The sequence below is a fragment of the Chiloscyllium punctatum genome, chromosome 9 (assembly GCF_047496795.1).
Source record: "Chiloscyllium punctatum isolate Juve2018m chromosome 9, sChiPun1.3, whole genome shotgun sequence".
Lineage (NCBI taxonomy): Eukaryota > Metazoa > Chordata > Chondrichthyes > Orectolobiformes > Hemiscylliidae > Chiloscyllium > Chiloscyllium punctatum.
In genome coordinates, this window is record NC_092747.1 from 67,863,170 (window position 1) to 68,007,348 (window position 144,179).

Below are 144,179 nucleotides of genomic sequence, written 5' to 3' on the forward strand. Positions count from 1 at the left end.
TTATTGCAAACACCTCTTTAATGATCACTAATGTCCTTAGGGAAAGAAATCTGCACTGGCCAAGATGTGACTCCAGCTCCACAGTAATATGGTTGACTCTGAAGTGACCTGGCAAGTCATTTCGTTAAAGAGGAATTAGGTTTGGACAACACCCTGCTGGTGATGCCCATATTCCATGAAAGAATAAAGATGTTTCAAAAATATAGATGTTTATTCAATGCATTCCTTCATTAATTTTCACAATCCAAGGTATGTGGTGTCATAACATAAGAAATTAGAGCTGGAATAGGTATTTCTGCCTATCGAGTCTACATTGCTAATCAATTAGATCACTTTTCTTTTAACCACAGCTCAATTTTCCTGCACTATCCCCATATCCTTTTATGTTTTTAAGAGTTCCTGAGCTATAAGATTTATAAATTTACAGAAAAATAAAAGTAGGGTAATATCAAATAAGTAGTTAATGTCAAAAAGAAAATTTCCTAAAAAACAAATAATTTCTTGTGGAATTACACATGAGATACAGGACTAAGAGTAATTTATAGAGGGATTAGGAGCCAGGAAACAAATGAACCAGGGCACGCAGATGTAAGGCAGACCTTGTTTTAAAATCATATGTTCCATTTTTGCATTCATGTATCTTCTGTTATAAATTCCAATGTTCATATTTATAATGGAAAGATCAGTTAAATGATTTCATGGTGTCTGTCTCAACTGAGCCGATAATTCAATACATTCATTATTCTTGATAGAAAAATGACAATACTGTGGTTTGAAGAGGTGCATTTTATCCTGGTTTGTTTTCGTGAGGAGAGGTGGAGACAAGATCCAAGCGGTCTACTCAAAGCCAATAAAATAAACAGTTTGTAAGGCCTTGAATTTTTTTTTAAAGTTGGAACAATAGAAACAACCCAGATGGGTGGGGTCAAGCTGTTACAGAACCAATATGTTTTAGTTCAGCTCTCAATAGCAGTTGCTAGGGTCTTGAAATTGGATGTGAAATCTCTTTTTTCTCTCTTTGTTACAGCTAAAAGTTGGGGTTCTCTTCCTGCTGCTAGAATTGCATGTGAGACAATCTATTTTACTGAACTTGCCTTTGCCTAGGACATGCTTATGGAACATTAGTGCATTGGAACAGTTAATGAGTAGTTTGTAATTTTGTTAAGTATTTCGATAGAGTTACAGTTCAGCCAATTTGGTTGGTTTAAATAAGATGTGCCCTCTGTAATAATGGCTCTTTCAGTTACTAAGAGTTTCCTGGGGGTGAAAGAAGTCACTTCAGCAGTTTTACAGAAAGTGAGCAAGGCAAAGCTTTCATTAATAGCAAACAAGTTGAAGTTTGAGTTGCATGTGTCTGTGAGGAAAGGGAAAATAATTGCAGCAATACCTCTAAATTTACAATTGTCAGGAATGCAATCAGAATCATTGGAAATTGCTAAACTTCAATTGCACAAGAAGGAGCTTGAATTCGAAGCAATGGCAAGGGAAAAAGAAAAAGAAAGAATAGACTTGATAGAATAAAAAGAAAGAGAAAATACACTGTAATTGAAACAGTTTGAATTACGATTAAAAGCAAAGGAAATGATGGCCTTAAGCAGAAGAAAGGGTGAAAAAGAGAGTTTTTGAACGTTCGAGGTTGGAACTGAAAACTCAAAGTCGACTTAAAATGACAGCGGGTAGACATGAAAGATGGGAGTAGTGATGAGGACAGCAATGGAGAGCAATCCCCTCAAATCTAAATGCATGGTAGGCATCTGTTTAAATACTGTCCAAGCATTGCTTATGTTTGACAAGAAGGATATAGAAGTCTTTTTCATATAATTTGAGAAAATGGCTAAATAAATGAAATGGCTGGTAACCATGTAGGTATTGTTTATCCAAACAAAGTTGGTAGGTAGAGCTAGTAAAGTGTTTGTATCACTATCAGAGGAGGTATCTAGTGAATACAATGAGGTGAAAAGTGCCATCATGAATGTTTGTGAGCTAGCACCGGAAGCCGACAGACAATGCTTTAGGAATCTAAAGAGGGAACCTGTCAAATGTATATAGAGTTTGAAAGGATCAATCAAAATGACTTTGATAGGTGGTGTTATAAAGAGGAGGTTGTCCTCCCTCTGAGCACTAAAACCGAAACACCCATAGAGAAGCACTTCTCCCAATAATCTGTAAAATGAATGTGAAAAGTGGTGTAACCTGCTTTTCAACAACTTCTAGTAGTTAACTAAAATAAACCCCTGACACTCACTTTAAAATCAACTAGTAATTTATTTATCCAACTCTAATAGTGAACAAACTAAGTAAGTTATTAACAAACTGAATAAATCCCTTCTAAATTCTGACAATTCCCAAATAAGGACAGATTCCAATGGTATGCTGTTCCAATAAATAAAAGTCTCACTCATATAAAAAACATAGAATTTAATTTCTTGAAATTACAGCCAGGTTACATGTCTTCCAGAGCATTCTCTGTCTTCTCTGTCGATTCTTCTGTCAGGAATATTAACTCGTTGTGCCATTGGTACCATTGTTACTTAGACGGTGCTTTCTCTAAGACATAGAGGAGACTGTGAAAGCCAATGATTCTCTTTTGAGAGGTGAGTGCTGTTAGCTCTGGCACATGGCTGCTGGCTCTGAAGTCTTTGTCCAACAGCTCCCTTCTTTTATACCCTTGATGACATAACTATATTTCTTATGTTAAGATTGGCCCTATGTTGTCAAAAGCATCAGTTTTAAATTTAATAGGTTTTTGGTATAAAAGTGCCTGGTTCAAATTGATTGGCTATATTCAAAAGCCTGTTGTCTTGGTAAAAATTGCTGCTTGGCCTGCTAACTGTACAGCCTTTTGATACAAATGTTTCAGTTTGGTCTCCCTGTGTACCTGCAAACTTTCAAGCTGCTGTGCACAGACATCCATTTTAGATTGGATTTAGATTTTAGATTAGATTCCCTAAAGTATGGGAACAGGCCCTTCAGCCCAACAAGTCCACACCAAGCCTCCGAAGTGTAAATCTCTAAGCACCAAAAAAGTACCATCTTTTAATGGAACTATGAAATGCTCTCACCCCTAGCAATTTACAATTTTACAAATACCAAATTCGAACTTGCGGCCTCCCAATCTACAATTATTCTACCCGACTTTGCAACAGTGGATAAGAGCATTGAAAATAAATCAGACAAATGACATTTTCAGAGAGACAATTATTTTGGAGGATTTCAAAAAGGCATCATGAGGAAATCATGAGGAAGAGCAGAAGACTTAAAACTGCAAGATTAGCAGCTGAAGTGGCCGATGATTATGAGTTGGTTCATAAATCAAAGTTTGACTTCCGACATCAATTTTAATCAGTGTTCGGTAGAAATTGGGGAAAAGTGAAGTCATCAGCTGGTAAGGGAAAAGGAGATTTCATTGACGATAGTACAGATAGTATACCACAGCGTGAAAAGGAAACCCATGAGGGGGAAAAGAGAAGTCATAAAGCATGGTGTTTTCACTGTAATAAAGTAGGCCACGTGAAATTGCAGTATTGATCTTTTAGAAAAAGCACTGGGGAGACAGATGTGGGAAAACAAGATAAGCTAGTAAGTTTTGTAGAAGTAGTAAAGTAAAGAACAATGGAAGCTATAAAGCTGCAAAAGAACATACAAACTGATCAGAGGTTGGTTGAGAAGTAAGTGTCAGATTTCTTTAAAAATTTAGATTTAGATTCAGATTTATATTTAGACTTTATTGTATGTGTACTCAAGTATAACCAAACAGGAGTAAAGCGAAATGTTTTCAGTGTTGTTGCACACAGGACCATTGTTTGTACCTCAGTATAAACAATTAAGAGCAAGGTAGTAAGAAAGAAACTAAGAAACAAGTTAAACATTACGGTCACTCTTTGTATAGCGCAAAAAAAAGTTAAAAGTTATACATTATAGTCTTTCTTCATTGCATATCCATGCTGGGACCATACTTCCTACAAGGGCTCAATCTCCTACATTTTGATATGCTTTCCCTGTGCTGGCTCCCTGTTCTTGTTGCCACCGCAGATGTCAGGGAAACATCGATTGCTGTTTTGGGCAAATTCCTGGGATCTCGAACAGCCAAAGTCCCAACATAGGCCTTCAGCTGTGTCACACACCAGACCACCAAAGCCAACGTCCAGGCGCTGTCCGTTCAGGGCCTCAGTCTCACGTTCAGTCTGCGGGCTGGGACTTGGTCTCACCTTTGGTCCACTCACCAATCCTTCATCTTGTCTTTGGTCTGCACGCCAGGCATTGGGAATTCACTAAGAGTCCCAGGTCAGGCCCTCAGCCACTGCCTTGCACTGGACATCTAGCCAACCACCAAATTCAATGAGCCTGATATAACCACACTGCTAGGAGAACGTGAGGACTGCAGATGCTGGAGGTCACAGCTGAAAAATGTGTTGCTGGAAAAGCGCAGCAGGTCAGGTAGCATCCAAGAAGCAGGAGAATCTGCTGATGTCAGATTCCTGAAGAAGGGCTTATGCCTGAAACGTCGACTCTTCTGCTCCTTGGATAACCACCCTGCTGTCATTCTCCAGAAGGGAAGCTGGTAGAAGGGAAACTAAAAAAATGAAAAATATGAAAAAGAGAAAATAAGAGAAAAGAAATGGAAGAAGAAGAACAGATGGAATAGATGAGCCTACTCCACTGCCATCTTGCAGAGGTGTCAAACAACTTGAGTCGTGCTGGGCCTGCTCGCTGATCGACATGAGTATGCACTGGTCCACTCACTGCTGCAGATGTCATCACTACAATTGAGCTCTTCAACAAAAGGTAGATAAAATAAGATAAATAAGAAAATAAATTACAAAAAAAAGGAACGAAAGGAAAATGAAGAGAGCAGACGAGCCCCAGGCTCAGAAGCCCTGCTCCACTACTATCTTATTGGAAGTGGGTACGCTTTACTCATGTATGCCAGGAAGATTAGATAAAGAAGTCGAGATTTTAAGAGATATAGGAGCAAGTCGATCTTTGATGGTGAGAAATGAGGAGATATGTCACTTAGAAGGAGTATTGCCAGAAAAGAGTATCATGCTGGCTCTGTGGTAAACCCTGCTGCCTCACAGCACCAGGGACCTGGGTTCGATTCCAGCCTTGGGCTGGAATTTGCACATTCTCCCTGTGTAATTAGATTAGATTAGATTAATTACAGTGTAGAAACAGGCCCTTTGGCCCAACCAGTCCACACCGACCTGCCGAAGCACAACCCACCCAGACCCATTCCCCCACATTTACCCCTTCACCTAACATTACAGGCAATTTACCATGGCCAATTCACCTAACCTGCACATTTTTGGATTGTGGGAGGAAACCGGAGGTTTCCTCTGAGTGCTCCGATTTCTTCCCCCAGTCCAAAGATGTACAGGTGAGGTGAATTGGCCAAGCTAAATTGCCCATTGTGTTTGGGGATGTATAGGTTAGGTACAGTAGTCCTACAGTAATCAGGGAAATGTTAGAGTAATTGGTTAGGAGAATGGGTCTGGGTGGGATACTTTTCGGTGGGACAGTGTGGACTTGTCAGGCGAAATAGGCTGTTTCCATACTGTAGGAATTCTATGAAAAAAAGGAGGATTACATGATGGCCACCAAGGAATTTCTAAAATGAAAATGCTCACAATGACTCATGTTTGGTGGCTTAACATAGACACCATATGCCAGGATATTGAAAGCTTGGTCAAGTGGGTGTAAAATTGGGCGATATGTTCTTAATCCTTATGAACACCCATTCAAAATGACATGTATTGAATGGTTGCAACTACTTCTTACAACACCATAGAAAAATTCCACCAATCTTTTAATATACATCGCATATCTGAGATCTTTGTCACAGAAACAGTATTTCATTTAACAGCTGGCAGTTTCAGATATTTATGATGACAAGTAAGATAAGCCACATCCCCATGGCATCCTACCACCTGTCCTCAAACTGTCTTGCTAAGTGGGCAGTGCAGTTTTTCAAAAATAACATGAGAAAGTAATCTACAGGGTCTTTGGAAATGGAGCTTGCATATTTCCTCTTCAACTGATGGACAACACTGCATATGATGATGGGAGTAGCTGCAGCAGCAGTATTAATGGGTTGATGTCTATGGACCAGACTTAGTCTGACTTTCTCAAACTTGAGCAGCAAGGTTGAATTAAAACAAGATTCGCAGAAATGGGGCCACGATGGGCACAGCCCAGGTAGAGATTAGGAGTATACAGTCCATGTAATGAACTTCAGTCATGGCCCTTTACACTTAGTATGAAGACAGAACTGCACAAGGACAATATGATAGTCACTTCCATTTATGCTATTATGAATGATATATTTGTGACAAGTAGACTGGTCAAGATAATGACTGCTTATTTTCTCTCGTTTGGTCCCTCGCTGCTTGCTGCAGACTCAGTCTATAAGAAATGACCTTCAGAACTCAGTCACTTGTCAGTAGTTGTACTACCAAGTCACTCTTGGTAATGGACACCTTTGAATGGATGTATTAGCAAAGATACATTCCATTGGGAAACAAATGTATGCATCAATTGTGGCAAACTAAGGAAGGTAAGGATGGTACCAAGTTGAAAGGAAAACCATACAATATTGAAAAGGTGAGTAGTCAGCAAGAAATGGAACAGATTTTATATATCTGCAAAGAATGATTATAAGAAAAATGAGGTAGAGTAAAGATAACGTTAGCTAGAAAAGTAAAACAGATAGTAAGAATTTATCTCTCTCTTTAGGTACATTGCCGTAAGAGGGTATTTTCAATCATGGATTATTATTTGATTGATCCATGATTATGCTTAACAAACTGAGAGCAGTAGGAGTTTGTTGTTGCTTTTTGCAGTATGGCTGACTGAAATATTGTCCCAGCCTTACCACCTACCATCAGGTGTATTGGAAGGATTTATAGGCTGACAATTAACCTGACTCGCCATTTTATGAATGCACCTTTGTGGCTGAAGTGAGACTTGAACACAGAGCTTCTGACTCAGAAGGAGAGGTCATCATGGTGCCACAAAATCTCCAGTAAGAGTTTCCACAACCATTTATAAGTGAAAATTGTAACTGAAGTGACTCAGTTCTTCAGAGTATGTGATTGAGGAGTTGATAATGGGAAACAAGGACAGGTTGAAATATTAAACAGGTTTTTTTAATCTACATTTAATGCAGAAGACACAAAAATCATCCCAAAAATGCTTGGAAATCAAGAGGTTAAACAGAGGGAAGACCTTAAAAGAATCACTGGGAAAAGGGTATTGGGAAAATTATTAGAACTGATAAATGTCTTAGATCTGATGGTCAGTGTTGGTCCATTCAGAAAAAGGAATCAAGAATAAAGCTATAAGTGGAAGTAGGCATTAAGTAATTACAGAAGTGACATAACATAATGAGAAAAGATCTAACCGGAAAGCTAAAACTTTGCAGTGACGTAATGCATTGAGCGCAGGTACACAAGAATTCATAATGGGAATAAGTTAACACAAAAAGTGTGATAAAAGCATGGTAATAGGAATCAAATGGTACTGATAATGAATGTTTGCAGATGCATGATTTTAAATAGGTTAGCAGTTGGTCTTCCATGGCATTGTAGTATAGAATCACGAACAAATGTAGAACTCAGGTCAAGCAGGGTAAGGGTACAGTGGGATAAATGACTAAAAATGGTGGTGTGAGGATACAAACGAAGCACAGAAATATGGAGAGAAGTAAGGGAAAATAAGAGGGAAGTGGAGTGTAGGAGGGAAAGAAGAAGAGATGTGTTGGATGAGAGGGAGAAGGAGGGGGTGGTAGGCAGGGAAAGGAAAAAAAGGTGGGGGGAATTTGTAATTGAGACAGAAAGGAATGGGCGGATGAAATGGAAAAGAAAAAGGGAAAGCAGTGAAATAAAAAGAAAGAGGATGCAGAATGGCTACAAATGGTTAAAGAATAGGAACAAGATGAGGAAAGAAACAATGGCAAGCAAAGTGTAGGATGGAAATGGGAGATTTGGTTGAGCAAACAGTCTCAATGAGGTGGAAAGGGCTAAGCCAGAAACTAATTACATTTAGGGATCAAGTTAACAAGCAAATGCATTAGAATGAAGCCAGCTGTGTCTGGAAATAGTGACAGGGTCATTGCTATTTTGTCACCTACTGGTTCAAATGCACAGCTGAGACAAAGAATGGTCAGGGCCAGCCCAGGGCTTTTTGAGAGGCACTTAAGAGAAATTAAGTTGGAGAGAGGCAAATTTTCTGTTTCCTGACTGTGGGTTAAACTTTTGACATTGAATTCACAAACCTACGTAAGTGATACAATGTAATATAGTTCTGTTTGACCCTTAAAGAAGCCCGTAGTTCTAACACTGACACCTTTCATCAAAAAGACGTGGCTCTAGTTGGCAGAAGAGTTAAGTGGTAGGAATATGACCCAGAGATTATAGATCTAATTTTAAAATGTAAGTTTATGACAATATTCACCCAGTTCCTGTTCAATTTTCTCTTGTCAGTCTTACCCTAATCATTCTGCTTCTTACCGCAACAGCATATTCATCACGATCAATCGGACTGAGGCAATGTATCTTGCTTCATCCTTACTATCTTAGCATGTTCACGTTCCAATTTCCACCCACTATTAGTGAATACCAGAATTCTCAATATATTTTCTGTAACTTAACTCACCAACAATCGTTTTCACAACATAACCTAAAATAGCATTAGCAAAGGCATGCTGCTCATGCCTTTCAGGCATACTAAAAAAATTAATAAAAAGAGCTAAAGTAAATTATGAAAGAAAACTAGTACAAAATATCAAAAATAATAGCAAAAGCTTCTATAGGTTTATAAAAGGTAAGAGAGTTGCTGATATGAATGTCAGGCCCTTGGAAGATGAAACTGGAGAGTTAGTAGTGGGGAACGCTAAGATGACATAAATGCTGAATCAATACTTTGCCTCAGTTTTCACATTGGAGGACAATAGTACCACTCCTATTGAAAAGTCAGAGGAAATAGATAAAGTGGAACTTAGAGCAATCAACATTAATAGGGAAAGGGTACTAACTAAAATACTAGGATTGAGGACAGACAAGTCTCCTGGGCCTGATGGCCTATATTCTAGGGTATTAAAGGATGTGGCAGTGAAGATCATACAATAGAGATGGCGACAATATTCCAAAATACCCTGGATCTGGAAAGATTCCAGTGGATTGTAAAATAGCTAATATAACACATTTATTCAAAAAGGGAGGCAAAATGTGGGAAATTACAGATCAGTTAGTTTAATGCCTGTTGTTGGGAAAGTATTAGAATCACTTATCAAAGAGGCAAGATTAAGACATTTGGAAAGTTAAAATGCTATCCATCAGAGTTTTACGAAGGGTAAATCACATTTGACTAATTTTTTTAGAATTCTTCGAAGATGTAACAAGCAAAGTGGATAATGGGAATTCTGTAGATGTATTATATCTGGACAACCAGAAGGTGTTTGATAAGGTGCCACACAAGATGTTAATTTACAAGGTTGGACCATATGGGATTAGCCTGGATAGATAATTGGCTGATGGACAGAAGACAGAGTCGGGATAATTTTTTTTCTCTGCATGGCAAGATGTAACTAGTGGGGTGCCACAGGATTTGGTCCTTAGACCTCAGTTACTTACAATCTACATTAATGATTTGGATACAGGGATAGAAAGCTGTTTAGCCAAATTTGCGAGCGACACAAAAATAGGTGGGATGGTGAATTACAATGAGGAAAAAAGAACCTTACAATGGATATAGGTAGGTTTGGAGAGTAGGCCAAAATATGTTAGATGGGGCTTAATGTGGATAAATGTGGCGTCATGCATTTGGGTCTAAAAAGGCAATTTATTTTCTTAATGAGGAGAGCCTCCAGGGTGCTCTGGTACAGAGAGACCGAGGTGTACCCGTTCATGAGTCACAGAAATCTAGCATGCAGGTACAGCAGACAATAAAGGAAGCAAATGGAATGTTGGCTTTCATAGCAAAAGTAAGGAAGTATTGTTGCAACTATGGAAGACTGCACCTGGAGTATTCTGCACAGTTTTGGTCCCCTTATTTGAGGAAAGATGTGGTGGCATTGGAGGCAGTTCAGTGGAGGTACATTAGATTGATTTCAGAGAATGAGGGATTTGTCATATGAAGAGAGATTGAACAGTTTAGGTCTCTACAGTCTGGAATTTAGAAGAATGAAGGGAGATCAAATTGAGGTATTCAAGATAATAAAAGGCGTGGATAAAATAGATGTAGAGCAGATCCTTCCTCTGGTGGGGCATTCTAGGATGAGAGGTCATAGTCTGAGGGTAAGGAGTAGCAAATTAAAACAGAGTTGAGGAGAAACTACTTCTCCCAAAAGGTTGTGAATCAGTGGAATTCACTATCCTAAAGTGACGTGGATGCTGGGACAGTGAGTGAATTTAAGGAGGAGTTAAACAGATTTTTAATTGGTAATGTGTTAAAGGGAAATGGAAAGAAGGCAGGAAAATAGATGTGAGGAGCATATCAGGCATGATTGAATGGCGGAATAGGATCAATGGGCTGAATGGCCTAATTCTGCTCCTATATCTTATGAACTATTCTCCTTTTGCATGTGAGTGATTGTCAACTTCGTCATTTGCAGTGCATCCAGCAGATGTACACATTTCTCACAACAATCATAGATTTATTTCACCACCCTTGGAGGAGAAAAGACTGGAGTAGATTGGAATACTGGAGAAATTTGGTCAATAGAGGAAGATGTACTGGAAATCATTGGGGTATCAAATTGCAAAATTCCTCAGTGGTGAAGCTGGCAGTTGAGCAGAAAAGAGTGGTAATATTCACATTCCATATATACATTTCACATAAAGCATGATTGCTTGTGTGAGTGGGGAAATGGTTCAGTGGAAAACGTCATAAGGTTGACATTGATCAAAGCACTATTAAAGCTTCCTGTGGATCATGGATAGAAATATATTTCAATGACTTTATTTCTTAGTCCTCACCCTCTCAAAAAACATCATTCTCCTCAACTAACAGGTAGTCATGAGTGCCCCTTTTATACATCAATTCCACGTTTTTGCTGTGATATGTTGAGAAATACTCAGGATGATGTGTAGCCTGTTGAGCAGAATCAATTTCCACAATGTCAGCTGTTTGTATCTGGATGTCAAAACTATGAGGTTGGATGGTAGATGTCATTTTGGACACCTCCCTCCCTTGCCTGGACCTCTCCATCTCCAGCAACCGACTCAACACAGACATCTACTTCAAACCCACTGACTCCCACAACTACCTGGATTGCACCTCCTCCCATCTCCCCCCTCCTGTAAAAATACAATCCTTTACTCCCAATTCCTCCATCTTCACTGTATCTGTTCCCAGGAGGAGCAATTCCACTCCAGAACATCCCAGTTGGCCTGCTATTTGAAGGACCACAATTTTCCCACCCACGTGATCAGCAATGCCCTCCAGTGCATCTCCTCCACTTCCCACACTTCCTCCCTTGAACCCCACCTCTCCAACCGCAACAAGGATAGACACCCCACCTTGGTCCACACCTTAGACTCCACTAATCTTCAAATAAAGTGCATTATCCTCCACCATTTCCACAATCTATAATCAGACCCCACCACCAGAGATATATTTCCCTCCCCATCCTTATCTGCATTCTGCAGAGACCATTCCCTCCACAACCCCCTTGTTAGGTCCACATCCCACCAACCCACCCTCCACTCGCATCATCTTCCCTTGCCACCGCAAGAGGTGTAAAACCTGTACCACACCTCCCCCCTCATCTCCATCCAAGGCCCCAAAGGATTCTTCCACATTCGACAGAGCTTTTCCTGCACATCCAAACACCTCATCTATTGTGTCCGTTGTTCTCAATGAAGTCTCCTCTACATTGGGGAGACAAGATACTCACAGAATGTTTCAGGGAACATCTCTGGGACCCATGTACCAAACAACCCCACTATCCTGTGACCAATCACTTCAATTCCCCCTTCCATTCTGCCAAAGACATGGAAGTCCTTGCCTCCTCCACCACCAAATCCAAGCCACCTGACGCTAGAGGAAGAACACCTCATCTTCCGCCTTGGGACCCTCCAACCACACAGCATCAATGTCGACTTTAATAGTTTTCACATCTCGCCTCATCCCACCTCATCCCATATCCAACCTTCCAACTCGGCATTGCCCTCTTGAACTGTCCTACCTGTCCACCTTCGTTCCCACCTATCTGCTCCACCCCTCTCCAACTCATCACCATCACCCCCCACCTGCATCCATCTATCGCCTTCCCAGTTATCTTCCCCACAGCCCCCCAACACCACCCTCCTATTTATCTCTCAGCCCGCTAACCCCCACATTTCTGATGAAGGGCTTAAGCCCAAAAAGTCAATTCTCCTGTTCCTCGGATGCTGCCTGACCTGCTGTGCTTTTCCAGCACCACACTTTTCGACTCTGATCTCCAGCATCTGCAGTCCTCACTTTCTCTCAAAATGTCCATATCTGCATGCTAAAAGTCAGGAATCTCATGACCATTGTTTGAGCTTTCATTCTAGCACCAATACATTGTGAGGATTCCACCTACCTGTACTAGAAGCTGAGGCTGCAGCCAGCTGATACACTATCATAGCTCAATTAGACATTGGTGGTCAGGCAGGGGCCAGCACTTCCAAAGGAAAAGCTGGATGATAAGCCATGCATTGTGCCCTTGGCCACAATGGAACTGGATTCCTCTACACTACCAGTCACTGAAGCTGCAGGAGGCAGACTGGCCAATTCAGCACTTTTCCCATCATCATTAGTATTTTCTTGTAGTATACTCCAATGATATATTCAAAGTATTGCTTAAAAAACAATCTCACAGTTCTTCAAAAACAAGTCCACAAAAATTATTAAATATGAAGCCTACATAATAATAGAACCTCAGATCAGGAGCTGGATGACATCATGTAGTAACACAAATCCTGTAAAGATTTGAAGGTGATATGGAAGGAGGGGAGCCACAATGACAGAAATGGAAGTAGCAGAGAGAGGAGGATCCAGAGAGTTTTGGGGTTGCAGGAGACAAGCCTCCTTTTTCCAGAGCTCTCAGAAGAGTATTGCTTCCAGAGGCTGAGATTCTCATTTCTGGTAATCCAGACATCTGCAGACCCCTAAAAGGGGCCTTGGAGGAGGGGAGGTGTGGTACAGGTTTTACACCTCTTGCAATGGGAAGGGAAGATGCTGGGAAATGGGCCTGGATTTAGTTTTAATTGTGGTGGATGCTCATTGCTGCTTCAATGGATGAGGTTTGTGTTATTTAACTACTTTCAGGCACTTACTTGGCCCACGCAAGTCCCCTATGCAATCAAGCCCCCAGTTGGGCATAAATTCCACATTTCTATAGGTCACCAGAGAGAGGACAAGAGTAATCTGAGGAAAATCAAAAGGATGGCTTTCAATGGACTGCTCCTTTCTAATAATGAGTCCCTCAATTGCGCACTGAATACTTGACAATCCATCATCCCTATTGTGATGATGCTCCTTTAAAGGTTTTGTTGCCTTTGTTTTTTTTCCAGAGAGGTCATAATAGCAGTGATTCCGAACAGTCTGGCTTGGTTGGGTTTTAGGGTCAATTTGATTATAGCTAACAGATACTGCCTCAGGCAAAAAGCTTTCAAGTTTAGAAAAAACTTGTACAATGAAAGAGCTTTGGCCAGTTCTCTCAGCTCATTTTTCTTTAGTTTGATTTGGTTTGTTTGATAGTCCAGCTATTCACTGAAAATAATCAGGCAGTTTTGAGGCTGCTGATCCAAGAAACAGCTACATGGAAGAGGGTGTTCAATGCTGCCATCTCTCTCTGTCCTGTAACAGCCTGTGTTTGATTTTGCCTTTTGTACCAAAAGGTGTATATGGGAAGTGTTGCAAGTAATGGGAACAACATCATTAAATTGGTACAATCTGTTGGGTTTCTGCATAGGTTAAGTCATTCTGTATTCTGTTCTCTTTTATTTATGTTTCTTTCCGGAATCTTGTATATAGATTCTGTTTTTTTAAAAACTAAGTAGTTTGACCAGCCATTTCCCTCCTGGAATATCCACATTACACCCACTTAAAACAAGTAGCAAAGTTAGAATCTGGGCTACTTTCTTGAAATATTTTGAGGGGGTCTGGCCTGGTCGATAACATTACCTTGAGAAACTGTAATTCCAATGGGCTTCTGCTGGTTGGCTTTCAGAAGGCACTGGAGAGCTGTACAAGTTCCATTAAATTTCTGAATCACCACCAATAATCTTTACTCCAGGTGAGCAGAATTTCCACCTCTGACCCTTGTCAACCACAACTTAATTGGAAGTATTTTTCCAAATGCTCTCACCTGATTGTGTTGTCCACAACCCCTTTCCTCTTGCCAGACCAGTGGCAACACGTTAACAGTGGCTGTGAAACTAACCAGAGCCTTCAACTATTTTGTCTCCATATCCTTCCAGGGCACTGCCAGAGATATAGCTGAGTATCACAGTCAACAAGACTCAAAATCACAAGATTTCTGTTGACTGTTCATTTGTCAATTTCCCCATTGATTACCCCTCAGACTGTACAGGCACAGTCTCTGGCTGCCTACTCACAGGTACAGGTTATCTTCAACTACACATGTGGCAGTCTTTCTACCATTATTTTAAATTTATTTCCCTCATTGACCTTTCTGCCAAGGTAAGTAAGTTCTTCCCATCTAGTCCATCCAGAAACAAAACAATCTTATACATCTCAATCAAAACTCTCCTCTACATTTTTTATTCCAAGGAGAACAACTCAGCCTATTAAATCTTTCCGAAAGCTGCGTTATTCCAATATTTTGATAAATCTCCTCTGTATATGCCTTAGTGAAATAGCATTTTTTCTGTAATTAAGTGACTAGAATTATACAAAGTATTCAACTTGTGATCTTATTATTTATACAGTTCCAGCATAACCTCCCTGGTCTTATATTTTATCCCTTGGCTAATAAAGGAGAAGATTGCATATGGCTGCTTAATTACCTTATCACTGATCTGTAGACAATTATTATTATATCTCACAGTATTCTCCAATAAATGATGTATTCCTTTGCTTTGTTTGATCTCCCAAATGAATAAACTCACACCTGATGTGCATTCCATTTGCCAATTTTCTGTTCTCTAGACCAGTCCATTGATATCGAATCCTCATTGATATCTTCATACAGTCTACAGCGATGTTGCTCTCTATCAAACACGTTTGTGCTTTCTGCAAACATATTCATCATGCCTTTTACATTTACATCTAGATCATTACTATAAACCACAAAAACAGGGGACTCGTACTGAACTGTTCAGAACAGTTGCTCAAACACCTGTTAACAATTACCCTTTGTTTCCTACCACTGAGTGAATTTTGTAACTCGTCTGCTATATTTTGCTAGATCCCATGGGCTTTTTTTTTCACTATTCTGCCATGTGGGACCTTATTAAAACCCTTACTAATAATCTAATTGTCATTTGGAAGAATATGGTGAATAAATAACAACAAGGTGGACATTCTTAGTAAATTTAGTCTGATACGCTTATTTGTATTGTTCGAAGATTCAACAAATGAGGACAGTGCAATTGATGTTCTGTAATATTCATTCAGAATGTTCTTAATAAAACATTATAAAATTCTCAAAATTAAAACCCACAGGTTAAAGGGACAGTGGTTGCTTGAATTAAAAAGTAGGCTCCAACAAAGTGGTTAACATTATTTATCACTTTGGAAGGAGGTGTACAGTAGTGTCACTTGACAGCTGGAATAAAGGTCAACTCTTACTGATATTTATCAATAACCCAGTCCTGGGTGTAGAGCCTTAATTTCAAAGTTTACAGTTAATCCAGAGAATTGGGAATGTAGTAAGCTGTTAGGAAGATAATAACAGGTTTCAGGAAGACAAAGACAGGTTAGTGAAACAGCCAAATGAATGGGAAGTCTGAGGTAATACATAAGAGAGGAAATGAGATAAGGCAGCATAAATTAATTGGTGCCATTATAATTGGATGAAGAGACCTGAAGAATCACAAAAAGAAAAAAATCAAAAGTGGCAGGACAATTGTTAAGATTATTAAAGCATAAATGATGTTTGTTTCATTAGTAGAGGCACAGAATTCAAAAACACAGAATCTTTGTAAATTACCAAGCTGCAGTAGTATCCAATTCTAGGCTCCATACTTTGGGAAGGATGTAAAAGTTTTAGACAAGGTGCCTAAGAGATTCATCAGAATCTTACCAAGGATGAGAGCCTTCAGTTATGTGCAGATGAAGTAATTCCACAGAGCTGGTATCCCGTCTCCAAGTCAACATTTCTTTTACGAGTGAACAGTCCTTGACTTTTGTATTGCATCATTCAGAGTCAGGTACTAGGATGTCAGTATCTCTGACACTCACTCTTTTTAATGTCAGTCAGGGCTCCCTGATTGGACCAGATTAACAGCACCAATCAAGGAACTCATATTCTATGAGGTCCAGCTTGCTCACCTCATTACAATCACTATGCAGAGATTAGAGATGCTAAGTTTGTTATCTGTTGACCCAAGGAGGTTAAGGACAGATTTAATGGCGATGTTTAAAATTGTGAACATTGTAAGATATGGGTAAACTATATTCACTGGCAGGGGGTTAGTAACCAGAGATCATATATAAGGCAAAATATTTGGGGGAAAAGAGATAACACAGGATGCAGGGGAATAGGACTAATTTGACAGCCTATTAAACAGTATTTTCTCATATCTATGTCTGAAATAACTCCAGAGGCAGGTATCCCATCACTAAGTCACCCTTTATTTACACGTGGAGGTCCTTGACACTGATCTAGCTTTCTCAGAGTCAGCTCTCAAAGTGAATAGAATCTCTGATACTTCTGTTTGGTGGTGTGATGAAATCACAAGTGAGGAGCGGGATTAGATAATTTGCTTCTCTAGTCTGTTTGGACACTTATTTGCTCATGGTTGATTTATATATGAACTTAATTTACTCAGCTCTTGATTACATCATCCAATAAAAATCTTCCAAGAAAATTTCAATCCATTTTTTGGGGGGAAGAGTGTTTCAGATTCCCATTACATTTTGTGCTTCTTGATATTTTGAAGTCTATTATTTATGGACTAGGCCAGACCACTCAAAACATTCTTAAGCAGGCAGCCCAGACCGTAACTTTGCTACTTGTTTCGGTAAGTGTACAGTGAAAATTACCCGGAGTAAGATAGCTGGGGTGACTGCCAAGTTTTAAAACAAACAAAAATTTATTCACGAAATTGCAGAATGAAACACAAATAACAAAATATAATATACACACAGAATTCAGTCTATCCAAACTATACTTAATTATGCTGTTCTTAAAAATACGTGCAACAGTCCCAAAAAACAAACTCCTTAAACATAGAGCAAAAATGAAACAAAGGCTTGCAGGTCAAAGTTAGAAGGGCAGAAAGAGAGAGAGTTGAGCAACCTGTTTCCACATAGCCCACTGCTGAACTGAACTAAAACAAGACTTCAGCTTTTAGGACTGACCACTCCCCTTTCCTTATACAGGTCACTTCTAAAATATAAAATCTTTGGCCTGAAGTCTCATCTGTTTACGTGTAAACAAAAGGCCTCTCAATAAACCCTTTCATCTCTGTACCAAACCAATTGTTTTGGAGCCCTGTTTTACGACCCCTCTCAAAAAAACCAAGGACACAGTATCCTTGAGAAAAAAAACAGCTTTTAGATAAAAGGACCAGTTTTGTGACAATTATAAATACTTAATGTCAAACATATGTTGACAAACTCCTGGAAAGTTAATGATTTTTATTTCCATTTACAAAATGTGCAAAATTGATCATTTTATTTGGTTCAATGGCCATTGCATGATTTTACTTTATGAATTAGGCCATCAACTTAATGCAATACAATAGTCTTGCGTTGTCAGATTTTTTTCAAGCAAAACATAAAAACAAGTGCCTATCTCCCAGTACAGGTTCACGTAAACAAAATTAATACCACCATTTGCAGAAGAAGATGGAGTTCTTCAGTGTCCCAGCCAACATTTCCTTCTAATCATGAACACCAAAACTGTTCATTATTTGTGATATCTGACAGTGCATTTGCTTGCTTGTCATGTTTGCCTAAACATAAATGATAAAAATAATAAACGTTGTCCATGAAATGCTCTAAGGTGCCCTAAGGACTGCCTAAGGAATGTCAAATCTTTATTTTGCTATTTTCTCTTTGCTTTGGATGAAATAAAGGTTATTGGATGTCCTTCATTGTATGAATACCAATCACAATACTCGATAGGCCACAAAAGACTTTATTAACTCCTGAGGTTATAAAAGGCTCTATAATCATGCAAATTCTTACTTTAATAATGTCAAATTTTGCATTTATTATGTCACAACCATGGCCATGCCATGTAATAGCTTCCTTATATTTTAGCCCAAGTTAATTTTCAGTGGCTGAACTCAACTGAAATAGAATTAGATTACAAGAGTTAGGTATTATTGTCAAGTGTACTCAAGTACAGGGATGCAAGAGTACTGTGAAAAGTCTACAATGCCACCATTCATGTCTCCACCTTAGGTACAAGGTACCTCAGTACAAAACCTTCGGTAAAATGTAGAAAAATAAAGAAGTTAAAAGTTCAACATTACAGTTCTAATCAGTACAAAGTAGTAGATAAGAAATAAAGTTTAAGTTCCAAATTACAGTCCTTCTTTTGCCATGGCCCTGCAGTCATTCCATGCTGGGCTTTCCCCATGAGGGCTCGACCTCTCCCCCGTACCGGGGTCTATCTCTCCATCCTCACGCCTCTGCACTACTGTCTTGCCGCTAATCATCATCCACTCTCTCCCATGCTAGGCTCGATCTCTCGAAGGGCCTAATGTTATTCAGAACTTTATTGCCCATTATTAAACTGCTGATCTGTTTTACAGTGTTGGTACAAATGCAACATGTTGGGAATGCTGGAAATCTGAAATAAAAGCAGAAAATGTTGAATTCAGCATCCATAGTGAGAGAATGTGGGGAATATGAATGCCCAGAGCAAGTGGATAAGGAGTGAAAGCAGGGCGAAAACTTGCAATTTTTAGGGGGGAACACAACCCAGCTTCAACATGTCCATTTTCTGTTTTAATAGTGGTGTACTTAAATGTTGGAGAGAAATCTACACACTGAAGTTGAAGATTTAACAACAGAATGTGGGCATGCGGACACATACTGGTGAAACAAATATATTTAAGTAGCATTAATGAGTTTTAAAAGAATTCTTTTAAAGTTGGCTGCAAATTTAACTTGAGAAGTATGGGTTTCCTGGGGCTTTGGAAAGATTTGAGCTTGAGTTGGTGTGACAGTTCAGGTGTGTATTTAAATTTGTTGTTGTCCTTTCTGTATTGCAGCTGGTGTCTTAGTTCCCTCTGGCAGCTGTTTGGCTGTGGGTGTTTGCTTGAAAACAACCTTCTGTCGATGTGTGAAAATTTTGAATTGACAAGATCAGGACGGGAAGTACTTTGGATGTATTTGACAGTATATCAAAAAAAGGAAGACCATGGTTATGGTTATGAGAACATTAAAATCCTGCTACAACTTTACTGGGCACTGCTGATATTGCAGCTGGAGCACTGCATCCAGTTTCCATACCAATTTTTAAAGCAACACCATGAACGTGCAGTTATAATACTATATATTTTATGAAGAAAGGTAATCTGTCCTTAAAATTGTCACAAAGAGCCTTGCAAAAATGGCTCTCAGTATCCACATGACTTCTCTTCTGAATTCACCTGCAGCCAAAAGCAGACAATCAGACTGTGTTATCCTAAGAGTTAATCACAAAAGGTTATTAAATAATTCAAGAATTCCAGGATGGCCCACTGAACTGATGAAAGATGTGAAGAATCAAATGCTTCTGTTGTGTTAAACAGGAGATGGGAAGAAATTCTAGCCTAATTGACTAGCTTTATCGAACAATGATTCAGCAAAATTAATATTTGTAGTCATTTTGTTTTATTGTGCTTAATAGAATGGAAACAGCATTTTTGAGGAAAATCATGTGAACCCCATGAAAGGGACTTTCTGAACCAGCCACAGTTTCTCAACAGGGAGACAGAGGGAGGTAAACAGAATTGCTGTACAGAACTGGGGTCACCAGCAGTTAGAGTGTGCAATGCCAGGAAAGCAAAACAAAAGAGCTTTCAAGCTCTTTCTGGAACTATTCTGCTCATCCTTCTGTGAAGCAATCTCTGACTATTCAACTACAGAAGCCATCACATGAATACAACTTCATGTTTCAACCACTCCACAATGGAAGGAATATTTTTGCCAGGCAGGCCTGCAAAAATAATAAGACTGATGTTATTTTCAACTTCAGTGAGAACTTTTATCCTTTTTTACTTTAAATTCTAATGACTGTATTCTAACTTATCACTTTTTTTACATAAATAACTCTCAGTAACAATTGCATAACAAACTCATCTGGTTTGAAGCATAAAGCTTTGCTGCTTTTTTTAAAATTTGAAACACTGGTAAACAAGAAAGGTGTACATACAAACTTATGCAGTGGTAGCAAGGTGGCAGCAGTATCACAATGCAGCATGCAGGATTCTCAACCAGGAGCTTGGAGCTTGTCTATTACATCCGCTTTCCTTTTTTTAACATTTCCATTTATTATGAAACCTTACCTTCTTTTAGTGATTTCAGCGGAAGGTATTTTCTCCCAGCCCAGGCCCAGTGACACGATGGCTTCCAATGGCCTGGAATGGTGGTATAGGCCTGGCTCTGGCGGGGGACGGTCTCCAAGAGTGACGGTCTCCTGGCATGGCAGTCTTGACCAGGAATGGCATTCTTGTCCCGGCGTGCATTCCACATCCTGTTACGGAGGTCTTCTTTGATGGTTTCTGGACATTCCAGCAGCCAGATGTGAAGGTCCAGTCCCACATGGAGGTCTCATCCTCGCTTCAGAAACAGGGTCTGGGTATTTCAATGGCCCATTGTGGAAGTCTAGTCCTCGAACGGAGGTCTCGTCTCAGCTTGGTGGGGCAGTCTTGGCCTGGTGTGGTGGTCTCAGCCTTGTTTTCCAGCCACCCCAAACCCAAAGTCAATAAATGAACCATGATGAACTTTTACTTTTCTTCTTCTTATTTATGACTTTGGGCATTAATTTAGGCACTGATATGGCGATTTATAAAACTTCTGACTTTTTTTTGTAAAAATACACGTGACAATAAATTACTATGTCAATCTATTCTGTAAAATTTCTTAGTTTATGGACTACTCAGAGGGAATGCCTGGTACGTGTTGTGACAAGTGACTTATCTGCACTGCAAACATTTAGAAGAAGTTTGATTCCTGATGAGGAACTTGCTTATGAGGAAAGGCTTGTTTGCCTTCATTAAGGGTCAGTGGAGGTTCTATTGAAATACAAGATCCTAAGATGTTTACAAGGTAGGTGATGAAATGATGATGAATTTCACCCTTCGTGGTGAAATCTAGACACTATTTCAAAATAAGTTGTATTCCATTTAAGATGAAGATGAAGATGATTTTCTTGTCTGGAATTCTCTATCTTCAATTAGATTTCAGATTTGCAGTCCTATTAGATGCTATTATGTATGTTGTGGAAATTTGAACAACTAACCAGGGAAGTAGACTCTACAAATATCCCCATCATTAATGATGGAGCAACCCAATATATCATCGCAAATAAGACTAAAGAACTGCAACTATCTTCAGCCGGAAGTGCTAAGTGGATGATTTAATTTATGCTTCTCTTATGTCCCCAGCATCATAGATGTTTGCTCTCATCCAAATTTTTTTTTGTTTCTTATTCACTCCTGGGATATGGATATCACTGGCAGGGCCACCATTTATTTCCCAACCCTAATTGTTCTTACAAAGCTGATGATAAACTGTTTTCTTAACCACTGCACTTCATTTATTATAGGTACAATGCTGCTAGGGAGGGAGTTCCAGGATTTTGTTTCAATGACAGTTAAGGAATAGTGATATATTTCCATGTCAGGATGGTAAGTGACTTGGCAAACAACTTGTGAGTGTTCCCATCTATCTATTGCTCTTTTCCTTTGAGATGGTAGTGGTCATGGGTTTGGAAGATGCTGATGGTTTTACTGTATTTTTGCAGTGCATCTTTTAATTGATATACAGTGCACACTGTTGCTACTGTGAAGGCAGGTGGTGAAGTTTGTAAATGTTTGTTGTGGATGCAGTATCATTTAAATTGACTATTTTGTCCTGGATGGTGCAAAGCTTCTTGAGTGTTGTTGGAACTACACTCATCCAGGAAAGTGAACAGCATTCCTTTGCATTCGTAACTCATCCCTTGTAGCAAGATGGACAGTCTTTGAGAATTCAGGAGTTGAGTTAATTGCTAAAGGATTCCTAGCCTCCAACATGCTCTTGTAACCAGAGTATTTATATGGCTAGTCCAGTTCAGGATCTGGTCAATAGTAACTCCCAAGATGCTAATAGTGGGGGATTCAGTGATAGTAATGCCATTAAAAGTCAAAGCATGATGGTTAACTTCTCTCTTGTTGGAGATGATCATTGCCAAAGATCTGCATGGCGTCGATGTTACTTGGCATTTGTCAGCCCAAACACAGCAAACATAATGTGAAAAACAATTTTTTCATTCACGTAATTCAAGTCTGGAATCCATCGACTGGAAATGTAGTGGAGGCAGACACGCTTGGGCATTCAAGAGGGCATTGGGTGGCTACCTTAACAGAAAAAATGCAAAATGTTATGGAAAAATTACAGGGGAATGTACGAAGTCATAATGCTCTTTGAAGGTTGATGCAAATATGACAGATCAAATACCCTCCTTCTGCACTGTAACAATTCTGACTCTGTGATTTCTTCAAATCCCTCTCTGTAATATCAAGAATGGTGATACAATCATAAATATGTTGTCGGCAGTGCTATCATGCAGCATTGGCTAAGCAAAAACTTGCTCAATGATGCACATTTTAGATTCCACCAGGACCTTGAAGGATAGTCCTGACTGATGATTGACCAGACCCCTGACCGAACTCTGTGCAGTTCTCCAACTGACTTAGCTCTATTCCCCAAATTGGTTGCCCTAGCACTGCAGGTCTGACCATGGTCCAATCTCTGTGCTGGACTGGAACTCCTGACCCAGACTATTTCAAACTGTCGATTGATCATGTCCAAACCCTGGGTCGGAGAAAAGACAATGCCCTTGACCAGCTGTGGTTGCACTCTTGACTACCAGCAGTTCCTCTTGAATTTGACTGAAGACTGATCCATTTTGAGATATGATTATGAGGTAGAAGACATTCAGTATCTTAGCCACACAGGCTGCTAGCAAATGCTGTAGGTGTGCCATTTACATGGTACAGTGCTGAACAGCAACACCTTTGATTGATCACTGCCGGCAACCACGACAAGCTTGTTATCTTTTTATTACCATCACTGGCTCTACTATTATCAACATCCTGGGGGTTACTATCGACCAGAAACTGAACTGAAATATCTACAGTAGCTGCAGGAGCAGCTCAGAGGCTGGAATACTGCAGTGAATACTTCCCTCCTTACTCCCTAAGCTTGCATCCTATCTACAAGGCACAAGTCAGGAGTGTGATGAATTATTCTTCACTTGCCCAAATGAGTGCAGCTCCAACAACACTCAAAATGTTTTGACACCATATCGGACAAAGCATCCCACTTGAATAACACTACATTCAATCACTCCTGAATACGAGCTAATGCCAACCTCCATGCACGAAGGTGGTCACTGTTCATAGAACGTGCCCTGAAGTGTTAGGAAAGTTAACCAAGATGAAGGTCTGGAGGGCCAAAAAAATTGTCACTGTATAATTTCTCTCTACTGCCTGTTAAAATTGCAACCCACATAGACATGAGGTGAGGATTATTTAATAATGAGATGTTAATGCAATATACCTCTCAACACTCCTAGCAACATTATTGTCTTGCAGTTAAAACCTTGTGTGGAAAAACAGACTTTTTTTCCAAATGTGAGCATCTCATTTTTTGAATATCATCATATTTCACCAACTGATCCAACATTGTCCAGGAGATAGGAAGAATCCTTCTTTTGTAACTGTCTTTTCCGTTTCGATAAAAGGATAGCAAGCCAAACCAAATCAGCCTCACTATACTGGACTCGCAACATGGTGAAATTAAAACATTCAATGACCCTCCAAACTTCCCAATTATTATGAACCAGAGTTTATGAAAAACAGATCTTAGACACAAAGTTTATAACTTAAACAAAATTAAGAATTTATCGTTTATAATGGAGCTTTAGTAGAACACAGATAAATAACAAGGTAATAAAAGTAACATCTACAATCTAAAGCCCAATCTTCTTTGCTCATAACCCCTGTTCGCGTACAGTTTGACAGAAGCAGGTAAAGGATAAATTAAAACAGAAAATAAAAGATTTGTAATTTTCCAGTTTACTAAACAGTTTCCAATGATACAAGGCTTTCAGGAAATTTTTGTGCAATGTTATTCAGCCAAGTAGAAATGTAGAGTTTGCTTAAATTTCAAAGTCACCGGTTAATGCAGTTTCAGCAACTTCTAGAAATATTTACTTATTTTTTATGGACTGGAATTATTTTCTCAGAACCTTCAACAATTAGATAACTCGACAGAGACGAGAGAGGAACCAGGGACAGAGAAAAACCAAGCAGCTTCATTTCCAAAGTTCCAAAAATCATATATTGTCTCCTGCCAAAACCCAGTCAGAACAGGCTCTCTCTTGATTGGCCAATTCACCATCCAGCCAGCTGCCCTCTTTGAACATAGTAACAGCTCTGCGTTGATTAGTCTGCAGTGACTTTAGATAGTAGTTAAGTTGCATTGTCTTGCTGGGACAGTTCCCAGCAGAAAACATTTGTCTTTATTCTCTTCTCTTTTAAAACAAGCTGTTGTTCAAGTTGAATTTTTAACTTCATGTAATAGTTCCAAACTAAAAGATGAGAAAAATAAAAGAAAAATGTGATGGTCTAAAGTGATCAAAGTGTTGTAAAAACTGCCAGTTCTGCCTTTCATTTTGACTAGCATTGGGAGAGAAGAATTTGCAGCCATTATATTTTGGAGCTGTGACTGTTGTTTCTTGGTCACTCTTATGACGAAGCTGCTCCTTCAACAAGGTATTATTGTCCATGGCTTTTTTAAAAGAGAGGTTATAAAAGACAGACTCCAGAAAGTCTATGTTGAAGGGTTTTAGGGCCATTTTCATTAAAGCTAACATATACTGCCTCAGGAAACAGGCTTTCAGATTTTTGGAAAAAAACACTTGTACAATGAAAGGGGAGTGGCCAGTCCACTCAGCTCAGCTTTTCTCTAGTTTGGTTTGGTTTTTAGCAGTAGTATTTGGAAACTGCCAGACCCAAAGAGGCAAGTCCAGGCTGGTACTCTCTCTCTGACCTCTCTCCTGTAAGACCCCCTGTTTGATTTTCACTTTTGTGCCAAGGAGTGTTTGTGGGGATTGTTGCAAATATTGGGAACAGCATTATTAAGTTAGGATAATCTTTTGGGTTTGCAGATAGGTGAAGTTATTCTGTTGTGTTTCATTTCGTAATCTTGTAAATAAATTCTGTTTTTTAAAAAACTAAGTGGTTTGACTAGCGACATCTCTCCTGGAATGTCTGCTATACACCTACTTAAAACAACTAGCAAAATTAGGGTCTGGGCTACCTTCTTGAAATGTTTTGAGGGGTCTGGCCTGGTCCATACCAGACTGGGGGCTCTTTGCAGGCTTTGTTCTATCGTTCCAATCTGGGATTAGGGTTGGTGGACTCAAAGGTAGCAAGTGGTAGGTCTTTTGTTAGCGTCTTTTGTTCTGGGTGTTGAGTTCAGTTGATTTAAACAATGCTTGGGATAACAGTGGCTCTTTCAATCACTACGAGTTTTCTGGGGATGGATGAAGTGACCTTGGGAGTTTTGCAAAAGGTGATTAAGGCCAAGCTGCTGGAATTAGGAGACAAGCTGGAGATGGAGCTGCCTCCTTCCAGGAGGAAAGGAGTGATAATTACAGCAATAGCTCAGCATTTAAGCTTTCTGGAAAAGCCATCGGAACCTTTATAGATAGCTAAAATGCAATTGAAAATTAAACAGTTGTTTGAGTTATAGGCAAAAGACAAGGAATTACGCTTAAAAGCAGAGGAAAGAGAAGAAGAAACAGAGAGAGAAAGAGAGAGAGAAGAGAGAGAAAAGAAGAGAGAGGAAAGGAAGAAAGAGAGGGAGTTTGAACTTTAGAAATTGGCACTTAGACAGGAACGTCAGCTTAAAAGATGGAGATGAAGGCTGAAGGTAAGCTTAGTGAAGAAAAGAGTGAGGATGAGCAAACCCATGGTAGCCTTAGGACTGGTGAGAAACTGTTTAGTATATTCAAGCATTGCCTAAATTTGATTAGAAGGATGTGGAAGCATTTTTCATCTCATTTCAAAAGATGACCAAAAATATGAAGTGGCCATGTGGATTTTGTTGAACCAAACAAAACTTGTAGGTCGATCTTGTGAGGCATTTGCATCACTACCAAAGGAGGAATCTGAGGCATATGAGGAGGTGAAGAAAGCTATCTTAAGTGCTTGTGAGCTTTTGCCAGAAGCCGAGAATCTAAGAAGGGACCCTGGTCAAACCTACATTGAGATTGAAAGGATCAAACAAAGTAATTTTGATACGTGGATAAGGGCATTAAAAATAGATCAAACCTATGACGCTCTGAGAGAGATAACTGTTTTGGAGGAGTTCAAAAAATCACTTCCTGAGGAGTGAGAACTCATGTGTAAGAGCAAAGTGTTAGAATAGCAAGATTAGCAGCTGAAGTGGCTGATGAATATGAGTTGGTCCATAAATCAAAGTTTGGCTTCCAAACTGTGAGAGATAGAAATTGGGGAAAAGAGAAACCCTCGCATGGAAAGGGAAAGGTAGATCTTTGTAAAGATCATAAGGATAACATACCACAGGGTAAAAAGGAAACCTTTGAAGGAGACAGAAAAATTAAAAAGCTCTGATGTTTTCACTACAATAAAGTAGGCCACATGAAATCAAGTATTGGTGAAAGTTAGGAAAAGCACTGGGAAGCCAAATATAGGAAAACAGGATAAGCGTGGGATAAATCTTTTCTGTGTTGCTGGTTTAAATTAAGCAGACGGGTTTACCTTGTGTTGTAACAGGAATACTGGACAAACTCTCAGCTCCAGGAATACAATTTGTCCTTGCTAATGATATCGCTGATTCACAGGGAGGAGTGCTGCCTACTGTGTTTGAAATGCCAGTGGAAACTCATGCAACTGAGCCAATGAAGGACACATATCTTGGGATTTTTCCTGACTGTGTGGTAACAAGGTCACAAAGTCACCAGTTGGAACACTGAAAGTTGAAGTGGAATTAGCAGAGATCCTGTTTCATCAAATGGTTGACACAAATCAGGAGCAGATAGATGACACAGCAGACATCTTTTCACTCAGATAAATTAACTGACTTACAACAGAAAGATGAAAGTTTAAAGCAATTGTATCAAAAGGCATGCACAGAAAAGAACCTGAATGTATCCATGAATGTTATTACCTTAAAAGTGATGTCTTAATGAGAACATGGAGACCAGACTCAGACAGATGAAATCATTAAGTCGTATTGTCAGTGGGTTGTAGAAAGGAGGTGTTGCGAGTGGCACATGAGCTACAAGTAGGGGGTCATTTAAGAGTAAGAAAAACTCAAGCTAAAATACAAAAACATTTTTCCTGGCCTGGACTGCTCAGGGATGTATGACATGTCTGGCAATTGGAAAACCACAGGCAGTAATAAAACCCACACCTTTAATACCTAGTTCTGCATTGAAGAATCTTAAATAATTGCATAGGACCCCTACTTAGAACAAAACGTGGTAATCATATTTGTTAACAATAATGGATGTGTTGACGAGATTTCCAGAGACTGGTCCATTATGCAAATCACAGCTAAAAGGATTGTTGAGGAAAGCGTTCGACAAGGTTCCCTGTGGGAGACTGATTAGCAAGGTTAGATCTCATAGAATACAAGGAGAACGAGCCATTTGGATACAGAACTGGCTCAAAGGTAGAAGACAGAAGGTGGTGGTGGAGGGTTGTTTTTCAGACTGGAGGCCTGTGACCAGTGGAGTGCTACAAGGATCGGTGCTGGGCCCTTTACTTTTTGTCATTTACATAAATGATTTGGATGTGAGCATAAGAGGTACAGTTAGTAAGTTTGCAGATGACACCAAAATTGGAGGTGTAGTGGACAGTGAAGAGGGTTACCTCAGATTACAACAGGATCTGGACCAGATGGGCCAATGAGCTGAGAAGTGGCAGATGGAGTTTAATTCAGATAAATGCAAGGTGCTGCATTTTGGGAAAGCAAATCTTAACAGGACTTAGACACTTAATGGTAAGGTCCTAGGGAGTGTTGCTGAACAAAGAGATTTTGGAGTGCAGGTTCATAGCTCCTTGAAAGTGGAGTCGCAGGTAGATAGGATAGTGAAGAAGGCATTTGGTACGCTTTCCTTTACTGGTCAGAATATTGAGTACAGGAGGTCATGTTGCGGCTGTACCGTACATTGGTTAGGCCACTGTTGGAATACTGCGTGCAATTCTGGTCTCCTTCCTATCGGAAAGATGTTGTGAAACTTGAAAGGGTTCAGAAAAGATTTACAAGGATGTTGCCAGGGTTGGAGGATCTGAGCTACAGGGAGAGGCTGAACAGGCTGGGCTGTTTTCCCTGGAGCGTCGGAGGCTGAGGGGTGACCTTATAGAAGTTTACAAAATTATGAGGGGCATGGATAGGATAAATAGACAAAGTCTTTTCCCTGGGGTCAGGGAGTCCAGAACTAGAGGGCATAGGTTTAGGGTGAGAGGGGAAAGATATAAAAGAGACCTAAGGGGCAACTTTTCCACGCAGAGGGTGGTACATGTATGGAATGAGCTGCCAGAGGATGTGGTGGAGGCTGGTACAATTGCAACATTTAAGAGGCACTTGGATGGGTATATGAATAGGAAGGGTTTGGAGGGATATGGGCCGGGTGCTGGCAGGTGGGACTAGATTTAGTTGGGATATCTGGTCAGCATGGACGGGTTGGACCAAAGGGTCTGTTTCCATGCTGTACATCTCTATGACTCTAATTACTCAAAATTACTCGATGGAGATAGAATCAGATCAAGGGTCAAACTTCACATCAAAATTATTCAAGGGAGTTATGGATAGCTTAGGTATAAAACAATGCAAATCTACTGTGTACCATCCAGAGATGCAGGGAGTGCTAGAAAGGTGGCATCAGACATTAAAGACTATGTTGAGGGCTTATAGTCAAGACAATCCAGATGATTGGGATAAGGAAATTTCATTTGTACTTTTTGCCATCAAAGATGCATCAAATGAATCAACCAAATTCATTCCATTAGAATTAGATTTTGGGCATGAAGTGAGAGGACCATTAAAATTGATTAAGGAGAAATTGGTAAGTCGGAATTCAGAGACCACATATTTGGACTATATGTTAATTTTTTTGGGAATGTTTAAATAGAGTGGGAGAGTCGGCTAGACAGCATTTAAAAGTATCCCAGCATTTAATGAAACAAACAGCAGACAAGAAATCAAAAAATTGCAATTTTGCTATTGGGGATAAGGTGTTAGCATACTTCCAGTGATTGGTCAACCTTTAAAAGCAAGGTTTAGTGAACCTTATCAAGTCAAAAGGATATTGAGTGAAGTGATATACAAAATAAGGACTCCAGACAGAAAGAAATCTCACAGACTGTGTCACATGAATATACTCAAAAGGTACTTTAACAGGGAAGGAAAGCAAGAGGAGAATGTGTTATTGATTACAACACAGAGGGAAAAACCAAGTTCAGAGGATTCTGAATTGAACATGCCTCAAATTAAATTGGACAATGCGGAAGTTGTGAAAAATTAGAATAAATTATTGAGTTACCTTCCAGAGGAGTATCAAAAATGACCTGCAAGAGTTATTACTATCACATGGGGAGATATGTGGAAATAGGCTGGGCAGTACTAACCTAACTTCTCCACAAACTTCAATGGGTTATGATCAGTGTATATAATTGTCTCAGATACGTTACTGGTAACATAAACATTGAAATGTTGTAATGCCAACACCAAGCTCAAAGTCTCCTTCTGAACCATCAAATGCGTGGGTGGCATGGTGGCACAGTGGTTAGTACAGCTGCCTCACGGCGCCAGAAACCCAGATTCAATTCCTGCCTCAGGCAACTCTCTGTATGGAGTTTGCACATTCTACCCGTGTCTGCATGGGTTTCCTCCATGTGCTCCAGTTTCCTCCCAGAATCCAAAAAAAAATGTGCAGGTTAGGTGAATTGGCTAAATTGCCTGTAGTGTTAGGTGAAGGGGTAAATGTAGGGGAATGGCTTTGGGTGGGTTGCGCTTCGGCGGGTCGGTGTGGACTTGTTGGGCCGAAGGGTCTGTTTCCACACTGTAAGTAATCTAATCATGCATGATGTAGATATAGGAGATGCTGCTCCAATTAAGCAACATTCTTATAGGCATAACCCTTTAAAGTTGGCACAGCTAAAAAAGGAGTTTGAACGCATGCTCCAAGACAACATAATTGAAGTGAGTTACAGTGACTGGAGCTCACCCACAGTAATGGTGCCAAATCCAGATGGTACCCAAAGGTTATGTATGGACTATCACAAAATCATTGCAATTACAAAGACTTATGCATATCCAATTCCACATTTGGAAGACTGTGTTGAAAACGCGGGACAATCAACTTACATTTCAAAGTTGGTCTTTTTCAGAGGATACTGGTAGACACGTTTTCGGAAAGAGTGAGGTAATTTCAGCTTTCATAATGCTGACTGGACTGTATCAATTTAAAGTCCTGCCATTTGGTATGAAAAATACGACAGACACATTTCAGAGACTAACCAATGAGGTCATTGCTGAATTGTGTCGTATACATAGATGACCTGCTGGTTTTTAGTCACACATGGAAGGAATATTTGCAACGTTTATCAGCCTTGTTTGATCAACTTAGAAGGCAAGCTTGGTGATAAATCTGGCTAAAAGTGAATTTGCCAAAGCCTGAGTCACTTTCCTGGGTCATGTTATTGGACATGAACAAATGGCTCCATGGGATGCAAAAACAAAGGTAATTGGGGAGCCATCAACAAAAAGTGCAGTACTACAATTCCTGGGATTGAGCAGATTTTATAAAAAACACCAAATATTAGCAGTGTGGCTGCTCCACTCACTGAATTGTGAAAGGTTGGCAAGAAGTTTCAGTGGACAGCAGACTGTCAGAAGGCATTTGACAGCCTGAAAGTTGTGTTAACCACTGCTCCAGCATTAGCCAACTCTAATTATGCAAAGCCATTCAAGGTGGCTATTGATGCAAATGATGTGGGTGTTGGTGCTGTGTTCTTGCAAGAAGATGGCGAGAAGACAGAAAGACATTTAGGATATTTGTCCAGGGACTTAAACATTCAGCAGCAGAAATATTTGATGGTTGAGAAGGAGACTTTGAGCTTGGTATTGGCGTTACAACATTTCAATGTTTATGTTACCAGTAACGTATCTGAGACAATTATATACACTGATCATAACCCATTGAAGTTTGTGGAGAAATTTAAGGACAAAAATGTCAGACTATTTAGATTGAGCTTGTTGTTACAGCAGTTCAATTTGAAAACTGTGCACACAGCAGGACCGGAAGACATGATTGCTGACGCTTTGTTGAGGCTTGAATGAGAAACAAAATCGTTCAGTGGCAGGAGTACAACAAACTGAAACAGTATGTAGTTGTGCTTGTTTGCATGTTTATAGTCAATGTAATGTGTATGTGTGTTGAAGAGTATTAACGGTTTAAGATTAAGGATTTTAAAATGAAGCCATCTTTGGATATTGTTGGTTCATCTTTTTAACGGGAGAGGCGTGACAAAGCTGCTCTTTTAACAAGATTATGTTGTCCTTGGTTTTTTTCAGAGAATTCATAAAAGACACAGACTCTGAAAAGTCTAAGTTGAAGGATTTTAGGGCCAGTTTGATCATAGCTAACAGATACTGCTTCAGGCAACAGGCTTTCAAGCATTTTGGGGGAAAAAAAAACACTTGGACAATGCAAGGGGAGTAGCCAGTTCACCCATCTCAGTTTTTCCTCTGATTTGGTTTGGTTTTTAGCAGTAGTTTTTGGAAACTGCTGGACCCAAAGAAGCAGGAACAAGCTGACAATCTCTCTCTCTGACTTCTCTCCTGTAAGACCCTGTGTTTCACATTTCCTTTTGTGCCAAGGGGTGTTTATGTGGATTGTTGCAAATATTAGGAACAGCAGCATTAAGTTGGGACAATCTGTTGGGTTTTCAGATAGGTTGTTATTCTGTATTCTGTTCTTCTTTGTTTGTGTTTCATTCGGTAATCTTGTAAATAAATTCCGTTCTGTTTAAAACTAAGTGGTTTGATCAGTGACATCTCTCCTGGAATATCTGCTATACACCTGCTTAAAACAATTAGCAAAGTTAGGGTCTGGGCTACCTTCTTGAAATGTTTTGTGGGGTCTGGCCTGGTCCACAACACTTCTAAAAGCTTTCTGCATCTATTACGTGTCCATCTTTAATTGTGTGTGCTTCCATTTCAACATTAAATATCGCTGCACAGCGACAATGAATTCACAACAATTGAACTTATACTGTGTCTTTATCGAATGGGTAGTAAAATGGAATTTTATGTGAATGCCCCAGAGGTTATTTGACTATCCTAAAGCCAGATGAGATAGTGTGACATAGCACTTTTATCCCAAAGAATGTTAGATTTCTTGGGAGCTGTCATGAAACTTCCATACGAACACAATCCAACATCACAAAGCATTCTGTTCCAGAATATAACTAGAGGTTGGTACGGGATAAAATAAATATTTCCTTCAAAGTTGACACCCCAAAATATTCCAAGTTCATCTATTAACGTTTCAAAATATTTCAGTGACAAATCCAATAAGTAGCAAAAGATGCTTGGTGGAGAATTGTGCATAATGTGGGCCAGCATGCGTAGCACTCCTTTATACCTGAATCTTGTTGTTCTGATTTGCTCATTTGTTTGTTGGTTGATTTGTCCTGTATACTCATCCAAGTTGAGTGTATTTCATCACATTCCTGATTTGTATCTTGTAAATGGTAATGAGGTTTTGGGATATCGTGAAGCGAGTCCACTAAACGTGAAAACGTTGAGTCCTGGTGAGTGCATGAGCCAAACCAGATTGCACATATTTCGACTGACAAACCAAGAGACCAAAGCACAAGACAGCATCACTTGGACTTTTGACTGCTAGCAGAACTTCGACGAATAGAGATAACATTGCATTTCCAAAAGACCCAGAGAACATCGAAAACCAAACACACAATATTCCACTCTCACGTCATCAGATGGGTTCTTTTTGCGACAGTCGGCAGCGCGCGCATGTGACTTTGCGACTTTGCCTCGTTTTTGCGGATCATGTCGGAAAGTACGGCGCGAGGGGACATGCCGAGTAAGAGACAGAAATTGAGCGATGAGAACAGCAATCCGGATGTATCTGGGGATGAAAACGTGAGTATAGTTAATGGGAAGGTAGCTGCAGTGGTATATCCCTCCTTTTCCGTGTGACCGTTTTATTGTAAGCTCCCTTCTGCATTCTCCCCATTGGTCGGGATACGGAGCAGTCCCCGAGGCGGCGGGAAGAACATGGAGAAGCGGCAGTCTTTGCTCGGAGCCACGGCGCTGACTTTTACCCGATATTGATCAGTTTGATCGGGCTCAGTCTGGTGTTGGCGGTACGGAGGGGAGGGGGTTAAACCCGGAGTCACAATAGGCTCTGCAGCTGGAGTGGGCATCGCTTCGACATTCTAATAAACTTACGAATACTCAATCTTAGATAAGTCTCTGAGTATCATATTCAGTACAGCGCAGTAATTTTTATATATTATCTTGCATTCTGATTCCTGGTGTCACGTTGTGGCTTCTGGAGGTGCCCCTATCAGCTGTGATCATTTTGTTTCTGCAAGCTACTGTGACAAGAGTTAGCTTGGTCCAACTTGTTGAACTTGGGTTTAACTGCTCCATACGTTTGTTTTGACGTGGCTAGATAACCCATAACCTGGGTGATTTTTTTTCATGATGTTAAATTGGAAGTGTGCTGAGCTGTGGAAAATTCATGACTTTAGTTATTGCAATGTGATTTTTCATTGGAGCTAAAATGAGACGAGGAGAGTGACAATATTACTGACGCTAACTCTCATGCTGCAAGTGTCCTACAGCAATACTGCATGATGCTGTCTGGGAAGTGTGTTAAAAATGACATGGAGACAAGAGGAAACAGCTGGTTGGATAAGTATCACTTAGAGTTTGTGAAGTGTTGATTTTGGGTTTATAACTTGTAAAGATAATGGAGCAGAGGTCCAAAGCAGAAAGGCCTGAAGCATTTCCCTTATTTTAAGGGAAACCTAAGGGTTTAATTGAGAGCATGGAGGTGAGCTCAGGCCTAAGGTTATAATGAGGAACCAAGAGACGGTGGATCAATTAAACACTTAATTTGCTTATGTCTTTACAAAAATTACAAGTAATATCCCAAAAATGTGGAAAACAGGGCCTAGTGAGAGGGACTAATTGAAGGAAATCAGTACTAATAGGTGTTGGGGATATTGCAGAGATTAAAGGTTGTTAAATCCCAGGTCCCAATAATCAACATCCTAGAGTTATAGAGTCATAGAGATGTATAGTACGGAAACAGAACCTTCGGTCCACTTGTTCATGCCGATCAGATATCTCAACCCAATCTAGTCCCACCTGCCAGCACCTGGCCCATATCCCTCCAAACCCTTCCTATACCACCCTCTACATGAAAAAAGTTGTCCCTTAGGTCTCTTTTATATCTTTCCCCTCTCACCCTAAATCTATGCTATCTAGTTCTGTACTTCCCCCCCAGGGAAGAGACTTTGTCTTTTTATCCTATCCATGCCCCTCATGATTTTATACACTTTTATACGGTCACCCCCTCAGCCTCTGACGCTCCAGGGAAAGCTGCCCCAGGCTGTTCAATCTCTCCCAATAGCACAAATCCTCAAACCCTGGTAACATCCTTGTAAATCTTTTCTGAACCCTTTCAAGTTTCACAATATCTTTCTGATAGGAAGGAGACCAGAATTGCACACAATATTCCAACAGTGGCCTAACCAATGTCCTGTGCAGCCGCAACATGACCTCCCAACTCCTGTACTCAATACTCTGACTAATAAAGGAAAGCATACCAAATGCCACCTTCACTATCCTATCTACCTGCGACTCTACTTTCAAGGAGCTATGAACCTGCACTCCAAAGTCTCTTTGTTTAGCAACACTCCCTAGGACCTTACCATTAAGTGTATAAGTCCTGCTAAGATTTGCTTTCCCAAAATGCAGCACCTTGCATTTATCTAAATTAAACTCTATCTGCCATTTCTTAGCCCAATGGCCCATCTGACCAAGATCTGTTGTAATCTGAGGTAACCTTCTTCGCTGGGAGAAAGTAAGGACTGCCGATGCTGGAGATCAGAGCTGAAAATGTGTTGCTGGAAAAGCGCAGCAAGTCAGGCAGCATCCAAGGAGCAGGAGAATCGACGTTTCAGGCACGAGCCTTTCTTCAGGATTCCTGAAGAAGGGCTCATGCTCGAAACATCGATTCTCCAGCTCCTTGGACGCTGCCTGACCTGCTGCACTTTTCCAGCAACACATTTTCAACTTTCTTCGCTGTCCACTACATCTCCAATATTGGTGTCATCTGCAAACTTATGAACTACACCTCCTATGCTCACATTCAAATCATTTATATAAATGACAAAAAAGTATTGGACCCAGCACCGATCCTTATGGCACTCCACTGGTCACAGGCCTCCAGTCTGAAAATCAAATCTCCTCCACCATCCTCTGTCTTTTACCTTTGAGCCAGTTCTGTATCCAAATGGCTAGTTCTCCCTGTATTCCATGTGATCTAACCTTGCTAACCAGTCTCCCATTGGGAACCTTGTTGAACGCCTTACTGAAGTCCATATGAATCATTTCTACCCTCATCAATTCTCTTTGTTACTTCAAAAAACTGAATCAAGTTAATGAGACATAATTTCCCACACACACAGCCATGTTGACTATCCCTAATCAGTCCTTGCCCTTCCAATTATGTGTAAATCCTGTCCTTCAGGATTCCTTCCAACAACTTGCACTCCCCCACCCCCGCAAAACCGACATCAGGTTTACTGGTCTGTAGTTCCCTGGCTTGACCTTAGCACCTTTTTTAAACAGTGGCACCACATTAGCTACCCTCTTGTTTTTCAGAACTCCATAGACTCTGGATCATTTCCTATGGATTAGAAAGTAGCTAATGTAGCTTCACTATTTTTAAAAGAAAGAGTTAGAAGGAAAATGAGAAATTATAGATTTGTCAGACAGACTTGTTTGTTGGGGAATGCCAACTACAGTCCATTATAAATGATGTCGCAGCATTTGGAAAACAATGAAAAGATCTGACAGTTAGCATGGAATTAAAAGGGGAAATTGTGATTGACAAATCTACTGGAACTATATGAGGAAGTGACTAATAGAGTTGAAAAAGGGCAGCCAGTGTTTTGTGATTTACTTGGACTTTCAGGAGGCTTTCAATAAGATGCAGAGAATTTTTGCAGTATGGAAAGAGCCCTTTTGGCCCATTGAATCTGTACGGAGCATCCGAACAGCATCCTACCTAGACCTTCACTCTATCCCCGTACCATGGCTAATCCAGTTAGCTTGCACATCCTAGATACTATGGGGCAATTTAGCATTGCCAATCCACCTAACTTCCATGTCTTTGGGGTGGGGGTGGAAACTGGAGCATTTGGCAGAAACCCACACAGGCATGGGCAGAATGTGTAAACCCCACCTAGACAGTTGCTCAAGGCTGAATTAAACTCAGGTCCCTACCCTGAGGCAGCAGTGCTAACCACTGAGCGACTGTGCCACCTGTAAGATACTAGCATATAAAATTAAAGCACATGGGACTGGGAGCAGTGTACTGATGTGGATAGACATCTGGTTGGCAAACAGGAAACGAATAGGACTAGACGTCTATTTCAAATTGCCACACAATGACTATTGTACCTCAGATATCAGTGCTACAACCCCAATTATTCACAGTAGATATTAATGATTTGGATGAGGGAAGTAAATATAGTATCTGAAAACTGAGGGTAGTAAATGTAGTCAACGTCTGAAAACTAACCTTCCAGCTCAGCTAGCAAACCTACATCCAGAACCTCAACCTGAGCTACAATTCTTCTCATAACTCGCTAAATGTAGTATCTCCAAATTTGCAGACAGTACAAATTTGGATGAGAGGATGAACTGTAAGAATGCAGTGATGCTTCGGTGTGATTCAGCCAAGTTGAGAGAGTGGGCAGATGCAGGATAATGTGGATAAATATGGATAAGAGTGGCAGCACAGCACACAAACCAACAGCCACTCTCAGACAACAACTCACCAGGACGAAGAATCCGATACCCAGCATGAGCAAAACCAATGTAGTGAACAAATTCCCATTCAAGAACTGCACAAAACACTACATAGGACAAACAGGAAGACAGCTAACGGTCCGCATCCATGAACACCAACTAGCCACGAAACGACATGACCAGCTATCCTTAGTAGCCTCACACTCAGATGGCAAGCAACGTGAATTCGACTGGGACAACACTACTATTATAGGACAAGCCAAACAGAGAGCAGCCAGGGAATTCCTAGAGGCATGGCACTCATCTACAGATTCAATCAATAAGCACATCGGTCTGGACCCAATATACCGGCCACTGCAGCAGACAGCTGGAACTGACAACCGGAAGCGGCAGATACAAATCACTATAAATGCCGGAGGAAAGATCACAGAAGCGCTTCACAGGAGGCTCCCAAGCACTGAGGATGTCACCTAGACAGGGGACGAAACGTCTGCAACACAAATTCCCAGCTCGGCGAACAGAACCACAACAAATAGGGTTTAAAATAAATTAAATATTCATGTATTATTGGTTATTATTTGTAAGTGGATAAGTTGTCAAACTAATCAGTTCCTGATGTATGTTTGACAGGTTTTATTTTGATTGGCATTTTACACATTTGGTATTTCCTGTTGAGACTAAGCCGAACAATGGAGCGAAAGCAGAACTATTCTGCTACTGATTTGACCATAAATAATAGAAGTGTTGCTTTTTAAATTTTTAAATTCAGTGCAATTTTTCTTAAATTACCATTCCTGGTCAATTTGCTCAGCTGAGGAAGACCTAAAACTACCACACATTCTATGGGAATAATGATGGTTTTTGACCCTTGTCCCATGCTGTTGTGTATTGTTCAGAGCAATGAAAGAGAGAGAAGTTTGAACTGTTTATCCATCTTTTTTATTTAGCTTGCTGCATTATTATGTTTCTTTGCAGGATGATGCTGCCAGTATAGAGAGTGGTACAAACACTGAGAGACCAGATACCCCTACAAACACACCAAATGTTCCTGGAAGGAAGAGCTGGGGGAAGGGCAAGTGGAAGTCCAAGAAATGCAAATATACTTTTAAATGTGTCAACAGTCTTAAGGTTTGTGACTGGAAGAATTCATTAATGACTGTCAACTAAAATCATGGAGCACAGAAGAACGCCATTTGGCCTGCCATTCCTCTGTGAGCCATTAAAGCAATGCAATTTGTCTCATTCGCTTGAAACTTGAGTTTTTTATTTAAATTCTTATGCAATTTTTATTCAACATTACAATTGAATCCGCAATTTCAAAAGTCCAACTGCCAAACCTTTAGTTCTTTTATTCAAAGCTACATTTCTGCAGCTGCACGTTTGCTCAACAACGCTCTCACCTCAGTCTTTTCTGTTGTCCTCAGTAATTCTCTTCATGTATCTCAGCCTGACTCTTCCCACTGGTACAGTATCTTTTCCTTCCTTTGCTTTTATACTGATGCTTCCATTTACAAATATTTTAGCTGAGTAATGCATTTGTTTTGCTATATTCAAAATTTTTAAACTTCGTTCATGAGATAGGCCTTCACCAATGAGGCCAACGTTTATGGTCTAATCCTAGTTTCCTCATGAAAGTAGTGGTGATCTGCATTTTTGAACCACTGCAGTTCACTTAGTGAAGGTACACCCACATTATTTTAGAAAGGGAATTCTAGGATTTTGACTCAGCAATACTGAAGAAATGATGCTGCATTTTTAAGTTGGATGGTGAGTGACTTGGAGAGGAACTTACAGGTTGTGGTGTTCCTGTATATCTGCTGGCATCCTTCTCGATGATAGTGGTTGCATGTTTGGAAAGTACAGTCTTTAGGACTCTTGGTAAATTTCTGTCGTATATCTTGTAGAGGGTACACAGTGCCACTATGTACATCAGTGTTGAAGGGAGTTTGTGGGTGCACCAGTCAAACAGGCAACTTTGTCCTGGATAGTATTGGGGTTTTTGAGTTTTATTGGAACCGTTCAGGCATGTGGAGTATGTCCTATTAAATGCTTGATTTTTGCCTTGTAGATGGAACACAGGATCTGGGGAGTTAGTTACTCTGCAGGATTCCTAATCTGTGAACTGCTTTTGAAGGCTCAATATTTGTTCCTAGTCAATGGTAGACCTCCAGGATGTTGATAGTGGGAAGATTCAGTGATGATAATTTTATCAGTTATCAAGAGGTAATGGTTAGATTCCCTGTTATTGGAGATGATCATATTCTGACTATTGTGTGGCAAGAATTTTCATGCTGCTTGTCAGCACAGTCATATATGTTGTCCAGATCTTGTTGCACATGGATGTGGACTGCTCTCGTATCTGAGAGGTCACGAATGGTACTGAACATTGTGTAGTCATCAGAGAATGACCCCAGGTTGGAGGTTTTGATGATGGAAGGTCAGCTGAAAGCAGCTGAGTTTGGGGCATTACCCTGAGGAACTCCTGCAGTGATGGCTGGAAATTGAGGTGGCTGACTTCCAACAATCTAAATCCAACAATCTGTTCAGCATGAAGAGTTTTCTCTTCATTATTCTCGATGAAGGGCATCTGCCCAAAACATCGATTCTCCTGCTGCTTGACCGGCTGTGCATTTCCAGCACCACAGTCTTGACTCCGATCTCCAGCATATGTAATTCTCCTCCATGAAGAGTTTTGTCCTTGATTCTGTTTGAATTTAATTTTGGCAGGGATCCTTGACATTATACTCGGCCAAATACGGCTTTGATGTCAAGGACAGTCATTCTGACCTCATTTCTGATGTTCAGCTCTTTTGTCCTTGTTTGAACTAATGCTGTAATGAGGAGAAGAACTCAGTAGCCTAGGTGAAACCCAGAATGAGTGTCAGTATGCAGTTTATCATTAAACAAGTGCTGCTTGATAGTATTTTTGAAGAATCTTGTTGCTTTACTGATGATTGAGGGAACAACAATTGACGTGTTGGACTTGACTTGCTTTTTGTGTACAGGTTCTACTTTAGCAATATTCCACATGGCTGGATCCTTGTCAGTGTCGTAGCTGTACTGGGACATCTTGACTAACAGTTTAGCAATTTCTGGGGCACATCTTCAGTGTTTTTACCAGAGTGTTGTCAGGACCCATAGCCTTAACAGTGTCAGTGCTTTCTGGGTGAAGATTGTTGCAAATGCTTCACCCGTATCTGTTGAATCCTTGTTACTTTGTTAATTTTTTTTTCTCTTGCACTTCTGGGTGCCAATATGAGGAGCCGTATAGTCACTACTTAATCCAGTGTAAAAGTTAGGGAATATTCCTTTTTCTGTGAGGGTTAAGAATGTGATACACGCTACCATGAGGAAGTGTTTAGGACACGTAATATAGTTGCATTCAAGGGATGTTATAAAAGTACATGAGAGAAAGAAGATTATTCTAATGTGATTAGATGTAATAAGGGAGGAGGAGGTTGATGTTGAACATAAACATTACATGGACAACATTGGGTTAAATAGCCTACTGCTCTACAGAAGATTTTGTGTAATTCTAAGTTCTCCTGAATTTTCCTGTTATCATTCTCACGTCATTTCAAGGTAGAAAAGTCCTGTTCAGGAAATTTCCTGAAGAAGTCATACCTCAAAAGTTTTTAAAATATACTTATGCAGCACTAAGTCCCAGTCTCAAAAATTTACTGTGCTTTTGAGATTTGGTGTTACTTACATGGCAGCCTTGCTGTCTGTCCAGTAATAATTAGTTATTACCATTTCACACATTAAGGAAATTAATCTTTGTCTCAGAACTTGGCAATGTTCTTCCAACACGGTAGCTATTGGACATCTTTGTAAAATGTCATAGATGGCATTTAAATTTTGTGAAGGATTTTAGCAGAATGAAATTTTAAAGCCTTCTGTTGGATATCGGCTGATCAAAGAGTGCAAGTGTTGGAAAATGGTATTTTGGTGTGGCCAGTCCTGAGCAAAGTATCCCCCACTTATGATTCTAGGTGGGATACCTCCAAACGATTGTGCTCCTGGTTGAGGAGTGATGAATTGCCTCTTCACTCAGTCCGTTCCTCGATTGGGTTAGAAAAAATCACATCCATCGTGGACATCTTTTCCCAGCCCAAGTTTTTTTAGATAGGTTTTGAAAGGAGCCAATTTAATCAGACATTTGAGTTAAATAATGCATTGCATATTAACTAATAAATACACCACATTAGAATCCAAAGAGTTTCTTTTTAAAAGTGCTTTTAGTTTGTCTATTACGAATAAATGTGAAGTGTTGCATCTATTAAACTGGGTACTTCCAGTGATACTGACTTTGCCAATTGACTTGTTCTTTGGAGATTCTTTGGTACGGCAGTTAGTTGAGAGGTGTCTCTCAGTTTGTGCAAAAGTAGTGTTGCTGACTTGACTTATTTTTAGCAATCATCAGAGGACTTTATTTCTTTTTATCCACGTACACAGGCATATCTGGTGCAAGTTCTAAGCTGTTCCTCCTCACCGCACACTTCAGGTCAGAGAAATCTTGACCATTAGCTAGTATATAGAGACCAGGGATTGCAGTTTGTTTTTAATCCACTTTCTTGTGTATTCATTGGAAGGGTAAAACACAAACATGCTTCTTCCTGAAAACTGCCTTGTTTTGGCTCCTCATGTTGGCAAATGGGACTAGGTCAGATTGGGATGTCTGGTCGGCGCTGACAAATTGGACTGAAAGGTCTGTTTGTGTGCTATATAACTATGACTGCATTCTGGGGTACAACTCATGAGATCACTAATCAGTTTTTGAATAACGTCTTTCCCTTTTCTGTCTGAAAAGCAGTTGACAGTTTTGGATGTGACATTCTATGCTACCTCTCGGGACTCAGTGTCATTCTCACAGAGTTTTAGATACCTGCTAAATTTACATCCTCGTATCATTTGGCTTGTATGTCTTTTTTAAAAACATGTTACATTTTGAAGTTTAATGTATCCATAAGGTTATGATCTGTTTTAATAATCACTTGATCTTATTTTACTTCGGTAACCTAATATAGGGCTTACAGTTAGCCAGAAACTGGAAATCAATCTTGAAATCCTTGCTTAAGTACAATTATTTGAACTTGTCCAACACTAGTAAAGTAAATTACTAGTGACTAAATTATGTTGAGACATGCTTTGTTGCTTCAAGTTATGCGCTGATATTTTAGAAAGATGTTCAAAAAAATGGCTTCTTGAGTAGAGTCTTATATTTGTGATTCTCCAGAATTAACCTTGGTCCAAGGAAAAATTACATTTTGTGTTGTTTTTTTTTGTAGGAAGACCATGGTCAACCACTTTTTGGAGTGCAATTTAACTGGCATAGTAAGGAAGGCGATCCTTTGGTATTTGCCACAGTCGGTAGCAATCGGGTCAGTGTTTCAATGTGCAAGTTACAAAAAAGGTTCTCACTTTTCAAAGGATCAATGTAAACTTGGATCTTATCCTTCCTGACAGATGCATATAACTGAGTGCAGTTTTCATTTGCCAAGAGATGCTGGGGCAACGATGAGGCGAGTATAGAAGAACATATAGAAATGATATAGGTTTGCTTGCTGAGCTGGAAGGTTTGATTTCAGACGTTTTGTCACCATACTAGGTAACATCTTCAGTCAGTCTCCAGATGAAGTACTGGTGGTGTAGCCTGCTTTCTATTTATATGTTTGGGTTTCCTTGGGTTGGTGATATCATTTCCTGTGGTGATGCCATTTACTATGGTGATGTCATTTCCTGTTTTTTTCTCAGGATGTGGTAAATGGGAGGAAAATCATCTATACAGTCCATTAAAAAAGAATGGATACCCAATAAACACAGTCAGCTAATTCCTCAGCAACAAACTCAAAGAAGCAGACAAAAACACATCCAGAAACCCTAGCCATTCTCAAGTACATCAAAGACATCTCTGAAATGACTGCCAGACTACTCGGACTCCTTGGCATCATGGTAGCCCACAGACCCACCAACATTCTAAAATAACAGCTAATGAACTTGAAAGACCCTATACAAACAACAATCAAAACTAATGTCATTTACAAAATACCGTGTAAGGAGTATAACAAACACTACATTGGACAAACAGGCAGAAAACTAGCCACCAGGATACATGAACATCAACTGGCCCCAAAAAAAAGATCCACTTTCACTAGTATCCTTACATACAGATGAGGAAGGACACCTTCGACTAGGACAACACATCCATCCTAGGACAAGCCAAACAGAGAGACATACAAGAATTCCGAGAAGCATGGCATTCCAACTTGAAGTCAATCAACAAACACATTGACTTGGATCCCATTTGCCACCCCTGAGAGAAATAACAGGAAATGCCATCGCCGGCCCAAGGAAACCCAAACATATAAATATAAAGCGGGCTACACCACCAATGCTTCATCTGGAGGCTCACTGAAGATGTTACCTAGTATGGTGATGAAACATCTGAAAGCGAACCTTCAAGCTCAGTGAGCAAATCTACATCAAGAACATCAACCTGAGCTACAAATTTTCTCAAAACTCGCTATAGAAATGAGAAATGCAATGCATAGTCAACATCGATGTCTAAAGAAAATTTCAACTTGCCTTTATTGGTTTTCTTTTCAGAAGGTGACAGAATAGACAATGATAGTGCAGTAGATGTAATTATCTGGATTTTTAAAATAATTTAGTAACGCTCCCCTAAAATAGACTAATAACCAAGACTAATAAACAAGGCCAAGTGTAGCAAGTGTAGACTAGTTGCTCTGAATTAGGTGTTTTTCTGCAGTATATTCTGTGCAATGCGATGCATGTGGTTCTTTTCAAGTTAATATTTGGATGCAGCAGAATTTGGGTCAAGGATAAGATTTTTGTTTGCTAATTTGCTTTCTCCTGTATAAATTATCCCAGAAGCTAGGTTTACGTTCTATAAAGTTGAATATTTTGAGATTTGTGCCTGATTTTAAACTTCTTCACAGCATTACTTAACATAATTGAACCTTCCTTGCTCACAAAAATGCCAGCATTAAAATAAATGGAAAAAAAAGGCCACAATTTTAAACCCAAACTAAAATTAATCCTATGGGTTATCTTCTTGACAGCACATGGTGTGTCTTACTCAGGTCAAAACTGATTAGAGACTTATGTAAGAAATGCCTTATTTTCCTTCCCTTGCTTTCTCCTCCAACCTCTACAACCCCACCAAAGAAAGGTGAACGTGTCTGAACAGTTTGAATTTAGTTAAGAAATATTGTGGTGTTTCATAAAATATTCATATATATTCTAAATCATTCTTTCTTTCTTTCTTTTTTTTAGGTGACACTTTATGAATGCCATTCGCAAGGGGAGATACGATTATTACAGTCGTATGTAGATGCTGATGTATCCTTGAAATATAAACATTTAATTACATAATCGCAAAATTGATACTTTAAGTGGAATTTAAGTGGGCGGCACAGTGGCACAGTGGTTAGCACTGCTGCCTCACAGCACCTGAGACCTGGGTTCAATTCCCGCCTCAGGCGACTGACTGTGTGGAGTTTGCACGTTCTCCCCGTGTCTGCGTGGGTTTCCTCCGGGTGCTCCGGTTTCCTCCCACAGTCCAAAGATGTGCAGGCCAGATGAATTGGCCATGCTAAATTGCCCATAGTGTTAGGTAAGGGGTAAATGTAGATGTAGGGGTATGGGTGGGTTACGCTTCGGCGGGGCGGTGTGGACTTGTTGGGCCGAAAGGCCTGTTTCCACACTGTAAGTAATCTAATCTAATCTAAACCAATAGGCACTTATTTGGCAATAATTTGAAATGTTAAAATTCTCTGCTCTGCTAATCGGCCTTTTTCAGGAAGGAATGTTATGTTCAGAGGCTTGGTTTCATCCAATGATAGAACCTTTCTAAATTACTGAATAGTCTTTTATTGCAATCCTTTATTGATCAGAAAAACTTGAGTATTACTGAAAAAAAAATGTTTGTTGAAACCTGTGTCTTGCACTGATCAGGGCAGTTGGTAAGAAATACCAAAGTAAAAGGAACACAGTAGTTAATGCTTTTTGAGAGGAATGTGCTGATTATTTAGCAAGTGAACAACTTCCATGTGACAACTAGATTATTAGCAAAGCTTTTAATAAGGTCCCATGTGGCATACAGGTTTTTTAAAAAAAAGCCCATGGGATCTAGAGAAACATAGCAAACTGGTGACAGAATTCATTCAGTGGCAGGAAACAAAAGGTAATTGTGAACGGGTGTTTGTACAAATGTTCTGCACAGCTCAGTGTGGCAGTCTTAAATGTACTGGAAGCTTTAATATACAATGCCCTGCTTTTGTGCTTTATAATAATGATTTAGATGTAAATGTAAAAGGCATGATGGATATGTTTGCAGAAGACACAAACATTAGCCACTTATTTAATAGAAAGTAGAAGACTGCAGGAAGTTGTCAGTGGATTGGTCTTGTGGACAAAAAAGTGGCAAATGGAATGCAATATCCACAGATGTATGTGGAATGGCACAGTGGCTCAGTGGTTAGCACTGCAGCTTCACACCACCAGGGACCCTGGTTCAATTCCATTTTTGGGTGACTGTGAAATCTGTATGTTTTTCCCGTGTCTGCATGGATTTCCTCTGGGTGGTCTGATTTCTTCCAACAGTCCAAAGATGTGCAGATTAGGTAGATTGGCCATGCTAAATTATCCATAGTATCCAGAGATGTGCAGGCCAGGTGGATGAGCAGAGTTGCACTGATCGGGTTGGGGGGTGGGTCTGGGTGATATGCTGTTCAGAACTTTGGTGTGGACATGATGGTCCTTATGGCCTGCTTCCACACTGTAGGGATTCTATGATAATATGTACATAAATTTTTCTGCCTCAAAGGACAGGGCATTGTATATTAAAGGTTCCAGTACATTTAAGACTGCCACACTACAAGTTGAACTGATCATCCTAAATTTATTGCCAAAATTGACAGGGCACATTTTAAGGACTGAAATTGATTTAGGGTGTAGGTTTGCTCGCTGAACTGTAGGTTTGATACCCAGACATTTCATTACCTGGCTAGGTAACATCGGTGGTGACCTCCATGTGGAGCGAAGCTGTTGTCTCCTGCTTTCTATTTATATGTTTGTCCTGGATGGGGTTCCTGGGGTTTGTGGTGATGTCATTTCTTGTTCATTTTCTGAGGGGTTGATAGATGGTATCTAGATCTATGTGTTTGTTTAAGACATGCCAGAGAATTCGTAGAGGCCTGGCACACCAACCACAATGCCATAAACAACAGCTTCGTTTCACTTGGAGGTCACCACTGATGATGTTACCTAGCCAGGTAATGAAACGTCTGGATATCAAACCTACAGCTCAGCGAGCAAACCTACACCCTAAATCTCAACCTGAGTTACAAACCTTGCACTGAAACTGATAGCTATACAACTGTTTGTGTGTTTGCAAGTATGCGGTGAGAAATTATTTGATCAGGGCAAACACTGAAAAGTGGCCACTCAAAATTGAAATTACACTGCGTTTAAATTCCTACCAAGTAGGTGATAACCATTCTCTGGTTCATTTCTCAGGGCACTGCTTTGACACATCAGATGCAACCTGTCTGGTTTATATGTAAACAAAACTGGACAGTTAATTGTCAGTCGTTATTAGCTGGTGCATTCTTCATAGCAGGGAAAGTGAGGACTGGAGATGCTGGAGATCAGAGTCGCATGTGTGGTGCTGGAAAAGCACAGCAGGTTAGGCTGCACCCGAGGAGCAGGAGAATTGATTGTTTGGGAATAAGCCCTTCATCAAAAACCCTTCCTGGAGCAGGGCTTATGCCTGAAACATGGATACTCCTGCTCCTCGGATGCTGCCTGACCTGCTGTGCTTTTCCAGCACCACGCTCTCGACTCCTCAGAGCAGGGCACTGCCCAATCAGTGCTCTTTGCCTCATACAATGTAATGTTGTTTTCCAGTTATTTTCATAATTGCTTGTGAATTATCCTGATTGTGGAGATGGGTGGGGTGCACCTGATGAGACTTTTGACAATATGTCTCTTATGTCAGCAACACTTCAATTCTTGCATGTACGAAGGTAGGTATGCTCACAGGTTGATTTTAAAAAATAATTTGCAAGTTTTTTGGTCATTTTTACTAGTGGCTGACCAAATTTGGAAAAAGCTCAAACTAATTTTAAAGGGGCAGTAAACTTGACTTAACTACTTGTTTAGTAACAGAAATCTGCTTGACGTGCTTATATGTGTGAGTCGATGAGCTTTTCGGAGAATGGAGAATGTTTGCCTTGTCCATTTGAGTTCTCAAGTCCTGTTGATTGTATAGCCAAAATGGAACCAGGAACTGTCATGGATAAGTCTGAGCAAGATTTTTTTTCATAATCCTCACTGGAGGAGGAGTTATAAGTTACAAAAGGAAATTACCAACAAGATTTTATTCTGTATTGACTCTAACTCTGGAGCTGTTCAGACAGACGAAAACTTCTATACATGTGCATGGACCTATGACAGTAATACAAGCCATCCTCTCTTGGCTGTGGCAGGATCAAGGGGCATCATCCGAATTATTAATCCTATCTCCATGCAGTGCATTAAGGTGAGTGCAAACAGTTGTAAATTGGATACACTTAACTCGAATAACATATGTAGAGGAGCCTTGATTATCTGAATGAGATGGGCGGGCACTATTTCGTTCGGATAATTGATTATTCGGTTAATCGGTTCAGTGCTTTTCCTCTGGGGTTAGGAGTCTTTTATGAAGTCTGGTCCATGTTCAGGAGATAAGACAGCAGCACAGTGTGCGTGCATGAGGCCCTGCCCCCTGCTTGCTCCCCCAATACCTCTGCATGCCTGCTTCCCCCCCCCAAACTCTGTCCAACACTGCCTACCCCCAGCCCCACCCCTACCTCACACGCCCCGCCCCTTTCTGGGGCAGCCGGGCTGGACACCAACAACAAGATTGCTGCTGCCTTTTGAATGGTGAGTCTCCAAATAGCGCACACAACTTTTTCCTGCAAATTTTTGATAGGTTCCACTTTTGCCCTGTACAGGACAATGTTAGAGAGATTATCTGGGGAAGGGGGGTGCGGTTTATGGTACACGTCTGTGTAGGATTCCAGGGAAGTGTGGGGGGAGTAAGAGAGAGGTGGGGGGGGCGGTGAGGTCAGTAATTTAGAGACGACAATGCCTTTGCTCCCATCAGTCCAGATTGTTCTCGGCAGCACTTTTAATCTGTGTAAACAAAAGACGCGATCAGTATTGGACACACGTCTTTGATGTAATGTTTCTGTCGGGACCTTAAGATCGCCTTTGAATAATCAGATTTTTGGGAAATTGGTATTCGGATAATCAAAGTTCCTCTGTATATGAATATTTGAATTAGGACTAGATTCATTGGCCCCACAAAGCTGCTCAACCATTCACTATGATCGTTTCGTCAGTTGTTCAACTTTCTGCACAATACCAAGCACAAGACAGTATATTATAAGTAATAACAAATAAGATATTCGGAAACAAATTAAGAGAAAGGAATTGATCTGCAGAGATTAATTTGGAAAAAGCACTTCAGCCCTCTAATGAAGATCAAGAAAGGATAGCTGTAAAATGCTTGAGAGTGTAGAGGGAAGATTTGCAGGATTGTTCAGTGTTTGAAAATTGCAGCTATGAGGAAAGATGCGATAGGCTACGGTTGTTTTCTGTCGATCAGAGGTAGTTGGGTGGAGATTTAGTTCATATGTTTAGAGTAATGTGGGGCATGAATAGAGTGCACAGGGACGATCTGCTTCCCTTTGTGGAGAAGTCAGTTTCTACGGGGCATAGATTTAAGATGTTTAGAAGGCTTAAAGGGATGTTACAAAATAGTTTTAACCCAGAGGATGGTGAGTATCCGGAATTCATCACTAGGTTTGGTAGTAGAGCTGGAAATCCTCAATTTTACTAGGAACTTGGAACTGCATGTGAAACTTTGTAACCTGCAAGGTTATGGTCCAGGTATTGGAAAGTGGGATTAAATTGAGTGGTGAATTTGTCTGTGTCAGCTGAGTAGTGGGCTAAATGACCATTTTTTGTCTTTTCTATGGTCCTTTGGATTTAAGTCTGCATCCTGGTACATGTAGACAGGTGTCATCAAATGTAGGCAGTTGTCACTAGCACCTCCGCAAATGCAATTAATTCAGGAAACTTTGAGAAAAATTATTTTATATGGACTTTTCAGCAGAGCTTGATCAGTGTTTCTGCTATCACATTTGACCTTTTGGATGACTTTTTTAAGAGATAGAATGATTGAGGTAGCTTTCCTTTCCAAGTGAACTGAAATACAAAGCAAAACTTAATCTTGACAGCCATAAATCCATTAAATAAATCCAGTTAATTAGTTTACGCCATGTGACTTCCAAAAGATGTCTTTAAAAATTGGCCTTTTATTTCCTATTAGTGACCCTTTGTAACTGAAGAAGTTCTTGTGTCTTCTCATTGCATTCAAGTAAAACACTGTCCACAAAATCCTCAAAAAATTAAGAATGAAACTTCTTCATAACTGTGGGAACTTGTCTGTCTGCATTCTTGAGCATCAAGAGCTGCTTTTATTTACTAGCTCAAACTAGGAAAACATTATGTTTTCCACATAATGTTAAAGTTTGCATAAATTTGGGATGAGAGAATTGAAGGCCCCTCGACTAATTTAGAGGTGTTGAGGGAGTGGGAGATATTTGACAGGAAACTGAAGAATATCTTTTCTTTGTGTTCATTTTACTTAATTGAGCCTGATTAAATGTTTTTTGTTTTTGATTCCTAGCTACAGCTTGACAAGTTTGGTTGCTAAACTGGCTGCTGGGTGCAAAAGGCCACTGATACCAGCCACAGCTGTAAAGCACAGAAGACTGAGGGAGAGATTGTGGGTGCGGGCTGCAGATTGATCTGAGTCTGGACATAAAAGTCAGAGAGATTGGAATTTTTGTGTTGTATGTTGTAGAGTTCAGATTAGTAGAAAACTGTTATGTTGAATAGTAAATTGAAAGGCACTTGCCCATTGGATCCAGGAGTCCTTGTGTCTCTTTAGCTGTTGGATTTCCTTAGGCTCACAATCTAGTGGTTGAAGTGAAATTTAAAACCAAGATTAACTCTGAGGTCTGTGGTCTCCAATTAATATTTAAACGGACAATTTACCTTGTGGAATATGTCCTGCCAGTCTTGCCCCTGCTCAAGTAAGAGTGCATCAGGCCTGATTGGAGAATTTTAACAGATTTACCTAGACCCACCTGTTTTGAGTCTTAAAGTTACCTCTAATGTATCTGCTCAAATTCAGGAAGTTTTCACATTATATTGTCGGTTGAAAACAAAATTGCCAAACTTTGCCAGAATTTGCTAAGGTTTGGCTTAAATCAGGAATCATTGGAGTGGTTTAGAATCTGTTGCTTGATGAGTTGATGATAATTAGAATATCTCTGTAACATTTTTAAAAAATCATCAATTAAGAAATATATAAGTTGAATGCAACAAAAACAGAAGTTGCTGGAAAACCTCAGCAGGTCTGGCAGCATCTATGAAGAGAAATCTGAGTTGATGACCCACCCTCTGAACTGATGGTAACTTGGAAAATGTTGGTTTATATGCAAAAATAAATGGGAGGAGGGGTAAGGAGTAAGTGATAGGTGGGGATAGAATTCAAAGAGAGCAGACAGTAGGACAGTCAAAGGAGTGGATAATGATCTGGCTGGGAGAGTGAATAGCTGTTAACGGACACTGTTAGTGGCTAACAATAAGTAGTGTGTCATGGCAGACTGTGATAACAAGGCCCAGTTGTGGGGTTGGAGGCGAAGGCATGGTAGAATTCAGATCCTATTATTATAGGAACTCCGTATTGAGTCCAGAGGGCTGCAGGTTCCCCAAGTGGAAGTTGAGGGGTTCTTCCAGCTTGCGCTAAGCTTTATTGAAACACTGCAGCAAGCCTGAAGCAGAGATCTTGGCCAGGGAACAGAGTGGTGTGTTAAAGTGGCAGGCAATTGGAAGCTCAGGGACTTTTTTTTGTAGGCAGAACAATTCTGCGAAGCAAAGACCAAGTCTATGCTTTACTTCCCCAATGTAGAGGAGATCACATTGTGACTGGCAAATGTAGTAGACTAGATTGTGTGACATGCAGGGCATGTGCTAATTCCAGGATATGGATACTGAGGAGGGAGGAGGTAAATGGGCAGATGTTGCACCTTCATTTGCTGGAGAAGGTGCCATGGGCCTGCGGAGGGGTTGTTAAGTATGAAGGAAGTGTGGACAGGCTGTCCCAGAGGGAATGGTCCAAGCAGAAGGTGGACAAGGGAGGTGGATACGTATCCCGTGGTGACATCTCACTGGAGGTGGTGGAAATGGCGGCTGATCTTCTGACTTCTGGTGGGATGATAATGGGATGAGAGTGGGATGGAGTCTTTAAGTCCAGATAGCTGTGGCAGTTGGTGGGTTAATAGTGGATATTAATGGCTGGTCTATCCCTAGAAATAGAAACAGGTGTCGAGGAAGGGAGGAATCAGAGTTAGACAAGCAAGAGCAGAGTGGAAATTGGAAGCAAAATCAATGAACTTTTCCAATTTCAGACAGGACAAGAGAGGGAAGCACCATCAGTGATATCATCAGTAATATTGGAGAATCCGTTGTGGGTGGGGACCAAAATAGGACTGGAACAAAGAATGTTCCATGTACCCCAGGAAGAGACAGGTCTAACTAGGGCCCATGCGTGTACCCATGGACACTCCTCTGACCTAAAGAAAACGAGAGGAGTTAAAAGAGTTGTTGAGGGTGATGACAAGCTCAGCCAAGTGGAGGAGAGTGGTGGTGGGTGGGGATGGTCTTTGCTGCAGGAAGAGATGGAGAGCCCAGAGACAATCTGCTGGGAGATGGACATGTAAAGGGATTGTGTGTCCATGGTAAAGAGCAGGCGGCTGCAGCCTGCAAATCGGAAATTCTAAAACTGGCGCAAAGCACCAGAGGAATAGCAAACAGTGGGCAGGGAATGAACCTGGTTATCTGTCTGTTTTTTTTTGGAGGTTCCTCAGTGTGTTGTTTATCCTGTTGGTGGGCTGTGGGGTGGGGTCAAACTCCCTCTTTTGGTAGGTGTTGCTATCTGCAAGTAGTTGTTGCGCTTTTTGGATGTAGTCTGCTTTGACCAGGGTGACCGTCATTCTGCCTTTGTCTGCTGATCGTATGATTATGTTCTTATCGTTTCTTAGTGATTTTAGTGCTTTCCTCTGCTTGGTGTTGAGGTTACGTGTTTGTCTTTTCCTTGTTATCAGAGGTACAATACTTTGTCTCACTGTTTGTTGTGTCTCTTCTGTCAGTCCATTGTTCCTGAGTGTGCATTCTAGTGCTGCTAGGAAGTCTGCTGTCTTGGCGTCCCTGTGGTTGTAGTCGACTCAACTACAACCACAGGGACGCCAAGACAGCAGACTTCCTAGCAGTACTAGAATGCACACTCAGGAACAATGGACTGACAGAAGAGACACAACAAACAGTGAGACAAAGTATCGTAAACAACACACTAAGAAACCTACAAAAAAACGGACAGATAACCAGGTTTGATCTACAAAGAATGAAACCTGAAAGCAACAACCCCCCCCAGATTCTATGGACTCCCTAAAGTGCACAAACCAGACATCCCACTCAGACCCATAGTATCACTACCAGGGACACCATCACACAAACTGGCTAAAGAACTACAGCAGAAACTGAAACACCTGATCAGCGGATCCAGACACTCTACAATCAACACAGGAATTCTTGGACATCGTCAGAAATATACACATAGACAAGGAAGAAACTATGGTCTCATTCGATGTAATGGCACTGTTCACCTCTATCGACAAAACCCGAACCAGAGAAATAATAGCCAACCTGCTGGACATACAGAACAGACAACAGGATGTTGAACCTATCAACAAAGACAGCATACTCAAACTACTGCACCTGTGCCTCTCAACACACTTCACATTCAACAATCAAATATATGAACAAATCAACGGCATACCCATGGGCTCACCCATCTCTGGACTCATAGCAGAAGCAGTAATGCAAAGGTTAAAACAAACAGTCTTACCGCAAATTCAACCCAAACTCTGGGTCAGGTATGTGGATGACACCTTTGTAATCATTAAAAACACAGACATAGAGAATACACACCGGATCATCAATGCCACGGTCGCAGGAATCCGATTCACTAGAGAGGAAGAAAAGGACAACCAACTCCCATTCCTAGACGTGATGGTACAGAGAACACCGAATGGAGAAATCACCACAAAGGTATACAGGAAAGCCACACACACAGACCAGATCCTGAACTACGAAAGCAACCACCCCAACACACACACAAGAAATTGCATCAAGACACTATTCAAAAGGGCCACAACACACTGCAGCACACCAGAACTGCAAAAGAGGAAGAAGAACACCTATACAATGTATTCACCAAAAACTGATACCCCCGCAATTTCATCAACAGATGCCTAAGGGAAAGACAATGGAACGAGGACATGCCACAACCCAAAGGACTAGCCACGTTACCATACATCAAGAACATTTCCAAACTGACAGCCAGACTACTACGACCACTAGGACTCATAACAGCACACAAACCAACAGCCACCCTCAGACATCGACTCACCAGGACGAAGGACCCAATACCCAGCATGAGCAAAACCAATGTAGTGTACAAAATCCCATGCAAGGACTGCACAAAACACTACACAGGACAAACAGAATGACAGCTAACGATCAGCATCCATGAACACCAACCAGCCACGAAACGACACGACCAGCTATCCTTAGTAGCCACACACGCATATGACAAGCAACATGAATTCGACTGGGACAACACTACTATTATAGGACAAGCCAAACAGAGAGCAGCCAGGGAATTCCTAGAAGCATGGCACTCATCCACAGACTCTATCAATAAGCACATCGACCTGGACCCAATATACCGACCACTGCAACGGACAGCTGGAACTGACAACCGGAAGCGGCAGATTCAAACCATTACAAATGCCAGAGGAAAGATCACAGAAGCGCTTCACAGGAGGCTCCCAAGCACTGAGGATGTTACCTAGACAGGGGACGAAACGTCTGCAACACAAATTCCCAGCTCGGCGAACAGAACCACAACAACAAGCACCCGAGCTACAAATCTTCTCACAAACTTTGAGGTGATATTAGTGGTGCTGCTTCCCTCTCTCGCCTGGAATTGGAAAAGTTAATTGATTTTGCTTCCAATTTTCATCCTGCCCTCACTTTCACCTGGCCTGTCTCTGACTCCTCCCTTCCCTGACATCTCCGTTTTCCCCCATTTCCGGGGATAGACTGGCCAGTAATATCCACTATGAAGCCACTGACTCCCACAGCTATCTGGACTATACATCCTTGCACTCTGCTTCCTCACAAAGACTCCATTTCATTCTCCCAGTTCCTCCATTTCTATCACATATGTTCCAGTGAGGCCAACTTTGACAAGGGAGCCTCTGAAATGTCTACCTTCTTCCTCAACCGAGGACTCCATGTGTTGCTAGGTCCCTCAACCAGGTCCGATCCATCTCCAGCACTTCCACTGTCAACCTATTTCTTGCCTCCCGTAGCAGCAATATGGTTCCCCTTGTACTTACCGACCATCCCACCAGCATCCATACCCAGAAAATCATCAGCCACCATTTCTGCCACCTCCAGCAAGGTGCTACCAAGAGACCTGTTCCCCTCTCCTACCTTGTCTGTTCTGCAGGATGGTTCCTTTGGGACATCCTGGTCCACTCTTCCTTCACTCCCAACACGGCCTCCACAACCCCACAGCACCTTATCCTGCAACTGAAGGTGTAACACCTGCCCATTTACTTTTTCCTTCCTCAGTATCCAAAGGCCCAAACATGCCTTCCAGGTGAAGCAGCACTTTATATGCACTTCACCCAATCTCTAGCCTACTGCATTCGCAGTTCACAATGTGGTGTTGTCTATATTGGGGAAATGAAAATAAGGCCATGAGCTTTCAGTTGTCTGCCACTTTACACACCACTTTGTTCCCTGGCCACCTTCTCTGTCTCAGGCTTGCTGCAGTGTTCTGCGAAGCTCAGCTCAGTTTAAGCTGGAGGAACAACACCTCAACTTTCACTTTGGGACCTTGCAGCCCTCCTGATTCAATATGGAGTTCAGTAGCTTTAGGGCCTGAACTCTCCCATGCCCTAGCCCCCAAATCCACTCACTAGGCCTTGCTATCACATAATCTGCCATTACACACTACCTATTGTTAGCCACTGATACAGTCTCCATTAACAGCTATTCACTGTCCCAGCTAGATTGTTCACCCACTCCTTTGTCTGTCCCACAGTCTTCTCTCTCTTTGGGCTAAATACCCACCTGTCATTTACTCCTTACCCCTCCCTGCACCCTGTCTTCTGCATACAAACCAACATTTTCCTAACTGCCACCAGTTCTGAGCAAGGGTCATTCGACCTGAAGCATTAACTCTGATTTCTCTGCTCAGATGCTAAGCTTTTCCAGCAACTTCTGTTTTTGTTTGATTTACAACATTCACCATTCTTTTGGTTTTAATTAAGTTGAATGCAACTTTTTCAGAAAACTACAAAAGAGAAATTGTATGATTTGTTAGTGAATAAAACTTGTTTTCTTGGTATCATTTGTACTGGTGCCAAAGATTGTGGTGGGTATGATGCATTGTATTTGGGGAAAGTAGTTTGATTTTTTAAGAAAAATGTTAGCCAAACAATTGCAAAGTATATTGCTTTAATGCTTGTGTTTATTTTCAGTCTTTTAAGTTGCTGCATTTCAAGAAATAGAATAACTTCATTATTACTTTTAATTGTTGACAATTATTTATTGTAGAAGAAACTAATGTGGCATTCTTTCTTATTGATTGCAGCACTATGTTGGACATGGAAATGCAATCAATGAGCTGAAATTTCACCCCAGAGAACCAAATCTTCTGCTTTCTGTAAGCAAAGGTAAGATAGCAATTGAACGTAATAACTTTGTTTTGAATTGTGATATTAGGCTCCTGTGTTGAGAGTTTGCATCTAGATATTCCTTGATGCTGAGCTGCATATTTAGCAATGCTACTGCTTGAAAATGATGAATTAAGGTTTTCAGGAAGGGAAAGGAATCAGATCTTGCCCAGGGATCTGCCAGCTACCAACTTGGACAGCATTGCAAAAGGTCTAGGATGCTGTCGTAATTGTGGGATGGGGAAAGAGTCATTTACTTGTTAAGATACAAGTTGAATATAATAGTTTCCTATTCTCCTATACTTTTCTCACATTAAAAGTGTAAATTAATTGTATATATGCATACTAAGTCTTATTCTGATGATTGCTAAAGTAAAATAATTGTAAAAAAACAAAAAGGTGCTCATTAGTCTGAGCAATATTTAGTCACTTTCTAATAAATCAATCAAATCTCCTAAAACAATTTCACCAAGATTTAGGGCAGTTATATTCGATTTTTTAATTTTAATCCTGTGTTCCATTAAATTTTCTGATTACAACCTATTTAATAAATGCTGCTATTTAACTGTTTCAACCTGGGCTGATTGAACCTCTGTCCTGATTTGAAAAGAGGGAATTCTTAAAATACAGAATTAATTTTATTTCTTGTTTTCTAATATTCTATAACACAATATACTTTCTGCCATAAGATTAGAATAATGCTACAAGTGTCATATAATTATCTGTTTTTAATATACACTGCTCAAGTAACAATGTAAAACTTTGTAGTTCATCCTGAATTCTTGTAGCTCAGGATGAAACTGTAAAGTTCTGTGAGATGCTTCATCTAAAAAGCTAAATGGAACTTGTGTTTGACACTAGATCATGCTTTAAGGTTTTGGAACATACAGACAGATACTTTAGTGGCAATATTTGGAGGCGTGGAAGGACATCGTGATGAGGTGTTGAGTGCAGTAAGTGATCAGATACTCTGTGCTATTACAGTATTTGACATCTTGCTAACATTATATCATAATGATTGACTCATTGACCCAATTTCAACTTTAAAGGATTTATTGACATAAAGCAGCCAGTGTATTGAAGGATAATTAATGTTCTTGAATTTGCAGCACAATAATGTATATTGCCTTTTAAGTATTGTATTTCACAAGACAGTTCAATTTTTTAACACCTGTTAATATCCTTTTTTAAATACTACACATGGCGTGTGAAGTCTAAACAACATTCTAGCCAAGTCGGGTTAAAAGTAGGAGGGGCAAAGAGAAAGGAGTGAAGAAAGTAAGATTAGGACAGTTTGGACACATTTAGCTGGTGTATGAAAGGCTTGGAGAGATCCTTTAGATGGCAGGGTTGACTGCAATGTTGAGAGTATTGTTCACATCCACAAATGTGTAGCTTAGTTATGAGGATGTTCGGAATGGAGCACTATGTAGAGTGGGCTGCCTTATGAGTATAGATTGTTGCTTAGCAATATCTAGCTAAACATTTTAAGTGCTTTGATAGAGGTGTTGTCCAGAATTTCCTCTTCTGTGAAGGGGTTCTCCAGTCTAAAATAATATTCATTGCAGGGAGGAGAAACCTTTTGTAATCAACATTTTTTTAGCAGAGCAGCAATATGGATAACCTGCAGTGGGACCAAGCCTATGTTGGGGGGCATTTGAGTTCAAGTATTTCAAGACTCTGAAGTTCCCTTATTCATGTAAGATGAAGGTTTATTTATTTATGGTAAAACTACGAGTCAGACTGAACTTGAGAAAAGAGCTTCCTTTACAAAGCCTTTTACAAACTAGGTGTTCTAAAGCCAGCAAAGTACATTTGAAGCAGGGAAGCTGATACATGAAACATCACAATTTCCCACATATAGGAATGTATATTGATTAATCTGACTGTTTGTTTACTGAGGGATGACTATACATCTTCTTCACTACTTTAAATTACACCATGAGATAATTTACATGAATCTAAGAAGGCAGATTATTCGTTGATTTAATGTCACATCTGAAAAACAGGGGTTCCAACAGTGCAGTACTAAACATTCTTTTTTTCAATTTAGGTTATGTGCTTAGGACTCTTGACTGGAACTCTCAATCTTTAGACTTGGGTGAAGTGCAATCATTGAGCTAAGGGTGACACTGAAATCTGATTTAATACTGCAGAGGTAGCCACTGTAGGATTCTGATGTTTTGCAGTAACTGTTAGATTCAGGGGTTTAAAAAAAATTTTGTTATTAATATCAAAACCTAACTGTCTGTGGATACATGTTACTCTTAAACTGGCTTTCTAGAGAACTAATGCCTGAATTTTCAAAGTGTACACAAAAACATATTTGTGACCTTATCAACATTTTCAGTTTATCAACAGTGTTATAAATCGTTGTTTTTATTACAGGATTTTGATCTTCTTGGAGAAAAAATAATGTCTTGTGGGATGGATCATTCTCTTAAATTGTGGCGAATCAACTCGGAAAGGATGCTAAAAGCTATTAAGGCATCAAACGAATATAACCCAAGTAAAACGAACAGGTAATGATTGCATATCTGTCCCTTAGCCCTATTTGTATGTTGCCAGGACAGAATTATTACTTTATTTTTGTTGGACTGGATGCATTGTTGCTACCTCAATAGATGGAAAAAAATGTAAGATCTGAAGTACTGCATTACAAGATAGTACATGTTACTGAATCTGTGTTGAATCTTTTTTAAGAAAAGTATCTTGTTCTATGAAAGCATAAGAAATAAAAATAGGAGTAGGCCATTTGGCCCCTTGACCCTCCTGCACCATTCAGTAGAATCATGGCTGACCTGACACTCTTCACATCCACTTTCTTGCCCTTTCCCCAAAATCCTTCATTCCCAACTAATCAAAAAATGATCTCTGTCAGCCTTAAATTTGCATAAGGACTGTCCACCCATAGCTCTCTAAGGCAAGGAGTTAGAAAAACATTCAACCCTCAGAAGATATTCCTTCTTATCTTAGTCTGAACATGGAACCCCTTAATCCTGAGACTATGCCTTCTAATACTAGACTCTCCTGTAAGAGGGAACATCCTCCTAACATTCACCCTGTCAGGCCCCTGAGTAATCCTATATGTTTCAATGAGATCGCCTCTCATTCTTCTAAACTCCAATGAGTTGAGTCACAGTCTGTTTTCTCGTTGCTCATAAGACAATCCCTCCATCCTGGTGGTCATCCTAGAGAAACCTTTCTGAACTGCTTCCAATAAAATGATAGGTTTTCTCTAAATAAGGGGACCAAACCTGCTGACTACTATTAAAAGTGGTCTCACCAGCACCTTGTACAGTTGCAGTCAGACTTCCCAACTTTTACATTCAAACCCCTTGAAGTAAGGGCCAACATTCCATTAGCTATCTGATTTTCTGCTGTATCTGTGTGCCAACTGTGTGTTTTGTGCACAAGTAGCCCCAAGTCTCTTTGTGTTGCATCTTTCTGCAATTATTCTCCATTTAAATCATCTTGTTCTTTCGTTCTCCCTTCAAAACTTAACAACTTCACTTTCCCACATTATACCTCATATTTGCCCATTTTTTGCCTATTTATGTAACCTATAAATATCTGACAATTGTTTGTATCCCCCTCAAACTATCTTTCCACCTAGTTTTGTTTAATCTGCAATTTGGCTATCATGCATTTGTTTCCTTCCTCCAAGTACCAAATATATATTTTAAACCGTTGCGGTCACAGGACTGATGTCTCTGGAATCCCACTGGTCACAAGTTGCTAACTTGAAAAAGAACTCCATATTCCAACTCGTTTCCTGCCCATTGGCCAGTTCTCTATCCATGCAGTCAACTATCTTCAGCACTGTGGGCTCTTATGACTTAACCTTTGTGAGCTATCTTGGTGAATGCTTTCCACTCTGGTTGAGACTTCCTTGAGAAACACTAATGGTAAGTCAATTCCTCTTTCGTGAAGCCATGCTGACTCTGCTTGCTTAGATTATAACTTTCCAAATGTTCCAATACAATTTTCTCAATAATTGATTCCAGCATTTTTCCAACAATAGATGTTTGGCTAATTGGCCTGTAGTTATCTGCTTTTTGCCTCCTTCCCTTTTTTGACTAGGGGTGTCACATCAGCAGTTTTCCAAATCTCTGTGCTTCTCCAGCATCAAAGGATTTTTATAAAATTGCAAACAATGCATCCATTATCTCTGTAGCGAACTCTTTTAGGATTCGAGGATCAGAGTCAGGGGACTTTATCTGCTTTAAGCATCATTAGTTTGTCTAATACCACTTGTCCAGAGATGATGATGGTCTTGGCACTTAATTCTTCCCTTGTATTCTTTAGTGTTACTGAGATATTTGAAATGTCTTCTACCATAGAGACTGATGCAAGATATTTGTTTAACTCCCCTGCTTTTCCTTGTTCTCAAAATTATCTCTCTAGATTAATTTTGGAAGGGGGCTGTGTTCTTTTTGACATCTTCCTTTTTATACACTTAAAGAAATTCTGATTATCAGTTTTTATATTCCTTGCTAGTTTGCCCTCAGAGGCTACTTTCTCTGTATTGTCGTTTGTAGTCCACCTTTTGGATTCTGAGTTTATCCCAGTCCTTGGGGCTATCACTGACTTTTGCCTCCTAAAAGCTTTTTGTTTCACTTAATACTCTTAACTTCCTTGGTTGATTTATCCCTCTCTTAGATTCTTTCCTCCTTACTGGGACGTACTTTTGCTGAGAGTCATGAATTGCCTCTTCAAATGTCTGTCACTGCTTGCTTACTATTATTCCTGTTAATGTATCAGTGCAGTTCACTTCAGCTCATTTTGTTTGTAATTTGGGTATGTGATCGTGTAGTGGTAACGTCACTGAATTCCTAATCCATGATTCTAGGTTAGTGTTCCAGTGTCACTGGTTCAAATCCCACTGCTGCAAAAGGCAAGATTTGAATTGAATTCGACAAAAATCTGGAAGTTAAAAAGATTAACTTAAGTTTAGGGCAGCATGGTGGCTCAGTGGTTAGCACTACAGCCTCACAGCCCCAGTGACCCGGGTTCGATTCCCGCCTCGGGCAACTGTTTGTGTGGAGTTTGCACTTTCTGCCTATGTCTGTGTGGATTTCCTCCGGGTGCTCTGGTTTCCTCCCCCATTCCAAACATGTGTAGGTCAGGTGAATTGTCCATAGTGTTAGGTGCATTAGTCAGGGGTAAATATAGGGATGGGGAATGGGTTACTCTTCAGAGGGTCGGTGTGGACTTGTTGGGCCGAATGGCCTGTTTTCATACTGTAGGGAATCTAGTCTAATCAAAGTTCCTTTATTTAAGTTAAATATACTTGTTTTTCACACTAAATAGAAGATTAAATTCTATTACAGTATGATCTCTACTTTTTAGGGTATCTTTTACTCTTTCATTAAACCTGCCTGATTACTCAGATCCAAGATAGCCTGCTATCTCATTGGCTCCATGACATGTTACTCCAGGAAATTACCCCTTGTACACGCTATTAATTTGTTGTCGTAACTATGCTTTCCAATTTGATTAACCCAATCAACATGATTCAAGTCATCCATAATTATTATTGTAATTTTTTTATATACTCCTACTTTGTTGATTTGTAGCCTTTCCTACTGAGTGCTATCTATCAATATCATCTTTCCCTTGCTGTTTTTTTACCCTTGCTCAAATGGACTCCACATCATCCAAGTCTAGGTTGTGAATGTCTCTCTCAATTATCCTCATTTCATTTCTTATTAACAGTGCTACCCTCACAACTTTTTCCATCATTCCTCTCTCTCCTGAATGTCAAGTTCAGTTTGATATCATTGTCACTATGTTTCTGTAATGGCTATGAGATTGTATTTATTTGTATTGTCAGTTTGTCTACTGAATGTTTTGTACATTAAGATATATTTAAGTTTATTCTGTTATCAAATTTGCCTATCCTCTCACATTTTCTTGGTGTAATGTGACATTCTCACATTCTTCCCTTTTTATTTTCTAGTAACAATCAACCCCATCACTAACCTGCAATTCTACTTTTGTCCTTTTATCTTTTGCTTTTCTAACTTCTGATGCAACTAAACCCATCCTCCCACTATTTAGATTAAAGTCCTATCAACAGCCCTGGTTATGCAATTTGCAGGACTTGGATACAGCATTATTCAGGTGGAGCCTGTCCCATTGGAATAGCTCTTTCCTTCCCAGTATCCATGAAATTGTATTCATTTTTCCCATACAAATCCACGCACTTATCTCTTTGTTCTTGTTGACCCTGTGCGGATTAGCTTGTGGCTCAGTTAATTATCCAGAGATTATTAGCTTTCTGATTCTGCTTTTCAATTTAGGCCTAAGCTGCTCATGTTCTTCCAGTAGAACCTCTCTTTCTTCATTCTCCCTATAACATTAGAATCTACATAGTCCATGACAACAGGATCTTCCCATCCCACTTCAATTCCTCTGCACCCCCAATTGAGTTATCCTGAACCTGGGCACTAAGCAGACAACACAGCCTTTAGGATTTTTGAAACTGGCCACAGAAGTGTCTGTTCCCATGACTGTGCTATCCCATTTACAACTACGTTTTTCTTTTCTTCACCCCACCCCACCACCAACATCACCAACACTACCGTTTGAAAACTCCCTGTACCATGGTGCTATGGTCACTTTGCTCACTCTCCCCACTCCGCCCAATCCCACCCACATCAGGAGCAAGATTCTCAAATCTGTTGGGAAACTCAAGAGTTGATGTTCCTGCAGCATTTCCTCCTAGATCTGTCTTTCTGCCTCATTTATAGTCACATCCTCCTGTTTCTGACCCTGAACAAATTCTAGTAGGATAGCAAAAAAACTTTCTGGTTCATATCTTCCATTTTGTTTTACAATGCTTTCGCACTAAAAATGCAATCTGTGTAAATATTAACATTAATGCAGCAATTTATATACATGGACTACTTTATCTTGCACCAACCAAGTCATGGATGACTTGGAATGAGGACTTTTAAATTCTGTCTATGTCTTAACTTAATGCATGTACCCTATTTGTGGTAGCAACTCTTCTATTATGAATTCATATGCTTAATGAAAGTCGCTAGCACAATCGTGCATTTCTCATCTGCATTCTAGAGAGATTGTACCGACATTTTTACAGAAATAGGTCGGTCTTGATCCTCTTTTTACACTCGGTTTTACCTGCTCCATTTTAAATTGCTATATAATGTTGCAGATGGAAATCTAAAGTTAAATTTAACAAAAGACTTATGGACTTTAATGTTTTACTCTTTTTCCATTAAATATACTTTACATCTACTCCTTTTGATGTTTCAGACATAATTAGTAGCTGTGATGTATATGTGAAGTATCCCAAGTTTAATCTTTGATCTGTTGTAGGTCAAGTGATTTCAGTTGGTATTGCACTGTACAACCCAGCAGCAGCTCTAATTTAAGGAAGAGAAAACCACTGCTTTTGCTATCCAGAGTCCCTCGCTAAAACGCGTAAATAGATATTCTCCAATCGACCTGTTTAGAGATGTCACTTAGATACCACCTGGAGCAGATGGGACTTGAACCCAGACCTTCATGTCTTGGAGGTCGGGACACTACCACTGTACCATGACAGCCCTCCTAAGTGGGTAAACATTTTTTCTGCTTTCTAATCAATTTGTTCACAGTTACTATCTTACAACTTTACATGAGATGGACTTCAATTTGGGCCTCTGATCCAGAGGTAGGGACATGACCATTGTGCCACAAGGGTCCTGCTATGTACGTAAACATGGCATCAGAATAGATTGGACTCTGCTGGGATTTCTCCATTCCCCCCCTTCACTTCAGCTAACCATAGCCAGTAATAGGAAGAATTACCACTTGACAGAAGTATTCGTATCCAATCGAGTTTGCTATAATAATCCCAAACAACTCTGGATTAGTATTTTCATCATTGGAGAAAGATTATAATTAAAAATAAAACATACTTCACTTCTTTGGTTTCAGCAACAAATTTAATGTCGAGCAGGAAAGTCAGCTTTATTGAGTCAGTACCAATCTCGCTTGAATTAGAAAGTTAGGGATTCATGCTGCACTCCAAGGCTTTGGCTCACAATCTGGATTGACATTACAGTACATTGTGCCATTTTGGACCAAACATTTAAAGTGACATTGTTGACTATTTAAACTTCAGATCATGTGGCATTATTTGGAAAAAGTAACTATTGTCTTAATTTACTGACAAGTCAGGCAGGGGGCTGGAAGAATGCAGCAAGCCAGGCAGCATCAGGAGGTAAAGTCGACATTTTGGGTGCTGCCCTTCTTTAGGACTGAATATGGGTGGAGGGGGAGCTGCAACTAAAGGAGGTGGGGCAAGGGCGGGGTGGTCAAGTGGGATAAGTGAAGACAGGTAGAGAGTATGACCTGGTTGGTCAATGGGAGGAATGAATTTGGTTGGTGGCAAGGAAGCATGGAAGGAATGGGGAGGGCTGGGAAGGGAGTTGGGGGTTGGGAAGGGAGGTTATTTGGAATTGGAGAGCTCAGTATTGACTCCTGTACGCTGTAGGCTGCACAGGTTGTTATTCCTCTAGTTTGCAGTTTAGTTCATTGTAGCAATGGAGGAGGCCAAGGATGAAAGGGAGTAGGAAGGGGGATTAAAATGGGTGGTGACTGGGGCATCTGGTCGGCCCCTGCGGGCCCGGTTGAGATGCTTGGCAAGCCGTTCCCTAAGTTTATGTTTGGTCTCCCTCGTGTAGAGAAGACCACATCAGGAGCACCTGATGCAGTAAACTAGGTTGGAAGAGAGGCAGGTGAACCTCTGTCTCACCTGGAATGACTGTTGAAGCCTTGGGTGGAGGTGAGGGGGTGGTGTGCTGGCAGGTTTTGTATCTTTTCAGGTTGCAGGGGAAGGTATCTTTTGTTTTGGGATGATTAGTGGGGAGAGTGATGCTAATCAAGGACTGCCTAAGGGAACGGTCCTTCCGGAAGGCAGAGAGTGTAGGGAGTGGAAGATTTTCTTGGTGGTGAGGTCTAGTTGGAGTTGGCGGAAGTATTTAAGGGTGATGCGTTGGATGCGGACACTGGTGGGGTGGTAGGTGAGGACAGGAGGGACACTTGTCTTTATTGCGTTTGGAGGAGAGGGTGTTTAGAGCAGTGGAAGGGTGAATGGAGATGGTGCGGTGGAGGGCTGTTTGGATTAACTGAGGGAGGAAAAGCACTTTGTTTGAAATAGGTGGACATCTGGGACGCTTGGGAATGGAATGTCTCTTCGTCTGAGCTGATGCGGTGCAAGAATTGGGAGAAAGGGATGGAGTTCTTGTAGGATACTGGGTGGGAGGAGGTGTTGTCCAGGTAGTTATGGGCGTCTGTGGGTTTGTAGTAAACGTCCATCTGGAGACTGTTGCTGAAGATGGAAATGGAGAGGTCAAGAAAGGGGAGGGAGGTGGCCAAGATGGATCAAATGAAATTGAGGCCAAGGCTGAAAGTTGTGGGTGAAGTTGATGAACTGCTACTGTTCAGCCTGGGTGCAGGATGCTGCACCGGTGCAGTCATTGAAGACAGTGGAAGAGTTGGGGCACAGTGCCAATGTAAGTACTGAAGAGGAACTGTTTGATGTAGCCAACAAAGAGGCAGGCATAGCTGGGGCCCATCTGGGGGCCCATGACCCACCCCCTGGATATGGAGGAAATGGAAGGAGTTAAAGGAAAGGTTGTTGAGGGTGAGGACGAGTTTGGCGAGGCAGCGGAGGGTATTGGTGGTGGGGGACTGGATGGGTCTGTTGGAGAGGAAGCGGAGGGGCTGGAGGCCATCCTAGTGGGGTATGGACGAGTATAAGAACTACATGTCCATAGTGAAGGTAAAGTGCTGGGGACTGGGGAACTGGAGGTTACTGAGGAGATGGAGGGCGTGGTTGGTGTTGTGGATGTAGGTGGAAAGTGCTTGAACCAAGGGGGAAAGGATGGAGTCTAGGTAGGACACAATGTGTTCAGTGGGGCAAGAGCATGCCGACATGATGGGTTGATCGGGGTAGTTGGGTTTGTGAATCTGGGTGCAGGTAGAACTGGGCGGTGCGGGCTGGAGGACTATGAGTTTGAAGGTAGTGGAGGGGAGATCACCAGAGGCAGTGACAACATGGACAGTGTGAGTGATTTAGGCATGATGGGTCGTGGTGGAGTCATGTGCAAGGGAGAAATAGGTGTCGGAGATTTGGTGTTTGGCCTCTGCGACAGAGAGGTCTGTTCTCCGCTGTACCACTGCCCTGTCTTTGTAAGTGGTTTTGAACCAGGGGTTCGTGCAGAGACACTGGAGCGCTGCACATTTGGAGGGCATGAGGTGGGTGGAGAAATTGAGGCAGCTGATTTCAAGTCTGCAGTAGAGGTCTAGGGAGGTTCACCTGCCTGTCTTCCAACTGAGTTCACTGCATCAAGTGCTCCTGATGTGGTCTTCTCGATGTTGGGGAAACCAAACGTAAACTTAGGGAACGGTTAGTCAGGCTTCTCAGTGGGCCCGCAGGGGCTGATCCCAGTCATCACCTGTTTTAATTTTGCTTCCTACTCCCTTTCCCTATACGACCATCTTTGGGCTCCTCCAATGCCATAATGAATCAAACAGCAAATTGAGGAACACATCTTGTTGAATTGAATACCACATCTTCTGCCTGGGCAGCCTCCAGCCCGGAGGACACGACATTGAGTTCTCCAATTTCAAATAACCTCCCTTCCCAGCCCCTTCCGCTCCCTTTCACTCCTCCCCGCCACCAACCGGATTCATTCTTCCCATTGACCAACTAGGTTGTACACTCTACGTGTCTTAGCTATCCCCACTATTAGCTATCAGCACCTCCTGAAGCTGTCCAGATTGCTGTGTTCTTCTAGCTTTCTGCCTGTCGATTTGGGATTCCAGCATCTGCAGATGTTTTGTCTCTAACCTAATTTACTGGCTGACAGTACTCAAACTGATTATCATTACTGTCTTGGATATTTTAATAGTAAACAAACTTACTGTTCCTTTCGTCTTTGATTCTTATTGTATTTCAAGATAATTAATTGGGTTTGAAAATGTTCTTGCTTTTTGATAAACCATTGTATAACCACACACCTTTTTTGTTCATGATGCAAAATTCTATGCTCAGGGTTTTGTCTGATTATTTTGCAGGAGAGGTGGAACTTGAGTTGTTTTTGTTGTCTTTTTTGCTTATAGGCCATTTGTGTCTCAGAAAATCCATTTTCCAGATTTCTCCACAAGGGACATACATAGGAATTATGTGGACTGTGTGCGCTGGCTTGGAGATTTAATATTATCCAAGGTAAATATTTTTGTTTCCATTTGTTAAGTTGACCCAGATATTCCACGGAGTGGCCAATCATATTGTCACACCACTCCTTTTAGTATTCGGATTAAGCTTTATTTCTGCCCACCAGTCTGATCCTGGTTCCTTTAGAAATGTAGAATTTACCTGAAATCCACAGTTTCCTTGTAATGCAGGGTAGTTGGGGATAAAGCAAACCATTTCTTCTTCTTCACGCTGCATTCTATTATTTAAATGTTTAACAGCACAGACAGTCACTTTGTTAGCTCCTGTGAAAGGGATTACGGTGTGACAGGTTGTCAGGGAGCCAAGATTCCAAGGAGGAATAGATTGCCTGGGAGGGATGGAAAAAGTGATTGAGTTTAGTGAGAAGAGGGAGTGTGTTGAGTCTGATCAGGCAGGAGGGAGAGGAGCTGTGTTGAGTCTAGTAGCAGGGAAGATGGTCCTTTCGAGTTTGCTGCTAGGGTAGGATGTCGGCTGCAGGAAAGGGGTTTATTGCTTCAGGCATGGAAAATAGAGTGGGATTCAGACTAGAGACTGTATCGTTGATGGGGGATCGGGGGTGCAAGTGGTCCAAGGTGGTTTAGTCGTGGTGTAGGGGTGAGAGTGGTGAATTACAAGGCTAATTAACTGACTTTCCAAAGCAGCCATTTGCTTAACTGAAGTAAACCGTTTAGGTTTTAACAAAGATGTGTAGCTCTGATTGTGGATGAGGTAGTTGGTTAGCTCCATACTGGGTAACATTATCAGTGCGACTTCCATGAAGCGCTGTTGTTCCGCCCCCCCCTTGGTTTTTATCTGGTTCAGTCTGTTGAGATGAGTATCACTTCTGGGTCTTCTCTGCAGCAGTTTGTACACTGGATCTATCTCTGTGTTTGTTGATGGCCTTTTTGGTTGAAAACCAGACTTCCAAGAATTATTTTGCACATGTCTTGTTAGCCTGTCCAAGGATAGTAACTTTGTCATAGTTGAATTGATGGCCCTCTTGGTCTGTGTACACAGAATGGACAGAGAATGGATCATGTCATTTAGTAGCCAGTTGGTGTCCGTGAAGTCGGATGACTAAGTTTCTACCTGTTTGTCTGATATAGTAGTTATTGCAAGGGATTTTGTATACTTTGTTGGTCCTGTATGCTGTAGGTATGGGGTCCTTAAGCTAGGTACATAGCTGGCATAGTGTGGCTGTAGGTTGGTGTTCCACCATAATACCTCGTGGTCGTAACAGCCTGGTAGTTAATTCTGATATGTTCTTCACATAGCGTAAGGTAGTCAGTGTTTTGGTAGGTACATTGTCTTCTTGGTGTTGTCTCTTGGACGGGCATCAGTGAACAAAGCTGATCAAGTATCCATTGTTAGTGTTCCTCTTCTTTGCACAATTGTGTTGCAGTGTGTCATGACTCTTTTGAATAGTGTCTTGACACAGCTCCAGATGTGGACATTGAGGTGGTTGCTTTTGTAATTGAGGCTCTGTTTGGTGTGGGTGGATTTCCTGTATACTTTGGTTGTAAATCCTCCGTTGATCATCTGTTCTACGGTAACATTTAGGAATGCAAGTTAGTGGTTATTCTCTTTCTCCCTGGTAAATTTGATGTCAGTGAGTATACTGTCAATAAGGTGATATGTTTCCCCCAGTCTAGTATTTTTAAAAAAAAATATATTTTAATTTAAAAAATAGATTTTTTAATATTACAAGTACAAAACAGTACAATTCAAAACAGTACAAAAAATACCCAAATAAAAAACAAATCCCCAACCCACCTTCATGTAGAAATGTATAAACATATATAGAAAAATATAGAATTTTTAAAAAACCCAAACTGGCTATTTAACTAAATAAATAATCAACAACAAACTAATAAATAGTAATAACTCAGCCCAGCCAAATAAAACGCTCATACGTTCACAGTTCTTCCTCCCTGGATATTGGACTCGTAAAACACAACCGTTATGGCTATGTAAAAACCCTTTTTAGTATGGCAGATAAATCTGTGTCAAGGTATTTCAAAACGCGCTGCTATGTGTTGTAAAAATTCTCACTTTTGTGGTGTACCATATTTGCAAGAAAATCCAGGGGAATATGCTCAATAACAATCTTCCGCCAAACCGACAGGCCCGGGGTTTTTTCGGATATCCAACCTAGCAAGATATTCTTTCTTGCACAGAACGTGAGAATATTGAAAAGTTTTTTTTCTGCGCATCTGCAGGAAATATGGTGGACAGGCCCAAAAAGAGAGAGAGAGAGGGTTGACCCTTACACCCAAAATCCTCTGTATTGTGCCCGCCACAGCACTCCAATATGTTTGAAGCCTATCGCGAGACCAAAGACAATGGGTAAGAGTGCCCGTGCAGACCTTGCGCTTGGGACAAGCTGAAGATACCCCTGGTTTAAATTTTGACAAATGGTCCAGAGCCAAGTGGACCCTGTGGAGAATCTTCACCTGTGAAGCATGGGTCCTATTGCAAATTTATATCTTCGTTGCATTCTCCCAAATATCCTCCCATGCCTCTGAGGAGACTTCAACACCCAGCTCTCTTTCCCACATCCTGCACAGTCAATCAAGCTCATCTAAGGTGGCACCCCCCAAAAACAACGATATAAAGTACTGACAGAGAGTGTACACTTAGCACGCCCCCCTCTCTATGTCAGTTTTGCAGGGATCCGTCAAAAGTGTGGTCTTTTTTTGAATAAAATCCCTAACTTGAAAAAAACTAGAGGTCTCTATTAGATAATTCGTACTTCTGTAGTAACTGATCGAAGGACATCATTACGTCTCCCTCAAATAAACTGCCCATGTAAGATACACACCTAGCTGCCCAACGTTTAAATCCTGAATCTATCATACCCGGTTGAAAACCCGGCGTACCCACTAAAGGTGTAAACAAAGATGTTTTGCCAATATTGCCTTCCCTCTGCCGAATAGTCCTCCATGCTCTAACAATATTGATGACTATTGAGTTATGGCAATATTCCCTAACTGTCCTCCTTTTGTCCAAAAACAGCAAACTGGTATGGGGGCACTTTGCCTGGGAGGCTTTCATAGCTACCATATTGAAAGAGGATCTCCACAAACCCAATCACTCACACAGGACAAAAGCTAGCTTAATTAGTAATTTTTAATGTCTGGAAGGTCCACTCCCCCCAATCTGTGAGGCAACTGCAGTTTGGTTAATTTAATGAGGGGCCACTTACGATGCAAAACAGAGGAGCTGAATCAGCTTATTGAAAATCAGGGGGAGCATCCGTGTAGGGTATAGCAAACGAAGGAGAATATTCCTCTTAATAAGCGCTATCCGACCCAACCACGAGACTGGAAGTGCCTCCCATCTTTGAAGATCTTGTTTAGTTTTTTCAAATAATTGGATAAAATTGGCTTTGAACAGCTAATCCAGAACTGGAGTAATGAATATGCCCAAATACACAAAATCCCCCTGTGACCACCTAAATGGGAATCTAAAGTTGCCCTTGAGCTAGTTCCTTCGTAAGACCACCGATAGGCATAGCCTCTGATTTTGCAAAATTAATCTTGTACCCTGAAAAAGCGGCAAACGCATGAATGCGTTATATCATGCGAGGCACTGAAACTGCTGGATTTGTCAAAAAATTAGGACATCGTTTGCATACAACGAAATCTTACATAATTTTGACCCCTCTTCTGGAGCTGATATATTGGGATCCCCATGAATAGCCTCTGTCAGTGGTTCAATCACCAACGTAAAAAGCAATGGTGAAAGGGGACAGCCGTACCGGCTGCCCCTAAAAATATTAAAATTGCTTGATCACCCAGTCGGTGATGACCCTGCTGCAAGAGGGCCACCATAGAGAACCTTTACCTATCTTATGATGACTTCGCCCAAACCAAACCGCTCTAGAGTATAGAAAAGGTATGGGCACTCAACTCTGTCAAGTGCCTTCTCTGCATCTAAAGAAATCACCAATCCCTGTATTGACTGCTGTTGGCATGTTTGAATTACATTAAGCAGCCTCCCAACGTTATTGGAGGTTCTGCGACCCTTGAAAAAGCCCATCTGATCCTCTTTAATAATAGAAGCTAACACAGTCTCCAGCCTTAACAAGAGAGTCTTCGAGAAGATTTTAAAGTCCACATTTAAGACCGAGATGGACCTGTACGAAGCACAGTCTTCTGGGTCCTTCCCTTTTTCAAAGATAAATGAAATATTGGCCCCTCTCAGAGATGGTGGGAGACAATCATGACTGTATGAATCATTAAACATGTTGAGCATCGGGCCTGACAGTATAGTTATAAATTCCTTTTAGAATTCACTGGGAAGTCCATCAGGACTGGGCGCCTTTCCACTCTGGAGCTGCCTCACAGCTTCCTGCACCTCTTGCTCTGGTCATTGGGATTGAGAAAGAACTGTTGTTCAGGAGTCACACGCAGGAGCTTGAGATCCTGAAAAAAAAGATTCCATTTTGGCCTGCCCCTCCTCACAATTCTCAGATGGGTATAACTTAGAGTAAAGTCTCTGGAACGCCACATTAATCTTTTTAGAATCCCATGTTAGGTTCCCAGACCCGTCCCTAATAGCTGTAATGGCTTGTCGGGCACTCCTCTTTCTGGCAAGATAGGCTAATTATTTGCCTGGCTTGTCACCATGCCTGTATAACCTTTGCTTTGCAAAGGCCAGCTCCTTCTTTGCCGTCTGCATGAGCATGGAATTTAATGCAGACCACAGTGCCATAATCCGCTGTAGTTTGACCAACGAGGGTCTGTCAAAGTAGGCCTTCTTGGCTGCCTCAGTCTGGTATGTTTGATGATGACAAATTGTTGTCCATGTATCGTATCCATAGTTTTGGTTGGATCAAGGGTGTTTTCAAGATAAAACTGAAACTATGGAACCCAGGGAAAACACCTTGTCTGTTCACCCTATCCATGTCCTTGGTGATTTTATAAACCTCTATAAGGTCACCCCTCAGCCTCCGACACTCCAGGGAAAACTGCCCCAGTCTATTCAGCCTCTCCCTGTAGCTTAAACCCTCCACCCTGGCAATATCTTTTCTGAACCCACCTATCAGAAGGAAATTTCGCAACATCCTTCCGATAGGTGGGAGACCAGAATTGCACATAATATTCCAAAAGTGCCTAACCAATGTCCTGTACAGCCACAATATGACCTCCCAACTGCTGTTCTCAATGCTCTGACTAATAAAAGAAAGCATGCCAAACGCCTCCACTATCCTATCTACCTGAGATTCCACATTCAAGGAACTATGAATCTGCACTCCACGGTCTCTTGGTACAGCAACACTCGCGAGGACATTACCATTAAATGTATAACGCCTGCACTGATTTGTCTTTCCAAAATGCAGCACCTTACATTTATCTAAATTAAACTCCATCTGCCTTTTATTGGTCCATTGGCCCATCTGATCAAGATCCTGTTGTACTCTGAGGTAATCTTCTTCGCTGTCCACTACACCTCCGATCTTGGTGTCATCTGCAAACTTACTAACTATACCTCCAATGTTCACATCCAAACTGATTATATAAATGACGAAAAGCAGTGCACCCAGCACCAATCCTTGGGGTATACTGCTGGTCACAGGCCTCGAGTCTGAAAAACAACCCTCCACCATCACCCTCTGTCTTCTTCCTTTGAGCCAGTTCTGTATCCAAATGGCTAGTTCTCCCTGTATTTCATGTGGTCTAACCTTGCTACCCAGTCTACCATGAGGAACCTGTCAAAGACCTTACTGAAGTCCATTTAGATCACATCCACCGCTGGCTTCATCAGTCCTCTTTTTTTTTAAACTTCCAAAACACTCAATCAAGTTCGTGAGACATGATTTCCCATACGCAAAGCCATGTTGACTGTCCCTAATAAGTCCTCGCCTTTCCAAACGCATGTACATCCTGTCCCTCAGGAGTCCATACAACAACTTGCCCACCACCGATGTCAGGCTCACTGGTCTATCGTGTCCTAGCTTTTCCATACCACCTTTCTTAAATAGTGGCATCATGTTAGTCAACCGCCAGTCTTCTGGCACCTCAGCTGTGACTATGGATGATCCAAATATCTCAGCAAGGGGTCCAGCAATCACTTTCCAAGCTTCCCACAGAGTTGCAAGGTACACGTGAACAGGTCCTGGGGATTTATCCACCTTCATGCATTTTGAGACATTCAGCACCACATCTGTGTAATATGGCCATTTCTTAAGAGGTCATCATCTATTTCCCCATATCCTATATCTTCCATGTCCTTCTGCACACTATGCACTGGATGCACAGTACTCATTTAGTATCTTCCCCCATCTCCTGCGGTTCCACACACAGGCTGCCTTGCTGAGCTTTGAGGGATCCCATTCTCTCCTTATTCTCCCTTTTGTTATTCTTGTATTTGTAGAATCCCTTTTGTTTCTTCTTAACCCTATTTGCCAAAGCTATCTTGTGTCCCCCTCCTGATTTCCCTCTCACTGCCTTTGTACTCTAAGGATTCACTCAATCTCTGCTGTCTATCCTTGACATATGATTCCTTTTTAACCAAAGCCTCAATTTCTCTAGTCATCCAGCATTCCCTATACCTATCAGCTTTGTTACAAAGTAATTAAAAGAGACATATAAATTAACCAACCCCAGGAAGAAACAGCACTAACAAGCTGTTTCCTAGGAGAAAGGAGATAACATGGCTTGATAATCTGCTGCCATGTGATAAATGGGAATCAAATCTGCCAGTAGGTGTAATATCCTGAAGTAAAGGGGTTAATTGAAGGAAAAGAAGTGTTAAATTGACAGCTAACCCCAAATGTAACATGAGCTATTTCTGATAAGATGGCAAGCTGCAGACATGTAGTCTACATAAGTGTAATCCATATTGGGATGACCAAATCTACCAAATCATCAATAATGTCATACCACAAACTTTAAAGTTTGCTCCAGTATAATCACAATAAGAAAAGCTTTGTAAAACTTCTCCAAATTATCTTTGTCGATTCCCATAAATATGGAAATTAATTAACTGATGTAAGTTGAAACAAACATGGTAATGGTAGGGGATTTTAACTTTCCAAACATAGACATGGACTGTAATAGTGTTAATTTTGATGAAAAGGAATTTGTGAAGTAAGGAAAAGCAAGGGAATTATAGACCAGTGAGCCTTACATTGGTTGTTGGAGGAGGCAATTCTGAGGGACAGGATTTACATGTGTTTGGAAAGGCAAGGACTGATTAGGGACAGTCAACTGGCTTTGTGCATGGGAAATCATGTCTCATGAACTTGATTGAGTGTTTTTTGAAGAAGTAACAAAGAGGATTGATGAGGGTAGAGTGGTGGATGTGATGTTTATGGATTTCAGTAAGGCATTCAACAAGGTTCCTCACGGTAGACTGGTTACCAAGGTTAGATCTCATGGAATACAGGGAGAACTCGTCATTTGGGTACAAAACTGGTTCAAAGGTAGAAGACAGAGCGTGGTGATGGAGGGTTGAGTTTCAGGCGGGAGGCCTGTGATCAGTGGTGTGTCACAAGAATCGGTGCTGTTTCCACTGCTTTTCGTCATTTTTGTAAATAATTTGGATGTGAACGTAGGAGGAATATTTAGTAAGTTTGCAAATGACACCAAAATTGGAGGTGTGGTGGACAGTGAAGAAGGTTACCTCAGAGTACAACAGGATCTTGATCAGGTGGGCCAATGGGCTGAGGAGTGGCAGAGGATGTATACTTTGGATAAATGTGAGGTGCTGCATTTTGAAAAGACAAATCAGGGCAAGATTTGTACACTTAATGGTAAGATCCAGGAGAGTGTTACTGAACAAAGAAACTTTGGAGTGCAGGTTCATAGCTCCTTGAAAGTGAGATCGCAGGTAGATAGGATAGTGTGGAAGGCGTTTGGTATGTGATGCTTTATTGGTCAGAGCATTGAGTATACAAGTTAGGAGGTCATATTGTGGCTGTACAGGACATTGGTTTGGCTACTTTTGGAATACTGTGTGCAATTCTGGTCTCTCTCCTAATGGAAGGATATTGTGAAATGTAAAAGGGTTCAGAAAAGATTTACAAGGATGTTGCCATGGTTGGAGGATTTGAGCTATAGGGAGATGCTGAATAAGTTAGGGCAGTTTCCCCTGGAGCATTGGAGGCTGAGGAGTGACCTTCTAGAGGTTTATAAAATCATGAGGGGCATGGTTAAGATAATAGATAAAATCTCTTTCCTGGGTGGGGGAGTCCAGAACTCGAGAGCATAGGTTTAGGGTGAGAGGGGAAAGATTTAAAAGGGACCTGAAGGCCAACTTTTTCAGGCACAGGGTGTGCGTATATGAAACGAGCTGCCAGAGGAGGCCGATAGAGGCCGGTACATTTATAACTTTTAAACGGCGTCTGGAAGGGTTTAGAGGTGTACAGGCCAAGTGCTGTTAAGTAAGACTAGATTAGGTTAGGATATCTGGTCGGCATGGAGAAGTTGGACCGTAGGGTCTGTTTCCATGCTGTACATCTCTATGACTCTGTGACTATAGTTTCTTCTTGCCTCTTTCATCTTGAAAAACAGTTTATTCCAGAAAGTTTTACTGTTTATTCTTTCAGTCTATGAAGTTATTAAAGTTTCTGAAACTTAAATTGTTGTAGCGTTATAAAAAAGTCACAAAATTTGACAATTATGTTTTATTCAATTGTAGGTCAAATAAATTGTGTATATACAAGTACCACAAGCAATGATGCACAATTTTTATCTGTTTCAGTCTTGTGAAAATGCCATTGTGTGCTGGAAGCCTAGCAAAATGGAGGACGACATTGATAGAATAAAACCAAATGAATCAAATGTGACCATACTGGGGAGATTCGATTATAGTCAGTGTGATATATGGTATATGCGATTTTCAATGGATTTCTGGCAGAAGGTAAAAATGAAGAATATGGGAGTATATTTCAAGTATTCAGTTCATGTAATTAAAAAGTATATTCCTGTACTGTAGCTCCTTGTTACTCCATCACTCTGATTCAAGTAATTTTCAATGACATTTCATATGTTAGGATCTCCTTGATCGTTACTATTAATTACTGAATCCAGAGATTTGTATTTAATCTCATAATATCCATGGTATCTAATATCTGATTATTTCTTTAATATCATCTTCAAATATGTTGATTTCATTGTTATCTTAATCTTCCCTCTTGTGTTAATTATTTATTTAAAACTATTCATCTATTAAAATCTGAATCTCTCTTTAAAGATGCTGGCTTTAGGCAATCAAGTTGGAAAGCTCTATGTATGGGATCTTGAAGTTGAAGATCCTCATAAGGCTAAGTAAGTATTTTCTTGTTACCTTAATAACTTAGGCTAAAGTCAAGGCAACAACTGAAAACAATATATCCCTCCACTTAGTGGAACAAAATTATACGCGGTCCAGGTGTGGTCTCACTAATTCCTTACACAGTTGCAGCAAACATTTCTACTTTTACTCCATTAGGAATAAATGCTAAAACTGTACTTTCCTTAAGAAATAAGGTCTCCCACCAAGTCTTTCAGTGGGTTCAAATCCAGGAAAAATATGATGCAGATCTACTTCTGCACTGATGTTGATGGTTAAATCATTAAGTGGTTATCCAGATATTTTATTTTTAAAGCATGGGCCTATCACTTTCCCTGGAGTCTGTTCTCTAGAAGTTTCTTAGTTTGCCTTGAAACTTATTTTAATTAATGGAGATGAAGCAGATTTCATTATTTGCTCCCTCATCTTCGAAACCTTATGAATGGCAGCAACTTGCCCGGAGAAGCAGCAAGTAAAGCCACTCTCAGGATGCTGTTGCTGTAATTACTTAGCTGCTTATTTGAGAAGAAACTGCTTGCACTGATTTGAAGCTGAGATCTTCTAGAATTTTGAGTAAGGGAATGTCATAATTTTTGTCTAGCTGAAATTAGAGCTTAGATCCTGGAGAGGACCAGGTGTATTTCCTAACAGCTTTTGCAAATACCAGCACTGTTGACTGTTGCACCTTTTTGATATTGTAATTAAGCTTTCAGCTATTTTATATTATAATTGTGTTTTTTTTCTTAGATGTACAACGTTGGCTTATCCAAAATGCACTGCAGCCATACGACAAACCAGTTTTAGCAGAGATAGCAGTATTCTTATCGCTGTATGTGATGATGCAACCATCTGGCGCTGGGATCGACTTCGATAAACAATATTAATCATGTTCCAAAATTACTGAATTTAGCATACTTTCTGTGCACCAGTGACATTTTGATATTTTCTCAGCTCATTTTCCCAATCGTATTGTCAATGAAACTTTATGTGCGTATCTGCTAAAGTGTACTGTGTAGTTGACTTTTTCCCTTTGTGCTGCCTGTTGCTTTTGTTCTATTGTCAATAAATATTTTTTATGTTGGTTAAATTTAAATTATGGTTTATACATTTTATTTTCAATTAATAACTGTTTAAGTTAGATCTCTAAATAACAGCTGGCATTGCATTATCATGACTAATTAGCATCAAACACTTTCTTTTTCCCCTATGCCATTATAGCTGGAGTAGGCAATTCAGCCTCTGAGCCTGCTCTGCCGTTTGATACAATCATGACTGATCTCATCTTGGCTTCAACTCTACTTTCCTGCCTGCTGTTCATAACCCTTCAGCCCCTTATTAAATACAAAGCTGTCTACCTCCTCAATCTTTTCTCAATGACCTGTACTTTGGGGGTATTCAATTCCACAGATTCATGACCCTTTGGGAAGAGGTAACATCATATCACCTGTTTTAAAATCTTCTACCCCTTAATCTAAAAGTATGATCTTGTGCACTAGATTGCCTCACGAGGAAACATGTCTATTTTATCAATCTCTTTTAGCATCTTTATATACTTCAATCAGATGTCCTTTTATTCTTCTAAACTCCAGGGAGTATTGGTCTAAGCTGCTCAAACTCTCTTCATAAGACAAAGCCCTCACCTCTGGAATTAATCGAGTGAATTTCCTCTGAACTACCTCCAAAGCAATATATCCTTTCAGTAAGTGGAACAAAATTCTATGCAGTCCAGGTGTGGTCTCTCTAATTCCATGTACAGTTGCAGCAACACCTTCTACTTTTACTCCTTTAGGAATTAATGCTGAAACTATACTTTCCATACGGAATAAGCTCTCCACCCAAGTCTTTCAGTGGGTTCAAATCCTGGAAAAAAATTATGCAGATCTACTTCTGCACTGATGTTGACTGTTAAATCATGATCAAACCATGAATGTTAGCAGTTAAACCATGAATAAAAACTTGACATTTAAAATATTTATTTAGCCAAGCAGTACAATAGGATTTTTCAAGACAAAGGATTACAATATATTCGATAATTGTGGCAAGCTGAATGTGTACATTCTTGTCAATTTGATCTGTCATTGTATGTGATACCATATAAATTGTAAATATGGTATATTTTAAAATGCAAGAACAAACTCCAACTCCTATTTTCTATGTTTAAAATGAACAGCAGTAGGGTGTACAACCCTTCACACCGGCTTTGTCATCAGTAAGATACCTCATCCCTGATACCAGTTCCAGTGGTGAGGGGGGGAAGAATTGAAAAGAGAAGCTGTTGGATGAATGATTTCATTAAGTTTTCTATGCGATGTAAATGTTGCTGCAAAGGGCAGCATGGATTATCCATCCGTAACTGTCCTTGGCAAAGTGGTGTTGAGCTGCCGTCTCAAACCCTTGCAGTCCTTGTGGTTGCTGGCGTTCCAAGATTTTGACCGAGTAATAGTGAAGTAAGAACCATATAATTTCAAGTTAGGATGGTTTACAACTTGGAGGTTAACTTCAACTGCTTGAATGGAGTGAGGGGTTTGTGGGGAGGATAAGTACAGGAAGAGGGGGAAGTAGAATGGGATTATCCGTTGTTGCAGATGTATATGGGAAGGGAGAAGGTACAAAAGAAGTGCGTGTGTATCAGTAAAGCTGAGCTGATTATAATGGCCCAAATATTCTGATGGCCAGATAAGGGAATTGCCTTGGTAATTTAAAATGCCAATGGGCAGTTCTCCCACTGACAGTTAAAGGAATAACCTTAAAGAGGATAACCATAGATCAAATCCGTTCCAATTATAATTGGAATTTCTGGACCTATGTGTGCAAGGAGGTTGGAGGGAATTTGGAGTCATTTCTCATCAGGAAATGTGAAGAGCTTAGCTGAAACTAATCTGTATATTTAACAGAAAATTACAATTTGCCTTTGAAACTAAGGTTTTCATTTCTACAGTATATGTTGATCTATGATCTGAACTTTAGTTACATATTAAAAGTTTGATGCTGATTAACTGCATTTTCTTTACTGATATCTGGGCTCATGTTAATTTGAAATTGTTAAGATTGAATGATGTAATAAATAGTTTAGGAATTACTGCCCTAAAGTCTTAAAATCTACCGATTTCAGTTTTGAAAATACTCAATGACTGACCAGCCACCAATTCCTGGCTAACGAATTCCAAATTTCAGTTATCTGTAGGAATAATAGGGTGTTTATGGTAGGGGATTTTAATTTTCCAAACATAGAATGAGACTGCCATGGTGTTAAGGGTTTAGATGGAGAGGAATTTGTTAAGAGTGTACAAGAAAATTTTGAGTCAGTATGTGGATGTACCTACTAGAGAAGGTGCAAAACTTGACCTACTCTTGGGAAATAAGGCAGGACAGGTGACTGAGGTGTCCCTGGGGGAGCACTTTGGGGCCAGTGACCATAATTCTATTAGTTTTAAAATATAATGGAAAAGGATAGACCAGATCTAAAAGTTGAAGTTATAAATTGGAAGAAGGCTAATTTTGATGGTGTTAGGCAAGAACTTTCAAAAGCTGATTGGTTGCAGATATTTGCAGGTAAAGGGGTGGCTGGAAAATGGGAAGCCTTCAGAAATGAGATAACGAGAATCCAGAGAAAGTATATTCCTGTTAGGGTGAAAGGAAAGGCTGGTAGGTATAGGGAATGCTGGATGACTAAAGAAATTGAGGGTTTGGTTAAGAAAAAGAAGGAAGCATATGTAGGGTATAGACAGGAGAGATCAAGTGAATCCTTACAGTATAAAGGCAGTAGGAGTATACTTAAGAGGAAAATCAGGAGGGCAAAAAGAGGACATGAGATAGTTTGGCAAATAGGATTAAGGAGCATCCAAAGGGTTTCTACAAATCCGTTAAAGACAAAAGGGTAACTAGGGAGAGAATATGGTCCTTCCAAAGATCAGCGAGGCAGACTTTGTGTGGAGCCACAGAAGATGGGTGGGGGGGGAGGAGATACTAAACGAGTATATTCCATCGTATTACTGTGAAGAAGGATATAGAATGTGGGGAAATAGATGGTGACATCTTGAAAAATGCCCATTTATCAGAGGTGGTGGTATTGGATGTCTTGAAACACACAAAGCTGGATTAACCCCCACCACCCGATCAGCTGTATCCTTGGACTCTGGGAAGCAACTGCTGGGCCCCTTGCTAAGATATTTGTATCATCGATAGTCACAGGTGAGATGTCAGAAGACTGGACGTTGACTAACGTGGTGCCACTATTTAAGAAAGGTGTTAAGGACAAGCAAGGGAACTAGGCCGGTGAGCCTGACATCGGTGGTGGACAAGTTGTTGAAGGGAATCCTGAGGGGCAGGATTTACACTTATTTGGAAAGGCAAGGACTGATTAGGAATAGTCAACATGGCTTTGTGCTTAGGAAATTATGTCTCACAAACTTGATTGTGTTTTTGAAAAAGTAACAAAGAGGATTGAGGACAGAGCAGTGGACATGATCTGTATGGACTTCAGTAAGGCGTTCGACAAAGTTCCCCATGGGAGATTGGTTAGTAAGTTTAGATCTCATGGAATACAAGGAGAACTAGCCATTAGGATACGGAACTGGCTCGAAGATATAAGACAGAGGGTGGTGGTGAAGGGTTGTTTTTCAGACTTAATGGTGAGGACATAGAGAGTTACTGAACAAAGAGACTTTGGAGTGCAGGTTCATAGCTCCTTAAAAGTGGAGTCACAGGTAGATTGGTAGTGAAGAAGCTGTATGGTATGTTTTCCTTTTGGTCAGAGTATTGAGTATAGGAGTTGGGAGGTCATGTTGCAGCTGTACAGGACATTTGTTAGGTCACTTTTGGAATATTGCATGCAATTTTGGTCTCCTTCCTATTAGAAGGATGTTGTGAAACTTGAAAGGGTTCAGAAAAGATTTACAAGGATGCTGCCAGGGTTGGAGGAGTGAGTTATAGGGAGAGGTTGAATCGGCTAGGGTTGTGTTCTCTCAAGCGTCAAAGACTGAGGAGTGAAGGGCATGGATAGGGTAAATAGGCAAGGTCTTTTCCCTGATGTGGGGAGATGTAAAAGGAACCCAAGGGACAACCTTTTCATGCAGAAGTTGTGCATGTATGGAATGAGCTGCCAGAGGAAGTGGTGGAGGCTGGTACTGTTGCAACATTTAAGAGGCATATGAATGGGTTTAGAGGGATATGGACCATGTGCTGGCAAATGGGACTTGATCAAGTTGGGATATATGGACAGGTTGGACCAAAGGGTCTGTGTCTGTGTTGTACATCTCCATGACTAAACATTCTCAATTCTCAAGAGCTTGTTCCTCATCTCAGTCTTAACTAATCGGCTCTGTCTTGATAATGTAAAGCACTCAAGATATAAACACCATAAATGCTGACCTAAACTTGGATTAATTAGCAAATGTTTCAGCAGAGTTCTTTGTAGGACAGATATCATAATGTAGTTGAAGGAGACCAAATGGCTCCTCAAGGCTGCGCTCATCAGCTTCTTTGTTCCCTTGTGCCCAAAGATCAGTTCAAGAATCTGCCTGTTCAGTTGCATGTTCTCTGAATTCTGTTTGTGCCTATGGTTCCAGGAATTTTGCTATGGAGAGAAGAATGTGAGAAAAATGTAAGTAGATAATTGGGCCCTGGTACCTTATACATCTATATGAGCAGCAGATGATGCCTCTATTTAATATTAAAACCCACACAACACCAGGTTATAGTTCAACAGGTTTATTTGGAAGCACTAGCTCAGAACGCTAGTGCTTCCAAATAAACCTGTTGAATTGTAACCTGGTGTTGTGATTTTTAACTTTGTACACCCCAATCCAACACCGGCACCTCCGAATTTGGTTAATGTCTCATTCAAAAGATGGTACTTGCCATGGAGTGCAAATTTAACCCATAATCATGTGATTTAAGGCAAGACTTTGATAACTGGCTTGGTAATAAACAGGGAATGACGATGGTTGTGTTGCCAATACCACTGTAAATCTAGGGTGTAGATGAAGGTCACCTCAGCACTTCTTTCCTATGAGTTCCCTATGCTAAACACAGGAAAACAAGGCATAGCAGAGGTTTGTCATCCAACACCTTGAGCATCTGAACTGAATTGGATCTCAACTTCCCTGTCTACCCCCAATAATCCTATATTTCTTGTTGAAGAAATTCAATGGATCAGCTTACACTACTCTGGAAACAGAATTCCATAGATTGACAACCTGCAATAGAAAAATGCTTTCTTATCTCAATCTTAAATGGGAGAAACCTAATTTATAAACTCTGACCCTTGGTTCTAGACTGCCTCACAAGGGGAAATATCTTCTCAGCACTGACAGCAAGTTCTCTCAGGATAATATTTGCTTCAATAAGATCACCTCATTCTTCTAAACTCGGGCTACCTTGCTAAAACCTTTCCTTGTAAGATGACCTTGTCATGCCACAAAATCAGTCAAGTGAACCTTCCCTAATGTAATCATTCTCTTAGATAAAGGGAGAACTAGCCATTTGGATACAGAACTGGCTCAAAGGTAGAAGCCAGAGGGTGGTAGTGGAGGGTTGTTTTTCAGACTGGAGGCCTGTGACCAGTGGAGTGCCACAAGGATCGGTGCTGGGTCCTCTACTTTTTGTCATTTACATAAATGATTTGGATGCAAACATAAGAGGTACTGTTAGTAAATTTGCAGATGACACCGAAATTGGAGGTGTAGTGGACAGTGAAGAGGGTTACCTCAGATTACAACAGGATCTGGACCAGATGGGCCAGTGGCAGGTGGAGTTTAATTCAGATAAATGCAAGGTGCTGCATTTTGGGAAAGCACATCTTAGCAGGACTTCTACACTTAATGGAAAGGTCCTAGGAAGTGTTGCTGAATAAAGAGACCTTGGAGTGCAGGTTCATAGCTCCTTGAAAGTGGAGTCGCAGGTAGATAGGATAGTGAAGAAGGTGTTTGGTGTGCTTTCCTTTATTGGTCAGAGTGCTGAGTACAGGAGTTGGGAGGTCATGTTGGGGCTGTACAGGACATTGGTTAGGCCACTGTTGGAGTATTGCGTGCAATTCTGGTCTCCTTCCTATCGGAAAGATGTTGTGAAACCTGAAAGGGTTCAGAAAAGATTGCCAGGGTTGGAGGATTTGAACTATAGGGAGAGACTGAACAGGTTGGGGCTGTTTTTCCCTGGAGGGTCGGAGGCTGAGGGGTGACCTTATAGAAGTTTACAAAATTATGAGGGGCATGGATAGGATAAATAGTCAAAGTCTTTTCCCTGAGGTCAGGGAGTCCAGAACTAGAGGGCATAGGTTTAGGGTGAGAGGGGAAAGATATAAAAGAGACCGAAGGGGCAACTTTTCCATGCAGAGTGTGGTACATGTATGGAATGAGCTGCCAGAGGATGTGGTGGAGGCTGGTACAATTGCAACATTTAAGAGGCATTTGGATGGGTATATGAATATGGGTTTGGAGGGATATGGGCCAGGTGCTGGCAGGTGGGACTAGATTGGGTTGGGATATCTGGTCGGTGTGGACAGGTTGGACCGAAGGGTCTGTTTCCATCCTGTACACCTCTATGACCAAAAACAGCATTAATGCAGCTTGACCAATGCTCTTCACAGCTAAAGCAACAATTTCCCACTTTAAATTATTTTCCTTGCAATAAACAGCAACATTCCATTTGACTTCTTAATTACTTGCTGTACCAGTACACTAACCTTTTATGATTAATATACTAGAATCTTAAGAGTTTGGCTATCTCATGCCAGTTGAATAACAGACTACTTACCCATTCCTCCTAACAAAGTGGAGAAGTTTGTTTTTCCATTTATACTCTGTCAATTCTTTGCCTGCTTACTTAAAGTCCCTTTGTCCACTCTTTATACTCTTTGACACTTCACTTTATGTCTATCTTATGTCATCAGCAAATTTAACTTCATTCAACCAAGTAATTGATATCGCTTGTAGAAGGTCAGGCCCAGCACTGATCCCCATGCCAAACCATCAACAACGTGCAAACCTAAAAATTATTCAATTAATAATCACACAACGCCAGGTTAAAGTCCAATATGTTTATTTTCGAAGCACTAGCTTTTGGAGTGCTGCTCCCTCATCAGTCGACAACTAACAGATGAAGGAGCAGCACTGCGAAAGCTAGTGCTTCCAAATAAGTCTGTTGGACTATAGCCTGGTTTCTTAAAAAAAAATGACAAACAGCAGTGGACCCACAACAGACCTCTGCGGTACACCACTAGTAACTGAACTCCAAGATGAACATTTCCCATTAACCACCACCCTCTGTCTTCTTTCAGTTAGCCAATTTCTGATCCAAACCACTAAATCATGCTCAATCCCATGCCTCCATATTTTGTGCAATAATCTACCATGGGGAACCTTATCAAACACATTAGTGAAATTCATATACACATCAGCGACTTTACCCTCATCCACCTGTTTGGTCACCTCAAAGTACTCAATAAGGTTTGTGAGGCACGAACTACTCTTCACAAAACCATGTCAACTATCCCTAATCAACTTATTCCTTTCAAAATGATTATGAATCCTATCTCTTATAACCTTTTCCAACAACCCACAACTGGAGTAAGGCTCACTGGTCTACAATTATTAGGGTTGTCTCTACATCTTTCTCATTTGACTCCATGCGCAATTTCCTACTACTGTCCTCGATTGGCCCTAATCTTAGTGTAGTCATTCTTTTATCCCTTCTATTCCTCACAGAAAGCTTAGGGTTTTCTCTGATCCTATCTGCCAACAACTTCTCATGTCTCCTCTTTGCTTATCTTTCTACACCCGAGTCGAACGTTGGCACCTCCAAATCATAAATATTACTCAGTTATCCTTATTCTCTGCTTCCTGTTTATGATCCAATCTCTCTCTATGCGGTGAATGGGACCTCAGTATTCGAATATTGGACTTTGGTGCAGGACTGAAAGGTGTGATTTGCCCACTGAGGGGCATTTCCTGCAGGCACAGAATCCTTGTCAAAGGAACTGAAGTTCCTTTATGAATTCCAGCATTTTCTTTGACCCATTAGGTTTACTGGCCTAGTTTACTGTTGTCTGTTACCTTCCTTCGTTGAATAGCAGGGTTACATTTGTGATGAACTGCTGGAACTGTTCCTGGGTGTAGCGAATTTCGCAATATCCCAAGCAATGCATCTCCTAACGAGAATGTGTATAGGTATAAGCAGGCAGGGAAAGAGTTAAATTGAGTTTCGTGGAATAAGAGGTTCAGCTCAGCATGACTCAGATCAGATTAGAACTTGCAGTTAATAATGGGGTGCTGGAGACAAGGGTAATGGGTTAACAAGGTAGAAAAGCAGTCATTATATAAAGCCATTTAACAATATTGGAAATATTCAGTATGCAAGATCAGCTAATAAGGAGAAAAGTATCCATTGTATGAATCCAGTTAAGAAGGTTAAGAACATTCATTGTATAACAGTAAAGGGCTTGGTCTAGGCTATTGATATTCTTTCACTGTAACGGTTACCCAACTAATATGTATGTTGCCCTATCTGGATGCTCCTCCCTGTAAAATGACTATATAGTTCATTGAGAAACTGCTCTTCCAGGGAAGACCAAGAACTCATGTCCCTGTGCACATGGACAATCGTTGTCTCTCCCTCCAGGGACCAGAATAAAGATGGAGGAGTAAAACTATACTGCATCTCTGAGCATTTTGCTTTGACTGAAGGGGCAAATGGGGCGACACTTTTTCTGCAGTCATTTTTTAAAATACTCTAGGATACTGGCCATTACGTACAAGAAACTTGTTAGCTTGCATTATAGTATTCCCAGTGTTTCCCTGATAAATGTAATTGTTTTAAGTTCTTCCCTCTTCGCTGATTTTCAAGTATGTTGGGCAGTTTTTTTTTGTCTTCTGCAGTGAAGAGATCCAAAATATCTGTTGAACACTTCTACTTTTTTTTATTTCCCAGTCTCTCCCTTTAAGAGATTAGCATCCACTTTAGTTACTTGTTACCTTCTTATCACAAAAAAAACTGTTGCAGTGCATCATCACACATCTTAAAGCAGATGGGACTTGAACCTGGGACCTCTTTGCCAGAGCTAGGAACATTGTCATTGGCCACATCTGTTTGTAGAAACTCTGGCCACCTATTTATATATTTCTATCTCTGACTTAAATTCTCATTTTTTTAGTTTTTTAACATCTGTCCAATCTTATGACCTTATGAATAATCTTCATAGTATTTGTTTTTTTTCTTTCAATTTAACATATCCAGAACTTCCTTAGTTATGATGGTGTCCTCTTCTCAGAGTTTGTTTTCTTAATGGAATGTATCTTTCCTAAGTTAAATAGTTGCTTAAATGCTTCTTTGTTGTCCTTACTGTTAAGATATTTTTGCGGTATACTTGTAATTGCCTTTTAAGTTTAAGACAATCTTAGACGCACACTTCTGAGACTCAAGCTGAGTGTAAATTTAGTTTTGTTGTAGAGAGGCTTTTTTTCCTAAGATCATTCATTAATTCTGTTTCCTTACACTTATCGTATTTTCAGTATTGAACTCCTCTGCTGGCACATACTGTTACATATGAAGTAGGCGTGTCGTTCAGCCCCTCAAGCCTGCTCTGCCATTAAATATGATCATGGCTGATCTGATTGTCACCTCAAACCTGCATTTCCATCTACGACTCAATCTTTCACCCACTTACTTAAAAATCACTTGTCTACCTCTACCTCAAAAGAGTTTCAAATACTCTGCTTCCACTGCCTTTACGAAGAGAGTTCCAAATACTCAGTAACTTCTGAGAGAAAAGAAAATTGCCTGTTGTCTGATTTAAATGGGTGATTCCTAACTTTAAAGTAGTGAAACCATTAGTTTCAAATTCTCCCAATGAGGAAACATTCTCAGTCTATGTACTTTGTCATGATCCTTCAGGTTCTCACCTCTTACTTTGTACATCTTGACCTTCTGAACTAATGTTGTCCTTAATTAACAGAACTACCCTATCACTGTTTCAGCTGCCTGTCCTTTCAAAATATGAAATTCCAGTCTTGATCACTTCCAGCTGCAAATCTGAAATGACTGAGGTGGTACATATTTATTTCTATTTATGTTATTAATTCATCCACTTTATGACATTTATAACAAACACAGGACCTTTAGTTAAATCCTTTTACCATCAAACTCTATTTCTATTGGCTGGTGTACTTTTAGTTTTCCACATTTTATCACTTACTGTCAGACGCTGCTTATTAGTGCCGATATCATTATCCTGCACGAGTCTTGTTCTTTATCTTTAATTTACTTTCTCTCCTCCACGTGACACCCCCCACTTTTTATTTATTATTTTATGGTTATTTCTCTTATTTTAAAAATGCATTTTATCGAAATTAGTAACCATGATTGAGTTGAAGCCTTAAGTTATACATATCGGAAAGATTTACGTGATTTAAATTAACTGGAGGAAAAATTTAAAAAGAATTGAGGGCATTGTTTCACTCAGTATGTGGTCATGAGCTCGCTGTCTGAAAGAGGGGCAGGGCAACAACTTTACATCTTATTTATTTCTCCAAGCATTCAACACTTGGAAATCTATGTGACAAATCGTAACCCGACAGAGGGGATCAGGATGAATTACGTTTCGGTTAGCCCATCGACCAGGCTAATGCACAACCTTGCAAAATAGCGATCTTTACAACCAAAAACCTAATGTCTACAATTGCGACACGGAGAACTTTACAAAACAACGTGCACCGAACTACAGTCGATTTAAGGCGAGTGCTTTCCAGTGCAATATTTAGCCGATATGTTTACCTGGCAAGCTAAAATCAAGTAAAATAAACTTGCAATGTCAACGAAATCAAATACAATTTGATTAAATTTACTGGCTATAACTGTTTTGGGTGCGCAAGTAACAATCAATGCAGACATAGATAAGATAAATCACCCTCAAGACGCACAGTTTGCACACCATAAATCTGCACCTCCATTGCTGCTGTGTTTGACAGCTGCGTAAATTATTTCCGGGTGAAAGGGCGGCCCTTGTGGCGGCTGCGTATTGAGGCTTCCAGAAACTTCTGCTCAGTTCAATCAGCAGCGGCGGCGGCGGCACCAACACCAACACCAGTACCAGCACCAGCACCAACACCAGGTGGGGATGGCCGAAGGATATGTGACATGTTAGAGATTGGCGAGAGCTGGGCTCTGATCAGAGAGGGGCGGCATATTTGGTGAGACAATGTTCGGGTGCCTGGTTGCGGGTCGGTTGGTAAGTTTATTTTGAGTTAGCGCTTATGCATCTTAAATGTATGTTTGGGATTTAGTAGTTTTCATTTTAAACGCATGTAGGTGCCGCAAGCGAAGTAATGCTCTTGGGTCCATAAGAAGTGAACGAAAGTTGTGTTTTGAGGCTTAAAAAAATCAATGAGTTCAACTTAAAAAAAAACAAAAATACGATAAGTACTCAGCGGGTCTAGTAATTCACCTGCTTGCTGAGTAATGCCAGCAATTTCTGTTCTCATTTATCCAGCCTCGGCAGTGTTTTGATTTGTAATTAATTTGATATTTTTTTCAGACTTCTTGTGAAATACTTGATCTCAAGTATCTAAAAGAAACATATGTTTGTTACAATGGGTCTCTTATGGTCCCATTTTTGTGTTGTCTAACCTAACTAGTACAGATTTTAAAGTTTTTGATATCCACACGGGCTAATCTGACTACTTTACATTAAGTACTACTCTGGCTTTTATGACTGTACCCTGTTCCTACCGCCCAGTTGTCAAGATCATCCTGGAATGCAAAGATAAGGCTTAGTTTGTAAGAGAAGCTTTCTCACAAGTACCCCTGTGTACTTCGTTCTCTAATAAGTTCAAGGAGTAATGCAGAGGCCTGTAACAGCCATGCAATTTAAATTCAATTAAAGTCTGACATTTAAAAACTTATCATAGTGAGTCCATCTAGTTCTCTAGGTAAAAACAATGACTGCAGATGCGGGAAACCAGTTTCTGGATTAGTGGTGCTGGAAGAGCACAGCAGTACAGGCAGCATCTGAGGAGCAGTAAAATCGACGTTTTGGGCAAAAGCCCTTCCTCAGTTCTCTAATGTCCATAAGGGAAGGAAATCTGTCATTGTTACCAGGTTTGCCTACATGTGACATCAAACATGCAATGTGGTTGACTTTTAATTATGCTCTAAAATAGCCTAGGAAGTCATTCAGTTCAAGGACAATTCGACATGGACAACAAATGTTGGCATTGCTAGTGATGCCCAGACTATCTGAAAGAACACAAACTCATGGACTACTTAGTTTCTAGGTGAGAGTGTCTGTTCTAACCCCTCAGCTGCTACCCTGTCCCTCTTGCTTACTCTGGCATCTATCCTTCACTTATTTCCTTTTTTTTTCTCCTCAGACTATCTTCCATCTCATCCTGGCCATAACAACAGTTGTATTTTTATAGCTGTCTTTAACAAATTGCTTCTCGGGAGCATTATTAAGCAGAATTTTTGCACTGAACGACATGAAGAAAATATGAATGATGGTTGATTGAAAAAAAGTCAGCGATGTTTTAAGGATGGTAGTAGGGAGCCAGTGAAGTTTGGAACATTTACTATGACTAGGTATTGGACATCTGAAAAGTAGCTGAAAATGTGTTGCTGGAAAAGCAGCAGGTCAGGCAGCATCCAAGGAGCAGGAGAATCGACGTTTTCAGGCATGAGCCCTTCTTCAGGAATGAGGAAAGTGTGTCCAGCAGGCTAAGATAAAAGGTAGGGAGGAGGACTTGGGGGAGGGGCATTGGAAATGCGATAGGTGGAAGGAAGTTAAGGTGAGGGTGATAGGACGGGGTGGGGGCGGAGAGGTCAGGAAGAAGATTGCAGGTTACGAAGGTGATGCTGAGTTCGAGGGTTGGGACTGAGACAAGGTGGGGGGAAGGGAAATGAGGAAACTGGAGAAATCTGAGTTCATCCCTTGTGGTTGGAGGGTTCCTAGGCGGAAGATGAGGCGCTCTTCCTCCAACCGTCGTGTTGCTATGGTCTGGTGATGGAGGAGTCCAAGGACCTGCATGTCCTTGGTGGAGTGGGAGGGGGATTTGAAGTTTTGAGCCAACTGGGTGGTTGGGTTGGTAACTTAGTGGTAGAGTGGTTAAAATTGGGGATGGATAGGTGTTTGGTATTTGAGAATCACTTGTGCTTTGCCAATTTCTTTCACCTCTTCATTGACAAATGTATTCTCAACTATCTAGACCATGCTTCAAGACTTTGTGGGGTCACAAACTTAAGAGTGATCCTTCTGCTGCTCCCAGATGTCTTCTCCCTTCCTTCACTGTGTACTGGGGTTTAGAACAATTTTCAAGCTCTGAAATGGGGTCACAGTGGGAAAAGATTTGATAAGCACTGACTTAGGCCATCAGTATGGTGTTTCCTCCCCCAAATCTCTCTTGTCTCCAACACTTTCACTGACATACTTTTTAAAAGCTACCATTAAGATTTTACTCCAATTATCCTTCTTTGACTTGTTTTGATTATGCTTCTGTGACATGTCTTTGAATTTTTTTAAACTTTAAAAGTGCTTTGAATACAAGTTGTATTATGTAACGTGCAGGGTGCACTACTTTAGGATTTTTGTTTCAGCAATTTTTACTTTACAGCTCTGATTTTGCAGTTACTTTGACTGCTAAAATTCGACAAAATCAGTTAACATATAGTCCAGTACAATACTATTACTTTGTAACACAATCAAAATTGAAGTGTAATGTTCCTCTCTTCTTGAATACATCTTGAAATATTTTGGTTAACCTTAGTGGGAAACAAGGACGGGCATAAGTAAGTAGTTACAAGTTGTGTTTTAATACTAAAATCATTTGCACAAAGCACAAATGTAAAGAAAAACCATAAAGAACCCCAATATTGACACAAATCTATCTAGGTACTGAAGAACCACTGTGGTTAGCACTACTGCCTCACAGTGCCAGAGACCCGGGGTTCAATTCTCACCTCAGGCGACTAACTGTGGAGTTTGCACATTCTCCCCGTGTCTGCGTGGGTTTTCTCTGGGTGCTCCGGTTTCCTCCCACAGTCCAAAAATGTGCAGGTTAGGTGAATTGGCGATGCAAAATTGCCTGTAGTGTTAGGGGCCTGAGTGGGTTACGCTTCGGCGGGTCGGTGTGGACTTGTTGGGCCAAAGGGCCTGTTTCCACACTGTAAGTAATCTAATCTAAACCGCAGCTTGTATTTATTTAGTATTTTTAATGTAATATATTAGGGACTGGCCGCAAGTTTTAGATTTCATCATTAAAAGGGAGAGTTTTTCTGTATCTACTTAATTGAGTCATATTGTTTTAACAGTACCAATTTGATAAAGCTTCTAAATTCAAGGGTATACACTACAGGTTCGTGGAACCTGTCTTCTATACCATGTATACACATGTAAAAGTTGTATTTTTTAGACTATTTTTAAAGGTTCAGTTTATAGGGTTGACTATTACACAGTCTCTAGTTTTGAGGGGCTGAAATTCATGCTGCAGTTCACAATATAGCATATTATTAGCAGAAGTTGATTTGATCCCTCAGCTAATCCCGGGTAAAGAAGACCAATGAATTACGGTAAAGGTAATTACCAGATAAAAGCAAGAGAAACAAGAATGAATTACTGGTAGTAAATTTCATTTATACGTGCTGGTATGTAAATTTAAAATGTCAAAGGTTCATTGAAATCGTGAAAATTCACGTCGTTCAACATTGTCATGACCTGGTATAATGGCACATGTAAAATGAAACATTTGTTAAATTCTGAATATGTAAGTGTCTTGAACTTTCCCACCAAATTCTTCAGTTTTCCTCCCATTTACTCTGTTACGTAATGAACCTCAGCAACTTTAACAAAATTTCTCAAAGAGTTAAAGATCTATGTAGCTGAATTGCGGCAGATCCAAGATGGCGACAACCCAGCAAGTCTGAGTCTGTAGTACTCTAAGACTCTGGCAAAGTGGGGCACCCACCTTCACCTCCCCCTTTAAATCACTTATGATAGCTTTTGCCCAGCGTAGTCAGTCATTTTACATCAAACTTGGATAGTTTGGTGTTGTTTCTAAAATGACTAAGAGCAAAAACTCCCGCAGCTTGAAACAGGCAGGGACCTATCCCCCACACCTTCCCATCGCAGCAGAGATGTCCGCAGCCACGTCGGGGGACTTGCCTGCGGAGGCGAGTTTGCTCTCCAGGATCACCAAACTTCACGAGTCGATTGATGCCTTTATTGAGGAGTCCCAGTCCAGGTGGGAGTCGATCTCGGTCATGCTACAGCAGCATGACGGAGAAATTGAAAAACTTGAGCAGCGCATCGGAGGGGCAGAGCAACGGGCTGTGGCCCTGGAGACGGCTGCCAAGTTGTCTGTAGGTCAGGTCCAGGCTCTTGAGCAGCGAATCCGGACCCTGGAGGAGCGCATTCACGACATTGATAATCAGGGCCATTGGAAAAATATTCGGTTGCTAAGCCTTCCCGAACGGGAAGAGGAAGGCCAGCTTGTAGACGTTTTGGAGCGATGGCTCCCACAGTTATTGAAGTTGGAGTCGGGACCGGGCCGGGTGCGAATGGAGTGGGCCCACCGGGTTGCTATACGTGGGCCCGGGTCGGACCAGCGCCCCTGCCTGGTTCGAATCTGACTCCAGTGCTACGAAGAAAAATAAATGCCCCTGGAAGCCTCGAGAGCCTTGGGGAAGGATCCCCAGGCCATGATGCACAAGGGTTCCAGAATGTTATTTCAGGACTTCTCTCCAGCCGTGGTCTGCAAGAGGAGGGCATTCGATGAAGTGAAGAAACATCTGAGAGACACAAATATCTAATATTCACTGCGCTATCTGGCAACGCTGCGCTTCAGCCATGGAGGATCCGTTTACAACTTTGGGTCGCCAGAAAAGTAAAAGAATTCTTGGACTGTCTTAAGCAGACTGCGGGATCTAAACCATATGGGTAATGACTTTATTTTGCTGCCGCCCCTCCCTTTGTTTACCCCCTTTTTTTTCCTTTTTTTTTCATCTTACACTGGAGGGGGGGGGGGGGGGGCTTGTTCTTTACTCTTCCTTTGGTTTCTTTTTTATAGTTTGCGTGGCTTACTTGATTTGTGGGCAAGGGGTGTTTGTTTTGTCTTGCCTTTTTCTTAAGAGTGGGGTTTTCCTCTTTTCTCATTTTACTTAGTTGCCTAATACTCGCCAGGATTGTCATTTTATATACTGCTTCTATTTTGTACTGTTTGCTAAACGCACCCAGGTGTTGGTGTGGGAGGGAGGTTAGTTCCTCACTTTTAACTTTGGTTTCATAAAATACTTGAATTTGTCTATTTCACTTTATAATGCCTGGGCTGAGGGCAGGGCCCTAGTTTGGAGAGGTTATGGTGGGGTTATCGAGGGGGAAAGTCTCCTTTCAAATATGTTTTGCGTTGTGTTTTTACTTAGGAATAGCTTTTGATTGTGTTGGTTTCAAAGTTTTTAAAGAATTCTTGTATTTGTGAATTTACTACTGTCTTTACTCAAGGTTTTCTGAGTGGTGTTCTTCCTCTTGGGGGATCTTGGGCTTGCCTGGATGATTATGGCTAGCCATTCGCTTAGGTGGTGCACCCGGAATGTCAAGGGGAGTAATTCGCCAATCAAAAGGAAAAAGATATTATCAAGTCTCAAAAAAGAAAGGGACGATGCAGTTCTCTTACATGAGACACATTTACTTGACAAAGAACATTTTAAAGCTACAACAGGGCGGATTTGATCAGACCTTTTTGTCATCTTTCAGTTCAAAGGGGAGTAGCCATTCTTATTTGGAAGAATCTTCCTTTCCAAATATTGAGCCAGATAGAAGATGAGTCTGGATGCTATATATTGATCAAAGCCCTAATACATGGAGAGGAATATGGAATTCTGAATCTCTCTTGCTCCCCGGCGCATCCCTTTAAATTTGTAACAGAAGCATTCTCTAAGTTGATGGCTTATGGAGTCTGCAGTACAATTATAGGAGGAGATTTTAACTGTATTATGGAGCCAGAGACAGATAGAATACCTAAGAGCTCTGGGTATATCTCTGAGATCTAGACAACTGGTGGATCTGAATGAGGAGCTTGGGCTAGTAGATGTATGGAGTGCCTTCACCCCCAGGGTAGAGACTTTACTTTCTACTCGAACCCACACATGTGTCATACCAGAATTTATGATTTTCGCCCCCTCAACCCTTTTGAATTCCACACTGTCTTGTAAAATAGGTAACAAAGCTATTTCTGATCACGGTGAAGTACATATGGAAGTCAAGATTAGGGATGATGGAATAAGCCCCCGACATTGGTGTATGGGTCCCTTTGTATTTAAAAAAATTTATTTTTTTTTGCCCCACACTACCGCCTAACTGCGGTAGTGCTTATTTTTTCCCCAGCACCCATGGTGTGTGTGTGTGTAGGTGCGAGACACAGTGAAAGACACAAAGTGCACGAATCTTTATTCAATTTCCACCACCAGGAAGATACGAAAAACACCCGAGTGGCCAGTGACAAGCACTGCCCTTCACATCAAGGGGGGTCCCTTCTTATTGAAGGATAGCAAATTTAGAAAGTAATTTTAGCAGGAATTCAAAACCTTCTGGGTAATTAATTCAGGTACGGCCCAGTAACCCGTCGATGATGTGGGAGACCACGAAGGCATATGTGCGAGGCTTGGTCATCTCATATTCCGCGACCTGGAAAAGACAAAAGGGAGAGCAACAGCGCCTGCTCGAGGCTTGCTTGAAGGCAGCTGAGACAGCGTATCTTAACAGACCTTCCATTACTAAACTACAAAGGATCACAGCCCTTAGGGCAGCCTTGAATACCACACTTACCCAAACAACAAAGAGGGAAATATTATTCAAAAAGCAGAGATTATTTGAAAATGGTGACAAGCCTGGCAGATACCCAGCATACCTTACTAGAAAGAAAAAGGCTCTGGTACCCTGACTAGTGATCGTAAAAAGATCAATACAGTCTTTAGCAAGTTCTATTTTGAACTGTATAAATCGCAGGGCTATGAGGATAGAACTGAGAAGATGGAATCCTTCTTTAAAAATTTGGCTCTTCCGGGCTTAACTTCTGAGCAGGTGTTGATCTTGAATGCTCCCCTGACAACCCAGGAAGTACTCGACGTGGTTAGGCAGCTTCAGAGTGGTAAACCGCCTGGTCCAGACAGATTCCAGTCTGAATTCTATAAAGAATTTATAGGGGAACTGGCTGGGCCACTCATAAAGATGTATAATTCTTCAAATAGTCAACATATCTTCGTGGAGAGAAGCAAACATCTCTCTTATTCTTAAAAAGGGAAAAAGCCCAGAAGGTTGCTCATCATATAGACCCATATCCTTACTAAATGTAGATTTCAAAATTCTTTCTAAAATGTTAGCATTAAGATTGGAGAGGGTCTTGCCATCCATCATAAAAGAGGACCAGACAGGGTTTATAAAGGGCTGCAGGTCAACTAATAATATTAGAATGGTCTTAAATATGATACAAGCCTGTCAACAGGGAACAATACTGGGTTTAGCTGTCTCTTTCGGATGCAGACAAGGCCATATCTTTTTTTATACACTGGAAAGGTTCGATGTCTGAGAGATATTTGCTAAATGGGTTTCAGTATTATATAATGATCCCAAAGCAGTGGTTATCACCAGTGGTTTAAGTCGGAATAGCTTTAGTGTTGGCAGGGGTTGTTGTCAAGGATGTCCTCTTTCACCATCATTATTCAGTGGCATAGGTACACTGACCATACTATGAGGACAGTGACAGTGAAGCAACTTTAATATAATTCCAAATCAAGTTTGGAGGTGAATTTACTGTTTTTAATCTACCAGCTTTCCTAATCACTTGCTGTATCTTCAGAAAACATTTTGTGATTTATGCACTAGGACACACCGATCCCTTTGCATCTCAGCTCTGCACTCTCATTGTTTGGATAAAATGCTTTGTTTCTGTTCTTCCTGCCGAACTTGACAATTTTTACATACTGCCACTTTCTAGTCCATTTGCCAATCTTTATTCAGTTTTATAGCCTATTTGCATATCTTTGAATGTTCTTTAGTCTTCTTTACAACTTACTTTCCGAACTGTTTTTGTGTCATCAAATTTGACAAACATCCCTTCCATTCTTGTGAACCTTCTCTGAAAAATGAAAAACAGCATATCAATTATCTCACTGGCAACTTATTTTAAGACCCTGGGATGAAGTTCATCACGCTCAATTTTACTTCAGGGCTGTGACACTGATGCCACACGCAGCATTGACTTCTAGTTCCTAAAGTTGCTTCTTGTTTAGAAAGGCATCATGTGTCCGTGCAGGCTTGGTGGGCTGAGGGCCCTGTTTCTGTGCTGTACTATACCTTTGTTCTTTGCATGGACCTCGGAGGTCTGTACAGAAGAAAAAGAAAGAAATGGGAATGTTGGTCAGACCTGGGCACTCATCAGCCTGCAGAGTCAACAATTTGGTCCCACTTCTCTGGAAAGTGTAATTACTGAGTTCCCCATTCCCTTCCAGTTCCTGACTTACAGCCATTATTGGCATGTTACTTACATTGGTCTTTGCCATACAGGTTGTAAAATATCAGTTTCATTCTGTTCCCTCATTATAACTTTCCATCATTGATTTCCTAGACACACTCTCTAAGGCAACGTTCGCTTTAAATTTTTTCCTTTTTTAGATATCTGTAGAATCCTAACTTTTTAAAATATTTCTAACAGTTTCTGTTACACTATAATTTTCCATCCTTATTAAACTTGTGACCTGCCAGACATTTTTATAAGCCTTTTTCTTCAAATTTATTGTTACCTTGAATTGGTTTAGTTGCAGTTACATCATAATTGTTTTTCCCCACATTGGAATATATCTATAGTGTGTTCTAAAATATTCCTTTAAATGTTTGCCGCTACATTTTTATTGACCAACCCTAATTTGGCAGTTCATTTTAGGTCACTCTGCTTTCATAATCAAATGGGCCCTTGTTTAAGTTTAAATTACTAATCTTAGATCTACTCCTGCAAACTAAATTTAACATTTAATCATATTTTGATTGCTACTTCTTAGGAGCACCTCACAAATCATTAATCATATCTTGTTGCGCAAAACCTGGAGTAGTATAGACTGCTCTCTGGTCAGCACCAAACATACTGTTTTTAGAAACTATTCTAAAAGCATTGAATGAATTCTTTTTCCAGACTATATATGCTCATTTGATTTTTCTAGTCTGTATAATTTTAGCTGTACCTTTTGACAAGCTCCCTTTATTTTTCCTTTATAGTCCATCCTACTCTGTGGTTATTATTATGGCATCTTTTATAATTCCAGCTGGTGTTACTACTGGAGCTCAGATCTCAAACTGAGGTCTGGCTTCTTGAATCATTTTTCTTATTTAACAAAGTGGCCATCTACTTAAATGCAAGCTTGCCATTGCCATAAATTCTGTTTTAACAATAAAACAAAGTTCATTGTGCAAAAGAAATGAAGATAAAATAGAATAATTCAAACTATATACATATAACTAATTTAAAAGATTTCAAAACACTCTATAAAATGCAATCTCATTCATTGCACGCTTTCACACTTCAAAACTCAACTACCAGAGAGCATTTCCTTTTTTTTAAATCATATCCATAGTTTTGACTTAACTGTTTCTTTCAATTCGTGGTTTGAGATTTTGATAACTTCTTCCTTGAATATTCATATAATTTATCTTTGAGCTTTCCCAGCCTAGAATAATCCCACCAAGGTTCTAACCATTCACTTCAGGTCAGAAACCTTCAAACTAATATCCTTCCACTGAGGTAATTTATTTTGTAGCTTTTTGAAGTCCCTTCTCTCTCTGGGAGAAGCTGTTTCATGTACATAACTTCAACCAGGACTTAAATGTACAGCATGGAAACAGACCCTTTGGTCCAACCTGTCCACGCCGACCAGCTATCCCAACCCAATCTAGTCCCACCTGCCAGCACCCGGCCCATATCTCTCCAAACCCTTCCTATTTGTGGGCAGCACAGTGGCACAGTGGTTAGCACTGCTGCCTCGCAGCGCCTGAGACCGGATTCAATTCCCACCTCAGGCGACTGTGTGGAGTTTGCACGTTCTCCCCATGTCTGCGTGGGTTTCCTCCGGGTGCTCCGGTTTCCTCCCACAGTCCAATGATGTGCAGGTCAGGTGAATTTGCCATGCTAAATTGTTCTTAGTGTTAGGTAAGGGGTAAATGTAGGGGTATGGGTGAGTTGCGCTTCGGTGGGTCGATGTGGATTTATTGGGCCGAAGGGCCTGTTTCCACACTATAATGTAATGTAATCTAATCTAATCTATTCATATACCCATCCAAATGCCTCTTAAGATGTTGCAATTGTACCAGCCTCCACCACATCCTCTGGCAGCTCATTCCATACACGTAACACCTGCGTGAAAAAGTTGCCCCTTAGGTCTCTTTTATATCTTTCCCCTCTCGCCCTAAACCTATGCCCTCTAGTTCTGGATTCCCCGACCCCAGGGAAAAGACTTTGTCTATTTACTCTACCCATGCCCCTCATACTTTTGTAAACCTCTGTAAGGTCACCCCTCAGCCTCCGATGCTCCAGGGAAAACAGCCCCAGCCTGTTTAGTCTCTCTCCATAGCTCAAATCCTCCGAACTTGGCAACATTCTTGTACATCTTTTCTGAACCCTTTCAAGTTTCACAACATCTTTCCGATAGGAAGGAGACCAGAATTGCACGCAATATTCCAACAGTGGCCTAACCAATGTTCTGTATAGCCGCAACATGATCTCCCAACTCCTGTACTCAATACTCTGACCAATAAAGGAAAGCATACCAAACGCCTTCTTCACTATCCTATCTACCTGCGAGTCCACTTTCAAGGAGCTATGAACCTGCACTCCAAGGTCTCTTTGTTCAGCAATACTCCCTAGGACCTTACCATTAAGTGTATAAGTCCTGCTAAGATTTGCGTTCCCAAAATGCAGCACCTTGCGTTTATCTGAATTAAACTCCATCTGCCACTTCTCAGCCCATTGGCCCATCTGATCAAGAACCTGTTGTAATCTGAGGTAACCCTTTTCGCTGTCCACTACACCTCCAATTTTGGTGTCACCTGCAAACTTACTAACTGTACCTCTTATGCTCGAGTCCAAATCTTTGTGACTTGAAAATGTTTTCTATGCTGTAGGTTATCATCATCATCATTATCACCCAGGAAGTTTTTCATTCCACCTCCCTCTGATTTTCTTTTTCTTCACTTCTCAGTTCAGGTTTTCTTCACTGTCCTTTTTCTATTACTCTCTGCTTTCTTTCTCCAAAGTTTCCTTAGTCTCCATCTTTCTTTTAACTCAAGTCTTTTAATTTTTAACTATCTTAGCTAATTCCAGCTGTGACATCCCACTTTTCAAGTTTCCTTTACTTCTACCTAAATGTTAAAAGAATTACTTTAAACAACATACCCTTACAAAATCCTGCTTTTACATGAATCTATATGCTCAGCCTCTCAGTTTAACTTTACTCATAAATTCGCCTCATCCATTGGATAGCAGTAACAGGGTAGGTCAGAGTCAGCATGGATTTATGAAGGGGAAATTGTGCTTGACTAATCTTCTGGAATTTTTTGAGGATGTAAATATGAAGATGGACAAGGGAGAGCCAGTGGATGTAGTGTACCTGGACTTTCAGAAAGCCTTTGATAAGGTCCCACACAGGAGATTAGTGAGAAAGATTAGGGCACACGGTATTGGGGACAAGATATTGACTCGGATTGAAAATTGGCTGACTGACAGGAAGCCAAGAGGAGTGATTAAACTGGTCCCTTTCAGAATGGACAGCGGATGGTGAGCAGTGGGGTACCACAAGTTTCGGTGCTGGGACCGCAGCTGTTTACAATATACATAAATGATAGAGATAAAGGCATTGAAAGTAATATTAGCAAATTTGCTGATGAGACAAAGCTGGGTAGCAGGGTGAAATGTGAGGAGGATGTTATGAGAATACAGGGTGACATGGACAGATGCATGGCAGATGCAGTTTAATGTGGATAACTGTGTGGTTATCCACTTTGGCAAGAACAGGAAGGCAGATTACTATCTAAATTATGTAAAGGGTGAGTACAATGGGATCTAAGTGTTCTTGTACATCAGTCAATGAAAGCAAGCATGCAGGTACAGCAGGCAGTGAAGAACACTAATGGCATGCTGGCCTTCATAACAAGAGGAATTGAGTACTGATGAGACTGCACCTGGAGTATTATGTACAGTTTTGGTCTCCAAATTTGAGGAAGGACATTCTGGCTATTGAGGGACTGCAGCGTAGGTTCATGAGGTCAATTTCCAGAATGGCGGGACTATCATATGTTGAAAGATTTGGAGCAACAGGGCTTGTATACCCTTGAGTTTAGAAGGATGAGAGGGGATCTGATTGAGACTTATAAGGTTACAAATCATTTATGTAGAGGACCCAGCACTGATCCTTGTGGCACTCCATTGGTCACAGGCCTCCAGTCTGAAAAATAACCCTCCACCACCATCTGTCTTCTACCTTTTTGAGCCAGTTCTTTATCCAAGTGGCTAGTTCTCCCTGTATTCCATGAGATCTCCATGACAACCTTGTCGAACGCCTCACTGAAGTTCATATAATCACATCTACTGCTCTGCCCTCATCAATCTTCATTGTTACTTCCAAAGGGTTTTTACAAATATATTGAGGACAAAAGAGTAACTAGGGAGAGAATAGGGCCCCTCAAAGATCAGCAAGGCGCCTTTGTGTGGGGCCTCAGAAAATGGAGGAGATACTAAATGAATATTTTGCATCCGTATTTACCGTGGAAATGGATATGGAAGATATATACTGTAGGGAAATAGATGGTGACATCTTGCAAAATGTCCATATTACAGAGGAGGAAGTGCTGGATATCTTGAAACGGTTAAAGGTGGATAAATCCCCAGGACCTGATCAGGTGTACCCAAGAACTCTGTGGGAAGCTAGAGAAATGATTGCTGGGCCTCTTCCTTAGATATTTGTCATCAATAGTCACAGGGTAGGTGCTGGAAGGCTGGAGGTTGGCAAATATTGTGCCACTGTTTTAAGAAGGGCGGTAAAGACAAGCCAGGGAACTATAGACCAGTGAGCCTGACCTTGCTGGCGGGCAAGATGTTGTGAAACTTGAAAGGGTTCAGAAAAGATTTACAAGGATGTTGCCAGGGTTGGTGGATCTGAGTGACAGGTAGAGGCTGAACAGGCTGGGGCTGTTTTCCCTGGAACGTTGGAGGCTGAGGGGTGACCTTATGGAGGTTTACAAAATTGAGGGGCATGGATAGGATAAATAGGCAAAGTCTTTTCCCTGGGATTAGGGAGTCCAGAACTAGAAGGCATAGATTTAGGGTGAGAGGGGAAAGATATAAAAGAGACCTAAAGGGCAACTTTTTCACGCAGAGGGTGGTACATGTATGGAATGAGCTGCCAGAGGATGTGGTGGAGGCTGGTACAATTGCAACATTTAAAAGGCATTTGGATGGGTATATGAATAGGAAGGGTTTGGAGGGATATGGGCTAGGTGATGGCAGGTGGGACTAGATTAGGTTGGGATATCTGGCCGGCATGGACGGGTTGGACCAAAGGGTCTGTTTCCATGCTGTACATCTCTATAACTCTATGATTGGACACTCTGGAGGCAGGAAGCATGTTTCTGCTGATGGAAACACTGTGTTCTAAATGGCCTACCCCTTAGTTTTAAACTGAGTAGAGAAGAAACCTCTTCACCCAGAGAAGGGTGGATGTTTGGAGTGCTCTGCTCCAGAAGGCAGTGGAGGCCAAGTCTCTGGATACTTTCAAGAAAGGGATGGATCAAGCTCTTAAAGATAGTAGAATCAAGGGTAATGGGGATAAGGCAGGAACAGGATACTGATTGTCAATGATCAGCCATGATTATAATGAATGGTGGTGCTGTGTTGAATGGCCAAATGACCTATTCCTGCACCTATTGTCTATTGTCAATTGTCGAATCTTCCACTTCGAGAAATTTCAAAGCAACATCCGCAGCTTCAAATTCCATGCAATGAATTTTGTCACAGTGCAGCTGTTTGTGTCTGGAACAGCCATATACCTGTTACTTTTCATAAAAATAAACACAGATCCCTCTTAAATCCAGTGAGTTTGTATCCCAAGTGAACCACCACTTAGGATCTCAGACTAAATTGACTTGATAGATCATATTTTTAAAAAAAATTTAGCGAAGTGGTCTTTCATTGAAATACAAACGTGTAATGCTACAGATTGGTTTGACAATACAAGTTTGTTTCACAGAAGAAATGAAGATAAAACAGAATAAATCAAAGTATTTCTAAATAACGACTTGAAAGATTTCAAAACACATGGTAAAATGCAATCCTGTTAATCCTGAACTATTACATAACATCAGACAGTATTCCCTTCTCTATCACAATTATATTTTTAATCAACTTATTTGTATCTTGTAACATATCTCTGGAACTGCTGGGATTAGAACTGGAGATAGGGATCATACTGCTACATCACAAGACTCCTGTCACAGCAATCAGTTTGACTTAAGTGTTTCTTTCAATTCCCAGTCTCAAGAGATTAATTGTCCCCTACATGAGTATTCGCACACTGAGCTTATTTTCAGAGCCTCAAATAACCCGTATAGGATTCTAACAAAACATTTAAGGTATGGAACTTTGAATCTAAAATCCATACCTTTTAGATAGTCTAACTGTTTTAAGCAAACTCTTTTCTCCAGGAGAAGCTGTTTGTGACATCAGACTTCAACCAGGACCTCCATAAAATGAAACCAAAAGCTTTCCAACCTATGGGTTTCTCCTGAATCAAAATAAATCAATTCCTAATCCTTCTAACTAAAAGCAAGCTAATACTGTTCAGTATTACACTGCTTGTAAAGTCTCACCATGAAGGTTTGGGAGAAGATTTGTAGCTCGGGTGCTCTCACAATGAGAACAATTTCCCATCATCACCTAGGAGTGCTTGTGTGCTCTCACACGCGTGCGCACATTTTTTTAAAAATGGCTTTGGGAATACCATTAAACACTCATCAACATATAGACTGAAACTCATAAGCTATCAGCTCAAAATTCAAATTCTTAAAATACAAGTTTTAATGATGAAGTGATGCATCAAATGGGGTTGTTTTGCCCTTGTGTGGTGTTGAGCTTCTTGTGTTGTTGGAGCCATGTGCAAAGTATTCCATCAGACTCCTGCTTCTGTCGCATAGGTGATGGACAAGCTTTCGGAAGTCAGGTGATGTGTTATTACCACCAATGTCTGAGCCTCTGATCTGCTGTTGTAGGCAGGATATTTGTCACTGTTCCAGTTCAGTTTCTGGTCAGTGTGAACCCTCAATGTCCCTAGTTTTGATCCAACAAAACTTCCTCCTTTATCTATTCCAAATGCCTAGAGGCAAAGCTGAATATTTCGTGAGAAAGTTCGATTGCTTTTGTTTGCTGAGCACTGATGTTTTGTGTATATGTTCTGCAAAGGTTTCTCTTCACCATTGAGAAACTATTCACTTTTTTTGAGTACAAAGTGGACAATTTCAGATCACATCAAATTCCATTTGGCAGAGTTATGCCTATTAACCTTGCCTATTTGCATCCTTCCTTTCTGTATAACATGGTGTTTTTGGATTCAAATCCTTTACTAACTGATATAATTTTGTGGATTGATGACAGCGTTGACAGAAGGTTGAAAATGGTATTCCATAAGGATGGGATTTGTTTTTGTTCATCAGATAATATAAATGATTTGGATTTTGGTATTGGAAATAATAAGAAAATGCTGCAGATGGCACAGAATTGGGTGTGCAGCGTATAGTTGATATTGAGGGCAACTGACCAATACAAGGCATTAACAATTTGGATTAATGAAACAGCAAATCAGTTTCAACCATAGGTAGGAATAAGTTCATGCAGTTCAGTACAAGGAATAAGGAAATCATCATTCCCATGAAAGATGGGTCTAAATGTGGTAAAAGTAGTAAGGGGTCTAGAAGTAGCAATTCACATTATCAAAATTAGCCATGCATGTTAATACAACCATAACAAATGCAAATAAAACACTTGGGTTTTTATTTTCTGGAAGAATAAAATTCAAAAACAGAGAATCTATGATAGACTTTTTAAAAAAACTTGATTAAACCACACTTAGTCTATGATTTGGGCAGGTGACTCTGGCTAGGCCAGCGTTGGTTATCGAACTTTAATTGCCCTTGAATTATTAGTGCTGAGTTATCATCTTGAACCGGTTGTATCTGTATACCCACAGTAATATTCAGAATTTGATCCAGCTACATTGAAGAAATGATAATATTGTTCTAAGTGTGGATGGTATGTTGTTCAAAATGAGTTGCAGGCGATGTTCCCATGCATATGCCTCCCTTATCCTTCTTGGTAGGATTTCAGTTTTGAAGGAGGTTTGTTTGAGATGGTGTGATGTATCATATATATGGTACCGACCCATAGCCTTTGCAGTACCAATGCTTTCAGCATTTTTTTTGATGTCTCATGGAGTGAATTGAATTGGTAGAAGAGTGGCAGCTATGATGTTGCAGAACTCATGAACAGCTCGAGATGGATCATCGACTCGGGGCTTCTTGCAAATGGTTGCAAATGCTCTAGCCTTGTTGTTTTTTCTTTGCACTGATGTGTTGGGGTATCCCAACACTGAAGTTTGGAATATGTGTGGAGTTGCCACCTGCAGTAAGTTGTGTTGCTCTTCATGACTAGATGACGCAGTGATATGATCCATTGGTTTTGAGATCATTTAACACTGTCTATTGCTTGCCGCTTCCACTATTTGGCATGTAAATATTTTGTTCTGACTTCGAAGGTTGATATCTCATCTTTACTTATGCCTGGTCCTGCATTAAATGCGAAAGTTTGTATTTGAGAGTATTAATAGTAAGAGGCTCATGTAGCGGCTGTTCAGCTGAATAACCTGTTTCAGTGGTATAAATATTGCATGATGCTGTGTACTTGGACATTGTTGTGAATCTTAAAAGAATGTTGGCTTGCTTAGTATCCTCTCTAAGACCAACTTGTTTCTTTTAAGCAAAATTAAAGAGATAACCTCAGTTGATTTTATATACACTGCAAAAATAGCAAACTATTTGTTGAACTCTCATGGCTTTGCTTTTGGATGAAATGTAAAAGAAAATGTGTATTTCTTTTCCATCAGATAGTACAGGACATAAATACTGCTTAAAAAGCTTTGAGATGAAACACTTTAACTTTATGCCAAATTTTAGCTGTTTTTAATGTGCTTATCTGTGTCACCCATCTTTTTAATGCTGTATTTAGCTCTTGCTGTTGTGAATATGTTGGAATATGTTTTTGGCTTTTGTTTAATTCTGCCTACTAACAGTGCTTTTCTCCCTGGTTCAGGTGCAAACAGATGCACAACAAGTTGCAGAAGGGAAGTTTGTGTTTAACCTTCCGGATTATGAGAATGTCAATCACGTGGTGGTCTTTATGCTGGGGACAGCACCATTCCCTGTAGGAACAGGAGGGTCTGTGTATTTCTCATATCCTGACAAGGATGGAACACCAGTTTGGCAGTTGCTAGGATTTATAAGTAATGAAAAGCCTAGTGCAATCTTCAAAATATCACGGTTAAAAACAGGTAAGTTGAGCTGGCCTTTCAGTTTGGTGACATTAATGGCAATAGCAAAAGAATGTATATCTAAAGATATTCTTCTTTTCTGAAAGTAGTTTATGGTCAATTCAATACACTTGAAATTGCGTTGATCTTAAATAGGTGAATGCAACAGAGTCCATTTCTTTTTGAGTCCCTTAAACAGCCATGGTCTACTTTCGTTCTGCAGGCAGAGAGGCACCATTAAATGTTAGCTATTTATTGAATTAAGCAGATTGTTTGCTTATCACAACTGAATTGCAGTGTTTAACCTTCGCTGCTCAAAAACCCAGTACTGTTCCATGTTTGGAAGAGTCTGTTGAACTAGGTCTGACTGTGTAACCTGTGAATGCAATATTAAAAAATTTGTTTTTACTCCTTCAATGAGAGGTGGACACTATGGTCAAAAGCCACCAAACTAATTATTGTTTCAGAAGAGTTTATTTTATATCAATTAAGTTGCAAGGGTGCTGAAAGGAAAAGATTCTATTTCATTCTTCATGTATAAATCAGATCTTCAAAGATATGGTTTGATAACACACCTGAATTTAAATTTTAGTTGAAATGCCTTTAAAGTCTAATGCTGTTTCAGGTTTTTTGGAGGCCTTATTGAAGAACTGCTACTACATTGGTTGTTTGCTCAGAGAAGCAAATTGCACTTTAACTTGATGAAACTTGATTATCCAAAATATTTAATAACATTTGTTTCAAACTTGATTCTTTATAATAAAGGTATACCTCTGAATATCAGCATATCTGACATCTGAGTCAGTACGTGGATGTACCTACTAGAGAAGGTACAAAACGTGACCTACTTTTGGGAAGTAAGGCAGGACAGGTGACTGAGGTGTCAGTGGGGGAGCACTTTGTAGCCAGTGACCCGAACTCTATTAGTTTTAAAATAGTGATGGCAAGGGATAGACCAGATCTAAATTGAAAGAAGGCCAATTTTGATGGCGTCAGGCAAGAACTTTCACTTGGGGTAGATGTACTGGTAAAGGGATAGCTGGAAAATGGGAAGCCTTCAAAAATGAGTTAACAAGAGTCCAGAGACAGTATATTCCTCTTGTCATCCTATTCCCGCCCCAGGCCTCAGTCCAAGCAAGACACTCAGTCGCAGTGTAGTTTTACCTCCTTCATCTTTATTCTGGGCCCCTGGAGGGTGAGAGAAAATGATCACCCATATCCATAGAGACATGAGTTCATGGTCTTCTCTGGAAGAACAGTTTCTCAATGAACTATATAGTCATTTTACAGGAAGGAGCATCCAGATAAAGTAACATCTATATTAATTGGGTGACCTTGACAATCAGCGAGCATTAACAGTAAAGATTAAACTATCTGCTGTTAGACAATGAATAACTGGCTTGGCTTCACATAATGAATACTTTTCAACTTATTAATTGACGTTACATACTGAATGCTACCTCATGTTAAATGGTCTACATAATGAACACTTTTCCACCTTGTTAACCTGTTAACAGCAGTCCAGCAGCCCATTGTTAACTTTAAGTTCTTATGAGTCATGCTCATCAGAATCTCTTGTTTCACAAAACTCAGAACTTAACTCTTTCCCTTCCTGCTTATACCCTATACATATTCTTACTGTTTGGGTGAAAGGCAAGGCCATTAAGTGTATGGAATGCTGGATGACTAGAGAAATTGAGGTTTTGGTAAAGAAAAAGAAGGAATCATATGTCAGGTGGAAACAGCAGAAATCAAGTGAATCCTTAGAGTATAAAAGCAATAGTACTATACTTAAGATGAAAATCAGAGGCAAAAAGGGGACATGAGATAGCTTTGGCGAATTGAAAGGGATTCTATAAATAAGGACAACAAAGTGACTAGCGAGAGAATAGGGCCCCTCAAAGAATAGCAAAGCAGACTATGTGGAACCGCAGGAGATGGGGGAGAAACTAAACGAGTATTTTGTATCAATGTTTAAAATGGAGAAGAATATGGAAGATATAGAATGTAGGGAAATAGATGGTGACATCTTGAAAAAATATCCATATTACAGAGGAGGTAGTGCTGGTTGTTTTAAAATGCATAAAAAGGGATAAATTCCCAGGACCAGATCATGCATATCTTAGAACTCTGGGAAGCTAGAGAACTGATTGCCGGGCCCCTTGCTGAGCTATTTGGAATATCGATAGTCATAGGTGAGGTGCCCGAAGACTGAAGGTTGGCTAACGTGGTACCACTATTTTAAAAAAGGTGATAAGGAAAAGCCAGGGAACTACAGATTGGTGAGCCTGATATTGGTGGTGGGCAAGTTGTTGGAGGCAATCTTGAGGGACAATCCTGTGTATTTGGAAAGGCAAGGACTGATTTGGGACAGTGAGCATGATTTTGTGCGTGGGAAGTTATGTATCATGAACTTGATTGAGTTTTTTTGAATAAGTAACAAAGATTTTTGATGAGGGCAGAGCAGTGCACATCATCTATATGGACATCAGTAAGGCATTCAACAAAGTTCCTCTTGGGAGACTGGTTAGCTAGGTTAGATCTCATGGAATACAGGGAGAGCTAGCCATTTAGATACAGAACTGGTTCAAAGGTAGAAGACAGAGGGTGGTGGCAGCGGGTTCTCTTTCATACTGAAGACCTGTGACTAGTAGTGTGCTACCGAGGATCGGTGCTGAGTCCACTGTTCGTGTCATGTATATAAATGATTTGGATGTGAACATAGGAGGTATAGTTAGTAAGTTTGTCGTGGACAGTGAAGAAGCTTGCCTCTAAGTACAACAGATTCTTGACCAGATGGGCCAATGGGCCGAGGAGTGGCAGATGGTGTTTAATGTAAGGTAAATAGGAGCAGGACTTATACACTTAACGGTAAGGTCCTGGGGAGTGTTACTGAACAAAGAGACCTTGGAGTGCAGGTTGACCGTTCTTTGAAAGAGTCACCGGTAGATAGGATAATGAAGATGGCGTTTGGTATGCTAACCTTTATTGGTCAGAGCGTTGAGTATAGGAGTTGTGAGGTCCATGTTGCGACTGTGCAGGACATTGGCTAGGCCACTTTTGGAATATTGTGTGCAGTTCTGGTCTCCCTCCTACAGGAAGGATGTTGTGAAACTTGTAAATGTTTTCTGAACCCTTTCAAGAATGTTGCCAGGGTTGGAGGAATTGAGCTATAGGGAGAGGCTAAATAGGCTGTGGCTGTGTTCCTGGGAGCATCTGAGATGGAGGGATGACCTTATAGAGGTTTATAATGTAATTAGGGGAATGATTTGATAAATAGACAAGGTATTTTCCCTGGGGTAGGGGAGTCCACAACTAGAGGGCATAGGTTTATGGTGAGAGGGGAAAGATTTTAAAGGGTCCTAAGGGGCAACATTTTCAGTGTGGTGCGTGTATGGAATGAGCTGCCAGAGGAAGTGGTGGAGGCTGGAAGAATTACAGGATTTAAAAGGCATCTGGATGGATACATGATCAGGAAGGGTTTAGAGGGATATGGGCTGATGGGACTAGATTAGGTTCGGATATCTGGTCGGCATGGATGAGTTGGACCAAAAGGTCTGTTTCTGCGCTGAGGTGCTGACTCTTTATGACTCTTTCTTTCTTTTTTTATTTTCCTCAGGTGAGCATCCTTCCCTGCCCTCCCCCTCCCTTCCAAGCGTTCATATCTAAACGCTTGGAAGTATTGTCAGTTCATATTTAGCAGGTATTTAGTTCTAAATCGGGCAGGTTAAATGGAAAGTAATTTATCAATATAGAAGATGCATTTTATATTTCTTAATCCTTTTTTTGGAATTTAGTTATTGTTTAATCTGTTACCTTCCCGTTTGGATGGGCTAATTTAAAAAAAAACTGTTCTTGGATAATATTAGCTCAGCCAAATTTATTGCTTTGCTTTTATTGTATGTGGATGATGTTTGACCTTCATGAACTGTTCCCGTCCTTAGATAGGAATTTCTAGTTTTCTGACCAGTTACAACTTGTAGGCAAACTTGGAAATGATTGGGCATGAAGAGCACTGCTGCTCCTGTTCTTGGTAGGGATATCATAATGGAAGGACTGCTAATGTTAAATCGGTTGATTGATGCATCTTGTGGATTGCATAAACATGATCCACAGTACAGTGGTAGGTTTGCACTCCATGTAGCTTTTGACTAGCTTGAATGGCTGGAGTCACAACAAGTGGTCAACATTCTGTTACAATTGTGGTTCAAGATTTATAGATGGTTGAGAGCCTTTGATGAAACAGGTGAGCCATTTGCCAAGGGTGCCTGCTATTTTAGCTAAGCTGTTAACATTTCTGGTCTACTACAGCATCTGTTCATTGTTAATTTCCAGGTTTTGGAGATGTTGAAAACTGGCAAGATACTGCTGAAAGTTCTGTTATTGATAATGCTCATTATTTAGGATATGCAACCGTGTGGCCGTTACTTTTCGTGTGATATCAAGCCTTCTGAAGCCACTCACTGCTATATTGTGGCCACCAATCTTCCTTACTTTGCTTAAATGTTGGGGATAGGTTAGTTCTATTGGCTGGACAGCTGGTTTGCCTTGCAGAGTGACAGCAACAGCGCAGATTCAATTCCTGTGCCAGCTTAAGATACTTTCTCAAACAGTCCCCTCACTTAGGGTATGGTGACACTTTGGTTAAACCACCACCAATGCAAGAGTGGACTATCGTCCTTTGGGATTATGATGACTTTACATCACTCTTCTTCAAAAATAAACTTAGATAATGAGTGGCATAAGGGTGTTTGGTGTACAGCCAATTTGAAGTTGAGGTGAGGCAGTTGATTGATAATCTGAGTTCCATTTCTAGAGACTTATTTCACTTCCTTCCCAATCTGTCTTCACAAGAACGAACCTCGAAGTGTAATGCCTCTTCCCAGTTTAGATCTGTCTCTGCGCAAACCTGGAACTTCATTGATCTGTATGAGTTATTGCTATGCAGATGATTGTCTGTCTCTACTAACTGGATTCCTGTGGAAGCATACTGTGCATTGGGTCACAAAATAGATTTTAGGTGGAGATAGACAGGTTTTTAATTAGTAATGGCTTAACGGGTAATGGGGAGTGGACAGGAAAGTAGAGTTGAAGCTGAGGTGAGACTAACTGATCATACTACATGGTAGAACAGGCTCAGATTCACTTTTTTCTATTTTTATACTATATTCCTTTTGCAATAAATGTCAAAGATCCACTTATCTGCCTTATTACCTGCTTACTTGTATAACATCTTTGACTCACGCACAAGGACACCCAATGCACAGATGTATTTTGAAGTTTCTCTCCATTTAGATAACCAGTTGCCTTTTCATTCTTCATACCAAAATAGTTGACTTCTCATTTAGTTATGGTTAAATTCCATCTGCCAAATTTTGGTCCATTCACCTAACCTATTAACATCCATTTATAAATTTCTTATTTCTTCATTGCAGCTTACTTCTGCAAATTTGTGTTTGCACATTCATTAATATAGACTGTAAATAGTTGAATTCTGTGGCACCCACTAGTTAGAGCTTGCAGAGCAGTAAAAGACTCACTTATCCCATTTCGTTACTTGCTCTTCAATCCTTGATCCAAGCATAGTCAATCCTTGATCCAAGCTAATTTATTACTGCTGATCTGGTGTGGTCTTAATTTATGTATTGATTTTAGTGCAGCACTTTATCAAATGCCTTACAGTCATAAAGTCTTACAGCACAGAAGCAGACTCTTTGATCCAACAAGTCCATACTAACAATACAAGATGATTAGGGGGTTAGATAGGGTTGACAGTGAGAACCTTTTTCCACGTATGGAGTCAGCTATTACAAGGGGGCATAGCTTTAAATTAAGGGGGGGTAGATATAGGACTGATGTTAGGGGTAGGTTCTTCACTCAGCGAGTCGTAAGTTCATGGAATGCCCTGCCAGTAGCAGTAGTGGACTTTCCCTCTTTATGGGTATTTAAGCGGGCATTGGATAGGTATATGGAGGATAGTGGGTTAGTGTAGGTTAGGTGGGCTTTGATCGGCGCAACATCGAGGGCTGAAGGGCCTGTACTGCGCTGTATTCTTCTATGTTCTATATAATAATCCCAAAGTAAACCAGTCCCACCTGCCTGTGCTTGGCCTATATCCCTCCATGATGGGGCGGTGCTGGTGTTGGACGAGGGTGGACAAAGTTGAAAATCACAACACCCGGTTCTAGTCCAAGTTTATTTGGAAGCACTAACTTTTGGAGTGCTGCTCCTTCGGGTAGTTTTTGGAAGATGATCATAAGACACAGAATTTATAGCAAATGATTATAGTGTCATGCAACTGAAATGATATATTGAACAAACCTAGATTGCTGTTAGGTCTTTCATCTTTTAGAATGAGTTGCAGGTTTCGCTTCATTAACATGTAAATTCCAGAACTTCTTTAAAGTCATATTCTTGAGATAACTTAAGGTTTTATAAGAAAAACTTATAAAAATAATTCAACAATAGCATTGATTGTGCTATATAATTATCCTTTTGCAAATCATTTCTCTCAGTAAGATTCTGCTGTTGAAATGTTTTTAACCTAAAGCTTAAAATCAAAGATCAAATATTTGTGATGTATTTCTTAAAATTGCATTATGGTATCACTTCGTTTTGCAGTGTGATATAAATATAATGTGTTAATTCTGTTTATTTTTATTTTTGCTTTAAGAGGTTTCATTGTGTTACAGTTCTTTTTCTCTGGTTTTACAGTTATCTAGAAGTGTTTACATTGTATTCTGGACTTCCTTAAATTGCACATTAATGGAAATGTATGATCTGCTTGCAGAGGAAATTGGACAGCATCCTTTTGGAATGATGAATATCACACAAACTCAATCTGTTGCTCAAATAGGGATTTCTGTGGAACCTGTGGAATTCTTGACACAGCAGACCCCAGTAGCAAGCGCAGCTGTATCAACAGTCGATTCATTTACACAGGTAAGTCCAATAGCTAAGTTAGTTGGACAACATTGTATTTGGCTTTAAAAAAACAAACTTTTTGATTTTGAAATCCTCTCATAACACATTCTTTTGTAAATGACACATCAAGATCTTTCCTGCCTGGAATATCAGAAAAAGATTTGGATTCTGGTTAATTTGGTGTGTAACTTGTACCCTGAGATGCTGATTTGACATTTTTAGTTTAACAAGTTTGCTGTAGTTTTTAGTACTGAGTTGCTAACCGTAACATTCTATTTATATTACATTTGTAAGTATTTACTAAATATTTGTCATTTTGAAAATCTTAACGTTTTAAAATCTTAATCTGTTATTTATGGTAGGGCAGTATATTTATAATATGAGAAAGTAGAACGAAGATCGGTTACAATGAAGAGATATTCTGAAAGCTGAACATATGTTTATGCAACCTCTGAAATGTTGTTATCATCCATTGAAGTTATAAGCGATGAAGTACCTGTTAGAGATAATATTAATACCCTCTAAAGCTATTAGGTTTTTTTAATTTAAAGGATACGGATACCATGACAATGTGATATTAAAAGGTCAGTTGTACAAATACAGGAAGTTGATAGGAGGTAGTATAACGTTTCAGTATTGAAAAGGTATTGTACACACCCAGTGATGCAACTAGAGTCCATGTCTATCTTCAGTGCTGCAGTGTTGTAGGTGATCATGGTCTTCCAAAACTTTCAATCATGGAAAAAAAAGTGTATGCTGTTTGGAGTTCTATTCAAGTCAGTACTTAATATTGCCTAACGTCCTCCTTTGTTGTTTCTTGCTTTCTTTTAGTAATCCAAAAGTAAAATGCAGTAAAACTGTTAGTAAGCCCAAGGGTGAAAGAATATTGTGCAGTCAGCCCTTTTGGTCAGATCACAGATTGCTCAATTCTAATTATCGAGTCATTTCTTTACTCCTCAGTGTTTAGCACTGCTGCCTCACAGCACCAGGGTCCCAGGTTTGATTCCAGCCTTGGGCGAATGTCTGTGCAGAGTTTACATGTTCTCTCCGTGTCTGCATGGGTTTCCTCTGGGTTCTCTGGTTTCCTCTCGCAGTCCAAAGATGTGCAGGTCAGGTGAATTGGCCTTCTAAATTGCCCATAGTGTTAGGTGCATGAGTGAGAGGGGAATGGGTCTGAGTGGGTTAGTCTTCAGTGTGGACTGGTTGGGCCGAAGGGCCTGTTTCCACACTAGGGAATCTAATCTAATTCTTTACTGGTTAATTTTAACGGTCTATGGAGTCTGAATTGATTCAGTATGCTTGAAAGTCATCAGTCAAATGTGGAATCCAGCATAAGATAAAATCCATTTGGAAATCCAAATCTTTTGATGCTTATTATTGATATTTTTGCGCAATAAGCTGATTAGTAAAGTGGATTTAATTGACAAAACTAAAAGCTTATGCTTGCTTTAAGTTACACACCAGGTGATTTGTGATTCAATCTGTTGACCAAATTTTATGAAGAAAGGACATGATCATGTGTCGGCTGTTGCTCCATAATGTGAAATTTCCAAAGTTTTAAATTTGGTTTCTGGATCACGTTGTCTCTCTTTGCATTGGTCAGTGTGTCGGTGTTTGTAACAGTCTTAATTGTTCCTTTATTGAACCTAATTGATACCCTAGATTTCACAGGTTCATACTGTTTCAAAGAGCATTTAATTTTAATTAAGTTATTCTGTTAATTAGACATTTTTCTGTTTCCTCAGCTTAAAGATGTTTTGACTTTAACTCTCAATTCTAGCTACTTTAATAACAAGGAGACTGGCATCTGGGATTTTGCTGAACAAAGGACCAAAAATGCATCTCCTTAACCTATAAAATTTTAGAATTGGAATTTTTTTTAAAAAAAGGACTTGAAAGAAAGGGTGAATTGGGATAGATGTATTCAGTAACGAAAGGGACAGAAATAGGGAAAATGTAAATTTTGGAGTTTGAAAAAAATATCCAAATCAAATTGCTACATATGGGATTGAGATATTATTACTGATTTTTTATTTTCACTTTTCTGGACTGAAGACTGGTATTATTTAACAATAACATCAGAAGCTATTAATTGTAGATTTGCTAAAGGTTTAGTACAAATTCAAGAACTTAGTGAAACATGGGAAGTGCAAACATTGTGATTTTAGTGATGCCAAATACGAATTGGCAACTTGTTGCAATTTGACGCTGAAGTCGTAGATCTTCACAAATTATTTGATGGTTCGTGTACAAAAAAATGTATATTTAATTTTTTAACATATGGTCCACATTTTAATCAGTTGTGTAAGTGTTTAATTTGTTCTTTCTGCTGTCACAGTTGTAAATTGAGTTGTAGCAATTTTAAAAATAACTTTTGCATTTTTTTTCCTTTTGTGCTGAGACATTTTTTCCAACTTGGCTTATATATTTGTTTTGATTTTTAAAAAATGGTATAATAGCCATAGTTCGTTTGCCAATAAAGCCTTAACAGAGGACAGCACTTCAATATTAAAGCAGCTTTGAGAGTCCAATTATCTTTTTGATATTCATTTTCCTTTCCTTGTTGTTCCTTCTGTTCAAATATTGATGTTTGCAATGAGTTCAGAGCATTGCAAATTATTATAAATTTATGGCTGTTATAGCTTCTGAAGGAACCACAGTATTGCCAATCACTTCTTTAAATTGAAGGCTCACTAGAGTGAACTTTAACTCTGCATTTCTCTCTCTCGACAGTAGCTTCCAGATTTGCTGAGTTTCTCCACCACTTTGTTTTTGTTTTGGGCTTATTTAAAATTGTCTGCATTTTCTTTTGTGGAAGTTGACTCCTGTTGATCTACGTCAACTTGAGCCACAACGACATCCAAAGGTGCAGCAATGAAACTTAATGATTTCTGTGTTTTATACATGTATATTCCTTCAAGTTCTCCAAAAGGAATCTGGGTTAGCTCTGAGTAAGGCCAAGTCATAGAGATATACAGCATGGAAATAGACCCTTCACTCCAACCTGTCCATGCCAACCAGATGTCCCACCTGCCATCACCTGGCCCATATCCCTCCAAACCCTTCCTATTCATATACCCATCCAAATGCCTTTTAAATGTTGCAGCTGTACCAGCACCTTCCACTTTCTCTGGCAGCTCATTCCATACACATACCACCCTCTGCGTGAAAAAGTTGCCTCTTAGGTCTCTTTTATATCTTTCCCCTCTCACCCTAAACCTATGCCCTCTTGTTCTGGACTCCCTGACCCTAGGGAAAAGAGTTTGTCTATTTATCTTATCCATGCCCCTCATACTTTTGTAAACCTGTATAAGGTCACCCCTCAGCCTCCGCTCCAGGGAAAACAGCCCCAGCCTGTTCAGCCTCTCCCCATAGCTCAAATTCTCCAACCCTGGCAACATCCTTCAATCTTTTCTGAACCCTTTCAAGTTTCACAACATCCTTCCGATAGGAAGGAGACCAGGTGTACCCTAGCATTCTGTGGAAAGCTAGGGAAATGATTTCTGGGCCTCTTGCTGAGATATTTGTATTCCAGCAGTGGCCTAACCAATGTCCTGTATGGCTGCAACATGACCTCTCAACTCCTGTACTCGATACTCTGAACAATAAAGGAAAGCATACCAAACACCACCTTCACTATCCTATCTACCTGCGACTCCACTTTCAATGAGCTATGAACTTGCACTCCAAGGTCTCTTTGTTCAGCAACACTCCCTAGAACCTTACCATTTAAGTGTATAAGTCCTGCTAAGATTTGCTTTCCCAAATTGCAGCACCTCGCATTTATCTGAATTAAACTCCATCTGCCACTTCTCAGTCCATTGGCCCATCTGATCAAGATCCTATTGTAATCTGAGGTAACCTTCTTCACTGGGTACTACACCTCCAATTTTGGTGTCATCTGCAAACTTACTAACTATACCTCTTATGCTCGCGTTCATACAATATGAATGACAAAAAGTAGAAGACCCAGCACCGATCCTTGTGGCAGTCTGAAAACAAACCTCCACCACCACCCTCTGTCTTCTACCTTTTAAGCCAGTTTCTGTACCCAAATGGCTAGTTCTCCCTGTATTCCATGAGATCTAACCTTGCTAATCAGTCTCCCATGGGGGACCTTGTCGAATGCCTTACTCAAGTCCATATAGATCACATCTACCACGGCCCTCCTCAATCCTCTTTGTTATTTCTTCAAAAAATTCAATCAAGTTTGTGAAACATGATTTCCCATGCACAAAGCCATGTTGACTATCCCTAATCAGTCCTTGCCTTTCCAAATACATGGACATCCTGTCCCTCAGGATTCCCTCCAACAGCTTGCCCACCACAGACGTTAGGCTCACTGGTCTATAGTTCCCTGGCTTGTCCTTACTACCCTTCTTAAAGAGTGGCGCCACGTTAGCCACCCTCCAGTCTTCCAGCAGCTCACCTGTGACTATCGATGATACAAATATCTCAGCAAGAGGCCCAGCAGTCACTTCTCTAGCTTCCCACAGAGTCCTAGGGTACACCTGATCAGGTCCTGGGGATTTATCCACTTCTGTGTTTCAAGACATGTAGCACTTCCTCTTCTGTAATCTTGACATTTTGCAAGGTGTCACCATCTATTTCCCTAGTCTATATCTTCCATATCCTTTTCCATATTAAATACGGATGCAAAATAATTGTTTAGTATCTCCCCCATTTTCTGTGTCTCCACACAAAGGCCGCCTTGCTGATCTTTGAGGGGCCCTATTCTCTCCCTAGTTGCCCTTTTGTCCTTAATGTATTTGTAAAACCCCTTTGGATTCTCCTTAATTCTATTTGCCAAAACTATTTCATGTACCCTTTTTGAACCCCCGATTTCCCTCTTAATTATACTCCTACTGCCTTTATACTCTAAGGATTCACTTGATTTATCCAGTCTATACCTTAGATATGTTTGGTTCCTTTTTCTTAACCAAACCCTCAATTTCTTTAGTCATCCAGCATTCCCTATACCTACCAGCCTTCCCTTTCACCCTGACAGGAATATACTTTCTCTGGATTTTTGTAATCTCATTTCTGAAGGCTTCCCTTTTTCCAGCTGTCCCTTTACTTGTGAACATCTGCCCCCAGACAGCTTTTGAAAGTTCTTGCCTAATACCATCAAAATTGGCCTTTCTCCAATTTAGAACTTTAACGTTTAGATCTGGTCTATCCTTTTCAATCATTATTTTAAATCTAATGGAATTATGCTTTTCTACTATTGTGTTAAAACATAGAATAAGAGTTTGTAATTAATATGCTAATGTTACTGATTTACAAAATAAAGAAAATGCAAATGCCAGTTGTTCCAATTGGTATTTGGTATAGTTAAAAGTACAATTTATATTTTCTCTCATCCTGGCCTGGACAATGTTTTACTTCTTCAATATTATGTTTGATTTTTGACTTCTGACTTTTTTTAAAGCCTCCCTTTTGCCAATTAAAATATGGTATTTCTGATAAAACAAAATTAATTTATCCAAGTATTTCACAACATTGCGATATCTCTCAATATTTTATGGCTAATCAAGTACCTTTTTGAAGTGTAATATAAGAATTGCAGCATCCAGTTGGATGTAAAAATGACTGGATAAACTGCTTTTGTGATATTGATTGAGGAATAAATATTGGCCATGATATGAATTATTGACCTTTTTTATTTGGAGAAAAAACTTCCAAACTCCCTTTCTTAAAATCTTTAGTTTTCATATTGATTCAAAGCCCAGCATAGATGTATTTTGGGAAGCTCGTCCCTTTTTGGGACATTTTTGTTTTCTTGTTTCGTTTTAAAAAAACAAGCCTAATCATAGGTCATGTCCAAAATTTTTCTGTGAAATAATTCTAAATATGACTCTTTCTATAGATTTATAATAATGTTATTTTGCAAATCTGTTGGCATTTACAGTCTTAATAGTTGTTGGTAACTGCAGTTGCTTCTATGGACCATTTTGTACCTCTCGACTGCTGCAGTTCTTTTTTATTCTTGTTAATAGTTTTTTGTGAAATGTTATGAATAGTCTATATATAAATTGTTTACTTTCAGTTTACACAGAAAATGCTCGACAACTTCTATAATTTTTCAACCTCGTTTGCACTGACCCAGGCTCAGATGATCCCAAGTCCCACTGAGATGTTTATCCCAGCAAGTATTGTCTTGAAATGGTAAATATACATCTCTATTGCATGTCCATTTACAATAGCATGTAGAAATGTGGTTACTTTTCTTTTGATGTATCTACCTTGTTTGAACTTTGGTTTGGAAATATCTTTGGATCTTTTTGAAGACATGAGCATGGAATTAATTAAAACATTACAATCTTAAAATTACTTTATAGAATTTCCCATATTCCATAACATGGGAAGCAGCTACCATGCTCAAGCTTGAAATAAAACCTGTCATTTGTTAAAATAAAGTTCTGGCTTATGTATATAAGGCAGGGGCATCTTTTGATTGTTGGGTGGAACTAGAAAAATGTATTGCAATATGAAAAGTTTAACAAACAGTGTGATGTACACCATATTTGCATTTGGTGTAAGGAGCTCATCAAAATAAAAGTATGTAGAAAATTATTTCACTCCATTTCACTAAATAATAGCAATAATTAACTAGAGGGTGCTATGTAAGTGCTCAGTCACGTTCCTGGAAAATCGTGTTTCAAGCTCCTTTCATAATGACCTCAATGTCTTTAGCACCTTAGTTTATAATTCCTAAAACACAGGTTTTTAAAATAATCCAAAGAATAGACTAAATGCTTCTACTGTACAGTGTATGCATTTCATATTAATTATTTTGTGTATTGGAATTAATCCTTTCCTAAAGCTGGCATTGTTTATAATCACATTCTCTATCTATGGCATTTACTTACCTCGGTAAGTCTGTTCTCATTCATTTAATAAACTGGCACTTGAATTTAGGCAGTCCTCCTAAATTAAATCTTGAAAACAAAATTATTCCTATCTGTGCTCCCTTTGTGTGCCAGTCTTCAATTAAGGGACATAATTTAAAAATAAGAGGCTATCCCATTTAAGACTGAGATGGAGAAATTTTTTTTGAGGGTTGAATCTTTTGAGCTGTCTACCCCAGAAAATGGTAGAGCAGGATCCTTGAATATTCTTTGTGGAGGTAAACAGATACTTTGTTTCCTAGTCATGAATATCTGGATTATACAGGGGAAACGTGGAGTTGAGAACAATCCAATCAACCATGATCTTGTTTAAATGGTGGAGAAGCATCAAAGGCGCTGAATGGCCTACTTCTAATTCAAATAATTGTAATTGATTTTAGAAACTTCGCTATTTGGGTGGAAAACTCTTTAACTAGCACCTTGTTATATGTGTATCTGTGTTATATGTGTAGTTTTTAATCTTTGCATTCTGTAATTAAAAAGAGGTGTATCTACCCTTTTTTTTTGAAAGTTCTAGAATACCTTTCCACTCTCTGTGGAAAGAATTACTGTTAACGTTTGCTGCACTTCATCAATTTTCTCACTTCTTCTGTCAAGATACCTTCCTAGTGATGGATTCAACAGGGTTGTCAGTTTTTCATTGGAAGGTTCTGTATTCTCCCCGTCCCTATGGAAGACTTGAGCAAGAGAGATTTGATGGCAATGTTCATTTAATTTTAAGTTAACATACGACTCAAAATATGAGTTCATAAATTATGTTGTGGCTAATCTTAGATTTTCAATGCATATTGTGGTGTCTAGGTTTGTTGCCCTTGTTTTCTGATGCTTTTAACTTACTGCTACATTTCTTGGCAGTCATGTTGTTGTTTACAGTCCCATCGTGTGTAGGGAGAACAGATCAGATGACTGCTTGATGGTTCTGCTCTTGGGCTTAGGTAAATCAGTCACTAATAAATCTGATGTTTTGGATTGCTGACAAAGTATTTTCATCTGCTTCCAAATATACTTCGAGTTTTAGTAAGTGCCAGAGTGACAATGGAATGGATTCATCAGGATGCTGAACGCTTTCACTCACCTTCAGGTGAAGTAATAGATTACTGAACTATATTTTTTTAATATCAATATATTTTTATTGAAAATTTAACATTTTTACAAGTTTACAAATTTAAAAAACCCCAAGTATAAACATTGATATACAATTAAATCTTAAATAATAACCAAAATTTAACAAAAGAAAAATACCGAGAGAAAGAACAAAACTCAACTACTAATCTAACCTACAACTTACCAGAGTGTATAATTAAGTCTCTTACATTATGCAAATAAGAGGGGAAAAAAAAATAACCGACGTAAACACAGAAATTGGGTAGCGAGATACATGCTCGGAATGTATTAACATCAAATTGTAACAAAACCCGTATTCGTGCGGGATTCCTCTCCCAAGGGGCCCCGTACCAGCCAGGTTCGCCATCTCAATTAAATAAAAGCCCTTGTTAGGATGGCCGAAATATCTGTATTTATGTAATTCAAGGAGGACTGCCATATTTTATGGAATAATGCGGTCAATAATGTGCCAATTTGAACGTCCAGGGGGGCCCTCAGCCACCCAGTTTACCAAAATATTTTTCCTTTCTCAGAAAGAATAGAAAATAATCTCTTCCCGTACATGTCTAGGGAGGGAAAGTTCGAAAAGCCCAAAAGGAGAGATACAGGGTCCACTCTAATTTCCGTTCCTAAGATCAGAGCACTTGCTACTTTAGTCTAATATCTACGGATCTTATGACAGGTCCATAAGCAATGTAAAAGAGTGCCACCTCTATTTTACACTTGGGACACATTGGAGATGTTCCTGCCTTAAATTTTGACAATCGATCCAGTGCTATATGAGCCCTATGAAGTATCTTCAACTGAATGGCCTGAGTTCTGTTGCAGATGGTGATTCTTCTGGCATTTTCCCAAATGTTATTCCACGTTTCTATAGAGATTTCTAGTCCCAAATCCTGATCCCATGTTTTAAGCAGATTGTCCATATCTCCCGATACTACTTCATTTAATAAATGATAAATAGTACTGACCGAAGATACCCCCATTGGCCATAACTCTACGTTCTCTATCTGATTTATAAAGACTATCTAATAACGCAGTCGTCTTCTGTATGTAATCTTGAATTTAGAAATATTGAAAGAGGTCTCCATTAGGTAATCCAAATTTCTTTCGCAGCAGTTCAAAAGACATCAGGACCCCTTCTTTAAACAGATCCCCTAAACATGAGATACCCCTGGATCTTCGGAGTTTGCAAGTGGCATCTGTAAGCCCCGGTTGAAATCCCTACGCTGCCACTATCTGAGCATAGGGGAATGTTTTATGTGAGTTGCCCTCATTTTGCCGCATTCTATTCCAAGCTTTAGTATTATAGGGTTTTTACAGTGGTCCGTAATGATTTTCCTCTTGTCTGAAAATAAAAGGTTAATAAGTGGGCATTTTACTTGAGAAGCCTCGATGTCCAGCCAGATTGATTGGGTCTTAGCTGATTGCGGGTCAGACATGTAACTTAATAGGGAACTTCCCAGATTTTAGGAAATATCAGTTAAATCCAATCCTCCCCTTGCCTGTGGAAGATGTAGCTTCTTCAGCTTAATGAGGGGCTGCCTATGATTCCAGATAAAGGAACCCAACCAGCCATATAATTTACGTAGTGCCAGCCTCGGCAGCATCACCGGAAGCATTTTCATAGGGTATAGGAGATGGGGCAGGACATTCATTTTATTTAGTGCTATTCTACCCAGCCAGGAAATTGGAAGGTCTCCCCATCCTTTCCAGTAAATGCACAAAGTTAGCCTTGTATAACTGACCAAATGCTGGGGTAATAAATACAAAAAACCCTCTAGGGACCACTGAAAGGGTAAGTGGGATTCGTCCAGTAAGTGGGATATACTAGCAAGGCCACCAATTGGCATAGCTTCTGATTTTGAGAAATTAATTTTGTAGTCTGAAAATACACTAAATGTATTAATAACTTGGATTAAGCGAGGCGCGGACATCAAAGGATTACTGAGAAATCTGCATTAAGGGTAATTTTATGTTTACCTATGTCAATCCTCGGGGCTGTTATATTAGGGTCAGCCCATATAGCTTCTGCTAGTGGCTCAATTATTAGTGTAAATAACAATGGCGAAAGGGGACATCCCTGACAGCAGCCCCTACCCACACTGAAGCTATCAGAGTCTAATCCATCAGTAATCACAACTGCCTTGGGATTACTATATAATGTTGAGACCCATTTGGTAAATGGGCCCAATGCCAAACCTTTCCACTGTGTAAAACAAATATGACCATTCAACCCTATCGAATGCCTTTTCCACATTTAATGAGACTACTACTCCTCGTATCTTTCCCTGTTGGCAGGCTTGAATCATATTCAAAACCCTTCTGACATTATTGGATGACCTACGGCCCTTAATAAACCCCGTCTGATCCTCCTTTATAATATGTGGCAATACCCTTTCTAGCCTCGATGCTAACATTTTAGAGAGGATTTTAAAATCTACATTTAGCAAGCATATTGGTCTGTATGACATACAATCTTCTGGGTCCTTTCCTTTTTTGAGGATAAGAGAGATATTTGCCTCTTTTAGCGAAGGCAGGAGACAGCCCTGACTGTATGAGTAGTTATACATGTCCATAAGTGGACCAGCCAATATTCCTGTAAATACTTTATAGAATTCAGCTTGAAAGTCATCTGGACCAGGTGCCTTACCGCTCTGAAGTTGCCTGATTTCTTGGATTGTTAGGGGAACATTCAAGACCGATACCTGTTCCGGAGTTAGGTCCAGAAAGGTCAGGTTTTTAAAAAATGACTGCGTCCTCCTAGTCCTGTCTTCGCAATCCTGCGATTTATATAAATATGATTAAAACTTTCTAAAGATTTGCATTAATCCTTTCATGATCATGAGTCAAAATACCCATACTTTCCTTGATAGATGTGATAGTTTGAGGGGCCTTCTTTTTCTTTGCAAGAAATGCCAAGTATCTACCAGGTTTATCGCCAAATTCATATAACCTTTGTTTTGCAAATAATATTTCCCTCTTAGCCGTTTGGGTAAGCGTAGTGTTTAGAGCTGTCCTAAGGGCCGTAATCCTTTGCAGTTTGATAATAGAAGGTCTGTCAGCGTATACTGTTTCAGCCGCTTTTAAGTGAGCTTCGAGCAGACACTGTTGTTCTCCCTTTAATTTTTTCTTGGTCGCTGAGTAGGAGATGATCAAACTTCACGCGTAAGCTTTGATGGTCTCCCACATCATTGGGTTGCTAGCCGTACTTGAATTAATTTCTAAAAAAGTTTTGAATTCTTGAGAGAAGTACTTTACAAATTTACTACCCTTCATCAGGAAGGGGTCCATATGCCAATGCTGGGGGGGATGTCTCATTGTTCCTGGCCTCGATTTCCACATATACAGCAGCATGATCGGAAATTGCTATACTGCCTATTTTACAGATGATATGGAATTTTAAAAAATTGAGGGGGCAAAAAGCATATTGAGTCAGGTGTGACATTTACATGGGTTGGAGTAAAAAGAAAAATCTCTGTTCTGTGGATGAAGGCAGCTCCATACATCTACTAGTCCTAATTCTTTGTTCAAATCCACCAATTGTTTAGATCTGGGAGATACTCCTGAAGTACTCTTGGGAATGCTATCTATTTCCAGATCCATATTACAATTAAAATCTCCCCCTATAATTGTATGACGAGCACCGAGAACCATCAATTTTGAGAAGGCTTCCATTATAAATTTAAAAGGATGTGCTGGGGGCCAATACAAATTTAAATTCCCATGTTCCTCTCCATTTATAAGGGCTTTAATCAGAATATATCGTCCAGATTCGTCTTTTATCTGATTTAGGATTTTGAAAGGGAAATTCTTCCGAAATAAGAATAACAACTCCCCTGCTTTTTGAGCTAAAAGAAGAAAAAAAGGCCTAATCAAATCCACCCTGTCATAATTTCAAGTGTTCTTTATCCGGCAGGTGTGTCTCCTGTAGGAGAGCTATATCAACCCTTTCTTTCTTGACGTTTGATAATATTTTCTTCTTTTGACTGGTGAATTACTCCACTTGACATTCCAGGTGCACCACTTAACCGACTGATCAACTATAATCATCCGGGCAAATCCTGACCCTTCGTGGTTAAAGCGTAGCGTCGCTGGGTAGCGCAAGGAGTCCCTTAAACACTTCTTTGCTTCATCAAACACCTTCCCTCTTTCAGACCAGAGCTGGGGAAATGTCCTGGAATAACATGATCTTGGATCCTTTATAAATCATGGCTTGGGGATCTTTCCCAAGATTTCTGGAGGCTTCTAAGAGCACCTGCCTCTCCTTGTAGCTCTGCAGGCGGAACAGGACCGGGCGGGGGCACTGGTTCGAGCCGGGCTCATGTATTGCAACCCGGTAGGCCCATTCCACCCTTACCTGGCCTGATCCAGTGTCCACATTTAAAAGCTGTGGAAGCCACTGTTCAAGGAACACTGTAAGCTGGCCTTCCTCTTCCCGTTCGGGAAGGCCCAGCAAACGAATATTGTTTTGACGATCTCTGTTCTCAAGGTCGTCAGTGTGATTCTCTTGAACAGCGAGTCTGGACCCGATCCACAGCTGATTCTGCTGCAGCCTTGGAGGTCGCGGCCTTTAGCTCCGCTCCTCCGACTCGGCACTCAATTTCCTTGATGTCTTGGTTTGTGCTTTTGCAGCGCGGCTGAGCGAGAGAGTCCCATTGGCTCCAGGACTCTTCAATGAAGGCGTCGATCTTCGCATCGAGTTTGGAAATTATGTCCACAAGGCTCCACACCGTAGGTAAATCCCCCGGGGCAGTTGCGGACGCCTCTGCTGTAGCTGGAGAGGGTGGGTGAGGGGTTCCTGCCTGCTGAGAACTGCGGGCTCCCTTCCCTTTAGTCATTTTTACTGGAGATTAAATTGTTTTAATTCAATACTAACCAACTAATTACATAAAGTAAAAATTATTTTAAATGATTTTGGTGAGGGAGGGTGACCCACTTTGCCCAAGTCTTGGGAGGAGCACTATAGACTCAGACTTGCTGGGTTGCCACCATTTTGGATCCCCTGATGAACTATTAATCGTGATGCAATTGCCATATGATCAAATTGATTTGACTTTTGAAGCCCCCATTGTCCCAGAATTGGGAGGTGCTGGTCAATACAAAACCAGAGCTTTTTCGCTTGACTTGGATGTACTTCTGCCAAAGTCCAGTATTCATTGTATTTGTGGTGCATAAACATTCAAAGGCAACATACGATGCTCCTGCACTCTTTTGTTACCATGTCATTCCCTGATTTCATTAGGGAACAGGACCACCTTAAATCAGTTGCTCAGTTAAGTTGATCTATTAATCTGAATAGTTTTAATTTTGCCAGACCCTTTTTTGATTCTACTCTTTTTTTTTTATATATATAATTCCAGGATATCAATCTCAGTATATGAAGAAGGCAGCTGAAAGTTTTAGCTTGGATGGTTGTTTTATTTTCATAACTGCTGCTTCAGTACAGAGCTGAAAACCTTTAAAGGTTGATATCAAGAAGTTTAAGTGCATTTATTTAACTAGTATGCATTCCTTTAAGAAATTTTGCTGGGTATGAAAGGTTGGAGTTATAAAGAAAGACTGGTCCTTTTTCACTGGAGCTTGGGAGTTTATAAAAATAACGAGGGGTATAGACAGAATTGATGGTAGTTGTCTTTTCCCTCGGATGGGGGATTTCAAGACTAGGAGGCACATTTTAAGGTGAGAGGAGAGAGATTTTAAAAAGATACAAGGGCAGTTTTTTTTACATGCAGAGGATGGTTCATGTGTGGAATGAAGTTCCTGAGGAAGTGGTGGATGAAGGTACAGTTACAACATTTAAGACATTTGGATAAGTAAATGAACAGGAAATGTTTGGAGGGATATGGAGCAGAAGGAGCCGGGTGGGACTATTTTAGTTTGGGATTAGGTTCAGCATGGATTGGTTGGACCGCAGAGTCTGTTTCTGTGCTATATGACTCTGTGAAACAAGTATTTCTTTTCTGACCTTTAAAGGCAACTTAAGTCCATTTTTAAAAGCTATTTCACAGTTTGGATATTGACCGGTTATAAGTATATTTGCCAATATATTCTGCTCTTGGATACTAGTTATAGTATTAAATGGAGATTTTAATAGCTTTGCTAATTACCACTTAGGTTAATGTATGAACCCCCTTATCTTTAGCAACTCATCAATAAGAAATGTACTATTTATTTCTTCTTTCCTTTGAAAATGGAAGAAAAAAAGCAGGTAAACATAAGCCAGTTAATTTAATGTGTTATTGGGAACATGTTAGAGTTTATAATATAGTTGTACAGCATGGAAACAGATCCTTCGATCCACGCCATTTAAATATCCTAGATAAATCTAGTCTTATTTGCCCACACTTGATCCATATCTCTCTTAAACCCTTCCTGTTCATTTAGCCATCCAGATGCCTTTTGAGTGTTGTAATTCTACCAGCCCACACCACTTCTTCTAACAGCTCATTTCATACACGCACCACCCTCTGCGTGAAAAAGGTGCCCCCAGGTCCCTTTTTAAATCTTTCTCCTCTCGCCCTAAACCTATGCCCTCTAATTCTGGACTTGCCCACCCCAGAGAAAAGACCGTGGCTATTTACCCCTCATTATGTTATAAACCTCTGTAAGGTTACCCCTCAGACTCCGCTCCAGGGAAAAAAGCCCCAGCCTGTTCACTACTTTCTGTAGCTCAAATCCTCAAATCTTGGCAACATCCTTGTTTAATATTTTCTGAACTCTGTCAAGTTTCACAATATCCTTCCTGTAGGAGGGAGATCAGAATTATACACTATTCCAAAAGTGGCCTAACCAACATCCTGTACAGCTGCAACATGACCTCCCAACTCCTATATTCAATGCTCTGATCAGTAAATGCAAGGATACCAAATGTTGTCTTCACTATCCTATCTTCCTGCAACTCCACTTTCAAGGAGCTGTGAACCTGCACTCCAAGGTCTCTTTGTTCAGCAACACTCCCCAGAATCTTACCAAATCCTGCCCTGATTTTGCCCTTCCAAAATGCAGCACCTGACATTGACTTAAATTCAATGTCATCTGTCCCTCCTTGGCCCATTGTCCCGTCTGATCAAGATCCTGTTGTACTCTGAGGTAACCACCTTCGCTGTCCACTACACCACCAATTTTGGTGTCATCTGCAAGCTTACTAAGTGTGCATTTCTAAATTCTCCATCTGATCAAGCAGACTCAGAATGACTTTGTGAAAGGGAAATTATAGTGAGGTTTGAGAAGATTTGTAGCTCAGGTTGGGGTTTTGGATGTAGGTTTGCTCGTTGAGCTGGAAGGTTCATTTCCAGACAATTCGTTACCCTGCTAGGTAACTTTAGATTAGATTACATTACAGTGTGGAAACAGGCCCTTCGGCCCAACAAGTCCAGACCGACCCGCCGAAGTGCAACCCACCCATACTCCTACATTTACCCCTTAACTAACACACTCTGGGCAGTTTAGCATGGCCAATTCACCTGACCTGCACATCTTTGGACTGTGGGAGGAAACCGGAGCACCCGGAGGAAACCCACGCAGACACTGGGAGAACGTGCAAACTCCACACAGTCGCCTGAGGCGGGAATTGAATTCTGGTCTCTGGCGCTGTGAGGCAGCAGTGCTAACCACTGTGCCACCGTGCCGCTCACATCTTCAGTGGGTCTCAGGCTAAGCAATGTTGATATCAACAAACACATTGAGTGAGACCCCATCTACCACCCCCTGGGAAAAGGAACAGGAAGTGACTTCACAGGAAATGACATCACCAGCCCAAAGAAACCCGAGCATATAAATAGAAAGCAGGAATTTTCAGCATTGCTTTGCCTGAGGCCCCTGAAGATGTTACCTAGTAGGCTAATGAAACATCTGGAAATAAACCTTCCAGCTCAGCGAGCAAACCTACATCCAAAAGGGAAATTATAGTTGACACATTTACAGGAATTTTTTGAGGAAGAAACAAGAAGGATAAAGGAGAAGTAGTAGATGTAATATTTGCATTTTCAGAAGGCATTTAATCCAGTCCAACACATTAGGCTGCTTGGTATAGGTAGTCTATTAGCATGGATAGAAGATTGGTTAACTAGTAGAAAATGGGCAAGTGGGATAAAAGGAACATTTTCAGGATGGCACCTCTCACTAGTGGAATGCTGCAGTGATGGGTCCACAACTCTTTACAATATATTATTTTGATGAGGAAAGTGAATGTACTACAGCCAAGTTTGCAGATGACACAAAAGTAGGTGGGAAGATGAGTATCGAGGTGACAGTCTGCAGAGAGATATAGACAGATTGAATGTGTGGGGATGGTGGGGGGAGAAAAACAGCAGATGGAATACAATGTGAAAAACGTGAGGTTCTGCACTTTGACAGGAAGAATGGAGATGCTGAATATTGTTTAACTGAAGAAAGACTGCAGAAAGCTACAGAACAGATCAGATCACAGCTAGCATTCAAATTCAGCAGGGTAATAGGGAAAGCAAATGGAATATTGGCCTTTATTTCAAGAAGAATGGATTATGAAAACATGGAGGTTTTGATATAACTATAGCAAGACACTAGTTAGATCACAGCTGCAATACTGTGAATATTGAAACCTAGAAGATGCTTAGTGATTTGACAGGGTAGATGTGGAGAGGTGGTTTCACCTTGTGGGATAGTCCAGGACCAGTGATTATGTTTTCAGACCAAGGGTTGCACACTTAAGACACAGATGGAAGAACTTGCTCTTTCAGGGTAGTCAGTCTGTTAATTCTTTACCATCGAGTGCTGTCAAGGCTGGGTTATTAAGTATTTTCAAAGCTGAGAGTTTTTTTTATCAGAAGAGTATCAAGGGTTATTGGGAAAGGGTAGGCAAATGAGTGGAGGATTATCAGACCTGCCATAGTCTCATTGAATGGTGGAGTAGACTCAATGGACTGAATAGTCTATTTCTACTTGTCATACAGTCTTTCCCCATGTATACATTTTTAATCCGATTCAATTCGGAAATCAGTAAATACTCATTTAGATCTGTTTTATAAGAAGCACAACTGCAGCTGTTTGTGGTGTAGTATTCTCTTCAGTCCCTGCTTTGAAACTTAAGTATTAATTTGAGTTGAGCTGATTGCAAAATAAACATTCAAGTAAGAATTCAGTGATAATTATGCTGCTAATCCCTGTGTTCTTTATCTTTCTTCCATTCCTCAGGTATGAGAATTTTCACAGAAGATTGTCCCAAAATCCAAATTTTTGGAAATCATAAACAATATTCAACAGAAGATAATGTTACAACCAATTGTGTAAACTGATTTTTGCAATCCTTTTCTCTGCAAGATATTTTGAATACATGCTGCTTTTCATAGTAATCAAGCTGGTTTGAAAATTATTTTGGAGCATTTTGCTTGTGATACCTGCCACACTTTTATGTTACAATGGATAGTATCAACCTTATTAATCACGCCTGAATTGACATTTGCATTCTCAAAATGGATTCTAAATTGGAATTGAAGGCCTAAGAATGTGTAGAATTATGTTATATCATGAAAATTTATATACTTCCTATGCAAGTAGGTTGGCAGTTGTATGCAGGAAAAAAATCTCTTAGGGAATCCTGCTCAAGATGAATCTTTATGCGACTATACATTCTTTTCAAAGTCCCTATTGTGACTAAGATGTTTCTTATTCTCACTTGCATCTTCTACCATCAGTGCCAGTGATTAAATTTACTTTATAAAGAGAGGCCTTTATACATTTTTTTACAAATACTGCTTTGTTATCTGAAGTTTTATATTGGCTATTTCCAGTTAGTAATATACATAACCCTGTCTTGTTATAAGATCTGACTGAAATTCCAGAAGACTGAATGGAAAAATTGGACTGCAGACATTTTGACTGCTTAAAATGTATACAGGAATTATGTATATTGTCTATGCATCTGAGCCAAAATGTTGCACCTAACTTCAGAAAAGGTAATTAATTCAATACATTGTTATGTTATCCTGACTCAAAAGCAACATACTGAAGATACTGGAAATTTCTGGAGCAAGAAATGGAATTAATTTTACAGGTGGCTGACTTTTTATCAACTAAGATTTTCTGTCCACAGATACTACATGACTTAGGCAGTTTCATATTGATGAACTGCCCAAAATAGAATATGAATGTAAATATGATTAGTGGATGGTGTCTTTCACATGTTGCGAATTTTATACAAGCAGAAGTAGTTTTGAATGGCCTGCGATATTTTGAGTGCCGAGTCTTTAACAGATTGGAAAAGGCAGATGAGCAAAAACATAGAAAATACCTAGTTCTGATATCGTTGCATATACCTGGAGCTTCCTGCAAGGCTCTATGCTGAGAAATGGGAAAGAAATACCAAAGGGAAAAGCTAAATATTTAGAATGCATTACTAGAATTGGAAATGGATAAAATGTAAAGGAAAGAGTCATGCAAGTGAAGCAATGTAGCCTTACTTGAACACAAATTTATAAACAGCACATAAAAAGAGTAAGCACTGCTCAATGTGAATATCAAGTTTTGTCCACTAATTGCTTGCTTAAAATCAGAAGCTTAACGTACCCTGGAAGGGACTGCAGATGTCATTTAATTCAACCTTCTCACAACTTGAAAAGCTTCCAAAACTGTGCCTCCTTTTTGGCAAGATATAAAGAAAATCTCTGTGTAACTGATCTGTATGTGGAGAGTTTACATAGAGCATTACATCCAAACAAATTGAAAACCAATAACGTGATTCAAAAAGTTATTAGCATGTAAATACTTTTCTCCTTTTTAACTTCACAGTTCAATAGAAGTGCATGAAAGTTTTATAGTGCAGTATATTAATTTACCTTTTGGGATTTGGTCCTAGTCATTTGCACTATTCCAGAAATACAATTCTTCAGTTGTTATAATCAATTTGAATTGTATTTTTAAATGTTAAATTGAGTCTATTGGTGTTGGGCTATGCTAATAATTTCAGCAGTGCAATCACCAACTATCTCTAACATTATAATGATTAATCATACACCTATTTTGCATTCCTTGCTAGAGATTGAATCTTCTGTGGAAAGTATTGCAACATTTTACTCTTGTAATGAGACATTGTATTATTGCACCACGAATACGGTGTTGGCCAATCATCAAATACCTGAACAAATTCTCGAATAACAGAACATTGGTGCAGAACATACAGGATTATATGTCTGTCTCCATTTAGTAGCCACAGAATACAGTGCAAGATGTATTGTCTTATTTTAGGAGTGCATCCTACTTATTATCCTGAGTAAAAGTTTGAATTTTACTGAATTTTGCAGATTTTTATGCAATATGTATAGCCATTAGCAACTGAATTGAGGATCCCAAATTCATTTGTAAAAGATATTCAACCCATCAGTGTGAGGCAGGCAGAAACTCTAGTCATGAACTCAAAAGGACAATAGTACTAATCCTTAATGTCACCCTCGTCCAGTGCAGGGAAATAGCATTTAAACCATAATACTTATGCCTGCACTTGTTATGTAATAAGTAGGTAGGCTCCTGTGGTATAACACTTTTGTGATTCTGTGAAAGGAGTTGTTTTGTAATTGTCCTGATTATTTAAATGTAGTTAGCAAATGATATGTAAAGGGTAGATTAATTCAAAGCAAGAGTGCTGCTGCACAAAAGATGTCTCTGATTGTGGCACATAAAAAAAATTGTTTTTAAAATATAGAGTTTTGTCTGTCAAATTCAGAGCATTCAATTTCATTTTTGTCCTGTGATTAAAGCACAGTGCTTGAGAAATTTATGGCAGGAGTCGTGCCAAAATGTATTAGTCTTTTGTAAATAGTAGTAGCCTAATTTAAATTTAGTGATACAACTCAACCTAGCAATGTGAAGGTTGATCCCAGTGAATGCATTGGAATAAGAAATTCTGCTGTAAAAAATTGATTTATAACACCCTCTCCTACCATGGAGGCCTCCTGTCTGAATAGGTAGGGGAGCTTGGCTAGTCATTCTTATTGCTGATAAGTGGACCAAAGGAAGCAAGATTGATATGTTTTTTTCTTATCTCATCAATTTACTGAAGTTAAAATGTTGCTCACACTCAGCAATGTAGTAAAAAATTTTGTAACTGCATGTATGATTCATCACCTGTCACAACTGCCAAATTATACTAGGTAAAAACAATGACTGCAGATTCTGGATTCGTGGTGCTAGAAGAGCACAGCAGTTCAGGCAGCATCCGAGGAGCAGTAAAATCAATGTTTCGGGCAAAAGCCCTTCATCAGGAATAAAGGCAGAGAGCCTGAAAGGTGGAGAGATAAGATGGGCGGGGGTGGGGAGAAAGTAGCAGAGTACAGTAGGTGAGTGGGGGAGGGGATAAAGGTGATAGGTCAGGGAGGAGGGTGGAGTGGATAGGTGGAAAAGAAGATAGGCAGGTAGGACAGGTCATGGGGACAGTGCTGAGCTGGAAGTTTGGAACTAGGGTGAGGTGGGGGAAGGGGAAATGAGGAAACTGTTTGAAGTCCATATTGATGCCCTGGGGTTGAAGTGTACCAAGGCAGAAGATGAGGCGTTCTTCCTCCAGGCGTCTGGTGGTGAGGGAGCGGCGGTGAAGGAGGCCCAGGACCTCCTTTATTCCTGATGAAGGGCTTTTGCCCGAAACGTTGATTTTACTGCTTCTTGGATGCTTCCTGAACTGCTGTGCTCTTCCAACACCACTAATAAATGCCAAATTATACGGTCTATTGTACTAACACCTGTTTAAGCCTAACTACTTGCAAAAATGCTGCATTACTGTATTGACACAAAATATTAATCAAAACCAGCTATTTTACAATTGCAAAAGCCAGAACTTTTAGATAAGCTTTTAGGTATTAAAGGAACATAGAATAATAGAAGAGATCAGAATCCCTATTATGCTTGGTTGTTCACTATATTCAGTAGTGGATCACCACCTCTTCTTAGTTATTGCATTTGACAGTTCTGTCATCTCCGTGAATAATTGTGTCTGAACTGGTTAGCTATTTATTGTCTAATAGAATAATAAATTGATTCTAATCTAGATTTATGAATTGTGGGGCTGCAGAACACAACAGCCATCCTTGCCGTATGGTTATATTTGGGCTAAATGAATGATAAACAGTAAACAGCAATATGTGAAATGCAGCACACTCCAAAATTTTATTCATTTAAATCCAGATGCATTAACCTCTTGAGGAAAGGGATCCTGAGTTTCTCACTGATCTTAAAGAATCAGGAGCAACCTCAATATTAATCTACTTGATTCATTTCTTGAGTAATTACTTGCCTTGATGTCGAATTTCACCCTGGTTGATCATCTCTGGTTACACTTGGCCATATACTGTTAACTCTTATTCAGTAAGTTAATTAAAATTATCCAGTCATTTATTTAAAGCATTCATTTTCCATTTTGCTGTGGTCTGTTAATTCAGATGATTAATTCAATCTTGAGTGATTTGACCATTTATTCACTGGATTAACTGGAATTCTGTTCCTCACCTCCACTATTGTTGGGGTAAAGAATTTCTGATGATTTCTTTTAATTAGGTTTTAAACAGTTTTATTTAGAATCATGTTAAGACTTATACTTATTAAATTCAAGAACAGAGAAAGCAGGGGTAAACCACAATGTGAGTAAAGCTGGAGGTTTCCTCCGTGTGCTCTAGTTTCCTCCCACAGTCTAAAGATGTGCAGGTTAGGTGAACTGAACATGCTAAATTGCCCGTAGTGTTAAATGCATTAGTCAGGGGTAAATGTAGGGGAATGGGTCTGGGACGGTTGCTCTTCGGAGGGTCGGTGTGGACTTGTTGGGCCAAAGGACCTGTTTCCATCCTGTAGGGAATCTAATCTAATTTAGTTGTACAGGATTTGGAGCTGCTGGTGTTGGACTGGGGCGGACAAAGTAGCAGTGCTCCGAAAGCTTGTACTTCCAAATAAATCTGTTGGACGATAACCTGGTATGTGATTCTTAGTTAGAGAGGGCATTGGTGAGACCACACCTGCAGTACTGCATATAGTAGTGGTCTCCCTACTTGAAGACTAGTGCAAACACACTGGAAGCGGTTCAGAAATGCTTGACTACTAGAGATCAAAAGAAGGTTGAAATTAGAAGTAGGGGTCACATTTAAAAATAACTGGGCATCCATTTAAGACAAAAGGAAAATCTATTACTCACAGGCGTTTTTATGTAGAAATCTTCCTCATAAGTCAGTTGATGCAGAAACTTTGAATACTTTTTAAGGCAGTAGATAAGACTGCAAAGAGATGAAAGATCAAAGGGTAGGCTGTACTGTGGAGTAACCAGTTCAGCCATTGCCCTACTGAATGGTACAGCAGACTGGAGGGGCTGAATGTTCAATCCCTCCTCCTAATTTGTATGTTAACTCTAAGTTGTTGCCTACCTACGTTAAAAATTACATAGCGATGAGCAAATTAATTGATACGTAGTTGAAGGAATGTGTGGAAAAGAGGGGGTTTAAAAATGAGAATTTTAAACTGAAAATATGGAGCTGGAAATAGGTGAAAACAGTAGCATAAATAATTGTGAAAATAAACCAAAAGGAAGAAAGTAGAACAAGAGTCAGAAACTGTGGTTCATAGACTATAGGTAAAGGGAAAATAAAGTTGCAAGGCAATTACACCAGCAGAGAAACAAGAAACAAGAGTAAAGAATCACCAGAGTAAAGGACTACAGCATAAGCACAGGTTAGGAAGTATGATTTAAATGCATGAAGTCTAAAAAACAACTTAAATGAACTGCAATTGCAAACCCAGAAGTTACGACATGCAATCATGTCTCCATAATGGCCAAGACTGGGAATTTTTATGACAACTTGAAATATGAACTACAGAGTTTAATACTTGGGATTTCATGATCTGAAATGATATTAAAAAGGGGAAAAAAAACAAAGTTAAAAATGGCCAGAACAATCGCCTTACCAAGTTAACCAACGTGAAATAAAACCATCTGAACTGAAATTAACATCATCAAAAGACACCTAAAGTTAGTCAACACACTCAGACATGAATAGACACTAATCTCCTACTTTAACAGTTGTATACATTTCACGCATTCTCCCCATGTGTGGGTAGGTGGATTTGTCATGCTAAATAGCCCCCTGGTGTCCAGACATATGCAGGCTAGGTGGACCAGCCATGGTAAATACAGGTTACAGGGAGAGGATAGGTGTGGGTGGGAAGTTCCTGAGGGTGCAGACCTGATGGGCCAAATGGCCACAATCTGCATTGTAGAGATTCTATAATTCTAACTAGTTTTGGCAGAATGAGGAGATAGATTTTTGATTGCAAAACGAATTTTTTTTTGAAGAGAAATTCAGGAATGCAGAAGCTGGATATGAGTTGAGAGTGTGGTGCTCGAAAAGCAAAGCAGGTCAGGCAGCAGCCAAGGAGCAGTAGAATCGATGTCTTGGGTAGAAGACTTTAAGGAGAAGGAAGGATGGATATTAACTGCTAGCTTTTCCAGTGACACCCAAATCCCAAGAATAAATTTTAAAATGTTTTACAGGCTTTTCATACCTAATGACTTGGTCCTTATGTATTTTACTTCATCTCCAGCTTTATTCACATTGTGGTTTACCCCTGCTTTCTCTGTTCTTGAATTTAATAATTGGAAACAAAAGGCATATGTGGGGAGAATGTGCAAACTCCACACAGACAGTTGCCCAAAGCAGGAATTGAACCTGGGTCCCTGGTGCTGTGAGGCAGCAGTGCTATCCTCTGAGCCACCATGCTGCCCAACTAAAGTGTAATCACCTACATTTGTTTTCAATTTTCCTTGCAGTAAACAACAACATTGGATTAGCTTTGCTAATTATTTGCTGTACCTGCATGTTAATCTTGTGATTCATGGATTATGACATCCAAAACATACTGCATCTCAGCTATGTAATCACTCTCACCAGTTGGATAAGATGCTTTTTCTTCTTTTCTGGCAAAATAGACAATTTCACATTTTGACACATTTACACTCCATTTGTTAAATGTTTGCCTCCTCACTTAAGGAAGGTACAAAGGGAAATAGATTGTTCTCTTCACAACTTACTTTCCTATCTATAGTTTTTCATATAACTTGTAAAAGGTTGAGGTTACAGCACTGATCGCTGTGAGATGCAACGTTTTACATCTTGCCAATGAGAAAGAAAAACATTTATGCCTTTTGTTTCCAATTAGTTAGCCAATATTTTGTTCCCCCAAAATGGCGTTGACAACTGTCCTTATTTCCTCAGATCTTGTACTCTAGTCTTGGGTTTTACCTGGGTCTTGCCTCACTACCACCCTGCCCTAAACCCCATAGTTGCATTCTGTCCTTTATCCCTACCTTTGCCTATTCCAAGTCCATATGCCATATCTTCGCTTCCACAGGCCACTAGCTTCCCTGTCCTGACCTTACCTCGCACCAACTCTTTCTACTTAGATTCTGGGATTCTTATGGCTTCACCCATTCCTGAATTTACATGGAAGCCCTTGCTGACATCTGGTAACAGGAGTTTGGAACATATAAACAAAAATAGTAATCTCTGAACCTTCTGAACTCCAGAAGATATAGGCATAGCCTGCTTAGCCTCTCCTCAAAAGGCGGTCAATTCATTCCAAGTATTTGTGTAGTAAACTTAAACTGCTTCCAGCATATTAACATCCTTCTATGTTACCTGTGACCTGTATTCCAGATGCTGTCTCATCAATGCCCTGTTTAACTGAAGCGCAACATCCCTTTTCTTGCATTCAGTTACCTTGCAGTAAGATATAACTTTCTATTAGTCTTCCTGATTACTTGCTGTACCTGTATCCTAGACTTCTGTGCTTCGTGCACTAGGACACCCGGATATTTATGCGTTCAGAGCTCTGTAACCTATCACCACTTCAATTTGTAAAAATATTTCTGCCATATTATACTCAATTTCTTAGGTTCAGTGAGTGGGCAAAGATCTATCTACATCCTTTTTAGCCTCCTTAAGTCCTCTTTGTAACTGACTTTGCTTACCTATCTTTGTGTCATCAGTAAATTTAGTTACCGCACCTTTTGGTTCTTTTATCCAAGTCATTTTATATAAATTGTAAAGAGTTGAGGCCCTATCATTGACTCTGACTCTGTGGCACACCATTCATGATATCCTGCCAGTCTATTTGTTCATACTTGCTGATTGCTCTTAGCCAATTAATTTTGTATCCATGCCAACATGCTACCCCTGACATAATAAACCCTTTGCCCAACCTTCAACTCATTCAAAAATAAGGGACAACCTTGCTTTCAGAAAGTTCCCACTGACTTTTTAGGCTGTTTTTCACATAGGCTGTTTATTTGGAACTCACTGCCTAAAAGGATAACAGAAGTAAGAACCATCAAGTAATTTAAGAAGTATTTACTCTCCTTGTGGAAGAGTCTAAGACCAGCGAGCATCGTTTTAGAATAAGAGGTTGCCCATTATAAGATACGTGAGGAATTAATTGAGGGTAGTGAATGTTTAGAGCTCTTTTAGCATAGAGGACTGTAGAAGCTGTGTCATCAACTATATTTGAGGTTGATTATAGACAGATTTTTAATTGTAAGGGAATCCAGGGTTACAGGGGAAAATGCAGGAAAATTATCAGATCAACTATGTTAAATTGTGGAGCAGAATAAATGAATTGAATAGCTATGCTTATGTCCTATTCTATTAGAATTGTTTCACATGCCTGAAGTCCTACATCCCTAGTTCCATTCGAGTAAACATATTGTGCTTTTTTTTTATTCCCTAGGACTTTTATATCTTTTCTAAAAATGTAGTTCTCAAAAAAAAAGTATTCCAGATAAGGACTCACTACATCTTGCAGAAGCTTAGCATATCCAGTCTCTTTCATGCAGCAACATCTGATTAAATCTTTTCTGAAGCCCCTCTAGCTTAACAATATCCTTCCTATAACTGGGTGACCAGAACTGGACATGTCATGTGAAACACCTTACCCAAAATTCCTCCTGAGCCATGGTGCAAGATCAAAGTTGATACTTTTTTTGTCCAAGGTGCAGAATTATATTTGCAGATATGTTCTATTTTGCTCAAAAATGCATAACCTACAGTCAGTCCATGGAATATTCATAAATCCTACTTTAGAATCAGTCTGACTGAAGTTTGGGTCAGAGATCGACTTTAACGTCACACCTTTAATGCATTGTCTGAGCTGAGATAGCACCTTTTGTTAGAAAACCAGAAGTTATCTTGAGAATGTGACTCAAATGTTCTGGAAACTGAAATGAGCAAAGGGCTTTTGCCCGAAACGTCGATTTCGAAGCTACTTGGATGCTGCCTGAACTGCTGTGCTCTTCCAGCACCACTAATCCAGAATTATCATTTCAGCTGCATGACGCTGTAGTCTTTTGCTATAAATTCTGTGTCTTGTGGTCTTGCTTCACAACCATCTGATGAAGAAGCAGTGCTTTGAAAGCTAGTGCTCCCAAATAAACCTGTGGACTATAACCTGGTGTTGTGATTTTTCACGAGATCTCAGGGACATACTGGTGACTGACAATTTTGCCAAAGAGAGACAAAACAAATGGACCACCAGCACAATATCAGTGATAATGCTAACAATCCTATTCAATGTATTTGAGCGCCGCTCCTTCAGGTGATAGTGGAGGACATAATTCTAAGGCACAGAATTTATAGCAAAAATTTACAGTGTGATGTAACTGAAATTATACATTGAAAAATACAGAGCAAATGAATGTGTGGCTGAGGAGCTGGTGAATGGGAGAAGGATTCACATTTTTGGATATTTCGAATCTCTTCTGGGATAGAAATGACCTGTACAAAAAGGATTGATTGCACCTGAATTGGAAGGGACTAATATACTGGCAGGGAGATTTGCTAGAGCTGCTTGGGAGGATTTAAACTACTAAGGTGGAGGGGAGCGGGGGTGTGGGTTCCAGTGAAGTAGTGAGGAAAGAGATCAATCTAAGACTGTACAGTTGAGAAAAGAAGCAAGTGAAACAGGGCAGGTACAGATAAAGCAGAGGATAATGTAGGGTGGTTAAATTAAACTGCATTTATTTCAATGCAAGGGGCCTAACAGGGAAGGCAGATGAACTTAGGGCATGGTTCGAAACATGGGACTGGGATATCATAGCAATTACAGAAACATGGCTCAGGGATGGGCAGGACTGGCAACTTAATGTTCCAGGATACAAATGCTACAGGAAGGACAGTAAGGGAGGTAAGAGTCGGGGACTGGCATTTTTGATAAGGGGATAGCACTACAGCTGTACTGAGGGAGGATATTCTCCGAAATACATTCAGGGAAGTTATTTGGGTGGAATGGAGAAATAAAAAAAGGGATGACCACCTCATTGGGATTGTATTATAGACCCAACCCCACCCCCACCCAAACAGTCAGTGGGAAATTGAGAAACAAATTTGTATTGAGATCTCAGTTATCTCTAAGAATAATAGGGTGGTTATGGTCGGGGATTTTAACTTTCCAAACATAGACTAGGACTGTCAGTGTTAAGGGTTTAGATGGAAAGGAATTTGTTCAGTGTGTACAAAGTTTTCAGATTCAGTATGTGGATGTACCTACTACAGAGAGTGCAAAACTTGACTTTTGGGAAATCAGGCAGGGCAGGTGACTGAGGTGTCAGTGGGGAAGCACTTTGTGGCCAGCAATCATAATTCTATTAGTTTTAAAATAGTGATGGAAAAAGAGAGACCAGATCTAAAAGTTGAAATTCTAAATTGGAAGAAGGGTAACTTTGACAGTATAAGGCAAGGACTTTCAAAAGGTGATTGGGGGTAGATGTTCGCAGGTAAAGGGATAGCTGGAAAATGGAAGCCTTCAGCAAAGAGATAACGAGAGTCCAGAGACAGCATACTCCTGTTAGGGTGAAAGCAAAGGCTGGTAGGGGTAGGGAATGCTGGATGACTAAAGAAATTGAGGGTTTGGTTAAGAAAAAGAAGGAAGCATATGTCAGGTATGGCCAGATTAGATCAAGTGAATCCTTAGAGTATAAAGGTAGTAGGAGTATACTTAAGGAAATTAGGAAGGCAAAAAAGGGACATGAGATAGCTTAGGCAAATAGAGTTAAGGAGAATCCAATGGGTCTTTCCCAATAACATCAAGGACAATAACATTAAGGATAACTAGGGAGAGAATAGGACTTCTCAAAGATCAGCAAGGCGGCCTTTGTGTAAAACCACAGGAGTTGAGATACTAAGTGAGTATTCTGCATCAGTGTTTACTGTGGAAAAGGACATGGAAGATGTAGAATGTAGGGAAATAGATGATGACATCTTGAAAAATGTCCATATTACAGAGGAGGACGTGCTGGATGTCTTGAAACACATTAAAGTGGATAAATCCCTAGGACCTGATCAGGTGTACCCTAGACTTTGTGCAAAGCTAGGGACGTGATTGCTGGGCCTCTTGTTGAGATATTTGTATCATCAATAGTCGCAGGTGAGGTGCCGGAAGACTGGAGGTTGGCTAACGTGATGCCACTATTTAAGAAAGGTGGTAAGGACAAGCCAGGGAACTATAGACTGGTGAGCCTGACATCAGTGGTGGGCAAGTTGGAGGGAATCCTGAGAGACAGGATTTACATGTATTTGGAAAGGCTAAGACTGATCAGAGATAGTCAACATGGCTTCATGCATGGGAAATCATATCTCACAAACTTGATTGAGTTTTTTGAAGAAGTAACAAAGAAGATTAATGAGGGCAGAGTGCTGGATGTGATCTATGTGGACTTCAGTCAGGTGTTTGACAAGGTTCCCCATGGGAGACTGGTTAGCAAGGTTAGATTTCATGGTGGAGGGTTGCTTTTCACAGTGGAGGCCGAAGACCAGTAGTATGCCACAGGATCAGGGCTGGGTCCACTACTTTTCATCGTTTATATAAATGATTTGAATGTATAGTTAGTAAGTTTGCAGATGACACCAAAATTGGAGGTGTAGTGGACAGCGAAGAAGGTTACCTCAGATTACAACAAGAACTTGACCAGATGGACCAATGGGCTGAGAAGTGGCAGATGGAGTTTAATTCAGATAAATGCAAGGTGCTGCATTTTGGGAAAGCAAATCTTAGCAGGACTTATACACTTAATGGTAAGGTCCGAGGGAGTGTTGCTGAACAAAGAGACCTTGGAGTGCAGCTTCATAGCTCCTTGAAAGTGGAGTCACAGGTGCATAGGATAGTGAAGAAGGCATTTGGTATGCTTCCTTTATTGCTCAGAGTATTGAGGGCAGGAGTTGTGAGGTCATTTTGCAGCTGTACAGGACATTCGTTAGGCCACTTTTGGAATATTGTGTGCAATTCTGTTCCTATTGGAAGGATGTTGCGAAATTTGAAAGGTTCAGAAAAGATTAACAAGGATATTGCCAGGGTTGGAGGATTTGAGCTACAGGGGCAGTCTTCCCTGCAAAATCGGAGGCTGAGGGGTGACCTCATAGAGGTTTATGAGGGGCGAGGATAGGGTAAATGGACAGAGTCTCTCCCCTGGGGTGGGTGAGTCCAAAACTAGAGGGCATAGGTTTAGGGTGAGAGGGGAAAGATATAAAAGAGACCTAAGGGGCAACATTTTTATGCAGAGGGTGGAGGAAGAGGTGGAGGCTAGTACAATTGCAACATTTTAAAGGCATCTAGATGGGTATAAGAATAGGAAAGGTTTGGAGGGATTATGGGATGGGTGCTGGCAGGGGGGAATTAGATTGGGATATCGGGCATGGATGAGTTGGACCAAAGGGTCTGTGTCCGTGCTGTACATCTCTATGACTCTATTCTCGGTCCAATGTTCTTAGAGTATGAACTGACTGGTGAAAAACATAATTGTCCAGTGTAAAGTAACATGCCAAGATTTTCAGTTAGCTGTGTTAAGTGTATGGGCTATTTCTCAAGGTAACGATTTACCTTCACCAGAAGCTCTCATTTTTAGAACACTGATCTACACAATCCTTCTGTCACATAATCACATGCATGATAGAAAATGATACCACAGCATGATTGATAAACATGCAGATAGATTTCCTAATTTTAACAAGGATAAAGCATCAGAGTTCAAGATCTTTGTGGAAAGATACTATGCATTGTGTCCAGCCCATTCATCTGATGTTGTCACAAACATCTGTCAAATGCCATGGCTAAAAAGACCTATATTATACATGATCAACGGTCAACAATGCAAGGTGTTGACCCTGAGACTGAGATTATCACACCAACAGCAACTAAAATGAAAAATACACATCCACCCATAATGACACAGTAAAGCTACACAGCTGAGTTATGATAACTGTATAAGAAATAGATCTGGTTGTATTGTATGTTTGCCAATACATTATCCTAATATGCAGAGATAATGTATCTATGTGCATCATTTTACATATTTATCAGAACAGGTTTTCATTCTTTAAAAGGAAAAATCTATTATTGCATAGATTTCAGAAAGACACTAAACCTTTAAGACAAAGGCTCTTATCTCATATGGTCAGATAAGCAGTCAGTTTGTTAGTTAATCAGTCAGCTTTGTATATAATGTCACGGTAACATAGGTAAGCAATTGCAAGGTTTGTGAAGGTTTGTAGCTCAGGTTGCGATTTAGGGTGTAAGTTTGCTTGCTGAGCTGTAGGTTTGATATCCAGACGTTTTGTTACCTGGCTAGGTAAAATGGAATCCTAGTAGTACACAAACCCACCAACACTCTCAAACAAAAACTAACAAACTTAAAAGACCCAGTACATCCCATGGACAAAACCAACGTCATCT

The 144,179-nt window shown here is 40.2% G+C and overlaps 2 protein-coding genes and 1 long non-coding RNA gene across 9 annotated transcripts; 2 read left to right on the top strand and 1 right to left on the bottom strand.

The window, feature by feature from the left end:
• Positions 1 to 17,300: 17,300 nt before the first annotated feature.
• On the bottom strand, positions 17,301 to 33,445 carry LOC140481483 (uncharacterized). Its single transcript, XR_011961539.1, has 3 exons — positions 33,038 to 33,445; positions 20,655 to 22,709; positions 17,301 to 18,952 (listed from the first exon to the last, which is right to left on the bottom strand). It is a non-coding gene; the product is annotated as an uncharacterized lncRNA (long non-coding RNA).
• eed (embryonic ectoderm development) lies at positions 33,425 to 78,025 on the top strand. 2 transcript variants are annotated; one of them, XM_072577735.1, is made up of 12 exons: positions 33,425 to 33,558; positions 38,443 to 38,595; positions 42,756 to 42,848; positions 44,764 to 44,829; positions 47,906 to 48,031; positions 56,336 to 56,417; positions 57,279 to 57,370; positions 58,806 to 58,939; positions 67,560 to 67,665; positions 76,363 to 76,521; positions 76,855 to 76,928; positions 77,680 to 78,025. In XM_072577735.1, the coding sequence occupies exons 1-12, from the start codon at positions 33,466 to 33,468 to the stop codon at positions 77,804 to 77,806; spliced, it is 1,305 nt and encodes a 434-aa protein (XP_072433836.1). In that variant the 5' UTR covers positions 33,425 to 33,465; the 3' UTR covers positions 77,807 to 78,025. The 2 variants fall into 2 exon arrangements, with proteins under 2 accessions (XP_072433836.1, XP_072433837.1); XM_072577736.1 differs by lacking the exon at positions 42,756 to 42,848.
• A 10,917-nt stretch (positions 78,026 to 88,942) lies between these two features.
• On the top strand, positions 88,943 to 131,161 carry hikeshi (heat shock protein nuclear import factor hikeshi). 6 transcript variants are annotated; one of them, XM_072577742.1, is made up of 6 exons: positions 88,943 to 89,035; positions 106,305 to 106,542; positions 113,312 to 113,463; positions 119,495 to 119,613; positions 121,212 to 121,291; positions 126,096 to 126,217. In XM_072577742.1, the coding sequence occupies exons 2-6, from the start codon at positions 106,392 to 106,394 to the stop codon at positions 126,200 to 126,202; spliced, it is 609 nt and encodes a 202-aa protein (XP_072433843.1). In that variant the 5' UTR covers positions 88,943 to 89,035; positions 106,305 to 106,391; the 3' UTR covers positions 126,203 to 126,217. The 6 variants fall into 6 exon arrangements, with proteins under 6 accessions (XP_072433843.1, XP_072433839.1, XP_072433838.1 ...); XM_072577738.1 differs by lacking the exon at positions 126,096 to 126,217 and adding an exon at positions 130,635 to 131,161 and having other exon boundaries at positions 88,959 to 89,152; XM_072577737.1 differs by having other exon boundaries at positions 88,959 to 89,152.
• Positions 131,162 to 144,179: the final 13,018 nt, after the last annotated feature.

Coding starts and splice junctions, on each gene's coding strand:
- eed (XM_072577735.1), top strand. CDS start 33,466: ATGTCGGAAAGTACGGCGCGAGGGGACATGCCGAGTAAGAGACAGAAA. Junction 44,830..47,905: donor AGTCGTATGTAGATGCTGAT/GTATCCTTGAAA, acceptor GGAGCTGTTCAG/ACAGACGAAAACTTCTATAC. Junction 76,929..77,679: donor GAAGATCCTCATAAGGCTAA/GTAAGTATTTTC, acceptor TTTTTTTCTTAG/ATGTACAACGTTGGCTTATC.
- hikeshi (XM_072577737.1), top strand. CDS start 89,123: ATGTTCGGGTGCCTGGTTGCGGGTCGGTTG. Junction 113,464..119,494: donor CAGTCGATTCATTTACACAG/GTAAGTCCAATA, acceptor GTTTACTTTCAG/TTTACACAGAAAATGCTCGA. Junction 121,292..126,095: donor GGTTCTGCTCTTGGGCTTAG/GTAAATCAGTCA, acceptor GTGCTTTTGCAG/CGCGGCTGAGCGAGAGAGTC.